Source organism: Mixophyes fleayi, chromosome 1 (genome assembly GCF_038048845.1).
Source record: "Mixophyes fleayi isolate aMixFle1 chromosome 1, aMixFle1.hap1, whole genome shotgun sequence".
Classification (NCBI taxonomy): Eukaryota; Metazoa; Chordata; class Amphibia; order Anura; family Limnodynastidae; genus Mixophyes; species Mixophyes fleayi.
The window spans coordinates 2,478,087-2,599,132 of NC_134402.1; the positions used below are offsets into that span (position 1 = coordinate 2,478,087).

Below are 121,046 nucleotides of genomic sequence, written 5' to 3' on the forward strand. Positions count from 1 at the left end.
GGCAAAGACAGCAGCAGACCGTCATCACACGGAGTTCCAGTTTAAGGATGGAGACAGAGTTTGGCTAGCAATTAAAAATCTTCAACTCCGAGAGCCATCCAGAATATTCAGTCTTAGATACATTGGCCCTTGTGACAGGATGGACCTCCTATGCCACCCTGTCTGTTGAGTTGTTGGGGATCGGCTTGGCTTGCCTTACCACTGTCTCATTTCTTTATCCAAAATACGCCCCTCCTGTTGCAGTAGGAGGATCCTGTTGCAACAACTAGGCGACTTTGCCAGCCCCTAGAACCGATTCCTTCTGGGTAACTCTCGCTGCTAGTGTACTCCCTTGCTTGTATACTTTGGCTGGTACACCTAACCTCTTGCCTTCAGATCAGGGTTGCTGTGCATGGTTCCCCTTAGAATGCTGGGTCCCAACCCCAGAACAGCCAGATAACGGATTATATTCGGTCTAATTTGCAGGTCACAGGAATTGCAGAAGGGTAAGTAGTCGTCAAATCAGGTTCTTGAAGTAGTGATGTTTAATTAGTGGACGTAGCCCTTATAAGGACAGTTAAATCCACTAGTTTAAGGTACTAGGGATCTCCAGAAGTACAGATGGTATGATACATGACATGGTCAAACAGTCCACTTTTAGACAGATTTACACAGATACTATGTGTAAATAGCAGGAGAAAATCCAGCTTCCTGTCATTCTAACCAGTCCAGGTGCTTTATGCCTGCACATAACTCAGCCTTGAAGGGTTTAACACCTTTTTACATTGCTGCTAGCGGCACCACTTGCAAAGGGAGTCTACCAAAAAGTATAATTACCTCCTTCTGTCTTTCAGGCTCTACAGGCATTTTGGTCACTGAGTGATGAAAAGGTCTAATTAACATGAGATTACTTGTCTCTAGACTGTTGCAAAACCCAAATGTGTCTTAGAAGTCCATACAATCAGATGCAAAATGCATAACAATATAAAAGGATAAGTACATTTGCAATGAGATACAGAGGTGCAATGCACTCCTAATTAAAATACATATCTTCAATAAATTATTTATACGTGAGTCAGCCACAATTAACCTATTTATGTTAGTAGTCGCCGCGACTCTCCTTACCTACCTGCTGGCGTCCCGGCCGTCGCTATGGCGACCGAGACGTCACTTCCGGTTGCGGCATCCCGGTTGTCTGGGTAACAGCCAGGACACAAGGGATCCTCTGCCGCCATGCCCGGCCGGCTGATTAACAGCCGCGCGCGCGCTATAGTCAGTTTAGCCAATCATAGCTATCTATTAACAGCTGTTCGGGGCACATTAGTAGATATTATGCAGTGGAACACTGCATTCCTATTGGCCATTTGCACTCCTGCCATTAGGCAAAAGCTGTGACTACTGTAAGACCTAGTCCTGATTGGTTCCTGGTACTACTTAAGGCAGTGAGTTCTGAGTCTCACTGCCGGTTATAGCGTCCTGTTTACAGTTCTGCTGCCTGCTACTTTATCTCTGTGCCTGGTGTTTAACCTAAGATAGCTTTCCTGTGTATGACCCTTGCTTGTTCCTGGACTTTGAACCTGTGCTTCTGACCCTGACCATTTGACTGAAACTGGATTTTGATTCTCTGCTAGTGCCCCTGATCTTTCGCCTGTCCCTGGATTCTGAACCTGTTCCTGTGACCTCTGACCTTGGTTTGTTCTGTGGATATGCTGTCTGCTGCCGGCACTGACCCTGCCTGAACCCCACGCTGCTGTCCGCCATAACACTCTAGTCCTGGGTTCTCCTTAGCTGTTACACAACTCTCGACCCTCTGTTAGCCTGCGGCCAAGTCTGTCTCCACCACTAGGGGCTCCAGTGAACACCAGGCTTTCGGAGTAGACTCCGGGTTTTGTTGTACCGGCTGGAGGAGTTCCTAACAATTTATAAGTGATCCATCCACAGCCCTCGTATAATAGTCAAGAAGATCAATCGAGTAGCACACAAACTGGACTTGCCCCTGTCCATGCAAATCCCCAGAGTCTTCCATATATTATTGTTGAAACCTAAATTTCGGTCCAGAACTTTTATATAGTACTTACTCCTATGCATTCTCTTTCTAGGCATACTGAATTTTAGAGAATATTCTACATTCATGCCAGGTCATAAACCAGCTCCAATATCTTGTCCACTGGAAGTACGGTCCAGAAGAAAGGTCATGGGTGCCATTAAAATATCTTCATACTGAGAGGAAAAGGAAGCCGTTCCATAATAATAATCCACTTAAGTCATTCTGTTGAGGGTTCTGTGACCCATCCTCAAGTGGGAAGGGGTGAACTAATGTTTCATTGCTGCTCTGTGATATGTTTTTGCTGCGCTATCTTCTCAAAAATTCATTACATATTTTACTGAATGGCATAACTGCTGTGTTTCTGTTACTGAACAAACATACTCACTCTGCTTTCTGTGCTGCTAATGGAGATTCCACATTGCAGCTGATTTATCAGCTCTCGCAAGGCTTATTACTGCTCACTACCTAGCAGCTGATCAGTCATCAATTTCTGCTCACATGGCTGACTAGTCAGGAGCTACATAAATACACTCATTACTGCCTTGCTGTTGTTAACTTTAACTAGGCTAGTTCCTGTATCTATGTCCTATACAGTGTGTGACAGAGTCACTGAAAGGAGGCTAAAGGGCAGAGGTATGTGTCCCAGGCTTCCAGCATTAAAACACCACAGAGAATGTGTAGATGTGTGGGAAAAGCTTCCCATAGAGTGTTTCCACCTGGTAACAAAACATGGTAAGGGTCCCTGGTGTTATGTATTCAGAAAGAGAAGGGTAGGCTCCATACATAAGGCCCAGTCCGGGTCTTCTGATCTACCAGTCTCTAAACAGTCTGATCAAGGGATGCACCTGTGAGGTGCCTGTGAAAAGGCAGCGAGAATATGCAATGATTGTCTCAGACCTGTGGAGGAGGTGAGTTGTCTCCTTTGCAGTGGTGAGCAACAATACAAGTATGGTTTTGTGTGTGTGGGACATAAGGTCTTGCACAGGAGAGAGGGCCTCCTTAAATGTATTAATTAGTAGACAGACGGCTAGATTTTGTTTATATTTTGTTTTGTTTACAAGCTGGTGAATAAGCTGGCTGTGGCTGTTATCCTGAAACCTCTGGACTCGTGTGTCTTACTGCTGCTGTTCACCCAGGAGATAGTAGCTATTCCCCTGATTATACTACAAATGTCACAAGTTCAAGGTCTGAAGGAACCTCGGGTTCTGCTTGGCTGGACACTACCCACAAAGAGGTGTGGAGTCTTATGGAGAGGGAGGTTTTCACCAGGGATCCCCGCATGGAAATATGGACTTTGCGACTCCCAGATCACAAGTCGTGGCCCTCTTAGCTGGTGACAAGCGAGACTTAGGAGAGACCAAAGACTAAGGCCAGAAGGACAGACGTCAGCCGGTAGGAGTGTTATACCGGAGATGGAGGAGGTGCAGAGTACTAGGTAAGTGGAATATTTAGTAAAGGGTGCATGAGGGTGCACTAGGCTGCAGTGAGGCACAGAGGTCCCGGGGAGCTACGTAGCCCTGGAGCAGAATCGGAAGGGGGTGCGATGGTCTGCAGGAGAATACTGTTTTCTAGGTAGCAGAGTCCACGAGTCAGAGGATCACAGTAGTGAATGGTCTGCAGAGGAGTACAGCATTGAGGTCCTGAAGAGCTGGAAGCCCTGGTGCAGGATCAATAGGCAGTACAATGGTGTACAGGAAATCACTGGAGCGCAGGTAACGGAGATAAAACAGGAGTCAGAGGTAGTGATGTCCGTACAGGTAGGGAGACCTGAAGATCTGTCCCAGAGAAAAGGTAGGAGGTGCTTTAAATTGCTAGCCGGCAATCAGCTAATAAAATGAATGAAGGCAGATGCGCAGAACCGGCGGCAAGATGGCACCTGCCAGAGGGAGTACAGCGCCATCCATGGAGAGGAGAGGAGAAGAGAGGAGAGGAGAGGAGAGGACATACGATCTCATAGTCAGAATTTCTTTTGTTGTACTATTGGGGGGAGTATTGGGAGTATTATTTCTTTTTGGGTACCTTCTTATTTATTTACCCCATAGCACCATGCCTGCTTTACATTATTGGTTAGGTGAGTGGGTTTGACCAAATTACTCACATTTCATCTGCAGCCCTGAAAAACCTGTTTTTTTTTGTCAATTGCCTAAAACATCCTGAACAGACAACAGATCTTACAAATAAGGAAACCTGGCTGATTATACATTTTACACGAATAAAGATTTTATTTTTGAGTTCCATGTTGCAATTATTACAATTGTTTATCACTCTGCAGCTGCTGATGTAAATCTAAATCAGTCCCAGTGAATGGTTATAAAGTGCTGGTGACTGTATAACCTCTACTGTACTGAGGATCTGCAGAGCTGTCAGTGACAATACTGAATGAGAAGATCTTGTGTCATGAGTTGGTCTCCTCTGCACTCTGCCTGTTATTTGTTTCTAATTATCTTACCCCCAACATGTAATGGACGTATAATGCAGAATGCAGACTTCCATTGTAATCTTGCTGCACACAAGTCTGTGTTTGAGTATAAATATTATCAAGAAGGAGACATCATGATCGGAGGACTAATTTCTGCACATTCCAGAACTGTAGTGCATACATCTGTGGATGGTGTGTCTACATTACTCATTCTATGTGCATAGTAAGTCTTTCATTGTATTCTAATGTGTTTTGTTAAACTATTTGTAATTGGATTATATATTGTCTTATTGTCAGGGTAAATAATGTATGTTTTGCTACCTAGGGAAATAGGGAAACACATTTTCCACCTGACATGCACCAAAGTACATGAACATACGGAGAAAGACGCCCAACATGTGTTCAGCTACTTCTACTGGTTACAGAGACAGTAAATATGATTCTCTAGGTGTGATTGTTATAGGACTGAAATTGTAACAAGTCTGCAGAGTTTATGGTGTAAATAACAAGTTAATGTCGTTGTGTTTGTTATAACTGAACCAGGCTCACAAGCTGTGTAACCATTACATACATGTTATAATGAACAATGACAGATATATGATGAGGCTTTATCAGGGAACATAGGTGCAAGGTTCTGGTGTTTTACACTAGAGTGTGGTCTGTGCATGAAACACTCTGTAAGTGTCCTGACAGTTATTGGTGCATCACAATTATCTAGGACTGAGATTATTAACCCTCTCCTGATGTATTTATATTATAAGGTGTGAAGAGTATATAAATAATATATTATTTTATATTTGATTTTATAATATATGAGCAGATTCTTCCATGTTTGAATGAGAACAATTACTCTGCACAAAACTTTTCCCTCACTACAAACATGAAGCTTGTGAATGCTGGGAAGTCTGTTTAGTTGCTCAGAGTTATCATATGAAATGCTGTGATCTATTTCCTGTGGATAGGTAATCTTCACCCAGAAGAAAGGTATTAAGTTATGTAGCAAGGAGCACAGTGGCCCTCTTGGTTCCCTGCTCCCAGCCTTATAAGACATACCGATACAGCTCCTAGCTGAACATGCTGGAAAGTAAGTTGCCTGTGGCCTGGAAAGCAATGGAGGTTTGTGTATATTTGATGTGGCCTGGAAGGCAATTTATATCAGATGGTTAGTGTGTTAAAATTAATGCTATTTCATACGAGTTCAGATAAAATAGAGTTAGCCCTGTGATGTTTTGAATGGATTGTGTTACATACCTGCATGTCTTGTAATAGTTTTGCAATGTTGTGTAGATAAAACTGTACATGTAACATGTACAATAGATAATTGTATGGTGTTATTCTTTAGTTGATTATATTGTTAAAATGGTTGATTTACTGGCAGATAGTGAATACATAGTGTGTAAAAAATTGATTTAGGACAATGTATGCTATGAAAATTGCATTGATAGTTAATCAGGCCTTTACAAGAAAATGTGGTTAACAAGCCTGGTATGAAGTTGGCCATTTTAAGAATTGTGTGCTATTAAAAGGCTAGTGGAGGTACGTGCTTACCAGGTGAAGCCTGCTATGCTGTTTGTTGAAGAGTGTTGCTGAGATCAGGACTTAGATGCATAGCCAATGATTGGATTGTTCAGGAAGTGGTCAGATTGTTCAATATAAAGTTTTTCTAGACTGTTGGTTTAAAAGGTAGTTTGTAACTTCTAAGTAATGTGGTTTATTGCTGGAGAAATTGAAATAGTTAACATGGCAGCAAGGTAATCTAGAAGCGATCATGCTTGCAAAGATGGCTGATAATGAGACACAGTGAAATCTGATTATATGAGTTTATATGTATTTCAAATGGCAAAAGTTTATATGTGAGATAAATGTGAGAATATTTGGAAGGTTAAAATGTGTGTTCTAGTCTTTGTCTTCCTCCCCTTCCTCCTTCCTCTCCTCATACACACACACACAATGCATTCACACACCTTTGGACAATAGGTAAGCCCCACACATATACTTGCACTTACACAGACACAATGACTTGTATGTTTAACAGGCAATGAATGTAATGTTTTGTATGACAATCTATGCTATACCACCTATGTTAGAAGAGTAAATGAAATCTGTTGAGTTTGTAAAAAAAGAAAAAGAAAGTGTGTCCTGCACCAATTGGTTTAGACAACCTCTTCTCCTACTAATTCCAATTATGGAATTGTTTCAATTAAAGAGAGAAGGGGGTGCTATAAGCTGTGAAATAGTGAGAATATCACACATGATTACTGTTTGAACACAAATGGCTCCTGACCTGATTTAAGAAGACTTGCTGTGTAGTAACCTGATTAATTCTGCTGATCCTCACAGCACCCTCTAAATGTACTCCCCATAAGTACTTAAATATACATCCAGCATCTAGATATACCACTAAATATACGTTGCACCTATTTACAAGGGTAATGATATTGGCCACCAATCCTGTGCTGTGTACGGGAAAAAACAAGAATACATTAGTTAGAGCACCAAGGTCTGCCTGTCACACCTGTTAAAGAGTGGTATTGTGTCAGTATTTAGGATCTAGGCATAATGTATTGTTTAAACATGTTAGGGTCAAAGGTACTTATGGGGAGTACATTTAAAGGGTGCTGCGAGGATCAACAGAATTAATCAGGTTACTACACAACAAGTCTTCCTCAATCAGGTCAGGAGCCATTTGTGTTCAAACAGTAATCATGTGTGATATTCTCACTATTTCACCAGCCGTGATGACAAGTATAATGGAACAGATAATGTCCAAATCTGTAATTTAGATTGAGTTTGTTTAAATCCCTTTTGGTGAACCGATTCTGTAGGGGGCCTTATACATTTTTAAACACACACGTTATTGTGGTAGCACTATTTGTATTGTTTGTTTGTTTTATATTTCACACTTCTATGATCTATTGATTTTAAGCTGAACAATAAAAGTTATATTTTATCATGAATAAGGAGGATTTATAATGTTGACTGGAGTTCTAACGCTGATCTTTATTCCTTGGCTGAGGTCAAGGAATTTCTTTTTTTTGAGTTTGTAAAAAATACTGTTACACTGTCTACTGCTTTATAATATATATATATATATATATATATATATATATATATATATATATATATATATATATATATATATATATATATGTTATAGAAATAGAATGCTATTTAACAATACAACATGTTTCAAATGAAGCTAAATCTTGTGCGCTGTTGTTTTTTGAAGAGATAAGCAGAAGGTATTATATGAATATTGGTCCAATGGATTTAAGATTTAAGGAAAAATAAGAATTATATTATAAATCCTTATTTTTTATTGTATATCAATAAAGTTTTAATGCACATTTTATATTTGTACTAATGGAATAGTAAGTATAAGCCATTGGAGTGCCCCTTATCCACATTTCTTGTCTTCTCTTTACCCTTAATAAAACAAGAATTATATTTATTAGGGTAAATCAGAACTGCCTTTGCGAGGAGTAATGTTATTAAATGGTCATCAATACATTTGCCAGACTATTAGGGAGATTAGAACCCCATACCCCTAGGAATAGCCTTTTACAATGTGAGATGTAATGTTGGTGGGTAACACAAGTTAAGTGCTGCAGGTTGCAGTTCTAATGATATATGATTTAGTGATCTGCATGGATTCTAACAAACACAGGGTAATATGATTTTGCCTTCAATAGACCATTAGAGAAGGTAACAGCAATCCCTCACCCCCTTCTTTGTGGCAAATTAGACATTTGTGGCAGGACAGGAACACTTAGATGTGCCAAAGGGAGTGACTGGATGGTGTCATATCCAGTTAGCCCCTCTGTTGTCCAAGAAAATGAAATGTATGTGCTGTTTTTTAGGGAAAAGGAATACGAACCTGTAGAGTCATAAATAGAATGTAAATTTTCCTTCTAATGATTGCTGACCTAGTACAATCACTTCTGTTGTTCCCAGTGTCCAAACACCATCTAATTTATCACCTACCTGGCATTCCTTACAAAGTCCAACTAATGTCCTAACCTGCAGCTTGAAACAACACAGTTACTGCCAGAGTGCACTGTAGGTCTGATCCGAGCCAGCTATGAACCACTGTCCACTGTATTCATTTGGAGATGCACCCAGTGTTGCACTGCGGCATGACGGACGCTCCAGGGAAACCAATGACTGGGGCCCACCTAATATCATGTTGCGCTGCAAAGGGGGTGTTGGGGGGCCTGGTGCACTTAAGACAGGGAATATCATTTTAGACAAATTTTAGACAAATACACAGGCAAAACTGTGTGCACTGCTGTTTACGTAGCTCTGACTTCATGAGCAGAACTGTGTGAAGTGGGGCATACCTCCCAACTGTACTTGTAGTCAGACCAAATCCTAACTAAGCAAGACAGTCACCCAAATTCAGGACTGCACCACCAGACTCAGGACAGTTGGCAGTGTCACGGGCACTAGGAGTTTCTACCCAGGATTCACCAGGTGTGATTATGCTTACCAGAGGGGCGGAGTTTATCACAGCGATCCTCTGGGCAGTATGGTGAATGCTTGGAACAGTACAACTTAGGATAAGGAATGTCAATGTAGTGTCAGCGACTTGCAGCTATGCAGCAGGAGAGTCAGCGACTTGCAACTATGCAGCAGGAGAGTCAGCGACTTGCAGCTATAATGCGGTGGTAGGTATAACAACTGATGTGCAGTGAAGACTCCTGCCAGTGCAGGTGGGTAGCGGGGAGAGTCAGTGGTCTGCAGATAGCAAGTTGTACCACTGCTGTGATGGGAAGAGTTGTCCAGGTGCAGGTAGGAGCGGGAGCGTCAGTGGTCTGTGGATAGCAAGTTGTAACACTGCTGTGATCGAAAGAGTTGTCCAGGTGCAGGTAGGTAGCGGAAGCGTCAGTGGTCTGCGGATAGCAAGTTGTACTACTGCGGTGATGGGAAGACTTGTCCAGGTGCAGGTAGGTAGCGGGAGCATCAGTGGTCTGCAGATAGCAAGTTGTACCACTGCGGTGATGGGAAGACTTGTCCAGGTGCAGGTAGGTGGCGGAATAGCGGGTAGTCTGTAGCGGCAAGTATACCACTGATGAGCAAGGGAGACTTGTCCAAATGCAGGCAAGCAGCTGAATAGCAAATAGTCTGTGGCGGGTACGTTACCACTGATGAGCAGAGCAGGCTTGTCCAGATGCAGGTATGCAGCGGAATGCCAAGCAGTCTATAGCGGGTACGTTTACCACAGAAGAGCAATAAGGCTTGTCCAGGTGTAGGCATGCAGCGGAGTAGAGGTAGTCTGTAGCGGGCAAGTTTACCACGGATGAGCAGAGAGGACTTGTCCACAGCAAAACCGATCACACGAGCAGAACACAGGAAACACCTAGGAGTCTCAAGGGAATGAGAACCAAGAACAGGCAACGATACTAAGGACACAGGTGCCTTAAATAGTGAGTGGTGATTGATTCACTAATAGGATTAAAAGCAAGGTTTTAAGTTCAAGAGTCCTGCACATGCGCAATCCAGTCAAGATGGCGGACGGCCGCGGCTTAGGACAGGCGCCGGCAGGAATGAGAGAGAGCCACGTACCAGACCAGAGGCACTAACCGTCCAGTGAGTGACAGGCAGACTGTCCTGCTCTCTCCTATCTGTCTTGTCACTTTCACCACCTGTGGCTGTTGGTGTCTTTAGATCAGTTGCTGCTTGTTGGACCCTTGGAGGCCCTGTTGGAAAAAAAAATGGATACATGAAAATTAGAAAACTCCATCCATTATCATCATCATTTATTTATATATCGCCACTAATTCCGCAAAACTCCCCGGCATTAAATCAACAGCACCCATATTTAATAATTAAGCCACTTTCCAGTCCCATCATCAAAGTAATAGAACTCACATTTAATAAACAGATCTATTTCCCTCCAAACAACCACAACTTTAAATGAATAGTTTTCCCATTTAATAAATAAACCTAATACCCTCTCTCTAAATATTCCCAGCAATAAATTAATAGCATATACGTTTAATATAACCATCTCCCACAACCATCCTCCCTAAACTCAGCCCCACATTCAATTACAGACCCAAACCACCCCAGCATTAAATTAAAGGTTTCATCACCCCATCTTAATTTAATAGGGCCCACCAATAAATTAAATTGCCCCACAAATAAATTAAAGTGCCCCTCTATCACCCCACAAATAAAATAGCATTAAATAATTACCCCCACCTAAACACCAATAAATTAATAGCCTACCTTCCATCCATGTACTATTGGGACAGCTCCCCCATTCCCTTACACATTATAGCCCCCCTCCCTATAGTTTTCTCTGTGCAGCCCCCCTCCTTATAGTTTAGCATAGGCAGCCCCCCTGTAGTTTAGTATAGTCACCCCCCGCCACCTCCCTACATTTTGTTATAGGCAGGATCCCCCTCCCTCTCTCCCTATAGTTTAGTATAGGCAGGCACCCCCTCCTTCCATCCCTAAAGTTTAGTAAAGCAGCCCCCCGCACACTTACCTTTTGCTGATCTGGCCGGAGATGCTCCACAGATCAGGCAAACAGGAAGTGAGACTTCCTGTCTGCCGAACAGCACTGTGGGACCCCATACAGCAATAGGCAGCTTAGCGATTGGCTGCCTGTTGTTGTCCACGGACCACTAATGCCTTTGATCCCCCCCTCAACCGCCTTCCACTCCTCTGCTCCTGTGACCCTCCCCCTGCACCCAAGCAGCAGTGGACCAGTCCAACACTAGAGGCACCGTGGTGTAACATTAGAGGTGGCCATCAAGACATTGACATCTTCCATGTCTACCAGTTCTGGTACACAGGCTGCTCTACATATACATTAGGATATAGGTGTTTCATCCTCTTTCCCAGAGGTGGGTGGATGTAGACTCAGGATCAGACATTGTGCTAAGTTTGCTTTTGCCACTATCACTGACCAATCCAACATCCCCGGCCCTTTCTTACAACGTTGACAAACCCCTAGGAAGCATATTGAAAGAGCTGAAGGGAAACATAGATTAAGAGTGCAAAGTCCACTATATAACAGGCAACATTATGTAATTATCTATTTTCCACTTTTGAAGAAGGTATTTAGGTATAGGTTCCCTTCTCCCTCGCCGTTACATCAGTTCACAAGGACAGGATAGTGATTGGGTGGATTACTATTCACTTTTCTTTTCCTATGTCATATTTATATTATTTTTTCTTTAGGGTCTAATGTGTGGGCCGTTTAATGTAGTTTGTGGTCAGTTGGCTGGTTACAGTAGTTTGATTTGGGTGGATGGTACATTTATAAGATGGACACATTGGGGAAAGATGAGTTTTGGTTATTATCAAGTTCATAGTTAAAAAACAAACAATATTAGTAAAACATTGTTTTATTTTAATTGAATAGTTGTTTTTATAAAATAGTTGTATTAATATTTTTCTGAAAAATTCTTCCTCCCTCTCATCCCTACTATTTGCGATTGATGGTGAACACATGGAAATCCCTATCAAACTCTCCTGTCGCAGAAGCAATCTAGGCTGGCAGAAAAATCTCTTTCTCATGTGTCTAGTACATTCTACCAGCTAGTTTCCCAGAATCAGAATAATCAGGATGATGTTCATACACATCCACAAACACCTACTGAATTTGCATATTATGCTGAAATATAAGTAAGGTTCATCATTTGTCAGTACATGGCGATATTGTGCTCACAAAGAGAAGAAAATGTAAAAAACAGATTCATTTCCTGAGGATATAGTGTTCCCCACTGGTCAGTTTAAGTAACAAGTATGTAGACAAGGAGAATTCAGCCCAGGGTATAATACTCACCGCTAGTTTGATTTTCAGACTGATCTTGGATTTTTAAAGGGCAAAATCTTATTCTGATCCATGCAGACTCCCGTTCCTCAGACAATATTAGACAGATGGTGTCATTGCTACTCTGTGTTATGGTAACAGTATGCAGAGCCTAGCACATTAGGACTCCTAGTTATCCCTATATCAGAAGATTTTAGATGATGATGTCGTGTTGATTATTCTGATCCCTCTAGGATACCGATTGGATTAGGAGTCCTGTGGATTGGGATAATATATTGTCCTGATAGGATTCTTTGTTTTTAATCTTGAATTTCCAAGTACTGTACAATCTCCAATTTAACTAAAGTAATTCAATTTTGCACATGATTTTTATTGTGGAAACTACATCAACGTGTTATCTCCACAATCTAAGGCTGTAACACAGAACAAACAGGTAACACTATATCCTTGGCCACAGTTTTCTGTGATTTTTAGAAGTCCTATGGATCTCGGCTCTACGTACCGTAACTATAACACACCGGGGTAATGACACCACCCAACTATCATAGACTTAGGAATGGGTAACCTACAGGGATCAGGATATGGTTTATTTATCTTTAAATCCAAATTCAGATTGCAACTTCAAACTAGCAGACAATATTATATCCCGAGATAAATCCTCATTGGTCACATATATGTTATCTTTACAGACCAGCGGGGAATACAATATTCTCCTCCAACCTTTTCAATGGTTTCTTATTTGTCAGCCTGGTTTTTACTCACAAGTACTGATAACTGCAACCAAGTTTTACTTCTGTCCAATAAGTAAATCTTGAGGGTTTTGTTAATGTGTATGAATGTCATCCTGCTTAACCCTGATTCGGGGAGTGGTGTAGACCATTCTCCTTAGAATATAGACATATGTCAAAGAAATGAATCTCCACTGAAGGAATAAACATTATGGGGTATATTTACTAAACGGTATTTCTGATGGACCGATGATTCCCGGAGTTTTGCAGTAATTTTCTGCCGCCAATTTTATTACATACAAAACCCAATGGACTTTGTCTTTAATAAAATTGCCATTTTACTAAATGAAAGCAAAGTGCAGAGAATCATTGGTTTTACATATCAGAGACATATACAGCATATATATCTGTAAATTAGATATATAAATCCCAGGCATTGCTTTAACCCCCCAGTGAATGCTTTTTGGTAGCAAACTTGTTACTTAAATTGGCCATGGGGAACACTATAACTTCCCCCAGTTACTCAGAGGTTTTTTATGTCATGAGTCAATCATCCATTTTTTTTTCATTCACATGTACTGACTATTGAATCAATGAACCTTACCCATATTTCAGTCTAATATGCACATTTAATAGGTGTTTGTGCATGTATTTGAATGTCATTCTGCTCATAATTGAATCTGGGAAACTAGTTGTGTTGATAACTGTTCCTTAGAACATAGACACATGTCTTACACATGAATCTTTATTGAAGGAATAAACATGTGGGGTCTGAGTCATTAAGGAGCGTATTTGGCTTTTTTTCTGCATATTTTCCATAAAAACAATCTGCGCATGAACCGGACTATATGCCAAGAGACAGCCATGTCCAAGTCCTCTTAGAGTGCAAAAGATATTTACTACAGCCTGCGATTTAAGGGAGTGAACAAGGTGTGGAACTACGGATGCATGTAGGCAATGTACAGTTAATAATAATAATAATAATAATACTAATAATTAATAATTTTATATTCATTTTTAATTTATATGGCGCCACAAAATGTCTGCAGCGCCGTACAAGAACAAACAATAGGACAGTACAAGGTAAAACAGCACAGTACAATTAACAGTTAACACTATAACTCAGGCAGCTCAAAGCACAGCTAAAAGAAAAGCTGAAAGGGTGAGGGTGAGGCATGTACCCAAGAGGGTGGGTGCAGCTAACAGGTTAAGAGCCACTGAAAGGTGCAGATAAAATCATGAGAGGAGTCAGAGGACAAAAAGCCTAAGAAGAAGGTGGACTAAGTAGCTGGAGAGCAAAGTTAAAAGTGGTGAAAACAAGAGGAGAGAGGGCCCTGCTCTAATGAGCTTACATTCTGAAGGGAGGGGCAGATATACCGAAGACACAAGGGGTGAAAAGGGGACAGGGTCACACGGAGCGATAGAGGAATATGAAGAAGGGATGAGCAGGAGAGGTAACGGACAAGGTAGGTAAGTTAATAAAATGACAGATAGGCCTTTAAGAAAAGATGAGCTTTTAATGCCCGTTTGAAGCTGCATAGGTTGGGGGATGTTTTGATAGAGTGAGGGAGAGTGGATGAGAGATTTGGTGGCATTGAGAAGGAGGAAGATCCGAATGTGAGAAATAGTGCAGAACTGGAAGCTGCAGGATTTGGCAAAAGGATGAATGTGTGGGTCAAAGGAGAGAGAGGAGCCGAGGATGACACCTAGGCAGCGGCGTTTTTGAAGTCACGGTCAAGGTAGTGACCAATACAATGGGTAGGGGAAGAGGTCAATTGAGAGAGGCCAAGGGAGTAAGAAACGGCAAGCAGCTTAATAGAAGCAAGGTCGGTGTGGTTGTCGATGGAGATATTGAAGTTGTCTAGGATGATGGAGGGGAGGTCAGAGGAGAGGTGGTGGGGAAGCCAGGTTGCAAATTTGTCAAGGAATAGAGAAGCTGGGCCAGGGGGTGGTAGATGACAGAGACACAGAGATGGATGGGATAGAAGAGACGGATAGAGTTGACTTTCTAAGAGGAGGGTTCATGATAGGCCGTGCGTGCATTAATAGACTGTCCAGCTCAATACAGCCGACATCGGTACACAGCGCTTGTCAGTTACTTATAGGAGGTAGTAAATTGTGCACAGAGGGGACTCTGGGCAACTGGAAATTACCCCTAAGTGTTGCGCCTGAAATGTCAGACAATTTTAAATATGCTGATGAATTAGTGTCCTGCAGTTATTGAATCCAGTATTTTATATTCACCTTTCTAAATCTAATAGCACTTTTTATTATTTGAAAGAGTCACAGAATAGAGGGTTGCAACTATAATTTGAATTGATTTAAAAAGTTATTAAGTTTTAATAACAACCATTCTTCATAGTGCATCAGGCTAAACCAACTGTTTTCTTTCGCTTTAGTCTATGAACATTTCAGTTAGGTTGCTCCCTGCTGCATATACACACACTACTAGGAATGAATAATGGAAGGGGATTTTTATGGAAATAAAATATTAATAGTCTGTGTGATTGAATGGAGATTGTTTGCACCTTAATAATTCATTTTTAAGACTGATAATATTTTAAGTATCTGTCAAGTTCTGGCTCCTTACTTTCTTTGGTAGCAGGCTAGGATTGCTGTACCTGTCCTCCTTGAACCATTTCCTGGGTGGATGCTGCCTACACTATGGGCTATATCTGTATAGTCTCAAAACTGAACATCTGTATTTATATAATGGTTTATTAAATGTAACTCAATATTTTGCAGTATTAACATTGAAGAGTATCTAAGCATTTTGGCATTTATCTTTGCTATTGATGAAATTAACAAGGACCCCGATCTTCTGCCCAATGTTACTCTGGGTTATCATGTGTATAATACTTGTGGAGATCCAAAGAAAACCTTAGAATATGTCCTGCGGATCTTGTCTGGAGAAAAGAGGGAGGCTCCTAATTATTCCTGTAAGGAACATGGAGAAGTAGCTGGATTTATTGGGGATTCTGGTTTTCATACAAGCCATGCGATGGCGCAGTTACTGAGTCTGTACAAGTATCCACAGGTAAGTGGTCTCTGTATTATATTATACATACTAATATTATCAATATACAAAGAGACACACATGGCATCCACCTGTTACTGTAATTAGCTGCTAGCGCTGATTCAAAAAATATACTGCAGATTTCTGCACAGTGAGGTTCTCTGAAATACACAAATGACCGTAATAACAGAGAGGTAACACTATGGTACTGTATAATGAATGAAAATAAAGCCTGCAAGTATCATTGATGGACAATAAGACAGTAGTAAAAAGTGAGTATTGAGCTAAATAGTTTTTTTATTAATACATTTTGTGCGTTTCCCATTGGAGAAGGTTGTTCCACAATGCTGTGACGTTCTGATGGGGCAGGGACTGATGTGAATTACAGATATTGTCTGGACGGTGCTGCATAAATAAATATAGATCATTATAATAATAGTTCTGCAAGTATATATATAATATTAAAGATGCTATATGCACTTGCACTAAAGACATTATGTCATATTATTAATAATACAATTTGCTTGTTTCACATTGGTGAAGGCTGTCTCACAATGCTGGGAGCTCTAATGATACAATCAGCTGCTTTTACATAGTAATTTTAGAGAGGTGATACAGGATCCAGGTGATGTATCACACGAGTAGGTGAAAAAGTCCTTTGTAAGAAGCGGGTAGCAGAAGTAACTTCCAGAAACTACTACTTAGAGTTATCTCTGCATAACAGAAACTTATTCATGATCCAAAACAAATCAAATTCAGAGATGAAGATAATATAAAAAATGAGTATCTGATTGTTTAACAATGCACATTACAATTTCACATAAAGACCATTGCAGCACCAGCTTTACATAATGCAAAAGGACAAAACAGAAGTAAATGTCATCCAAGTAGATCACGACAAAGTAAAGTAATTTTTATTTAACTAACCACATTTTGAAACACTGTAGGGGTGTTAGAGAGGCATCATTTGTGTCCATCAAATTATTGAGAGCTGTTCACTGATCTCCTTCTGTTATACGGTTTAAATGATAAGATCCCATTGAGGCATGGACTCCACAAGACCTCTGAAGGTGTCCTGTGGTATCTGGCATCAAGACATTAGCAGCAGATCTTTTAAGTCCTATAAGTTGTGAGGTGGGGCCTCCATGGCTCGGACTATTTTTTCCAGAACATCCCACAGATGCTTGATCAGATTGAGATCGGGGTAATTTGAAGGACAAGTCAACACCTTGAAATTTTTGTCATGTTCTTCAAACCATTCCTAAACAATTTCTGCAGTGTGGCAGGGCACATTAATCTGCTGAAAGATGACACTGCCTTAAGGGAATATCATTGACATGAAGGGGTGCACTTGTTCTATAACAATGTTTGAGTGGGTTGTATGTGTCAAAGTAACATCCACATGAATGCCAGGACCCAAGGTATACCAGGAGAACATTGCCCAGGGCATCAAGCTGCGTCCGCCAGCTTGTCTTCTTCCTATGGTGCATACTGGTGTCATCTCTCACCGTGTCACATTCATCTGAAATAGCCCGTGGTGAATGTTATTGATTAGTTGATCCTAATAGTTTTATCTGTAATGTGAATGTTATTAAAACAGGAAGAAATAGAGTAATATTTGTATTCAATCGCACTGAAACATGTATTTTATTGACTCTCACTAAAATGAAAAGTCCCACTTTACTATTTTATAAATCCAACATCTCACATAATAATTTTAAACCCATTACATGTATAGAAGTAATTCTCTATCAAACCATGTTTCATTTAATATGCTTATTAGAAATTGGTGAAATGATCCATATTCTTGAACGGCAATACACCATTTACTGTGTGAGATTACAAGAGATATTCAGTATAATATATCCAAAATTAGAGATGCTCAGACTCAGTTCCCCGAGAACCGAACACACCCGAACTTAGCATATCCGAGAACCAAGCAGAGCCGGGTCGGTACTTTCACGCTTTTTCGGAATTGAAATTGAGGCAAAACGTCATTGTTACGTCGCTGGATCTCGGATCTTGCGGGTTTTGAATTCTATAAGTACCGCTATCCACGGCGATCCAGCACAATTTAACAGAGGGACACAGAAGGGGTACACAGTCTGTAGAGCAGTTGGGCAGCTTCATAGGTATAATAGAAAGAGGAGGGGTAGCAGTGTTCAACAAAGTCTACAGTGACATTCAGGAGAGCTCCATTGCTCCATTGCTAATTGTCATTGCTGGAATAGAATGACTAGGTCTGGCAGGCTTGGTCTTCTAGATCTGCTGTCCCATATTGTACAGTGTTATATAGGTAACACACAAAGAGGAGAGCTCCATTGCTCCATTGCTAATTATCATTTCTGAAATACAAATACTAGGGCGGGCAGGCTTTTCTTCTGAATTTGCAGTCAAATTGTACGCTGTTATGTAGGTTGCACACAATGAGGAGAGCTCCATTGCTAATTGTCATTGCTGAAATACAAATACTAGGGCTGGCAGGCTTTCCATCTGAATTTGCAGTCAAATTGTACAGTCTTATATAGGTTACACACAAAGAGGAGAGCTCCATTGCTCCATTGCTAATTCTCATTGCTGAAATAGAAATTATAGGGCTGGCTGGCTTGGTCTAAATCTGCAGGTACATTTTATTTTACCATAGCTCACTCAGAAACAGGAGAGGTGGCAGGGTTCAGTGCTGAAACAGAAATTGTAATAATAGGGCTGTTAGTATTCTTAAAAGTCTACAGTGACATTCTACTGTGCCATAGCTCATACAGAAACAGGAGTGGTGACATTGTTTTTGTCACTCTCCAGTCTCAGTCATGATGATACTAAGACCTCTGCCTCATGTGTTAAAGCCTATATTCAAGTGCATAGTGTTTGTAAGTCATGGAAACAAAAATGTTAATAAAAAGCTTGTACCTTTTTAAAGAAAAATAACCCCTCTCTAATAAAGGTGAAAGTTTACTGTAGAAAAACATAAAATTGCCAAGATGCCATTCTACCCCAAATATTACCAAGCATACCAGCATCAGGTAGCTCCCTTCTCTTAGCTAGATTTCAGCACCTGCAATCTACACTGTCATCATATTCACCCTCATCAGTGTGTACATCTTCTTCAAACAATGCTAATTCGTCCCTGCTGGAATCCACCATTACAGAAGTCTGTGTACTTTGATGCAATTGCTGATAATGGCCTTCCTCATGGAATTTGTAGTTCGTTTTATGACAGAGCTGTCACGATTTTTGGGCAATTCTTTTAGACCAGCCCAAATGTCAAAATGTTGTGCTGACTCATCTACATCACCTCTGGGTGTCTTGGGAAAGCTTACTTTTTCTGAGAAGTGGTTGCCAGAGAATCTGAAGGAGGAGACATCGTTGTGTCATGTACCACTTGAGCTGTCATCCTGCTAACCAGGAGCTCATTGCATCTCTTGTGATCTGGGACAGTGTCAAATAAAGACATAGCTTTTAAACTTAGGATCAAGTACAGTTGGCAAAATGAAGTGATCCGATTTCAAGATGTTGATAACTCGTGGATCCTGGCGAAGCAAATTAAGTACTTAATCTACAATTCCAATATAGTTCGCGGATTTGCTTTGTTTCATTTCCTCCTTCAATTTCTATGGCTGCTTTTCAAAAACTCTAATTAGGAGAATCACTTGACTCAAGCTAACACTGTCTGTACTCTCTTAACAGGTGACAACTTTGCTGAACTAAAGTACATTCCCCCTCAAATTCTATTCTTCTTGCAGCTGCTGCATTCTCCTACATGCTGTTGCACAATCCCAAAAATAACACTAAATATTTCAGGACACAGACAGCATCTCCTGCATGTCTTTGTCATTTTTTAAAAAGTTCTGTAACACCAAGGTGATTGTGTGAGCAAAACAGGAAAAGTGATGGAATCCCCCCGCTGTAATGCTCTAATAGTATTGGTGGCATTATCAGAAATCACATATCCTCAGGAGAGTCCAAGCCAGATAAGCCATGTTACAATGACATCCCTTAGTTTTTCAAACAGGTTGTCAGCGGTATTACCTCTGACCTGCGCCTTGTCTCGTCTCTGGTAACCACCTCTCACTCCCGCCTTCAAGACTTCTCCTGTGCTGCTCACCACTTATGGAATTCCCTACCACAATCAATCAGACTTTCCCACAGCCTTCAAATCTTTAGATGCTCCTCGAAAACCAATCTGTCTCTTTTAGAGGTAACCTTATCCTCGGTAACACTATTCACACTAATGCACCCTCACAACTATCCCAATCTCCACTCTGAGCCACACTCGCTCCTCCTGTTTCAGCTGTGCCATCTTCCCATTAGAATGTAAGCTCTGTAATGAGCAGGGTCCTTTGTACTCTTTGTTTTTATGTCTGCATTTATCTTGTCTACCTTGTATGTCCCAGTTTTAAGTATGTACTGTCTTCCCTACTGTACGGCGCTGCGGAGCACTGTGGCTCCATTCATTTTGTCTGCCTTGTCTGTTCTTGTTTTATGTATGTCTTGTTTTATATATGTCCTTGTCTTCCCTACTGTACGGCGCTGTGGAGCACTGTGGTGTCTTGCAAATCCACGATAATAATTATAATAATAATAATAATAATAATAGTTATGCCTCTTAGTGAAGCAGATGATACACAGAGCAGCCTGCCTCAGAAAAATGTGACGTACTTGGGTACATGCTGCTGCTGTCCCTGATGGTGAAGGCGAATCACCAACCCAGTGGGCTGTCACAGTCATATAATCTTTAGTTTAGCCAGTTTCGCTTGTCCACATTTCTGTGGTTAAGTGTACAGTGGGTAAAATGGCATTTTGTAGCCCAATAATTACATTTTTATGAAACGTCTGGTAGATGTGAGGAATAGCTTTTCTATTAAAATGGTGTCGTTATTGAATTTGGTAACGGGGACACAAGACCTCAAGTAATTGTCTAACACCAGCTGCATTAATAGTGGATATTGTAGGCAGATCTAATACTAGCATAGTCACCATGGTGTCTGTGATCCGCTTTGCGACTGGGTGACAGCTTTCATACTTGCTAAGGATTGTTTACCAGTCAATTGTTGTAAACTACTAGTAATCTTCTTCTTGGTCTGCTTTTGGATTGAAGATCCACCTCCATCAGCAGGAACAGCAGCAGTGGTCCTAACGCACAAGGATTCTTCTGAGGAGTCCGGGATAGGGGAGGAGTCATCTCGCATTAGCAACTTGGATGCAGGACTAACTCCCATCACTTGTGAGGATATTGATAATGAAGGTGTTGGGGGTGTAGATTGCAGGTGCTGGGATCTAGATGAGAGAAGAGAGGTAGATGATGCTGGACTGCTTGCTGTTATTTTTTTAGTATAAGTTTCTGATTTTCCCAAGAGCTTTCCATGAACTCGCTTCAAATGGAGCAACATGGATGAGGATCCTAGATGGTTAAGGTCCCTACCTCTACTGACTGTGACTTTACAAGCACTACAAATGGCTAGACAACTGTTGTCAGGATTTAGGTAAAAATAATTCCACACATAAGAGGTGGATTTCTTGGTCTTATGCCCAGGCATGACAATGGCCTTCTTCTATCACTGGCAAGAACTGCTGCAGTATTTGTTTGAAAGTATATGAAAATAATATTGCAACCTTTGAGGTGGTCAAAATTGACTGCAAATTACTTGAAATTAGTGTTATTGAGGTTAATAATAATGTAGGAACAAAAAAGAGCAAAATTATATGATTTTAGCATTTTTTAGTAATTTTTCTAAAAAATCCAGATCCAAAACCAAAACACATGAGGGCGGTTTTGCCAAAACCAAAATCTAAACCAAATTACAAAGCTAAATCAGATCCAAACCCAAAACCAAAAAGAGTTCACGGGGGTCAGTGAGCGTCTCTATCCAAAATGCAATTCAAATAATAACACAATCAACATACAAGTTATTACCTATAATATCATAAAAGTAGTCGTCCAATTTGCGAATATTTGTGTGATAGCAATGAAATCAACATGTACATTTACTGGAAATTAGAAAGGAATTGTTTGAAAATAAAGTTAAATATCAACAATCTATATATAAAACCCAGAGTGATAATCATCCAAAAATTATACATATCTATCTATCTATCTATCTATCTATCTATCTATCTATCTATCTATCTATCTATCTATCTATCTGTCCATCTATCCATCTATCTATCTATCTATCTATCTATCTATCTATCTATCTATCTGTCCATCTATCTATCTATCTATCTATCTATCTATCTATCTATCTATCTATCTATCTGTCCATCTATCTATCTATCTATCTATCTATCTATCTATCTATCTATCTATCTATCTATCTGTCTGTCTGTCTGTCTGTCTGTCTGTCTGTCTGTCTGTCTATCTATCTATCTATCTATCTATCTATCTATCTATCTATCTGTCCGTCTATCTATCTATCTATCTATCTATCTATCTATCTATCTATCTATCTATCTATCTATCTATCTATCTATCTATCTATCTGTCCACCTATCTATCTATCTATCTATCTATCTATCTATCTATCTATCTATCTATCTATCTATCTATCTATATGTCTATCTATCTGTCCATCTATCTATCTATCTATCTATCTATCTATCTATCTATCTATCTATCTGTCTGTCTGTCTGTCTGTCTATCTATCTATCTATCTATCTATCTATCTATCTATCTATCTATCTGTCTATCTATCTATCTATCTATCTATCTATCTATCTATCTATCTATCTGTCTGTCTGTCTGTCTGTCTGTCTGTCTGTCTGTCTATCTATCTATCTATCTATCTGTCTATCTATCTATCTGTCTATCTATCTGTCCATCTATCTATCTATCTATCTATCTAGATAGATATATGTATAGATATATCTATCTATCTATCTATTTAGATAGATATATGTATAGATATATCTATCTATCTATCTATAGATTCCCCTATGCAATAATATATGGTAACTTTGCCATTTTTCAGACATCTATATATAGAGAGAGAGGTAATTATTAAAGTCTTGAAAAATGTATATGAAACAAGCCTATTGATAGTCAGGATTATCTTTAAAAAAGTTTATCATAGAAAATCTAACATAGAAACAGAATTTTACGACAGATGAGAACCGCTTGGCCCATCTAGTCTGCCCATTTTATTTATTAACTTATGGTAACCTCAAACCCTATTTGATCCTTAGTTCTTTGTAAGGATTTCCTTATGTTTATCCCAAGTATGTTTAAGATGATCTACTGTATTACCCTCTACCACCTCTGATGGGAGGATATTCCACATATATAAGTGGAATAATTTCCTAAACTTTCCTCTCAACCTACTTCCCTCCAGTGTCAGTGCATGTCCTCGTGTTCTAGTACGTCACTTCCTTTGAAGAATGTTTCCTTCCTGTACCTTGTTCAAACCTTTTATCTATCTGAAAGTTTCTATCATGTCCCCCCTTTCCCTTCTCTGTTCCAAAATATACATATTAAGATCTTTTAGTCTTTCCGGGTAAGTTTTGTACTGTAGGCCATGCACCATTTTGCCCTTCTTTGTACAGTCTCTAGTGTATTTATTTCCTTCTGGAGATACGGCCTCCAGAATGTCAGGCCATAGGCCTATGGATGCGTGAAGTAGAGCAAAACACTAACCGGTATTAGCACTACTGACCTAATAGGTGCGGAGTCTAACGTACCCCTGGTGTTCGCCAGGGACCCCCGCAAGGAGGTTTGGACTTCACTGCACAGGGCACTCAGGTCGCGGTCCTATCAGTCAGTCACCGGTGTAGTGTAGAAGGGTCAGACGGTCCGGGTCACAGCAATCAGGAATATCAGGTACCAAGGGAAATCCAAAGGAATAGTCGCCAAGCCGAGGTCACAGAACAATATGGGTCACACAGATAATGGGATGGTCATCTAGCTGGGGTCACAACTGGTAATCAGGAACAGCAGAACTCTCAGGAGATACTGGAGCACGGAAGCCAGGAACACAAGGTAGTGAACCTGTTACTCTGGCACCCTAATGGCGCCAGAGACAGGTTTAAATAGAGGCCAGGGTGACCTGATTGGCGGGCTGGAGGAGGCGGTACTCGTGGGAGCAGCGGCGTCCCGTTGCCTAGCAACGGGACGGAGGACAGGGTGCATGCGCCCGAAGAACCCGGAAGTGGACTCCCGGACCGCCGACAGGAAGGTCAGACGTCCGTTCCCCGTCTGACAGGAGATCAGCGGGGACGGCGTCTGACACAGAACTGAACACAGTAGATGAGGCCGTACCAATGACCTATACAGTGGCATTGTTACTTCTTTCTTTCTGCTACTGATTCCTTTCCCTATGCAATCAAGCATCTGACTTTCCTTACTCATTGCTTTGTTACATTGCTTACCTGCCTTTATGTCACTTGTAATAGTGACTATAGATCCCTTTCCTCTTCAATAGTTTCCATTATAGTGCCATTAATACTATATTTAGCCTTTGGGTTTTTGAGACTCAAGGGCATAATTTTGCATTGTTGGCATTAAACTGCAGTTGCCACTCTCTTGACCATTCCTCTAGTCTACCTAGATCATCAATCATTTGTTTTACCCCTCCTTGTGTGTCTACCCTGTTGAATATCTTTGTGTCATCTGCAAAAATACATACTTTCCCTTCAATACCATTTGTAATATCACCAATAAAGATATTAAACAGCACTGGTCAAAGTACAGATCTGTGGGGTACTCCACTGGTAATCTTTCCCTCCTGTGAATGTACTCCATTTAATACAACTCTCTGTTTTCTAACCTGCAACCAAGATCGTATCCATTGAACCATCTTAGAATCCAATCCCACGATTCCAAGTTTATTTAACAGTCTGCGATGGGGGACATTGTGATAAGTATGTAGTATATCTAATGACTGATTGTTAATTTCTATTGAATTCATATAGGACCAGGTGAATATTTTATGTAACCTTGTAATGTAATCTCAACATGTGCTTTACTAGATGACATGAGTTTGAATTTATGGAAGTGTCATTAATCTTTTGAAATAGCCAGACCAGGGAGAGATAGAGTCTTGGAGGAGTTTGAAGCCCAAAGTTGTAAACCATCTAGCCTGAGCAGAAGGAGCAGAGGTGAGAACTCAATGCCCCGTGAACATTCCAATCTCAGGATATCCCTAGCTCAACTCGAAATCCCTGTGACATTTGGGAGATCAATCTGTCTTTACTGACAGCTAAATTCCAATTGTGGGCGGTGGGGGTTATGTAGAAAATAGGTTTAAAATCTTCTGCTTTAGATATCAGAGTGTGCATTTTCATGAAGGAGTCTATCAAGACTGAAATGTCCCATCCTGCTCATTTGTGTTCCCTCACACATCAGGTCTTAACTAGTAAATAATAACTCTGATTTTATTTCCAATTTTGTTTTCTGAAACTCATTTGTGTAACATATTGTATGTCTTGTTATTAATTGTAAATAAACCCTGGAAACATTTTTCAATTTACATAAATTTAATCTAGCGTGTTCTCCGTGATTCTTTGTGAACTTACAAAGCTCAGGGAGGCTCATGCTACATGTATATATGATTTAAGTGTCAAACATTAATAAGTGGTTTTGGTGAACGTAAGTACACCATAATAAATCCTCTGTGGTGGCAGGAAAGCTGTATTCATTGCTAAATGACTAAGGTGACCCCAGTCACGGCCAGCTGTTCAGATTGCTGTATTTGGGACAGGCTGGGCGCTCATGACAGACAGTGTCAAATGCCTCACTAAAATCTAGATAAGGTACATCAGTGGCCCCCTCCTTGATCTATTACTTTAGTCACCCAGTCAAAAAAGTCAATATTATTTGTTTGACATGTTCCCCCCCCCTCCCCCCCCCCAGTAAATCCACGCTGTTTGGGATTCTGTAAGTTAAAGGATTTGAGATATTCTACAACTCTTTATTTTAATTGTTTCCATCAATTTGCCTACTACTGATGTAAAGCTCACTGGTCTGTAGTTGCTGGCCTCTACCTTGCTTCCACTTTTGTGCGTTTTGTTTTAAAATACAAAATAAATTAGATATCAACTACATACTTAATATAAGTAGTTGTCAAAGTGGGGTGTTTGGGTGGTCACTTCTCCAACTGTCTTCATTGTAAAACTATCAAATTCCATTCACTTACATTCCCATTACATCTTCCATACCACCACTTCTAAATTTCCACCTGGACCATTGAATATAAGTATAATGTTTTCAGATATTTTCAAAATATATAGGCATCAATTACATATGTTATATGCTAATTAAAGTAAAATGTGCTCAGTGATAGTGAAATAGTAATGTGGCAGAGATAAAAATATAGCAAATACATTGTGATCAATTACATTTGGGAAATATTAATTCATGTATAATGTGCTAAAAAATAATCAAATATCAACTAGTCTGTGTTAAGAAAGGTAAACTACCCAATGAGGTCTCCATGGAATCTCATTTCTCTAATCAATCTTTAGAAGCTCATATCACTGTATTCTCGAAAGAAGGGAAGGATCCATCCCAGAGCTCTAAATCAGGGTTGTCCAACCTGCGCCCCAGCACGCCTGTAAATGTGGCCCAGAAAGAGTTTTGGTTGTGGCAAGGGGAAGGCACTGTTAATGGAAAAAAAAAATCCTGCAAAAAAAAAGAAAAGAAAATACTTACCTTGCGGTCCCTCGGTCACGTCAGCTGGTACTCCGGCTCCCTCATGATGTCATCACGCCCAACATCCGTTGCGGAGCGCAGCAGAGGAGTCACCCGCGCGAGAAGAACAATCAGCAGCACAGAATTGGAGAAAAGAAAAGGACAGGAGAACAAGCCGATTAAAAGGTAAGTTAAGGGTGATTTTTTTTATTATTTCAAGGGACGCTGTCCAGTGAATAAAAGTCACCTGGTCCTGGAGCATCATGGACCTTATCTCCTTGCTACATACTTCTACTTGTAATACTAATGGGGCATTATATATTATTCTCTTTGGCCCATTATAAGTTGTTATCCCTTAACTAACATAGTGGTGTAATTACCAAAACAGGTCACAATTTGGGGTCACAGTGATGTATATCACTCTTGTATGGCAGCACAGTGGCCTAGTGGTTAGCACGTCTGCCTCACAGCACTGGGGTCATGAGTTCAATTCCCGACCATGGCCTTATCTGTGTGGAGTTTGTATGTTCTCCCTGTGTTTGCGTGGGTTTCCTCCGGGTGCTCCGGTTTCCTCCCACACTCCAAAAACATACTGGTAGGTTAATTGGCTGCAATAAAAAAAAAAAAAAAAAAAAAAAAATAAAATAAAAAAAATTGACCCTTGTCTCTCCCTCTCTGTCTGTCTGTCTGTTGTCTGAGTGTGTGTCTATAGTAGGGAATTTAGACTGTAAGCCCCAATGGGGCAGGGACTGATGTGAATGAGTTCTCTGTACAGAGCTGCGGAATTAGTGGCGCTATATAAATAAATGATGATGATGATGATGATGATGATGTATATGTCAGGTACCGCAGGCCTGGTCAGGGCACCCTGATATACAATGCCTGGCTTGAAACAATACAAAAGTGATTATAATATAATAACTAGAGAGGATTTTTTTGAACAGGGCGATTGAAAGGTAGGTATAGGGGGATTTGAAAAAAAAGTGATATATATATATATAAATATATATATATATATATATATATATATATATATATATCACTTTTTTTCTCATATATATATGTTAACTATGTTTTCTATGGTTTTTTGGATGATCAGCTATCGTTATTGTTAGTATATCTTATGTTCGGCCCAAACCAACTCGTCGTCCTCCAATGTGGCCCAGGGAAGCTAAGAGGTTGGACACCCCTGCTCTAAATACTTATGTCAAACTATATGCAAAATGAATCACCAAGAGACTTAAGCGTCTCTTACCAGATCTTGTACACAGTGACCAGGTGGGTTTTGTCACAGGTCACAAAGCCGCTGACATTACTACAAAGGTTATTGAGCTTATTCCCTATATCATGGATCATAAGACACAGGCTCTGCTTTTATCTACTAATGCAGAAAAGACTTTTCATTGGGTGGAGTGGCAATTCATGAGTAGGATATTAGAGCACATGTGTTTGGGTCCTTCCTGCCAATAAAAAATTATTGCACAGATTTTTGTCCACCATTGTCAGGATTAATGATGGTCTTTTGGACCCTGTCTATATCTCAAATGGCACTAGGCAAGGCTGTCCCTTGTCTCTTTTGATTTTTGTACAATGTATGGAGGCCCTCGTTTGATTAAGGGTATGTGTTTAGGTACAGAATAATTGAAATAATAGTGTTTGCATGTGATCTTCTTGCCATCACAACCTATCCAGTTACCACCCTGCCGATTCTTGAAGACAAATTCAGGAGATTTGGACTTCTCTCTATTTTTTAAATAAACTATACTAAATTGGTGGCTCTCAGCATAATTATTCCTGAAAAGGTTGCTTCAAGTCTCCAATATTCCTTCTGTTTCTCCTGGCATCTGTCTAATGTACAGTGTCTAGGTATCATATAATCCTAAGATGTTTTCAAGCTTTACAGCCTTAACCACATATTTCTCATAGAAATCTCATTCTCCTGACTAGGGAGAGTTAATATTGTAAAAAATAATTTTGAGATATTCTACAACTCTTTCTTTTAAGTGTTTCCATCAATTTTCCTACTACTGATGTAAGGCTTTACAATTTATAGGCAATGCCAGTTCGGGTCCCCAAAAAATTTCTGGCACATATTCAAAATATAGACTGTGACATGTCTGGGGAAGTAAGTGACCCAGATAAAGACATGCTTTATTATATATAGGAAAAGATAGAGGAGGATTACAATTGCCCATCTTCTCAAGATTCCACAAGGCAATAATGTTTGGTTAGTATTGGACTGGACTCAAATGGGTATGCAAAGCAATGGACATTCATATACTTCCCTGGCTCTCTATGCTTCCCAAAATCGCACACCCCACAATTAGGGCCACCTTAGAATGTTAAAGACAGCTCTATACTCACAGGAAGCTCTCTTCTCCCTTGTCCCGTATCACTCCCATTGTATACTGCCAAAACATCCCTCCTGCACTTCAGCCTTGAGCATTAACATTGAGGACAAAAGCTGGGGTCAGGCATGTTGCACAGCAGGTGGTAAACGGGGGCATACGCTCATTCACCATGAAGAATGTTTTCACACACCTCAGGAACACTGGGTCCATCTGCAAATTAGACATTTTTGTCAAATCCTGTCACCTAGCACAATTAAAAAGGGATCTCACGAATCATTAGGCATGACCGCATCAGTCTTGATACATGCTAGAGGCCTACCTAATCCTTTAATGAACAATGAATGGACAAGAGTGTTTCAAAAGACTCTTTTATGTCCTCTCAGTATTTCAGTTGTGGAGAACAATTTATAATCTTGCCTAGGTGATAGAGGACACCTAGCCTTCTACTCTAATTTCAACCGCTGTATCTGCTTCCTGGTAGAAATGCAATTTGGCTGCAGGGACTTTTTTCATATATGGTGGGATTGCCCCAATCTCATTTCATATTGGCAAAAGGTTTATAGTCTTTCAATGGAGATAATGGGGTCAGAGGTGCCACTCATTCCGGTACATTGGAAATCCACTTCACCTCATACTATTAAGGAATGGTTTGGTCTGATAGATTTTTTTCTGTACATGGCTGAAGTCAACTTAGTGGCAATAGATAAATTCAACAGATTCTCTGTTATTTGGTTTCAATGGCTAGAGTTCAAAAATACTCCCACCTATAAATCCTAATTTCTATGTCATTCTTGATGGCTAGCATACTGATTATAGTTCCGAGTAAATAATACACCAAGCAACTTTCTCCAGACTGAGCTGCAAGTTATCACATTGCCTCCAGGCTTATAACATTCCTTACGCACGTCTTTTTGCTCAGTTTAATTTTTCTTAACCCATGTTTTCTCTTACAAGTTGTATCAAAGATATGTTAGTTGTCATGCAATTAAAAATTGTAAATTGTAAGTATTTGTCTCAAATATCATATTTGATGTTAGCTACATACTTTGCAACTTTAGTTTGAGAAAGGGTAAATAAAGAATAGATGAAAAGCAAACAGTATATATGCATAAATATATAAGAGAAGGAGTTTATTTTGTTTGTTTGTAGGCGAATAACTTCGACACCCCTGACCCCTGCACCACTTCGGATGAAACCAACGTGTGTTGTTCCATTTGGTTCCCGGCCAGATTTTAAAGGGTTTAGGTACCCGGTCGGACGACCCGTTGGTGTACACTGGCCAGAACTTCCATCCACTGATCTTGTTCTGAGCCTTCCACTGGATGGAATTGGACGACAATTTATAAAGCCTTTTAACATTGGATCCCAGAAGACATACTAGGGAATGCAGGTTTCAGTCAGACCTCCCGTTGGTGTATGCTGGCCAGAATATTGAGATGGGGAGCCTGTTCTGGGACCTCCACTGGATAGTCTTGGTTTGTTTGCATTCAGACACCCATGCACCGATGAAACCAATGCAAGGAGATCCATTTGGATCCTGGGTAGGTTGTAAGGGGGTTAGGGTCCAAGTCGTTGGTGTACACGTAGCAGAACTTTGACCCGGGGAGCCTGTTCTGGCCCTTCCACTGGATGGATTTTCTTTGTTTGTTTGTCCAGTTATACATTCAGACACTCCTGCACCGATTGGCATGAAACCAACGCAATGTGGTCCAGTTGGATCTGTGCCAGGTTTTAGGAGGTTTCAGGTCCCAATCAAACCTCCCACTGGTGTACACTGTGCAGCGCTTTGACCCAGGGAGCCTGTTCTTTGCCTTCCACTGAATGGATTTGTAAAACATCTATCTATCTATCTATCTATCTGTCTATCTAACTATCTATATATTTATGTTTGTTTCTTTGTTTGATGGCAAATATCTTCAACACCGCTGCACTGATTGGGGTGAAACTAACACGAGGTGGTCCAGTTGGATCCTGGCCAGGATGTAAAGGGATTAGGGTCTATGTTAGAGTTCCCATTGGTGTATGCTAAACATTGAACTGGGGAGCCTATTCTGAGCCTTCCACTGGATGAATGTGGACGAAAAACTTTCACAGACTGGTAAATTGGATCCCAGCAGACATATGTGATGTTTGAGGTTCCGGTTAGACCTCCCGTTGACGTATGCAGTCCAGAGCTTTGACGAGGGGAGCCTCTTCTAAACCTTCACTGGATGGATTTGGTTGGTTTGTGTGTCTATCCGGTTATGCATTCGGACAAACTTCTTTATATACATGTTTTCATCCCCTTCCTGCTCTCTGACCACCTCTCTGTGGCCTTTGACATCATGGATTACCCTCTCCTACTTTACACCATTTGCCGGATTGACACAGTTCTTCCGTCGTTCACCTGCTACCTCATCAAACGCTAATTCTTTTTTTCTGCCTCTTGTTCCTCCTTCCCCCATCCATCATTTCCATAGGAGTCCCACAGGATTCTGTTCTTGGCTCGCTACTCTTTTCTCTGTACACTTCCTCCCTGGGTAAATTCATCAGTTCTTTTGGCCTTCAGTACCACCTGTATGCCCACAATTCTCAAATCTACATCACATCTCCTGATCTCTTCCCTTCTCCTGTCCAGTAGCCTTTCCACCATCTACTCCTGGATGTATTTACGCTTTCTCAAATTTAACACGGCCAAAACTGAAGTCATTATCTTTCCTCCATCAAGAGTCTCATCTCCTCCCAACCTCTTTATCACTGTTGACAACAGCACTATCTTATAGAAAGAAGAAGGGGAATTATCCGCACAGAGCCAGGATATACCTCTTTATTATGTAAAAAGTTTTTTCAATTTAAATGAGGGAGTGCTCTTTCCAATTATGGCATAGGAAAAAATAGGAAAGAAAAGCAATGTATTATCAGAGCACTCCTATCCAACCCAAATAAACATATATGTATTTTTATAGTGCAAATGCCTTTATTAAATGTATTGTCACTAAAAACATATCTATACAAGTACTACTAATGCCTTTATTAATATACCAGTGATGAACTGTGTTAGTAGCGCTTCACTCAGGTGTGCCGCCCTGCCTGTATCAGTGAAGTGTCACCAAACACTTCATATAACATAACAATTTGACAATATCAATACATACATTAGGCGCTGCCTTCACACACACTGGGAAAGATGGTATATGCACATATGAATTCTGTATTCAGATTTCAGGTCTCTGGGCTAGAAGGATATATAATACAAGAAAAAAACCAATAGTGCAGATCATAAGCACAAATTGTCCAATCTGTAATATCCCACTGGAATCTGAACCCGTGTGTAGATAAAACTACTGCACACCACACCCGTGTGTTCACTCCAAACTGAATCCCCCTTAGGGTATGCGCTTACTTCACAATGGAAGTTTTCAAGCCCTCAGAGGTATTGCTGATATTAGATTCTTTCCGACTCCATCCTGATGGTCTCTTGCACTCATAAACAGTGAAGATAAAAACAATCTGGTGCATTAACCTTTTTAATTAAAAGCAAATATAAAAACAATGGCATATGCTCGTACCGGAAAGCAGTGATAACACGCATGGAACAAGATGGTATGAATATGAACGATCCCTCTCCCCAATCTGTCTCATATGTCCATATGTAGTCCCCGCAATTCCGGTCTGCACAACGTGTGTAACCAACGCGTTTCGACCTGGATCGGTCTTTTTCAAGGTATAATGTTCAATGTTTCCAGCGTCCTTTTTGTTCCCTTCCAAGTCCGCCCCTTTTCTAAAACGAGGCTTGGTTCTGTGTTAGGGGGAGGTATGAACCAGAAAGAACATGGAGTAAATATAATCCTATGACAAGGGACGAACAGAATTCCCCAAGGTTTAACTCCAGACCTGATTGGAACATTCCCGTCAAAAACAGATTTGACGGTTTAATTGATGAACAAGATAATGTTACATACTCTCCTCCAGCTTCGTCTTTTTTAGACCACGGCAGACCAAGGTGGTTAAGGAGATAACATCTAAAACCAATAAAAACAAACAGAGGAAAAGGGGAAAAAAAGGGGGTTCTAAAACTAAGAGGAGAAAGATAAAAAGAAAAAAGAATAGTGATGAAGTTAGGGATATTCACAATAAGATTCAGGACACATCACCATTTCTAGAAGTAAATAAGGACCCCGAGATGTCCAACATATTCAATTTGAGCTCCCACACCCTTACAGAAGGGGAGAGAGCACTATTAAGCAAGGGACTTAAGTTTGCTCCCACCAACCCCATTGTCCCATTTGACACATATATAGATTTGCAGAAATTTGTGCACAAAGTTACCATCAAAAAATTCTTTGAAACTAGGATGAATAAGGAGAAGGATGAACCCATACTGATATCTGAAGAAAAAAAGAGGTTCAAAAATAAATCCACTTTCTTCCCCTCTTATTTAAAAGGGAATTTTATTGAGACTTTTAATCAGTTAGTCACAAAGGACATCAAGATGATTAAGAACAAATATAAAGTAGGTAAGGGAAATGTCTCGAATTTAAATATGAAAGAAAGGAGAGCCATTAAGACCCTTAAGGACAATCATCTATTAGTATAGATGCATTCTACAGATGGGTGAGATCTTTCCCATTACCCGTATATACAGCTTTGATACCTCGATTTTCACATTGTGGTTATAAGGTGTACTGCCCAGACACCTAAATTGATATAATCCACAGAGATATTGCAATTTATTTGCTTTAACTGTTTACAGTTCAATTCAGTGTCATCTATGTTACATATTTATACTTGTATCATTTGTACAAGTTTTGTTTATCACCAGCTTGTAAATGTGAGATCAGCTGCATTTTATATTGAATTTTATATTTAATAAAACATATATCCTTTTTGGACGCATCCTGTATATTTGTTTTTCTAGAAAAGCAGAAAAGGAGATTTTACAGCAAACATGACAGCTGGATAGGACACTATGGGAAAATGGCTGTATTTATTCCACTAAGACCCTTAGCTATTCACCAAACTATGACCCATCCCCGTACTTAACTAGGGGGTCTTACGGCAACCGTTAAATCCATTTGTCGTCCGTCGTTAGTTCATGTGGAACTCGATATCACCATAACTATATACCTTTGTGACAGACTTTCTGACTTATAATAGAGAAGTGAAAAATTAACCCTTGGTAACTCATACTTAGTATCTCACATGTGTTTCTATCTGAAATACATAAAACGACATTTAGAGCAAACTATGTACATACTTCATTTTGAATAATCACTCTCAGCCAAACAAATTATCATGAGACACTGCAGCCTAAAACAAAGAGTGTTACAATGATCCATTGTTAATTTGTCTTTCAAGAGTAATTTTTTCCACTTCTCTATCCCAGCCCCTTAGTCACTAAGTCTATATTCCTTTTGTTTATCCTTATCTATAAAAAAGAGATGACAAGATAGTTATTTTTAAACAACAAAGAAAACAAACATTCTCATTCCTTACCATCGGCCAACGATCAGGAAAGCAAACACAAGACAACATAAAACAAACAAGCACTAGCAACAAAATATACTTTTAAATCAGTTTCTTTCTATACCTGCACACTTATACTTACCACAGATTATCATTTACCTTGCCTGGTCCTAATTTTCTAGCTTTCACTCTAATATTTTCTTTGCAATCTTTCCTCAAATGTCCCTTCTTAAGGCAGTTAAAACACTTCAAAGATTTCTGTTTCTTTCGTCCCTCATAGTGGTTTTTATAAATCTGAGGTTGTGAATGTAATCTTTCTAAAGCCTGGATACTCACCATCATTAGCCTATCACTCTGCACTTTTTCCCTTTTACATATGTTTTTATCATGTTCCACGACAGACTCTCTAATTTCATTTACCGTGAGACCTCTCCAATTAGGAAAAGAGGTCTGTACCCTGGTCTTTAAATCATCATCATCATCATCATCATCATTTATTTATATAGCGCCAACATATTCCGTAGCGCTTTACAATTGGGGACAAACGTAATAAACTAATAAACAAACTGGGTAAAACAGACAAAGAGGTGACAAGGCCCTGCTCGCAAGCTTACAATCTATGGGACAATGGGAGATTGACACATGAGGTTAAGTATACATTTTGCATCTTGGCCCAGCCAGACTGCAAAGGTAAGGTGACTTATAAGCTAAATGATCCTGTCACACAACAATGTTGGTCCGGGGGTAGTTGTCTTCTGTGAAATTGTGTAACAGGCTAAAGGTAGTGAGGTTAAGATGGTGGTTGAGGAATATTATAAGCTTGTCTGAATAGGTAGGTTTTCAGAGAACGCTTGAAAGTTTGTAGAACAGAGGAGAGTCTTATTGTGCGAGGGAGAGAGTTCCATAGAGTGGGTGCAGCCCGAAAAAAGTCCTGTAACCGGGAATGGGAGGATGTAATGAGGGTGGATGAGAGACGCAGATCTTTTGCAGAACGGAGTTGCCGAGTTGGGAGATATTTTTAGACAAGAAAGGAGATGTATGTTGGTGCAGCTTTGTTGATGGCCTTGTAGGTTAGTAAAAGTATTTTATATTGGATTCGGTAGAAGACAGGCAGCCAGTGTAGAGATATACAGAGTGATTCAACAGAGGAATAGCTATTTGCAAGGAAAATCAGTCTTGCCGAAGCATGCAAAATAGATTTTAGGGGTTTGAGTCTGTTTTTGGGAAGACCAATAAGGAGGGAATTGCAATAGTCAATGCGGGAGATGATTAGTGCATGAATTAAGGTTTTAGCAGTGTCTTGTGTGAGATATGTGCGGATTCTGGAAATGTTCTTTAGATGTATGTAACATGATTTAGATATAGAGTCAATGTGGGGAACAAAGGATAGGCGTGAATCAAGGATTACACCTAGGCAGCGAGCTTGTGGGGTGGGATTTATGGTCATGTTATCAACAGAGATAGAAATGTCAGGTATGCTCTTGTTGGCGGGTGGGAATATTATTAACTCTGTTTTAGAAAGATTAAGTTTGAGTTGACGAGAGGACATCCAAGATGAAATGGCAGAAAGACAGTCAGTTACACGGGACAACACAGATGTCGAGATATCAGGAGAGGATAGATAGATTTGGGTATCATCCGCATAGAGATGATACTGAAAGCCAAAGGAACTTATTAGATTTCCAAGAGAAGCGGTATAGATAGAGAACAGCAGAGGACCTAGCACCGAGCCTTGTGGTACTCCAACTGATAGGGGAAGCGGAGCAGAGGTGGCTCCAGAGAAATTAACAGTGAAAGAGCGATTAGAGAGGTAAGATGAGAACCAGGATAGAACTGTGTCTTGAAGACCTAGGGATTGCAGCGTTTGTATGAGAAGAGAGTGGTCAACGGTGTCAAATGCAGCCGAGAGATCAAGGAGAATTAGGAGAGAGTAATGGCGTTCAGTCTTAGCAGTGATCAGATCATTAACAACCTTGGTCAGCGCAGTCTCTGTGGAGTGTTGAGAACGAAAGCCAGACTGAAGAGGATCCAACAGGTTGTTTGCGGAAAGAAAGTGTGTGAGGCGAGTGTAGGCAAGTCTCTCTAGAAGCTTGGAGGGGCAAGGGAGCTGAGAGATGGGACGGTAATTTGAGAGAGAGTTTGGGTCGGAGTTTTGTTTTTTTAGAATAGGAGTAATCACTGCATGCTTGTATAGTGATGGAAAGATGCCAGTAGAGAGTGAGAGATTACAGATTTGAGTTAGAGGTGAAATGAGCACAGAAGACAGGGATCTACCAATTTGCGAGGGAATAGGATCAAGACGACAGGAGGTAGAGTAGGAAGATAAGAAGAGCGTAGAAATTTCCTCTTCATTTGTTTGGTCAAATGAAGAAAGGGTGTCAGAGGGTAGTGGGAAGGAAATGAGCTGATGGCTTGTTGAGGAAGAGGATACCATTTCTAGTCTGATCTTGTCAATCTTGTCCTTGAAGTAGAAAGCAAGATCCTGAGCACTGATAGTAGATGGAGGGTTCGGGGTGGGAGGATTGAGAAGATGATTAAATGTATTGAAAAGGCGTTTGGGGTTAGAAGCCTGAGCATAGATAAGAGATTGAAAGTATGTTTGTTTTGCAGTGTCCAGAGCATTTCGATAGGAGTGGTAGACAAGTATATGTGATTTACGCCAGTGACGTTCTGCTTTACGGGACAGTTTTTGAAGATTTCGTGTTGCTTTGGTGTGCTACGGTTGACATCGAAGTCGACGTGTAGTATGAAGTGTCGCTGGAGCCACTTGATCAAGGGCCGTTGCTAAGGTTAGGTGAAAATGAGGTACTGCCATCTCAGGGGATGAGAATGTAGAGATAGGGGAGAGAAGGTGTTGGAGAGAGGTGGAAAATTGTTGAAGATTAATAGAATTAAGATTTCTACGAGTATGAGGAGGCTTGGTTGAGTTAGACAGTAGAGAGGTTAGAGCAGTGGGGGTGAGAGTGTAGCTGATAAGGTGATGATCCGAGAGGGGGAAGGGTGTATTAATAAAATTAGAAACTGAGCATAGTCTAGAGAAAACAAGATCAAGGCAGTGGCCATCCTTATGAGTAGATGATTCAATCCACTGGGAGAGGTCAAGTGAGGATGTTAGAGAGAGTAGTTTGGAAGCAGCTTTGGAAGGTGGGTTATCAATGGGGATGTTGAAGTCACCCATGATGATGGTGGGGATGTCTGAAGATAAGAAGTGAGGGAGCCATGCAGAGAAATCCTCAATAAATTGTTGGTGTGCTCCAGGGGGACGATAGATCACCGCAACACGTAGGGAGAATGGATTAAAAATGCGAATAGCATGTACTTCAAAAGATGTGAACGTGAGTGATGGGACATTTGGTAGAACTGTGTATGTGCACTGTGGGGAGAGAAGTAGTCCAACCCCACCTCCTTGTCTGCCTTCAGGTCTGGAGGTGTGGGTGAGATGGAGGCCACCATGTGAAAGTGCTGCAGGTGAGGCAGTGTCTGATTGCATGAGCCATGTTTCTGTTATTGCCAGAAGGTTGAGGTTTCTTGAGAGGAAGAGATCATGAATGGAGGTAAGTTTGTTACAAACAGAGCGTGCATTCCAAAGGGCACATTTAAAGGACTTAGGAAGAGAGGGGAGACAGGTGATGTGTTTGAGGTTTGCTATAGAACGGTAGTGCTCTGATGTATGTGTGTGTGAGGAGTGTGGGGGACCTGGATTAGGTGATATATCACCAGCTAATAGAAGCAGAGTGAACGAAAGATAGGCAAGGGGATTGTAAGATGTGTGGCCTTTTATTTTCTGGCGACAGGTGGAGGCTGTACTTGTTAGAGATAATAAATAGGATAACAGTTCATGGGTGTTAAATAGAGGTGAGTGGAGTAATGCAGGTGCAATATGAACAAATTTGTGTGTTGGTGGAGGGGTAAAAGATGACACAGTCCTAAAGATCATGCCATGAAATGAGACTAAGAAAAGCAATTTGTGAAACATTGTGATAAAAGGGGAAAAAGCAAAAAGCAAGGGTATTTTAAGAATTACCTCTTAGCAGTCTTCCATATAAATAGACAAGTAGTGCAGAAATAGGCTGTGGCAGATGTAGCTTATTGCTGGGAGTAAAAATCAAGTCAAATCCAGTCCAATGTTTGTCCCACTGTGTTGTCTAACTGTGCATTTTCATCCACTTTGTGAGAAAATCCCACTTAGTGTAGAAATCACACACGTCTAACCCCACATACGTCTCCCCATAGAATGAAGCTAAGATGTAGTCAGTCTAATTTAGGAATACACTACAGATGTGCTAATTGGTCAGCTAATCAAAGGAAAAGAAAACATTTGTGGGATAGGATAGAGGAGGCCAGATAACTATCATAAATTAGGCAGCAATAAAAGACTGGGCCAACCTGAGTTTAAACAGATAACAGTTTCCTATAACATACTTTTAAACACAGATTGCAGGGATGAATTTCACAGAATAATGATCAGAGTAGTAGTAGCAGCATGGATGAACATACTTTTAAACACAGATTGCAGGGATGAATTTCACAGAATAATGATCAGAGTAGTAGTAGCAGCATGGATGAACATACCTGGAGATGAAAAAAGAGAAAGATGAGGATTAGTTGCTGTGTTGTCTAACTGTGCATTTTCGTCCACTTTGTGAGAAAATCCCACTTAGTGTAGAAATCACACACGTCTAACCCCACATACGTCTCCCCATAGAATGAAAAAAATGAATAGAATGAATAAAATCCTCCCTAAGACCATCCATTAGTACTGCAACAGTCACCTCCCTATGTTCCACATTTTCCTTTATATCTGGTGTCCCTGTGTACTTAGTCATGGCTGCTAGAGCCCTAGCAAAATAGTCAGCTGTAATCTCACTACCTTTTTGTTTGATAGTGAAAATTTTTCTCCAGGCCACTATCACTGGAAAATATATGGCCAACTGTGAAATTATACGTCTAATATTTTCATGATTATCATCCTCGGTTAAGGATTTATCCTGCTCCAACATACAATCTTTAATGAACTTTTGTATATCAGTATCGAGAGGAAGACAGGCCCTAAACACCACTCGCCAATCTTTATTAGTAGGTTCATGTGCGTTACCTAAATGTCTAATACATTTCTGACACTTGGCCAAATCTTTTCTAGGATCAGAGAAATCAGACATAATTGAAAACAGTTCCGTCCTAGTCCATGGAAAATGCATTGCTAAATGTTAACCTCTGCATTATTCTCACCAATTTCAGCCCCCTGCCCCTGCTGGTGGAACCGTTCCTTTTCCTTGTCCATGTAATGCTTCCTGCATGTTACTAGCATGGGCAATGGCTGAAATGACGGTGGGTACATTTTCTCCTTCTGAAACATTACTTTCATCATAACTTTATACATCATACAAATTACTCATTACATTTTTAACATTTTTGGTAATGGCTGTACTTACCACCCCAACCGCATTTGGCGGCGAAGGCGCGAATGTGCTCATTTCTCCATGCTTTGCAATGCTCACTTCCGTTGTGTGCGCGCTTTGCACCATACCTACTTCCGCTGAGCACACACTCCCTTGCCACATGTACCCTTCTTGTTGCCACAATTTTAAACAATCATCATGTTCAATTCTCGTTTTTGGTGATTTAATCAGCCACACTTGATCTCTAACATTATTTAACACCTCTGACTCAAAACAACCGATGTTTGGGAAAGGTTTCACACACTCCCGGGTCATCTTGACCCATTTGTCGCAGTACGCCATTGCGTACGCACCATATTTATTATGCATAGCATACTTTGACGAACCAACCGGCCATTCCTTAGGCAGCACACAATTGGCCATCTCTTCTTGGCTGTGGACGATTTCAACAGGTACGTCCCCTCAACTCCACGTCACTGAGTACCACTGAACAATAACACACGATTGTCAACATACTCAATGGAGAAACAACCTAACACAACTGGGATCAGACAAGTACCATCTTTGCTATACCCTGCCTTTCCTAGTTTGAGTACTTTACAACTGTTAGCACCCGATACTTATTATGAATATCAGTGGTTGCAGCGTATTTCCTCCCACATCTCTCAAGTCACAATCACAGTTGCACAATCAACCATGCGGTCCGATCGCACCGCCTACAGATACTAACTATCAGTAAGCTCTGCAATTACTATTGGGAATGCCGCGAAAACCTGTTATTTTTGCTTCGAGTATACCTACCATGTATACTCTGTGGCATCTCTTTTTCCCCTGTTCTTTGTTAGAGCAGAACGTCACTCACACAAAGGTTTCTTTATATCCTGTTCGCCCTTCGAACAGAACCTTTGTTTTCAGGTCACCTTTTTACCGTGTCTCATCAGACACACCTGAACAACAGCCCTGTCTCTTTTCAACAGTACATAAACTCTTCTCTTATCTGTCTCTTTTCAACAGTATACAAACTTTTCTCTTATCTGTCTCTTTTCAACAGTATACAAACTCTTCTTTTATCTGTCTCTTTTCAACAGTAAATTAACTTGTCTTTATGCTTACCATTCACATACACATACAACCTTTTGTTTTCTGCGCAGAAAATAAGTTTCCCATACAATAGTAATATCTTTTCAGAGGCTTTAGAAAGTCATTATACTATACATATAACAAACTACCAAAATGACTGTTTAAACACGAGACAAAATCACCGGAAGTGCACATACTCAATGCAGGAAGTACACATACGCTATGCAATGCAATACATTTAAAACGCAAAACGACAGTAAAAAGAAACAGTTTTCTTTCTTGTCCCTAGATTCGAGTTAGCGCTCCTTAGATTATGCAAAAACGGACATTCGGTTTCACAACACAGAATGATGAACAGGTTTTAAACACATTGCATTCTTACCCATATATGACGAGTCTCCACCCTTTGTTGAGGAACCGAAATCCGTATGATTTGCGTATCGTCCGGTAGCTTAACCAAATTAATAAAGTAATTTTATCGTTATCCAATAAGCATTGTCTAAGCGATTTCTTGTGTTTCCAAAGCACAAACAATTTATTTAGCAGAAGCAAAAGTTTTAGCAGTTAAATACATAAATATAATACAGTATAGGCGATACTAAATACATACATACCGCCGCGCCTTTCGCTGCGCTCCGCTGGTACCAGCTACAGTAATTCACTCCAGAAGACTGTGGTCAGAGGTGACTGCAGCTGGTCCCAGCAAAGCTGTATTATAAACAATCAGTGTTACAGAGAAAACAATACAGATGATGTGGCTTGCTTCTATAGGTCCAGGCTTCAGGAGGGTCCAGTGTAATGCAGGTCATAGGCAAGTTCAAACAACCTCCTTCAAGTGTGGGGGTCAACATTCCAGATGTTTCTCCTGCCCAGAAACCAGTTTAAGCTAGTCTATTTATAATAGACAGTTAGTAACATTTTAAACATTTATTCCCTAACATCGCTAACTAGAGTATGCAATGTGCGATCCCTTCAGCGAATGAACCGGACAACTGCGGATGAATAGGGGAATAAAATGATACTAAACATGACATGTTTCCTGTAAACTGAACCTTAAATATCACTAAAGGGTACATATAACCTTAATATATAGAACTAAAAACCAAATACCATCTGCTTATAAATCACTGTGGAATGGAACCATTATAAATATGAAATATATAAATAACTGAATGTGAGAGTGCGAGTGTATGCGTGCGTATTTTATCGTGCGATCGCGCCGTGCCACGTGTTACGTGGCGTACTGATCGCAATCGCACAGTAAAACAATATTACCCGATATACTTTCGTTCATCCAATTATACGACTTCGACACTGTATAGTACAAGACTCCTAATTATATCAACAGATATAATATATAACCCACAGTTATATGATGGCCATAAGTTGGTGCACATATAAATAACATATAATTAATTTGGTGACCTCCAGCAATTATGATTATCACTTCACATTTAACTGACAGGTCGGTAGTTAGTTTCACTATCTAGTATTAGTCATTACTGACATTAATAATATCCTAATCCTAGTAATCTTTAGCGATATCAGTTTCACTGAGATAAAGGGTAATTAAAGACACTGTGTATTTCTTGTACACCCTCTCTCTGTACTATCAGTATAGCAGATAAATTCCATCTCCATTAAAGACCAATATTGTACTGGAACAATGCAGTTTAATGTAGATATTTTATCTACAGAATTATAATATCTTCATCACTCAAACAGTATTACACTATAATATTGTATATTGAAGTTCCATATGGTCGTTGGAGATGCCACTCAAGTAAGCTGGTAGTCTCTGTTGATATGATTAGAACTAGATAGTGGCCAGTATACAATTCACAATTTTACTTATAATGTCACAATCAATCCAACAATAATGCAATTATATCATAGTAGCGCCTGGTCATTGTTACAGGGCGGCACCCAGGCACATTATCGAGTACTTTGTGTTGATTGGTGGGAATAGATTTCAAATAAATCCATCATGATTCCATGTAGTAACACAGCAAAATGTGAAGAAGTCCAAAGGAGGAGAATACCTTTTTTAGCCAGATGGCTGTATGTGGAGCGCATGAGTATTATGAAAATGCAGATCTGATGCATAAAAACCAACTCTGAATGAGCCTCATATTCTCTAATATAGCTGCCACATCTCATCCATTTACCAGTTTATGTGGTGAAACAATAATGTCATCTTGATGTTAATACATAAGTATCTGCTCTTTACTCACAATGACCGGTATTCTTACTCTGTTACTATGTATCCTTGGGGTATATATATATATATATATATATATATATATATATATACTGGCTCTTCCAGCAGCCGTAGCTTCCCCCTGGCAGTGATGGAAGCAAAGCTGAGCCATAGTGTTGTCCCAGTTATTGCTCCGACTTCAGGTGGAAAAATCAATAAGGAGAAGATTTCCGATAATGTTGATTTTATGACTTATATGTAAGCAGGCTTCTCAGACATTCGCAGTATGGATGAAGCTTGACCTAGAAATAACATTCTGAACAAAATTAGTGCCAATTAAAATGTATTTTTGTCATGTTTGACCTAGTTTATAAACTCTGGAAATGGTGCAATAGCCGTCTGTTTCTCAGAATCAATTGTAATATAAACAAAAATCAACAGAAAAGATGATGCTGTTGATATATCCAATTGCTGCGTCCAAGTTTGCACAAAGGATGTCACTTCAGATGACCTCTATAAAATAGACTGGGAGTCATTTATCTGATCCCTTCCTCACTGCCTCCAAGTTGTTGGGTAGGGCTCCCAGAATAAGATCCTCTCCGACATCAGTTTACTAATTTACATGGCTGCACCTTAACCAGTTCATATATTGCTTACATGTATACAATGAGACCATATATGTTTGATATCATCATTTATTGTCCACAGCTAATATGTGAACACTGCCAAAGACACAATAGGAAAATAATGAACTCTTCCGTCTGTTGCTTTCCAAGAATTGTGCCTGTCTACCCCCTTAATCCCAGTGGCTGTACTGGAAGGTGAATGGTCAATGATTAATACAGCAAAATATTAAGAATTCTAATTTGCATTAGTTTTAATATAATATATTCCCTGTATAAATTCTAACACATGGTCTATCACCTAGATTTGGGTGTAGCTACTATTTAGCAGAGTTTGAATAAGATGAAGGGACATAAACTGCAGTGAATAGTTGACCACACATTTGTAAGTGGACAGATGGGGTAATATGATTGAGCAGCTACCAGACTAATTATCCAATGTGTGGTCACACACACAGCGTTATATCTACTGCAGACTTATGTGCTGAAGAAAATGTTTCGTTTGCTTTAGAAATATGCAGATTCTTTGTATATGCTTTGAAGACGAATGATTTATCAATCTGTATAAGCTTCAATACTATTGGAATTGTACAATTACAGAACGACTTGCTAGTTTCAGATAAGGAATGATTTAGATAACAGAACATCTTTAGATTTGCTGTCATTGTCTTGGAAATAACGTCTCCAGGAAAAGGGATCTCTTTCTGTTGTCAAGTCGCTATGTTGGAGGAGATAATGAAGGACAAGGTGTTCCACAGTACTGACATGAAAAAAACATGCAGTGTCCCCTCAACACCCTTTTCAAGACATTTTTTTGTTAAATATAATATGAATATGTTTACAGTATTTTCTTGTATATTCTGTTTCTCCAGATCAATTATGGAACCACTGACCCTGTCCTAAATGACAGAGAATTATATCCCACATTTTACCGGATTGTCCCAGATGATCGGGTTCGTTATGCAGCTATTGTTAAGTGTCTGCTCCATTTTGGATGGAACTGGGTTGGAATAATTACACCGGGTGACGGTAGTGGGGACATGGAATTACGAGAACTCAGTAAAATGATGACCCAGCATGGGATCTGCATTGAGTTGATCATTAAATTGACCAATGATGACAATATTAATATAAAGAAAATAACTGATATTAGGAAATTAACTGCTAGAGTTATAGTAATATGTGGCCTATTCTCTACAAATTATTTAAAAATTTATTCCCAATCAGAAAGTCAGAATATTAATGAAAATATCACACTAATCCTGCACGAATCATGGACTAATGTTAAATATATGGATGAAACCTTCTATCCATTTGTAAACTGCAGTTTTATTTTTATATTGTCCTCAAAACAAATCCCCAACATTAAAAATTTTATTTATAATGCAAACCCGACTAATCGCCCAAGCGATCCATTAATAGAAGATATTTGGTTCATAGGTTTTCATTGTCTTTCCCCAAACAACTTCAAAAATGCTGTTTATCAATTATTATATAACTTTTCTGGAATTAATTGCACAGGCAATGGAAGTCTACCAGTGACACATCATGGTACGAAGGATTCAAAGCCCTACTATATATACACGGCAGTATATGCTCTGGCTCAAGCTTTGCAGAAAATTAATCCACATCAAAATAAATCTGAAACAAATGGATTAAGAAAAATAGTAAGTTGAACCTATATATATATATATATATATATATATATATATATATATATAATTCATATATAATAAGGGCACAGTTGTGCTCTTATATTAAGGTTGCATCTAATGAACGACATTCCGCAATATTAAATTTGTGAGAGGGGGGGCATGGTGTTTGAGGGGCTACATTTTAAAAAGTATTAAAGTTACTAAGCTGAAATTTGGCATGCAAATAAAGAACCATCCATATGTTCTGCATGACAAATTTCAGAAAAAAAAGAATAAAAAATGTCAAATTAGGAATAATCTAAAATTCAAAATCTCACCGTTTTTTTTCCACTTCCTGCTTTGCAAAAGTCACCGTTTTTCTGGTTTTTTTTGGGAGAGCGTAACTCAGTGTACAGGAGGTTTTAAAACTAGGGGTTGTTTGTTAGAAAGCTATTAGGGCTGAGGAGTTTAACATTTTGATAAACCTACAGTTATTTTTACAATTTGGTAAAATATGCCCCATTTTAAAGATAATGGATTTCACAGAATTTCATAACGTTGCACATGTCAGATAGAGGTGTGTGCTGGGTGTACTGAGAGTGGCTTCACTTGCGAGCACAAAAATGGCTGACTTCTCCCAGCCCCGCATAATAATTTAGTTCTAGAAATTGCAGAAATATTAGACATACCTAGACATATTGGCTATAGACGGGCTGGTTACAGGGCCGGTGCTAGGGTCCACGGCGCCCTAGGCATTTTTAAAAAAGTGGCACCCCCCCCCCCCCCCGCAAAAATAGCCGCCCTCCTCTCCTTACCTTGTCTCACCACCGCCGCCTCTCTGCTCCGTCTCCTCCCCTCCACTCACTGACACTAGTAAGTGGAGGGGAGGAGACGGAGCAGAGAGGAGGCGGTGGTGACAAAATAGCCTCTTCCCCCCTCCCGTGCATCTGAATGCTGTGCGCGGGCCGTGACAGGTATGGTCAGCGGTCGCCGCACAGTTTTAAAGTCATTTAGTATTCTGTGGCGCCCTCCAGGCGCCCTCCAGAACCCGGCGCCCTAGGCAAGTGCCTAACCTTGCCTAATGGGAGCGCCGGGCCTGGCTGGTTAGTGTTTTCAGACTGGGGGGGGGGGGGCACACACCATTAGTATTAGCCCTGGCACAGCTCTCATTTCACAGTTTAATCCCTCCGAGCAGTGTCAGATCGGCTGTAACAGAAACCATTTTCATTTGACTGCCCCCTCAGTGACGTCTGATAATTTATTCACTGCTCTGTGCTGCAGCTAAAACACTGATCATAGGGAATAGGAGTCGAATAGAGTCGCTGGTAATAGTGTAAGTAAAATACATTAAGAACCTAAGAAATGTTGCCAGCTTCAGTTGAATATGCCCATATATTTATTATCTATCATGAGAAAATGATGCATACCACATTTCTGGCGAAGGCATACAACCCCAAAAAATGTTCCAATCCAAACCAGCTCTTCTACAGCGACAGTAAGTATCATAGTAACGTGATAGTCCAGTTGAACTGACGCTGCTACAAGCATTATTCTTTCCCGGACAACACCTGGCATGTCTGCGTCTGGCACAGACACACTGACCACCCGGGACCTGAGCAGCTGCCACAACCCAGAACTCCAGAGCTACATCCTGGGACCTCCAGAATCATGAGGAGACAATGAGGTATATATTGTGGCACAGGGAGGAGAGACGATACCTGCACGTTGGGCAGACAGCTTATGGATAGATGTTATAAGAACCTCAGCTGCCCAGGGTTTAATGTGTGCCGATGGAGTATAGGGCAGATGGTACAAATAGCAGTGCCTGTACTCCTGAGTTACAGATCTGGTCATGCAAGGTCAGTGTACAACTGTACGCACTGCATCTCTTCTGGGAGGTTAGGTATAAAGTCGAGAGAGTGCTTCATACAACCAGAGCTGGATTAAGGCTCTAGGGACACGGGGTACTTTAGACAAGGCGGACCCCTATGATGTAACATGGTTATTATTTTAGACAAATATACAGGCAATACTGTGCGCACTGCTGTTAGTTGCACGCAGCTTTGCCTTCACGAGCAGTACAGTGTGAAGCAGGACATACCTGCCAACTGTCCTTGTGCTCGGACCAAATCCTAACTAAGCAAGACAGTCACCCAAATTCAGGACTGCCTCACCAAATTCAGGACAGTTGGCAGACTGTCCTGCTCTCTCCTACCTGTTATTGTCACTTTCGCCACCTGTGGCTTCTGGTGTCTTTAGCTCATTTGCTGCTTGTCTGGATCCTGGAATGTTAGAGGCCCTATTTGTAAAAAAAAAAAGGGTGCATGAGATTTAGAAAACTCCAACCGGCCCCGGCATTAAAACAGTAGTATTCACATTTAATTTATAAACATATTTCCCTCCCTCCAAACAGCCCCATCAATATATTAAACAGCATTTATGTTTAAAAAATATAACCATTTCCCACAAACATCCCAGGCATTAAATTATTCAAATTCATATTTAATAAATAGATCTCATTTACCCAAACAGCGCCACATTCATTTATTAGCTTCCAAACCTCCCCAGCAGTAAATTTATAGGTCCAATCACCCCATCTTAAATTGATAGACCCCACTATTACATTAAATTGACCCACCATCACCCTACAAATAAAATAGCACCAATTAAATAATTAGCCCCCACCTGTAATCCACCATTAAATTAATAGCCAACCTCCCACATAATATTAGGAACCCCTCTTCCCTCACACAGTTTATTAACATACTACCTCTCTTCCACTCTCATCACATCCTGCCATTCTCAGTTACAGGACATTTTTGGGGCTGCACCCACTTTGTGGAATTCCCTCCCTCGCACAGTAAGACTTTCCTCTAGTCTCCAAACCTCTAGCATTCTCTGAAAACCCACCTCTTCAGACAAGCTTATGATATTCCTCAACCATCATCTTAATCTTCCCTATTACCACCCTCTACACAGCTAACACAAGACAACAACCCTCTGACCAACATTCGTACACACACAACCCACTCAGTACTTTTACCTTTGCGTTCTAGCTGGTCCAGTGTGTAATATGATGTAGCACATGCCCTTGTGTTTTAAACTCCCATTGTCCTATAGATTGTAAACTTGCGAGCAGGGTTCTCTTACCTCTCTGTCTGTCTGTATTACCCAGTATTGTCTTATTAATGTTTGTTCCCAATTGTAAAGTGCTACGGAATTTGCTGGCGCTATATAAATAAATGATAATGATGATGATGATGATGATGATGATGATGATGATGATGATGATACTACCTCCTCTCACACACACATTATATTAACATACTCCAATTCGGCAGTCTTAGAATGTACAGCAGCCGCGGTGCTGCTGTTCATCTGGCCAGCTAGCTAGCGTCTGAGGGGGGATGCGCCTGTGTCAAAGGGGAAGAAGAATCTGATCACCAGCTGTCAGGTGATCCGATCAGCGTGTGGCCGGCAGCGGGAGGCCCTCAGAGAGAGGGAGGCCCGGGGCATGTGCCCTCCCTTAATCCGGCCCTGCATACAACCCCTGTCTCCAGCCCAGCACTCTGATTGATGTCCTAAATGACCATCCCTGTGACTCACACTGTCTCCAAGTGTAAAAGAAGGGATGAGTATTGAATTCTGACAAGACTGTTTGTTCCTCATATATTAGACTGGTTAAAGACGACCCGTCCTTTGTGTGTCTGGAAGCAGCATACATGCTGTCAGTGTACTCTGCAGAAACTGAGGGCCAGCTGGGAATAGATTATTATATACTATTTATGCTGTTGGGGTGGTTATGTGTGAAGAAGGTGTTACAGAGGTTTGTGGATATAAAGGGATAATTCAACCTGACAAAACATACATACATACATACTGCACGCCACTACTGCCTGCCACGACATACATACTGCACGCCACTACTGCCTGCCACGACATACATACTGCACGCCACTACTACCTGCCATGACATACATATGTACATACAACCTGACAAAACATACATACATACATACTGCATGCCACCACTGCCTGCCAGAACATGCATACATACATGTCATCATATGTTATTTTTTACATGAAAAATACCATCTGCACAGTAAATGTTACCTTGAGGGGGGATAACTGACCTTATACAGTCATTGCCATGTACAGTATTTTGTATATTTTGCATTTTTAAAACATAAAATACTGTACTGAAAACAGAACAATAAAACAAAAGCTTTGTACACTAATATGACAATACACGTTACTGTATCAGGGCTTTGGGGTAAGTCTCAGGAGAGGGCAGGGTACAATTGGGAACTTAACACAGTGAAATATAAATGTGGCAGTATAAAATCAGGGAAACTGGTCAATTGAAATTTAATAGGTACAGTCAAAAATGTGGAAAATCTGTTAAAGTGTAAAACCAGGAATGTAAAGAGGAGTTTGGCTGTATTATTTTAAACATGAAATTACATTAGAAATAGGTCAAATTACTTTTAATGGAGTAGTTCACATCATTTTACTCTGCAATCTTTCCACTTAGCTGAAGAATTTAGAATGTAGTGTTATCTATTTTTCATATGTTAACTTACGTTTTTCATGTATGTTTGATGCGCTTTCCTTGAATAAAAATGTAGGGCCTGATTCATTAAGGATCTCAAATGAAGAGGATACTCATTTCAGTCTCCTGGACAAAACCACGTTACAATGGAAGGGGTGCAAATAAGTGTTCTGTTTTACACATAAGTTAACTACTGACTGTTTTTTCATGTAACACACAAATATTTGATAGCTTATTTGTACACTGAAATTTAAAGTTGATATTTGTGTGTTAAATGAAAAAACAGTCAGTATTTAACTTATGTGTAAAACAGAACACTTATTTGCACCCCTTCCATTGTAACATGGTTTTGTCCAGGAGACTGAAATGAGAATCCTCTTCATTTAAGAACCTTAATGAATCAGGCCCGTAGATGTGAAAGTAGCTTTCTGTTTAAAATGTAATACTTCACAAAAGAAGAATTATAAGGGTATACTGCACACTCAGACTTGTTGTTGGCTCTAGTTCATACCATATTTATTATGAGAAAGGTAGAAAAAAAAGCAAAATTACAATGGCCTCTCCTCTTTGCAATTCATGCGCCTGTAATTGAATCAATTTTGAGTGGCTCCTAATGATCGTCTGACACTGTTTAATTGTTTTGAATAACATGTAATTATTAGTATCTGACAAGGTGGTAAAACCCCTGAAACTTTGTGTTCTTTAACCTGCTTCACAGAACTAGAGCTTGACGCACATCCTAGTGTACAGAATACCCTCACTATTAGGATTGTCTTATCTGAGGGGAAATGGAGAAACCATCTGAGTGGTTTCCAGCACCTGGTGAGACACCTGGATGTGCTTAAACTATCAGTGTGCCCTGTGGACAGCAAATATTTGAAAATGCAATAGATACAATGTGTCATTGTGAAGATACGAGGTTCCCAAATCATTCAGACACGGTAACAGAGGAAAGAATAGAAGGATGAATTATTCTGCAGAACAGGATTTAATACAGCACAGCCCTGTAACGATAGCAGGTCCAACAAGTGAGGAAATCAGTTCAAATAAATCCAGTGAGATAGGTTCCACAGCACATCTCTGGCAGAGCATCACCTTTTGACCAAAGTCAGTCACTCTCATCCCCAGCTCCCAGGGTAGCCTCTTTTATAGCCTCATAATCCCACCTTGCGAATTGCCTGCCCAGGGGAGTTACAAACGGTCTCCATTGGTGGGCTTCTCATCCTATCCAGCCCCCTCCCCTACCTCCCCAGGTGTCTTCCCTCAGGTGACCCCTGCTGGGTCCGGCTCCTGGTTGTCTGTAGAGCTCACTAGTGGACAATAGGGAGCAAACAGAAATAGCAATGGTGGCTTAATTCACTCAACTCCTGAGTGTTCCCTGTGAATTTAACCCCTGAAGTACTTTTCCAAGGAGATGTTACAGTTCCATCACTGATACTTCCTGACTACAATAGGACTAAAAAGTGCAGTCCGGGTATAGATTAGAATAAGGGGATATAACACGGGTTCCATACACCATGCCTGTATCTTTACAGTCATGATTATGGCTTAATCAGGAGTTAAAAACATAAAATATGAATGTAGTCATTAGCGCTCCCACAGATATGACTTGTTTCTAATGTGCCAACTCTCTCTGTGTGCCGGTGCACCAGTGGTCAACTGTGATGAAAGGTCCTCTTGCAAATTGCATAGTGTCTATATTCTGGCACAAGCTGAGCTCTGATGTGTTTATTTAAAGAGGTCTTGGTGTTCTCTACTACATGTGAGATCAGCATGTTAGATAAATCAGGCAGTAGAGATGCTGGACCTGAAATAGTATTGGGTACCTCTCAGCCTTAGGATTCATATAGGAAGTGTATACATGAAGACACCTTTCATAATCCATATGTGCTACAACCAGTGTATATATATGTGTCAACCATAACTTGTAGTCATAAAATGTTGGGAAATAACATGACTTCTTAAAATATTTATATTTTATAATGATGTACGATATGTATTTGTGCAGAAAATGGTAGATTTCACTACTAAACGTGTGTGTGACTACAGAGCATACATACTGCAAACCACTGCCTGCCACAAAATACATATGTACATACATACTGCACACCACTGCTGCCTGCCAGAACATACATATGTACATACATACTGCACACCACTGCCTGCAGAACATACATATGTACATACATACTGCACACCACTGCCTGCAGAACATACATATGTACATACATACTGCACACCACTGCCTGCCAGAACATACATATGTACATACATACTGCACACCACCGCTGCCTGCCAGAACATACATATGTACATACATACTGCACACCACTGCTGCCTGCCAGAACATACATATGTACATACATACTGCACACCACTGCTGCCTGCCAGAACATACATATGTACATACATACTGCACACCACTGCCTGCCAGAACATACATATGTACATACATACTGCACACCACTGCCTGCCAGAACATACATATGTACATACATACTGCACACCACCGCTGCCTGCCAGAACATACATATGTACATACATACTGCACACCACTGCTGCCTGCCAGAACATACATATGTACATACATACTGCACACCACTGCTGCCTGCCAGAACATACATATGTACATACATACTGCACACCACTGCTGCCTGCCAGAACATACATATGTACATACATGCTGCACACCACTGCTGCCTGCCAGAACATACATATGTACATACATACTGCACACCACTGCTGCCTGCCAGAACATACATATGTACATACATACTGCACACCACTGCTGCCTGCCAGAACATACATATGTACATACATACTGCACACCACTGCTGCCTGCCAGAACATACATACTGTAGCACAAGCCCGCTACTGCTGAAGCACACGCAAACAACTTCTCCCTTTTTATGCAGTTTTATTGTCAGGATGGTAAATGTATTTGACCATACGGATTTCACACCGATTCTGGAGACCCTAAACGCTAGTTAGACAAAGACCAGCTCTCTAAAGACCAGCCAGCTTCCCCAGCGTTGGTCTCCCAGAACAATGAAACAAGCAAGCTTTTATGCATGACACTCATACACAGCCCTAGCTTAATGGGCAGGTGACACACCCACCTTCCCTTTAAGAGGAAACTCCCAGCAATAATTCTGTTTGCCCTGACATAGACACACCTTGTCTGTTTGCTGTGGGGAAAGACATTTCAAACCAGGTAAGTTAACCAAATCTTAAACTATTATTTGTCACAATGAAGTCTTTACCTGGTTTATCTTCAATCTAGGTGCATTACTGCACGAATGTTTTACTCTGCTTGCATGCTTTCTCTGCATTTTGTCAGATAAATGCCTCCCTTTGTTACATATCCCTCCCCCTAGCATCTCCAAGTCGGGGGATGTGGCCTTCTCGAGGAGCACATATTTTCGTGACAATGCATCTGCATTTTTGTACAGAAACCCAGGTCTATGTTCTACTGAGAACTTTAAAGGCTGCAGTGCCAAAAACCAATGGGTTACCTTGGCATTTACCTCCCGGTTGTTCTGAATCCATTGCAGTGGTTCATGATCTGTTATTAAGCTGAACTCTCTGCCTAGGAGATAAAAGCGCAGAGATTCTGTAGCCCATTTTATGGTGAGACATTCTTTCTCCATGGTGGCATACTTTTGTTCCCTCGGAAGTAACTTAGGACTTAGGTACAGGACAGGATTTTCTACTCCATCCTTCTCCTCTGACAAGACTGCACCTAAGTCGACACCAGAGGCATCAGTTTAGAGGAAGAATCTTCGGGTAAAGTCCAGTGCTTGAAGAACTGGAGAGGAACAAAGAGCTGAACGAAGATCAGACCAGCCAGCTTCCGCAGAGTCAGACCAGGTTAATCTATTCCGGACAACTTCTTTTTTTACATGTTCGTAAATGGAGCAGTTCTAGTGGAGAAGTGGCTGCAATTTTTTTCTATTCTTGCCCAATTTTTGACTGCCTCCACTTTGTCTAGCTGGGGTTTTACACGCCCTCGCCCAACAACGTACCCCAAATATTTGGCTTCTCTCATGGCTATGGCACATTTCTCTGGGTTAGCTTTTAGTCCAGCTGACCTTAATGAAGCTAAGACCACCTCGACTTTGGCAAAAAATGTGATCCCCAGTCTGGGGTATAAATCACTATATCGTCCAAATAAGCCGCGACATAAGCTGTGTGAGGTCGTAGCAATTTATTCATGGCCCTGTGGAAGGTGGCAGGGGCCCCATGCAACCCAAAGGGTAGGACTTTATATTGAAAGAGACCATCAGGGGTGGAAAATTCAGTCTTTGGCTTGGCCGTGGAAGTCAGGGGAACTTGCCAACAACCCTTTATTAGATCAAGAGTTGTCAAATAGTTACTACCAGCAAGATTTTCTACCAGTTCATCTACACGTGGCATCGGATAGGCATCGAACTGGGACACACTGTTTAGGCGCCTAAAGTCATTGCAGACCCTAATTGTCCCATAGGGTTTCGGGACAAGCATAATGGGACTATTCCACTCACTAGTGGATTCTTCAATTATGTCTAACTGGAGCATTTTCTCTGTCTACTTTCTCACATCCACCCGTCTGGCCTCGGGAATACGATACGGCTTCTGTTTCACAATGACTCCTGGCAGAGTGACAATGTCGTGTTCGATTAAGGTAGTGCGCCCAGGAATGGAAGAGAAGACAACCCTGTTCCAGCGATCATTTCTTCAGTCTGTTGTCTCTGCTTAATAGACAAAGCTGGCTCTATGGGCACTTCAGACTTTTCAATGGCAGTACTCACTACCTGAGGAGAGATTTCCTCATCATGCCAAGGTTTAAGGAGTTTAGTATGGTATATTTGCTCCTCTCTTCTCCTACCCAACTGGCGTACCCTGTACTTGACAGGACGGACAACCTCTAGAACTTCATATGGACCCTGCCCAATGGGTGAACAGTTTGCTTTCCTGTGTAGGAACCAGGACTAGAACCTTGTCCCCAGGCTTGAAAGATCAAACAACAGCACTTTTGTCATAACTTTTCTTCTGTTGTTCCTGAGCCTCTTTTACATGTTGTTGTACAATGGGCTCTATCTTTCCTAGCCTCTCATATATTTGGGCCACAAATTGTACCAGATTTGGCTCCCTGGGACCTTGCTGCTCCCACCCTTCTTTTAACATATCCAAGATACCCCTGGGCTCTCTCCCAAACAATAACTCAAAGGGACTAAACCCTGTTGAAGCTTGAGGTACCTCACGGATGGCAAACATCAAATAGGGAATAAGAGTGTCCCAATCTTTTTTCTCTTGAGTAAACGAGTATGAACCGCACTGGATGAATTCTCCCCAGTACACTGATAATGCAAAACTTATATTTGTTGTGTTAAGCGTAATATCTCTCTTAATAATCATCAACCAGGGACGGTGCACTCACACAGTATTATTGGTCACAAGCACAAAGAAAAGAAAAGGAAACTGTGTATCTGAGGCACTCATAGGACTCCTACAAAATTTGATAAAATATAACTTTTATTATCTTCTTTAAAAGAGAGGTGGAAAAGATCCCCTTACTCATATTGTTGGTATAATCATCAATAAAGTAAAGGCTTGACAGCGAAATATTAAAAACTAGAAAAAGTGAGTACAGTGCAAACAATAAAGAGTGTGAAATAAAATAGCAGTATAACTGTGCTTTTTTCTCTTGAGCCATGGCTTTCCTGAGCATGTGCTATAATGTGCGGTTAAAGCGTTCCACCAAGCTGTCTGTTTGCGGATGGTACATGGTGGTGTGAAGCGCCATCACCCCTAACAGCTAGCACATGTGCTTCATCAGTTTGAAAATGAACGGGGTGCCCTGGTCTGTGAGAATTTTCTTGGGTATTCCCAAGCGTGTAAACATCAATACAAGTTCTCTAGCTATGGTGCTGGACTTTATGGTCCATAGGGAAATTGTCTCTGGAGATCTGGTTGCATAGTCAAACATCACTAGTGTATATTGGTGTCCACGTGCGGATTTTTCTAGCGGCCCCACAAAGTCCATGGCTATCCGTTCAAAGGGAACTTGTACTATTGGTATTGGAATGAGAGGTACCCTGTACATGGGTTTTGGACATGTTCTCTGACAAATGGGACAGGACTGGCAATTCTTTTTCACTGCCATGTGTACCCCGGGCCAGTAAAACCTAAGCAGAACTCGTTCCCATGTTTTATCCTCCCCCAGGTGTCCCCCACAGACGTGTGTGTGCTGCTTTTAACACTAGGGTTACATCGACCTGAGGAACCACTAATTGTTTGACTTTTTCAACCTGTACAATAACAACTCTATACAGAAAATATTTTTTGACAATAAAATATGGTATACCTTCTGCAGGTCGGGCGGCTTCCGCTATCCCATTTACCTCAGTCACACTTTTAACATATCATGCTGGAATACACATGAATAAAACGTATAATCTATGACAGAACAAGAATTATATTGTTTGAGTTTTGATGAACTTTTGCACAGTGGAACTGAAAGATATTATAAGTGAAATTGAACATATAAGTTTGTTTTGTTCGTTTATGATATATATGGATGTTAAGGTATAATTTTTCACAAGCACTAATTTTGCACTATATTGTTTGGATTTATTTCCGATGGTAAAGGAATCTATGCCGGTCGTTAAAACTACAATTAGCCACATATTATATCCATGTCTCCACTGGGTTGGCTGCAATATATGATGTTGTGCCAGGTGTCAGAAGAGTTAAATAGATATTCTGCCCTAAAGTATTCCAGGGGCCATCTAAATGCCAAATTCCTGACCCTGTAGTATTGCAATCTCTGGAAAACATCTGCACATGAGGTTTCCATCTTTGGTGCTTCAGGTGGCCAGAGATGCCACGGCCAAGATGGCCACCAGACAGCAAGCACCCAACCTCGTGGGGCTTGACCCTGGTTGAAAGTGCGGCGGAGAGTCGGATCAAAAAGGCACACTTTACAGCCACTATCTCCTCCCCCTGGATGTTTGTTAAGGCCATCTACAACTCAGAACCAGAAGTCTCAATTTCCACCGTAGGATAAGTTCTTAAATTTCACCCTACGGCCTGGGGAAGGACTTTTTGCTAACACATGGGGAGGGAGAAAGAAGGGACAGGAAATTCTGGACAGCTGAAAGCCCTGACACATCTCAAAAGTGTGTAAGGGGTTAATTCCAGGAGGGAATGCGAATTACCTGATCTGGAAGCGGGGTGGCCAATTATTATCCATTGTCTTCACATAGAATTGGCCCAGACATTTTGGCAGGGACACAGCAGGGTAACCACTGTGGATACACAGCTCATTTCCAGACCACTCCAACCTCCTGGTCCAGCATCCACCAATGTTGAAGAAAGAAGCAAAAAGCATTTGACTGGGGAGGTCAAAATACAGTGGAAATTTGACATTGGATTTAAAGAGCCACTTCAGGGGAAAAGGTGTGTTTGTGCGTGGATTGTATCCTGGACACTGCAACATTGACTGTTGTTGTGCTTTTGTTCTCTACCAGCAGACCTGGTGATCACCATTGCCTTGTGTGCTGCAAAGCAGACTCCTTCTACATCTTAGGACTTGTCATAACCTTACTCCATCGGGAGATACACACCAGTTTCTGGCTAAATTGATGTGGGGAGACTGATACTCAGAGCCCCACCACACTGGCGGAGAGTTGGCCAAGCAGCCGGGAACAACAACATATCAAGGCTCCCTGAATCCCCACTGCTAACAGACTCTTTTGACTGTGGAATTTTTGTGTGGCTAAGGTGGATCTTGCTGGGACTTATATTAACTCTGCTGCTCCGCTGACCTGTTGTTTAAAGTGTGCCTTTATATATATATATTCTGTTGTAAATAGTTAAGGACATTTTTGTATCTTTCAATCTACTCCTTGCCTGTGTGATTCCTGAACCTAAGGGGACCAGATAACCTAATGAACTTTGGTTCTAACAACACGGTATCCTCACAAATACTAATGGAAATTTAAGAAACATATCAATATTATGTCACAGTCACCTTTACATCCCCACATAACAATCTCTAAGCATTCTTGTGTGTCTGGTACTATCAAAACCCTTTACTGCACATCTGCCTATAGCTGAGATATTGTTATGTCATTAAGGCATAGATCAGTTATCACTTAGTGACAGTAAACCACCTCCTGCTTCAAGCACCTAAAACACTCTCCTTCCGCAAGCTGTTATATTATCCCGTAACACAACCTTGATCTCCTTACCCTTCTTATCAAGGTGCAATATTATGAGCACTTCTATTGCATTGCTCCTCAGTGTTTATAACATTAGTATTACATGAATTATGTACATTACTGTCTGAAATCATGTCCCTGGCAGCCATATATTATATACATACATATCCTCTGGACTGCCTTGCTAAAGAACCCTTATTTAGACATACTAACATCTGTGGCTCCTTCAATCTATGTCTATTAGAGTTGCTGTCGGAAACTCTCTTGCACAGACTGCTGCCCCTTCACCCTGTAATCAGTTTACCTGTGAAGCAAACTGTTCAGATGCACATTTACAGATGCCACTCTTCTGAGGTGGTGGGCACATGCCAGGCTTTGTGCCCTTTGGGAATTAATCAAACTATTAGTATACCTAGGAGGGACAACGCACAATTTGTTGAGGGACTGTCCTTCCTCAGATGTCCTCACTGACTACTTGTGCAGTATTTCTGTTCATCATTCTTCAAAGAGGGAGTAGATGCTGACGTTGCCCATGACATTTATCGTGTCCTTCTTGCCATGGACCCCCAAATATACCATGTTCCCAAAACTTTATTGCCTTCCTGTTTGGACAGGGACATGTTATATAACCATACTCTTGACACAAGAAACTGTCAGGCGCCGTCTCCGCACTGAAACTTGGTGCAGGAGACGGACGCCTGCACCTTCTCAGCAACCACGTCCTGTTGCCTAGCAGCGGGACGCTATCTCTGCTCACCTGTCTGCAGCCAGCATGTCTTACTGCCAAAATCTCCCTAACCCTATCAGGAGGCACCTTAGGGTATATAAAGCAGCCTCTGACACATGTCTAGTGCCAGAGTATTTGGTCTTCAGCCTTGCTCCAGCGTTTGTTCCTGTGTTGCTGTTATTTGGATTCTGACCCCGGCTTGTTCCTGACTTCTCCTTTGGTTCCTGATTCTGGCTTAGAGTGATATTTGGTACTGACCCGGCTTCCTGACCATTCTCCTGCTTCTGATTTGGCTATATCCGTTCCTCTGATTTTGATCCGGCTTGCTGACTACTCTTCCATCCTGAATCCTGGTGGGCTGTCACCGCTGCCTCAATTGTTACCTTGCCAGCTGACTGATACTGAGGGCCGTGACCTGTAAGTCCCTAGCAGCATAAGTCCATACCTCCTTGCGGGGGTTCCTGGTAATAACCAGGGGCGTGTTAGACTCCTCGCCTAAGTACTCAGTAGCGCCAACTGCTGGCAGGTATCATCAATTCCACCTAGTGATTCTGACAGTATACTCTGGCCATGACAAATGCCGAAGGCATTGGTGATCTCTCCGCTATTAACCTCCTGCAGCACCTGACTCGCTGCGTTGATCAACAAGAGGTTAACCAGACTCAGCTCCTGCAGTGCCTTTAGGGACTGGTTACACGCATGGATACGCTCCAGAGAACCTTGACTCCTCCTGGAGTATCTGTTCCTCCTGCTCCCCCTGTCGTCGGCTCTTCTGCTTCAGCTGCACCTAATCCTACTGGAGGGATACGCATCCCACCTCCCGACAAACTTGTTTTTTGCCCGTTTTAATATCATTTTGACCTTTCGACCTGGGGTTAAGAATATCAGGGCGGATGCTCTCTCCTGGTCATTTGATGATATAGATCTTCAACCCGCCCCCACCCCCAGAACCATCTTGGATCCTACTATGCTTGTGGCCCTCACCAGAACTTCAACCAAGGTTCCTCCTCCTCGTCGCTCCTTTCTTACTTCCAGGCTTCGGCCCAAGGCTTTCAAGTGGGCCCATGATTCTCTGTTTGCCAGGCATGCGGGGGTCAAGAAGACCCTCTCGTTGATTTCTAGGCATTATTGGTGGCCCTCTATGCAGGTGGACGTTAAGGCCTATGTTGCCGCTTGTGGAATCTGTGCCAGACACAAGACACCTAGGCAGTCTCCTGCAGGACCCTTCGTACCACTTCCTATTCCAGAGAGACTATGGACTAGTATTTCTATGGATTTCATCACCGATTTACCAGCTAGCCATGGATTCAATACTATCTGTGTGGTAGTGGATAGATTTTCCAAGTTGGCACATTTCATACCTCTCAAGGGACTTCCTTCGGCTTCTATCCTTGCTAATCTCTTCATCAAGGAGATTTTCCGTCTTCACAGCTGTCCCCAGGATATTATCTCGAATTGAGGAGTACAGTTTGTGTCTAAGTTCTGGAGATCTATCTGCAAAGAGTTGGGGGTCAATCTAAAGTTTTCCTCAGGGTACCACCCTCAAACCAACGACCAAATGGAGAGGGTCAACCAAGACTTGGAACAATTTCTCAGGACCTACTCTTCAGGTAACCAGGCTGAATGGAGTCATTTCTTGTTTTGGGCAGAATTTGCTCATAATAACCAGGTGCATGTATTTATTGGTTCGTCTCCATTTTTTCTTACCTATGGGATTCACCCTCTCTTTCCTGAACTTTCCCAACCTGGTTCAGCGCTTCCGGCCGTGCAGAATTTCATTTAGGACTTTTCTCAAATATGGTCTCAGGCGAAGTCCAAATTATTGGAATCCTCCTAACGCTACAAAGCTAGCGCCGATCGTCGCCGTAGACCCGTCCCCAGACTTCGAGTTGGGAACAAAGTGTTGTTATCCACAAGGAATTTAAGACTTCGAGTTCCCACAATGAAGCTCGCACCCCATTATATCGGACCTTTTCAAATCACTCAAGTTATAAATCCCGTAACATTCAAACTCCTACCTCCATCACTCAAGATTCACAATGTGTTTCATATTGCTCTACTTAAACCCCTCGTTCTCAACAGATTTGTCAAAAGAACCCCACCCCTGGTCCCAGTAAAGACTGATCATGCGGAGGAATATGAGATCAATCAGATTCTGGATTTCTGGATCTCCAGGGGTCGCCACCAATATCTTGTTGACTGGAGGGGTAATGGCCCCGAGGAGAGATCTTGGATCGATGTACAAGAGATACATGCCCCTCGCTTATTGGCCAAATTCAAGAAGGAGAGAGAGGCGACCTTGTAGGCCCTGAAAAAGAAGAAAGGGGAGTGTACTGTCAGGCGCCCTCTCCGCACTGACACTTGGTGCAGGAGACGGACGCCTGCACCTTCTCAGCAACCACGTCCTGTTGCCTAGCAGCCAGCATGTCTTACCGCCAAAATCTCCCTAACCCTATCAGGAGGCACCTTAGGGTATATAAAGCAGCCTCTGACACATGTCTAGTGCCAGAGTATTTGGTCTTCAGCCTTGCTCCAGCGTTTGTTCCTGTGTTGCTGTTATTTGGATTCTGACCCGGCTTCCTGACCATTCTCCTGCTTCTGATTTGGCTATATCCGTTCCTCTGGTTTTGACCCGGCTTACTGACTACTCTTCCATCCTGCATCCTGGTGGGCTGTCACCGCTGCCTCAATTGTTACCTCGCCAGCTGACTGATACTGAGGGCACGGACCTGCACGTCCCTAGAAGCATAAGTCCATACCTTCTTGCGGGGTTTCCTGGTGATAACTAGGGGCGTGTTATACTCCGCGCCTCAATACTCAGTAGCGCCAACTGCTGGCAGGTATCATCAATTCCACCTAGTGATTCTGACAGAAACACTGCACACTCCATCATTTCTCCTGTGCTGGAACTGTAGGTTAGAAGAGCATTTGCTTGTGTACTCTAATTATACACTCTTCTATAACCATCGCTGCACCCTCAAGTGTGAATTCTGTGTGTCCTGTGTGTAAGGGAAAGACACAACTGTTCCAAGTGTCCTAAACTACCACTGTTCTGCATTTATAGACTATAAAAACCTTTCGCCCCAAGTATGTTATAAGTAGGTGCACATGTACAGTAGACACAATTTTTTTTGTTATTATTTTAACATACATTTTCCAATTTTCCTTTGAAAGCGGCACTATCTGAAGAAACTTCATTACACAGATCCTACTGGAGAAGAGATGTTCTTTAATGAGAGAGGAGATCTGCCCTCTAAGTGGTCTTTAGCAAACTGGATCATTTATAAAACTGAGAAAACATTTGAATTTCATGTAAAATCCTTGATAACCTTTAAAGAGCCCCTAGAAGGGGACCAGTTTCACCATATTGAGCCAGGAGAACTCACATGGAAAAAAGGCACAGTAAGTAATTATCAGATATGTATAAAATCAGTTAATGTTTAATATAAGACATCTTTCAAAATAATTAATTGAATACATAAATAAGCTTGTTATCTTCCCTGTAATAAATTATTGTTACTTAATCTCAAGATTTTCTTCTGATGGGCCAGACAGAATGGTCCTGATTCATCAGGGGACACATACTGAGCGCAATGTGTGTTTTTTCAAAATGTAGGTTATTCAGGTATCTGTACTCCCAAATGTAACAAGGAGCTGATCTGAAGTTACGTGCGCTGATCAAAATATGGGCTCTGCTCTATTACAAAAGACACTTCAGGATTAGTCTAATATATTTGAGGAAAATATATTTTTAAAATATATTGAATTAATGTCTTCGGTTAATAATATAGCGATCAGATCTGCCGTTTTTTTTGCGAATTTTATGAAAATCTTCTCTGCGCATGCCGAGAATAGGGAGATAAGAAGGAAATTCCGTTGCGTTTGCTTCCGTTAAGTTAATCTGAAAATCAATCATAAATGCACTTAAGAAGTTTTCTGACCACTTAAGAAAAAAGGTTTGTGATTAGAAGGAGAATGGGCGGAGATCATAAAGAATATAAGAAGAGTAGGCGTTACCTTCGGATCCGTTGGATAGTTAAGAAAAAAACCTTTGTGTTTTATCTTAACTTCTTGCTAAAACTTAAGGAAGCTCAGGGTCATGTTTAAATCCAAAGCAGCTACAGTAGCAGCAGCGCTGAGTAACAACACTAAACTGTTCTAAAAGCATTGTTCCTTTAAAACACTCACAACTAAATATGAACAACATATATACTACACCAGAAAAAAAATGTATTTTAGTTTTACATCAAACATTAAACATTGTGTTCATTTTTTTAAAAGCAACCTCTTTTTAATTACAACCCCCATTGTAATAAATCGCACTTTAAAGTGGCTGATGTGTCAACAGTTAGTTGCTGATATTTTTTTAAAACAGCTAACAATACACTATTAATAATATAAAAGCATAACAGCTTACTTTAAGAAAATTGTACGGTTAATGTGTGCGGACTTAAACCAAGCGTACGCTTACATAAGGGACACATAGGAAATCCTCACAAACATGGGGAGGATATATGAACTCCAGAGAGATAAGGATTCAAACGTAGGTTTCCACTGTTGAAAGTAAGGATGAGCGGGCTCAGATTCCGCTAATCCGAGCCCACCCGAACAGTGCGGATCCGACGGGATCCGAGCACTGTTCGGGTACTTCCGGCCGCCAAAGGAATCCGAAACGAGGCTATGACATCCAAGTCTCGCGTCGGATCTCGCGATACTCGGATGTCATAAATACTCTCCTTGCGGCCGCCATCTTCATTTCGCCTGACATCAGGGAAAAGGGAGGGTGTGTAGGGTAGTGGTGCTCCTGCGTGATCAGTGCTCTGTCCTTGCTGAGTCCAGTGGTGCTTTAAGCCTGTGTCCAGTGCTCTGTCCTTGCTGAGTCCAGTGGTGCTTTGGCCAGTGTCTGTCCTGCTGAGTCCAGTGGTGCTTTTGTCCTGTGCTCTGTCCTGCTGAGTCCAGTGGTGCTTTTGTCCTGTGCTCTGTCCTGCTGAGTCCAGTGGTGCTTTAGTCCTGTGCTTTGTTGTGCTAAGTCCATACAAATTTTATAATTATTAAAAACTCTTAAAAATTACTAAAAAAAATGTATTTTAAAAATTATACAAAATTAATAAAAAAAATAAATATTTAAGCAGTTCTAAAGAATAGGTACTGCAATCTATATTACATTTACTACGTTCATTGTTTAAGCAGTTCCAGAGAATAGGTACTGCAATCTATATTACATTTACTACGTTGATTTTTTAAGCAGTTCCAGAGAATAGGTACTGCAATCTATATTACATTTAATTTGTTCAATTTTTAAGCAGTGCAAGAGAATAGGTACTGCAATCTATATTACATTTACTACGTTGATTTTTTAAGCAGTTCCAGAGAATAGGAACTGCAATCTATATTACATTTAATACGTTCAATTTTTAAGCAGTGCAAGAGAATAGGTACTGCAATCTATATTACAAGAGAAAGTGAGGAGGAGCTGGTAAACCATTGCGATTCCACCAAGCATGTAGCTCTTGTGGATGAAGCTCTTCGTACGCTTTGCCAGAATCCGAGGGGGGTCACTCTTTTAAAGTCAGAGGAATACATTCTGGCCACCGTGCTCGATCCTCGGTTTAAAGCGTATGTTGTGTCTCTGTTTCCGGCGGACACAAGTCTACAGAGGTGCAAAGACCTGCTGGTCAGGAAATTGTCCTCTGAAGAGGACCGTGACATGCAGGGCCGGTGCTAGGGTCCACGGCGCCCTAGGCATTTTTAAAAAAGCGGCGCCTCCCCCCCGCAAAAATCGCCGCCCTCCTCCCTCCTCTCCTTACCTTGTCTCGCCACCGCCGCCTCTTTGCTCCGTCTCCTCCCCTCCACTCACTGACACTAGTAAGTGGAGGGGAGGAGACGGAGCATAGAGGCGGCGGTGGTGACAAAAGAGCCTCTTCCCCCCCTCCCCGTGCATCTGAATGCTGTGCGGCGGCCGTGACAGGTAATGTCAGCGGTCGCCGCACAGTTTTAAAGTATTTTAGAATTCTGTGGCGCCCTTCAGGCGCCCTCCAGACCCCTGGTGACATGCCAACAGCTCCACCTTCATTTTCTTCCACACCTAAGGCTGCGAGGAAAAAGCTCAGTTTTCCTAAAAGACCCACTAGCGGGGATGCAGACAACATCTGGTCCGCACTGAAGGACCTGCCAACCATTGCAGACATGTCTACTGTCGCTGCATTGGATGCTGTCACAATAGAAAAAAATTACCTTCTGTATAGAATGAACATGATACAGTATATAGTTTACAAATACAAAGTATTTGACAATTAAACAGATATTATGAAATATGTATATACAACGTGTGTCCTAATTTACATGTTATTATATGTACAAGATCCCCATATCTCGGTGCAATGAACGATGTCCTCCTGGATACAGAAAAGTTTCTAATGGAGGATTCCACATCTGCTGCTATGACTGTGTCATGTGTTCTGAGGGAGAAATGTCCAATGTAACAGGTAGGAATGTGTTATACACAGGATAAATCCTTATATGAGAGTCACTGAGGATAGAACTGTGATGGGAAATGTGCTCAGGATAGAAGACAGATGATAATACAGATTACAAGAATAAATCCCCCAGATGACTTTGGGGAACCTTACTTAACAAAGTAAGGGACATTAAAAAAATGTTGATAACTATGCTGAATGCAAGTTAGGGTCCTCTAGTAACCTCTCTTACTTAAACCTTAAGTGATGTTTAAAAGAAAAGAAATGAAGGTCCAGTGCTCTAAAACAAACAATGTATAAATTACAGCATATATATAAATAGGGTCTTATTTGTCCTGACAGTACTCGTTCAAATTAATTTTTTCACTTGAACAAATTTCATTAATGTAAAGAAGGCAACTTGGTTTCACTTATTTCTTAATAAAATAATTTCACATATTATGCTACACGGTAGAGCCACCAATTAATATAATTTTACAATAGTGCCCCCATTTCATATGGTGCCACACATTAGTGCCCCCCAGTTCATATTATACCACACATTAGTGTCCCCAGTTCATATTATACCACACATTAGTGTCCCCAGTTCATATTATACCACACATTAGTGTCCCCAGTTCATATTATACCACACATTAGTGTCCCCAGTTCATATTATACCACACATTAGTGTCCTCAGTTCATATTATACTACATATTAGTGTCCCCAGTTCATATTATACCACACATTAGTGTCCCCAGTTCATACTATACTACATATTAGTGTCCCCAGTTCATTATACCACACAGTAGTGTCCCCAGTTCTTATTATACCAAACATTAGTGCCCCCAGTTCATATTATACCACACATTAGTGCCCCCAGTTCATATTATACCACACAGTAGTGTCCCCAATTCATATTATACCACACAGTAGTGCCCCCAGTTCATATTTTACCACACATTAGTGTCCTCAGTTCATATTGTACCACACATTAGTGTCCCCAGGTCATATTATTCCACATATTAGTGTCCCCAGTTCATATTATACCACACAGTAGTGCCCCCAGTTCATATTATACCACACACAGTAGTGCCCCCAGTTCATATTATACCACACAGTAGTGCCCCCAGTTCATATTATACCACACAGTAGTGCCCCCAGTTCATATTATACCACACAGTAGTGTCCCCAGGTCATTTTATACCACACATTAGTGTCCCCAATTCATATTATACCACACATTAGTGTCCTCAATTCATATTATACCACACAGTAGTGTCCCCAATTCATATTATACCACACAGTAGAGTCCTCAATTCATATTATACCGCACAGTAGAGTCCTCAATTCATAATATACCACACATTAGTGTCCTCTGTTCATATTATACCACACAGTAGTGTCCCCAGTTCATATTATACCACACAGTAGTGTCCCCAATTCATATTATACCACACATTAGTGTTCTCAGTTCATATTATACCACAGATTAGTGTCCTTAGTTCATATTATACCTCACAGTAGTGTCCCCAGGTCATATTATACCACACATTAGTGTCCTCAGGTCATATTATACCACACATTAGTGTCCTCAGTTCATATTATACCACACAGTAGTGTCTGCAATTCATATTGTACCACACAGTAGAGTCCTCAATTCATATTATACCACACAGTAGTGCCCCCAGTTCATATTATGACACACAGTAGTGTCCTCAGTTCATATTATACCACACAGTAGTGTCCCCAGTTCATATTATACCACACATTAGTGTCCTCAGTTCATATTATACCACAGAGTAGTGTCCACAGTTCATATTATACCACACAATAGTGTCCTCAATTCATATTATACCACACAGTAGTTTCCTCAGTTCATATTATACCACACATTAGTGTCCCCAATTCATATTATACCACATAGTAGTGTCCTCAATTCATATTATACCACACATTAGTGTCCTCAGTTCATAGTATACCACACAGTAGAGTCCCCAATTCATATTATACCACACAGTAGTTTCCTCAGTTCATATTATACCACACATTAGTGTCCCCAATTCATATTATACCACATAGTAGTGTCCTCAATTCATATTATACCACACAGTAGTGTCCTCAGTTCATAGTATACCACACAGTAGAGTCCTCAATTCATATTATACCATATATTAGTGTCCTCAATTCATATTATACCACACAGTAGTGTCCTCAGTTCATATTATACCACACAGTAGTGTCCCCAGTTCATATTATACCACACAGTAGTGTCCCCAATTCATATTATACCACACAGTAGTGTCCAAAGGTCATATTATACCACACAGTAGTGTCCTCAGTTCATATTATACCACACATTAGTGTCCTCAATTCATAGTATACCACACATTAGAGTCCCCAATTCATATTATACCACACAGTAGAGTCCTCAATTCATATTATACCATATATTAGTGTCCTCAATTCATATTATACCACACAGTAGTGTCCTCAGTTCATATTATACCACACATTAGTGTCCCCAGTTCATATTATACCACACAGTAGTGTCCCCAATTCATATTATACCACACATTAGTGTCCTCAGTTCATATTATACCACACAGTAGTGTCCTCAGTTCATATTATACCACACAGTTGTCAGGAGCCGCGGCGGCCTCGGGCACCGCCGCGACTCACTTCCTGTTCTTAGTGAACGTCCTGTCCGTCTCCATGATGACCGGGGCGTCACTTCCGGTTCTCGGGCCCGACCCAAGGCAACGGCCAGACGCCGAGTGTAACAAGCGGTGCGCCCCGGCAAGTGAGGCAGCCGGGCGCATGTACTAAGATAGCCTGTGGGCTGATTATTGTCCGGGCATGGGCTGTGACATGTTGCAGGGCTAAGCCCTGATTGGCCAAAGTCTGTATATAAGGCAGGGAGGGCTTAGCCTCCCTGCCAGTTATAGCGTCCAGTCTGCCTGTCAGCTAACCTGCTCCTGCTCCTGTTAGTATTGGAGAAAACCTGTTTGGACTGATTACCTGTGTATGACCCCTTGCCTGGATTTTACCCTGCCTGTGTATCCTGTGACCCTGACCTTCTTGCCTTTATCTGGACCTTGCTACCGTGCTTGTGACCCCTGACCCTGGATCGTGTATTGGATTCCCTGTCTGCTGCCGGCCCCTGACCCTTGCCTGGACTTCACTCCGCTTACCTGGGTTTCCCCTAGTCGGTACACACTTCACGACCCTCTGCTAGTCCGCGGCCAAGTCTGTCCCCACCACTAGGGGCTCCAGTGAACACCTGACTGGCAGAGCAGACTCCGGGTTGTGCTGTACCGGCTAGAGGGGTTCCTAACATTATAACCGGCCCTACTTTTCAGAGACGAAGTTGGTATGGAAGAAAGCGGAACCAAATCGTCTCCTCTTCAAGCCCTGGCGGGTCATGTTGAGACCCTCTACCAGATGATCCGGGAACTGTCCCAGCGGTTGTCCTCCCCTGACGGGGTCCCCCGGACTACACTGCTCAGTTCTGGTTCAGTTGATGAACCCAAGTTAAATTTGCCGGACCGGTTCTCCGGAAATAGAGCTCTGTTCTGGAATTTTAAAGAAAGCTGCAAACTCTACTTTCGGCTGAAGCCTCGGTCTTCTGGTTCAGAACAGCAGAGAGTTGGAATTGTCATCCCCCTCCTGCAAGGTGACCCCCAGTCCTGGGCCTTCACCCTACCACAGTCGAGTCCTATCATGCAGTCGTTGGAAGCTTTCTTTAATGCACTAGGCCTCCTTTACGATGATCCCGATCAAGTTGCCTCTGCGGAGGCTCATCTACCTGCGCTCGGCAGAAGAATACTGTGCTGAATTCCGCAGATGGTCGCCTGACAGTGAGTGGAATGATCCAGCGTTACGCAGCCAGTTTCGCTTAGGACTGTCAGAGGAGATTAAGGATTCACTTGTGCAGTATCCTTCCCCCACCTCGTTGGAGAGCCTTATGCAACTCGCCATTAAAATTAACAGGAGGATCGAGGAGAGGAAGACAGAGAAAGAGGCGTCTTCTTGTTTGTCTGCAATTATTTCAGCCTCCACAGATGTTGAGAAGCCTACGCAGTCAGGGGCGTTTCACCTCCCTCCGGAGGAAAGAGACAAGAGACGGTCACAAGGCCTATGTCTTTATTGTGGCAATAAGGGCCACTTTTCCTGTTCTTGTCCATACAAACCTGAAAAGGGAGCATGTCTGGGAAAAGTCCACTTGGGGTTGCAAATCGTTTCCCAAAAGAATGCTGTCCTGATTCCTGCACGAATTACTTTCGGTGCCAGTTCCGTGGCCCTGTCTGCCTTCATTGATAGTGGAGCGGCCGGCAACTTCCTCGACATCGGGTTTGCCTATTCTGCTGGGATTCCTATGGTGAAGCTTCGTTCTGCAGTTACAGTTTGTGGTCTAGATGGGAGTCCATTGCCTGGAGGTAAAATTGTTTGCGAGACTCCATCACTACAACTGAACATAGGAGCTCTCCATTCCAAGGCCATAACCCTCCTCCTTATCGACTGTCCATCAGTCCCGCTGATCCTGGGCCATCCGTGGCTTTCCCGTCACAATCCTGTCGTGGATTGGGAAAAAGGTGAAATTGTCCAGTGGAGCTCGTATTGTACACAGTCCTGCTTAACTCTGCCTTTGCGTGTAATCCAGTCTATTCCGGAGCAACTTCACGCACAATATCATGAGTACTGGGATGTGTTCTCCAAAAAGGCTGCTGACACCTTACCGCCTCATCGAGACTTTGACTGTGCTATTGAGCTGATCCCTGGTTCCAAGTTACCTAAGGGGCGCTTATATTCTCTCTCTGGTCCCGAGACCAAGTCCATGCAAGCTTATATTGAGGAGAATCTTGAGAAGCGGTTCATCAGGCCATCTAAATCTCCTGTAGGTGCCGGATGCTTCTTTGTGTCAAAAAAAGATGGTGGACTGCGGCCCTGCATTGACTACCGGGGTCTCAATCAAATTACAGTCAAGAACGCCTATCCGCCCCCTTTCATCTCGGTGTTATTTGATCAGTTAAGAGGTGCCACGGTCTTCACCAAAATCGATCTCCGTGGCGCATACAACTTCATTCGCATCAGAGAGGGAGATGAATGGAAGACGGCATTCAATACACACTCCGGCCACTACGAGTATCTGGTCATGCCGTTTGGCCTCAGTAATGCACCTGCTGTGTTTCAAGATCTGATTAACGAAGTGCTACGAGAGTTCCTTGATTGTTTTTTGGTCGTCTATTTAGACGACATTCTCATCTATTCCAAGTCATTAACTATATATCGGGGTCACGTCAAACAGGTCCTACAGAGATTGCGAGAACACCACCTTTATGCCAAACTAGAAAAATGCGAGTTTGAGGTGCAGAAGGTATCCTTCCTAGGCTACGTAATTTCTTCGGAAGGGTTCTCCATGGATCCAACCAAGGTCCAAGCTATCCTGGATTGGGTGCAACCAAATAATCTTAAAGCGGTGCAGAGGTTCCTGGGCTTCGCCGATTATTATAGACGGTTCATTCGTGGCTTTGGTGATATTGTGGCTCCTATTGTCACCCTGACTCGCAAAGGAATGGATCCCACTAATTGGTCGCCTCAAGCAATAGCTGCATTTGAAAGCCTGAAAAAAGCCTTTGTATCCGCTCAGGTCCTTAGACACCCAGATCCTAAAAAACCATTTGTTCTTGAGGTTGACGCCTCTGATGTCGGTGCTGGTGCTATATTGTCTCAGAAGGACTCTCATACTCACCGTCTGCACCCATGTGCTTACTTTTCTCATAAATTCTCTTCGGCGGAAGCCAACTATGACGTGGGGAACCGAGAACTATTGGCAATTCAGTGGGCCTTTGAAGAGTGGCGTCATTGGCTGGAGGGTGCCACGCATCAGATTTCCATGATTACGGATCATAAAAACCTACAATATATTCAGTCGGCCAAATGTCTGAACCCCAGACAGGCTCGTTGGTCGCTATTTTTCACTCGATTCGATTTTGTAATCACCTACCGACCAGGTTCTAAGAATGTTCGAGCAGATGCTCTGTCTAGAAGCTTCCTGGCAAATCATGTTCCTATTATGAATCCGGAACCTATCATTCCTCCTTCCATAATCCACGCTGGGCTGACCCAAGACCTGAGCATTACACTCCAAAGATTTTAAAGGATAGCCCCGGATAATACCCCGGACAGATGTTTATTTGTGCCGGTTCATTTAAGGAAGGCGGTTCTTGCAGAAGCTCACAATAGTAAGACTGCTGGACATCCCGGAATCCGGAAAACGTTGGAAATCTTATCCTGTACTGTATGGTGGCCATCGTTACCTACTGATGTCAGGAGTTATGTTCTCTCTTGCGAGGGTTGTGCCAGGAATAAAATTCCTAGGAATCGTCCGGTAGGTCAATTGATTCCATTGCCCGTTCCTGCAAAACCCTGGACTCATTTGTCCATGGACTTTATCGTCGATCTGCCACTCTCTGCAGGACACAACACCATATGGGTTGTAGTAGATCGATTCAGCAAGATGTCTCACTTCATACCACTAGCCAGGCTCCCTAGTGCTCGAAATCTGGCTGTCCTGTTCATCCAACACATATTCCGCCTCCATGGACTCCCTGTTGACATTGTTTCTGATCGTGGGTCACAATTTATAGCTCAATTTTGTAAATCCTTTTGTACCCTGCTTGGAGTCAAGATTAGCCTGTCGTCTGCATACCACCCTCAGTCTAATGGACAGACTGAAAGGGTTAATCAGTCCTTGGAGCAGTTCTTACGATGCTACACTTCCCAATTTCACGACAACTGGTCGTCCTTATTGCCCTGGGCAGAATTCGCCTATAACAATTCATATCATTCATTTACGCAAATCTCGCCATTCTATTGCAACTTTGGTTTCCATCCCAGATCCATTTCCTTGTATTCCCTCAGATCCGCTGGTATTCCGTAGATTCGTTCCACAGCTGATGACCTCCAGGTCATTTGGAAAAAAGTGCAATTCGCTTTAAGACAGGCCTCATTTTCTGCGAAAAAAATTTTTGATCGCCACCGTACCACCTGCTCCCTTAAAGTGGGCCAGAAAGTGAAGCTTTCTACATGAAATATTAGGCTCAGACAGCCTTGCAGGAAATTGGGTCCTAAATTCATCGGTCCGATTCTCATTATTAAGCAGATCAATGCCGTGGCATTCAGGTTGAAAATTCATGGGTCATTAAGGATACCAAACACATTTCATTGCTCTTTGCTTAAACCTGTACTATACCCAAGTCAATCCCAGCTTCCAAGTCCACATGTACAGAATCGGAATAAGCCTCAAAAATACATAATTCAGAAGATTCTCGATTCTAAGAACGTGCAGGGCCAGGTGCACTTCCTGGTACAGTGGAGGAATCGCGGCCTGGAGGAGCGGTCCTAGGTCCCGCAGAGAAAACTTAATGCTACAAAACTTGTAAGAGAATTTTTCAAAAAATTCCCTAAAAAAACCTGGGTGTCGGGGTTCCTTAACCCCTCCTCAAGGGGGGGTTACTGTCAGGAGCTGCGGCGGCCTCGGGAACCGCCGCGACTCACTTCCTGTTCTTAGTGAACGTCCCGGCCGTCTCCATGACGACCGGGGCGTCACTTACGGTTCTCGGGCCCGACTGTTGCCAAGGCAACGGCCGGACGCTGAGTGTAACAAGCGGTGTGCCCCGGCAAGTGAGGCAGCTGGGCGCATGCACTAAGATAGCCTGTGGGCTGATTATTGTCGGGGCATGGGCTGTGACATGTTGCAGGGCTAAGCCCTGATTGGCCAAAGTCTGTATATAAGGCAGGGAGAGCTTAGCCTCCCTGCCGGTTATAGCGTCCAGTCTGCCTGTCAGCTAACCTGCTCCTGCTCCTGTTAGTATTAGAGAAAACCTGTTTGGACTGATTACCTGTGTATGACCCCTTGCCTGGATTTGACCCTGCATGTGTATCCTGTGACCCTGACCTTCTTGCCTGTATCTGGACCTTGCTACCGTGCTTGTGACCCCTGACCCTGGATCGTGTATTGGATTCCCTGTCTGCTGCTGGCCCCTGACCCTTGCCTGGATTTCACTCCGCTTACCTGGGTTCCCCCTAGTCGGTACACACTTCACGACCCTCTGCTAGTCCGCGGCCAAGTCTGTCCCCACCGCTAGGGGCTCCAGTGAACACCTGACTGGCAGAGCAGACTCCGGGTTGTGCTGTACCAGCTAGAGGGGTTCCTAACAACAGTAGTGTCCCCAATTCTTATTATACCACACATTAGTGTCCTCAGTTCATATTATACCACAGATTAGTGTCCTTAGTTCATATTATACCACACAGTAGTGTCCCCAATTCATATTATATCACACAGTAGAGTCCTTAATTCATGTTATATCACAAATTAGTGTCCTCAGTTCATATTATACCACACAGTAGTGTCCCCAATTCATATTATACCACACAGTAGTGTCCTCAATTTATATTATACCACACTGTAGTGCAACCAGTTCATATTATACCACACGTTAGTGTCCTTAGTTCATATTATACCACACATTAGTGTCCTCAGTTCATATTATACTACACAGGAGAGTCCCCAATTCATATTATACCACACAGTAGAGTCCTCAATTCATATTATACCACACAGTAGAGTCCTCAATTCATATTATACCACACATTAGTGTCCTCAGTTCATATTATACCACACAGTAGAGTCCTCAATTCATATTATACCACACAGTAGTTTCCTCAATTCATATTATACCACACATTAGTGTCCTCAATTAATATTATACCACACAGTAGAGTCCTCAATTCGTATTATGCCACACAGTAGTGTCCTCAGTTCATATTATACCACACAGTAGTGTCCCCAGTTCATATTATACCACACAGTAGAGTCCTCAATTCCTATTATACCACACACACATTGGTGTCCTCAGTTCATATTATAAAACAGATTAGTGTCCTAAATTCATATTATACCACACAGTAGTGTCCCCAATTCATATTATACCACACATTAGAGTGTTTAAATCATATTATACCACACAGCAGTGCCCCCAGTTCATATTATCCCACACATTAGTGTCCTCAGTTCATATTATACCACAAAGTAGTGTCCTCAATTCATATAATACCACACAGCAGTTTCCTCAGTTCATATTATACCACACAGTAGAGTTCCCAGTTCATATTATACCACACAGTAGAGTCCTCAATTCATATTATACCACACATTAGTGTCCTCAATTCATATTATACCACACAGTAGTTTACTCAGTTCATATTATACCACACATTAGAATTCCCAGTTCATATTATACCACACAGTAGTGTCCTCAGTTCATATTGTAGCACACATTAGTGTCCCCAATTCATATTATACCACACAGTAGTGTCCTCAATTCATATTATACCACACATTAGTTTCCTCAGTTCATATTATACCACACAATAGTGTCCCAAGTTCATATTATACCACACAGTAGTTCCCCAGTTCATATTATACCACACAGTAGTGTCCCTAATTCATATTATACCACACATTAGTGTCCTCAGTTCATATTATAACACACAATAGTGTCAGAAGTTCCTATTATACCACACAGTAGTGTCCCAAGTTCATATTATACCACACAGTAGTGTCCCCAATTCATATTATACCACACAGTAGTGTCCTCAGGTCATATTATACCACACAGTAGTGTCCTCAATTCATATTATACAACACATTAGTGTCCTCAGTTCATATTATACCACACAGTAGTGTCCCCAATTCATATTATACCACACAGTAGTGTCCCCAATTCATATTATACCACACATTAGTGTCCTCAATTCATATTATACCACACAGTAGTGTCCCCAATTCATATTATACCACACAGTAGAGTACTCAATTCATATTATACCGCACAGTAGAGTCCTCAATTCATAATATACCACACATTAGTGTCCTCTGTTCATATTATACCACACAGTAGTGTCCCCAGTTCATATTATACCACACAGTAGTGTCCCCAATTCATATTATACCACACATTAGTGTTCTCAGTTCATATTATACCACAGATTAGTGTCCTTAGTTCATATTATACCTCACAGTAGTGTCCCCAATTCATATTATACCACACAGTAGAGTCCTCAATTCATATTATACCACACAGTAGTGTCCACAATTCATATTATACCAAACAGCAGTGCCCCCATTTCATATTATACCACACAGTAGTGTCCTCAGTTCATATTGTAGCACACAGTAGTGTCCTCAATTCATATTATACCACACATTAGTGTCCTCAGTTCATATTATACTACACAGGAGAGTCCCTAATTCATATTATAACACACAGTAGAGTCCTCAATTCATATTATACCAAACAGCAGTGCCCCCATTTCATATTATACCACACAGTAGTGTCCTCAGTTCATATTGTAGCACACATTATTGTCCCCAATTCATATTATACCACACAGTAGTGTCCTCAATTCATATTATACCACACATTAGTTTCCTCAGTTCATATTATACCACACAGTAGAGTCCTTAGTTTATATTATACCAGACAGTAGAGTCCTCAATTCATATTATACCACACATTAGTGTCCTCAGTTCATATTATACCATACAGTTGTGTCCCAAGTTCATATTATACCACACAGTAGTGTCCCCAATTCATATTATACCACACAGTAGTGTCCTCAGGTCATATTATACCACACAGTAGTGTCCTCAATTCATATTATACAACACATTAGTGTCCTCAGTTCATATTATACCACACAGTAGTGTCCCCAATTCATATTATACCACACAGTAGTGTCCCCAATTCATATTATACCACACATTAGTGTTCTCAGTTCATATTATACCACACATTAGTGTCCTTAGTTCATATTATACCACACAGTAGTGTCCCCAATTCATATTAAACCACACAGTAGAGTCCTCAATTTATATTATACCACACATTAGTGTCCTCAGTTCATATTATACCACACAGTAGTGTCCTCAGTTCATATTATACTACACAGGAGAGTCCCCAATTCATATTATAACACATAGTAGAGTCCTCAATTCATTTTATACCACACAGTAGTGTCCTCAATTAATATTATACCACACAGCAGTGCCCCCAGTTCATATTATACCACACAGCAGTGCCCCCAGTTCATATTATCCCACAGATTAGTGTCCCCAATTCATATTACACCACACATTAGTGTCCCCAGTTCATATTATACCACACATTTCTTTATTTATTTCTTTATTTATCATATTTTTATATTTATTTTCTCCACTTTATTTTTATCTTTCGCTCTCTATTTTTATTGCATTTACTGAATTTATTTATCTCTATTTGCATTTCTTATTTACTTATTTACTGTATTTAATTATTTATATTTGCTTCTCTCATTTACTGTATTTATTTAATTAATTATTTAATTATTTTTATTTGCATTTCTTAATCTATTCCAACCGCATTTTATTTCTCCCTTTGTATTCCTCTGCTCTCCGTCTATTGGCCTTTCTTGTCTCTTTGTTCCCCGTTCACGCCTCTCTGTCTCATTTAACACGGCTTCCCTTGCCCTGCCTCTTTGCCACACCTCTCCCCACCGTCATTGTCATTGTTGGCTATTACTTAATTTAACTCACTTATCTCAATTCCTCTTGTTTACCTTCTGACTCCCCCATCCTCCTCTCCCGCCCCTCTGCTTCAGACGATTCTTCTGTACCCTCTACTTCTTCCACTCCTCCCACGCCCCTCCCTCACCTCACTATGCCTCCCTGTTCACTTGCCATACCCATACTCTCACCTCGCCCAACTTCACGCTCCTGTCCCCGCACTCCCCCGCGCACCGCTAACCTTGCCAACCTTATCCCCATCTACCCTCTCCCCTCCCTCCCCTTCTCCTGTGCCCTCTGGAATGCTAGATCCGTCCGCAACAAACTCCCCTCTATCCATGACCTCTTCTTATCTAACTCTCTTAACCTTCTTGCCATTACCGAAACCTGGCTCACTGATTCCGACACTGCCTCCCCTGCCGCTCTCCCCTATGGCGGCCTCTTCTTCACCCACTCCGCCAGACCTGGAGACCGTACAGGCGGTGGAGTGGGCATTCTCCTATCCTCCACCTGTACTTTCAGACTCATTCCTACTGAACCCTCCCTCTCCTTCTCCTCTTTTGAAGCCCACTCTATCCGTCTCTTCTAATCCATCCATTTCCGCGTCTCTGTCATATACCGTCCCCCTGGGCCCTCCTCCGTTTTCCTTGACAACTTTGCTGCCTGGCTCCCACACCACCTCTCCTCTGACATCCCCTCCATTATCCTTGGCGACTTCAATATCCCTATTGACAACCCCACCGACCCTGCTTCCGTCAAACTCCTCGCCCTTTCTTCCTCCCTTGGCCTCTCCCAATGGACCTCCTCTTCTACCCACTGCCTTGGTCACTCCCTTGACCTTGTCTTCTCCCACCGTTGCAGTCTGTCCGACTTCTCTATCTCCCCCTTTCCACTCTCGGACCACCATCTCCTCTCATTCTCTCTCTCCTCTACTTCTGAACCCCTCCCCCCACCCAAATCTACCCGGTCCAGGCGCGATCTCGACACCCTTGATCCTGCTATTCTATCCTCTTCTCTCGAAACTCTCCTCTCTCCCCTTTCCACCCTGTCCTGCCCTAATCAGGCGGCCTCCCTCTATAACCAAACCCTCTCCTCCGCCCTTGATGCGGTCGCCCCTGCCCAGCCCATCCGCCTTCGCTGCTCCAATCCCCAACCCTGGCACTCCAAACTTACCCGCTTCATCCAAAAATGCTATCGTACTGCCGAACGCCACTGGAGAAAATCTCGCTCCCTGGCTGATTTCCTCCACTTTAAGTTTATCCTCTCCTCCTACAGCTCTGCATTCCTTCTTTAAATCCCTCATCTTCTCCCAGTCCTCCAACCCCCGCCGCCTCTTCGCTACCTTTAACACTCTTCTGTCTCCCCCCCACCCCCCCTCCCTTCCTTCTTATCTGCCACTGACTTCACCTCCTTTTTCTCCTCTAAAATCGCGGCCATCAGACTTGAAATCTCCTCCTCCACCCACTCTTCCGCCACCCCCCCTCTCGCCCTTCCTCCCCCCTCCACTCTCCCCCCCTCTCCCCCCAGCCGCCAACTCCTTCTCTCCTTCCACCCCACCTCGGGTGACGAAGTCCACTCTCTCATTTCTTCTTCCCCCCCTTCTACCTGCCCCCAGGACCCCATCCCTTCTCACCTTCTTCGCTCCCTTTCCGCATCCACCTGCTCCCACCTCGCTCACCTCTTTAATCTGTCCTTCTCCACCGGCATCTTCCCCTCCGCCTTTAAACATGCTCTCGTCTCACCCATTCTCAAGAAACCCAACCTTGACCCTACCTCACTCTCTAATTACCGCCCCATTTCCCTTCTCCCATTTGCCTCCAAAATACTCGAGAGACTTGTCTGCAACCGTCTCTCCACCTACCTCTCTGAACACTCCCTCCTTGACCCTCTCCAAACTGCCCTGGCTCAAGTTACGAACGATCTCCTCTCGGCTAAAGCCCTGGGCCACTACTCCCTCCTGATTCTCTTCGACCTCTCAGCGGCCTTTGACAACGTTGACCACCCCTTCCTGCTTCACCCCCTTCAGTCCATTGGCCTCTCCGGTACCGTCCTCTCCTGGTTCACCTCTTACCTTGCCGACCGTTCCTTCTCTGTTTCCACCTCTGATTCTCTCTCCCCATCTTCCACCCTTCCAGTCGGGGTCCCTCAATGCTCTGTCCTTGGACCCTTTCTATTCTCACTATACACCTCTTCTCTGGGTGCACTCATCAGCTCCTTCGGCCTCAAGTACCACCTTTATGCTGATGACACTCAACTCTACCTTTCCTCTCCTGATCTCTCTCCCTCCCTTCTCTCCAAGGTATCCGCATGCCTCTCTGCCATCTCCTCCTGAATGTCCTCTAGATTTCTTAAACTCAATCTTGCTAAAACTGAACTCATTGTCTTTCCTCCATCTCGTACCTCCTTCCCCTCTGACCTCTCTATCAATGTTGACAACTCATCTATCTCCCCTGTTCCCCAACTCCGCTGCCTAGGTGTCATCCTCGACTCCTCTCTCTCGTTTACCCCTCACATTCACTCTCTCGCCAAATCCTGCCGTTTCCAGCTTCGCAACATTGCCCACATTCAGCCCTTCCTCCTCCAGGATGCCACCAAATCTCTCGTCCACTCTCTGATCATCTCCCGCTTGGACTACTGCAACCTTCTCCTTATCGGCCTCCCCCTCTCTAATCTCGCTCCCCTTAGATCTGTACTTAACGCCGCTGCTAGGCTTATTTTCCTCTCTCGCCGTTCCACCTCTGTCTCCCCACTCTACCAAGCCCTTCACTGGCTCCCCTTCCCCTACAGAATCCTATTCAAGCTCCTCACTCTGACTTACAAGGCCCTCGCCAACTCCACTGCTCCCTACATCTCTAACCTTATCTCTATTGACACTCCCTCCCGCCCACTGTGATCGTCCAATGATCGTCGCCTCTCTTTCCCTCTGATTACCTCCTCTCACGCACGTATCTCACGCACGTATCTCACGCCGCTCCCCTCTGTTGGAGCAAGCTCCCCCGCTCCATGAGAATTTCCCCTAATCTGTCCTCTTTCAAACGAACATTAAAAACCCACCTTTTCCTTAAAGCCTTCCAGTCTCATGCCTAAACTCCCACCGGTCGGCTACCTCTCTTTCTCATCCCTTCTTCCTTTCTCCCCCTTCCTCGACTCCGTCTCCATTTCTCCCGTCTCTCCGTCTCATCCATGTGTCTGTCTGTCTTCCCCTCCCTTTAGATTGTTCGCTCCTTTGAGCAGGGCTCTCCTACCTCCTGTTTCCATCACTTTTAACTGCGCTCTCCAGCTACTCTGCTCACCTCCTCTCGGTCCCTCTGCCCTCTGTCTCCTCTCGCTTCTCTCCGCTCCCCTCAGTGACTCTCAACCTGTCATCTGGGCCCACCCTCTTGGGCCATAGTTACCTGCCTGTACTCACTTTTCCCCTCCCTCCCTCTCTTTCATGCTGTGCCTGAGCCCCAAGTGTTATAGTGCTTACTGTTACTTGTACTGTGCTGTTTCACCTTGTACTGTGCCATTGTTTGTCCCTGTACGGCGCTACGGATACTTTGTGGTGCCCTATAAATAAAAATTAATAATAATAATAATAATTAGTGTCCTCAATTCATATTATACCACACAGTAGAGTCCTCAATTCATATTATACCACACATTAGTGTCATCAGTTCATATTATACCACACAGTAGTGTCCCCAGTTCATATTATACCACGCAGTAGAGTCCTCAGTTCATATTATACCACACATTACTATCCCCAGTTCATATTATACCGCACAGTAGTGCCCCCAGTCATATTATACCACACATTAGTGTCCTCAGTTCATATTATACCACACAGTAGTGTCCCAAGTTCATATAATACCACACAGTAGTGTCCCCAGTTCATATTATACCACACAGTAGTGTCCCTAATTCATATTATACCACACAGTAGAGTCCTCAATTCATATTATACCACACATTAGTGTCCTCAGTTCATATTATACCACACATTAGTGTCCTCAGTTCATATTATACCACACAGTAGTGTCCCCAATTCATATTATACCACACAGTAGTGTCCCCAATTCATAAAATACCACACAGTAGTGTCCTCAATTCATATTATACCATACATTAGTGTCCTCAGTTCACATTATACCACAAATTAGTGTCCCAAATTCATATTATACCACAGAGTAGAGTCCTGAATTCATAATATACCACACAGTAGAGTCCTCAATTCATATTACACCACACATTAGTGTCCTCAGTGTCACGAGCCGCGGCGGTACTCACAGCCGCCGCGGCTCGCTTCCTGTAGGTCCCAACGTCCCGGCCGTCACCATGACGACCGGGACGTCATTTCCTTCCAACTCCCGACCGTTGCCAAGGCAACGGTCGGACGCTTCCTCAGCGCCGTGTCCTGGCAGCCAGGCGCGCATGCGCTCTAGGGACAATCAGGCAGATTTAGCCTGTGGCTGAATTAGCAGGCATTAGCCTGCAGGTGTGGATTTCAGTGCTAAGCCCTGATTGGTCTTGCTAGGTGCTGGCAATTAGCCTACAAGTGTGGCCTTGTCTAGGGGCAGGTTCTGATTGGTTATGGGTTGTATTTAAGGCAATGAGGTCTGCTGCCTCATTGCCGGTTATAGCTTCTGTGCTCCAGTCTGCTGACCTGCTTGCTCCAGTTCCTGTTCCTGTATCTACGTTTTGACTTCCCGTGTATGACCCTTGGCTTCGTATTTGACTTCGCTTGTGTTTCCTGTGACCCTGATCCTTGGCTCGTTTACCCGTTCTGCTACTTTGCCTGTGACCTCTGACCTCAGCTTGCTCATCGTTTCTGTTACCTGCTGCCTACCTTTTGACCTCTGCGTGGACCTGACTCTTCTTGCCTGGGTTCTCCCCAGCCGGTACACACTTCACGACCCTCTGTCAGTCTGCAGCCCAGTCTGTCCCCACCATCAGGGGCTCCAGTGAACACCTGACTGGCAGAGTAGACTCCGGGTTGTGTTGTGCCGGCTGGAGGGGTTCCTAACATTATAACCGGCCCACTCACGGAGACAAGATTAGGATGGATACAAGTGGATCCACACCGTCTCCAGCACAAACTCTAGCAGGCCACGTTGAGTCCTTGTATCAGATGATGCAGGGATTGGCTGAGCGTATGTCTGTTCAAGAAGAAGCCACAAAAGCTTCACAACCGACTCCAGGTCCCATCTGTGAACCCAAAATGAACTTACCAGATCGGTTCTCCGGAAATAGAACCCTGTTTCGGAACTTCAGGGAGAGCTGCAAGCTCTATTTTCGGATGAGACCTCACTCCTCCGGTTCAGAGCAGCAAAGAGTTGGGATTATTATTTCCCTTCTACAGGGTGACCCCCAGTCCTGGGTGTTTTCTTTGCCGCAGACCAGTCCGGCCATGCAGTCTGTAGACTCCTTCTTCGAGGCACTGGGTCTACTGTATGATGACCCGGATCGAGTGGCCTCCGCGGAAGCTCATCTACGGTCCTTGAAACAAGGCCGACGGTCGGCAGAAGAATACTGCGCTGAATTCCGTAGATGGTCACCTGATAGTGGATGGAACGACCCTGCCTTACGGAGTCAGTTCCGTCTCGGCCTATCTGAACAGATTAAAGATTCTTTGGTGCAATACCCGTCTCCTAGTTCTCTGGAGGATCTGATGCACCTCTCCATTAAAATTGACAGGAGATATAAGGAGCGGAAAACTGAAAAGGAAGCATCATCACCTCCATTCGCCTTCGTTCCTGTTTCCCAGGATGGTGAGGAGCCTATGCAATTAGGAGCATATCGTCTCTCTTCGGAAGAGAGAGACAGGAGACGTTCGCAAGGTCTATGTCTATACTGTGGCATAAAAGGCCACTTCTCCCGTTCTTGCCCAAATAAGTCGGGAAAAGACCATGCCTAGGGAATGAGGGGAAAGTTCACCTAGGTCTGCAAATTATCTCCCCGAAAAATGCTGTATTAATCCCTGCACAGCTCACCTTCCGGGCTCGCTCTGTGGACCTGTCGGCCTTCATTGATAGCGGAGCTGCAGGCAACTTCCTTGATATTGGGTTTGCCCGCTCTGCCGGAATTCCGATGGTAAAACTCAACTCTGCCATTACTGTCTGTGGCTTAGACGGAGGTCCGTTGCCTGGTGGCAAGATTTCCTGGGAGATCCCGCCACTACAGTTGAAGATCGGAGCTCTCCATTCTGAGTCAATCACCTTCTTCCTGATCGATTGTTCGTCGGTTCCTATGATCTTGGGCCACCCATGGCTTTCCTGTCATAACCCTGTCATAGACTGGGTAAAAGGAGAGATTGTCAAGTGGAGTACTTATTGTACACAGTCTTGTTTGTCACTGTCTCTGCGTATGATTCAGCCTATTCCGGAGCGGCTTCCCTCACAGTATCATGAATTCTGGGACGTGTTCTCCAAGAAGGCTGCTGATACCTTACCGCCACATCGTGACTTTGACTGTGCCATCGAACTTATTCCTGGTTCCAAGTTACCTAAGGGGCGTTTGTATTCCCTATCTGCTCCAGAAACAAAATCCATGCAGGAGTATATCGATGAAAACCTGGAGAGAGGCTTCATCAGGCCATCTAAGTCTCCCGTAGGAGCGGGATGCTTCTTTGTATCAAAAAAAGACGGAGGGTTAAGACCTTGTATTGACTACCGGGGATTGAATCATATCACAGTCAAGAACACCTATCCCCTTCCGCTCATCTCGGTTTTGTTTGATCAGCTAAGAGGGGCCACTGTCTTCACTAAAATCGACCTTCGCGGAGCATATAATCTCATCCGTATCAAAGAAGGAGATGAGTGGAAGACGGCATTCAATTCGCACTCTGGCCACTACGAGTATCTGGTCATGCCGTTTGGCCTTAGTAATGCACCTGCAGTGTTCCAGGACTTGATCAATGAAGTTCTTCGGGAATTCCTTGGTTGTTTCGTGGTCGTCTATTTAGATGATATCCTCATCTATTCCAGATCTTTGCCTGCCCATCAGACTCACGTCAAACAAGTTCTACAGAAATTACGAGAGAACCACCTGTACGCTAAGCTGGAAAAGTGTGAGTTCGAGGTACAGAGAGTATCCTTTTTAGGCTATGTAATCTCTTCTGAGGGATTCTCCATGGATCCAGCCAAGGTCCAGGCTATTCTGGATTGGGTGCAACCCAACAATCTTAAGGCGGTGCAGAGGTTCCTGGGCTTCTCCAATTATTATAGGAGATTCATTCACAACTTTGCCGACATTGTGGCTCCCATTGTCGCTCTGACCCGTAAAGGAATGGATCCAACTAATTGGTCGTCCCAAGCAGTAGCCTCATTCGAAAGCCTGAAAAGGGCCTTTGTCTCCGCTCAGGTCCTCAGACATCCGGATCCAGCTAGGACATTTATTCTTGAGGTCGACGCCTCTGACATCGGTGCCGGTGCCATCCTATCGCAGAAGGATCCTCATACTAATCGTCTGCACCCATGTGCTTATTTCTCCCGTCAGTTCTCTTCAGCGGAGGCCAACTATGATGTCGGTAATAGAGAACTATTGGCAATCAAATGGGCCTTCGAGGAGTGGCGGCATTGGTTGGAGGGTGCTTCACATCAGATCTCTGTCATTACCGATCACAAGAATTTACAATATATACAGTCAGCCAAACGTTTAAATCCCAGACAGGCCCGGTGGGCGTTATTCTTTACCCGGTTTAACTTCCTGATCACCTACCGACCAGGCTCCAAAAATGTCCGGGCAGATGCCCTTTCCAGAAGTTTCTCGGCACACCACATTCCAGTCACTATCCCAGAGCCGATTATTCCCCCTTCTGTAATCCATGCCGGGTTGACCCAAGATCTGAGTATCACACTTCAGAGATTCCAGAAATTAGCCCCTGATACTACTCCGGAGCGACGTCTCTTTGTTCCAGTCCATCTAAGGAAGGCGGTTATTGCAGAGGCGCATAACAGTAGGGTTGCAGGGCATCCTGGAATTTTCAAGACGTTAGAAATCCTTTCCCGTACAGTCTGGTGGCCATCTATGTCTGCTGACGTCAAGAGTCATATCCTCTCATGTGAGGTTTGTGCCAGAAACAAAGTTCCTAGGATCCGCCCAATAGGCCATTTAGTTTCTTTGGCACCACCTGCAAAACCATGGACCCACTTGTCCATGGACTTTATAGTGGATCTACCACCTTCTGCAGGACACAATACCATTTGGGTCGTGGTAGACCGGTTCAGTAAGATGTCCCATTTCGTTCCCTTACCCAGACTGCCTACAGCTCGGGATTTGGCCGTCTTATTCATTCAACATATTTTCCGGCTCCATGGACTCCCTACTGACATAGTTTCCGATCGGGGTTCCCAGTTCATAGCGCAATTCTGGAGATCTTTCTGTACCCTCCTCGGAATCAAGGTTAGTTTATCATCCGCATATCACCCTCAGTCCAATGGGCAGACCGAAAGAGTTAACCAGTCCTTGGAAAAATTTTTGCGATGCTACACGTCAGAGTTCCATGATAATTGGTCTTCCTTGTTACCCTGGGCAGAATTCGCCTGTAACAATTCCTGTCATTCATCTACTAAAACTTCTCCGTTTTTCTGCAATTATGGTTTTCACCCCAGATCTAACTCCCTGTATTCACTTAACCCAGTTGGTGTCCAGGAGATCCGTTCCACTGCAAGAGATCTCAGAGTTATCTGGAGGAAAGTACAGGCATCTCTGAAACAGGCTTCAGTTGTCGCAAAAAATTTTTCGGATCGCCACCGTACCATCTGCTCCTTCAAGGTGGGCCAGAGAGTGTGGCTGTCTACAAAAAACATTAAACTCAGACAGCCTTGCAAAAAGTTAGGTCCCAAGTTCATCGGCCCGTTCCTTATCATCAAGCAGGTTAATTCTGTTGCATTTAGGTTAAGAATTCCGGGCTCATTGAGAATTCCCAACACATTTCACTGTTCTCTGTTGAAGCCGGTATTATATCCTACTCAAATCCAGTCTTCAAATTTGCCTGAGAGAAAATCAAACAGATCACCAAGATACGTTGTTCAGAAGATCTTGGATTCCAAAAAAGTGCAAGGTCAGGTGCACTTCCTAGTGCAGTGGAGGAATCGTGGGTTAGAAGAACGGTCTTGGATCCCACGGAGACAACTCGATGCTCCTAAACAGTTGAAGGAGTTCTTTAAAAAATTTCCAAGGAAACCGGGATGTCGGGGTTCCTTAACCCCTCCTCAAGGGGGGGGGTACTGTCACGAGCCGCGGCGGTACTCACAGCCGCCGCGGCTCGCTTCCTGTAGGTCCCAACGTCCCGGCCGTCACCATGACGACCGGGACATCATTTCCTTCCAACTCCCGACCGTTGCCAAGGCAACGGTCGGACGCTTCCTCAGCGCCGTGTACTGGCAGCCAGGCGCGCATGCGCTCTAGGGACAATCAGGCAGATTTAGCCTGTGGCTGAATTAGCAGGCATTAGCCTGCAGGTGTGGATTTCAGTGCTAAGCCCTGATTGGTCTTGCTAGGTGCTGGCAATTAGCCTACAAGTGTGGCCTTGTCTAGGGGCAGGTTCTGATTGGTTATGGGTTGTATTTAAGGCAATGAGGTCTGCTGCCTCATTGCCGGTTATAGCTTCTGTGCTCCAGTCTGCTGACCTGCTTGCTCCAGTTCCTGTTCCTGTATCTACGTTTTGACTTCCCGTGTATGACCCTTGGCTTCGTATTTGACTTCGCTTGTGTTTCCTGTGACCCTGATCCTTGGCTCGTTTACCCGTTCTGCTACTTTTCCTGTGACCTCTGACCTCAGCTTGCTCATCGTTTCTGTTACCTGCTGCCTACCTTTTGACCTCTGCGTGGACCTGACTCTTCTTGCCTGGGTTCTCCCCAGCCGGTACACACTTCACGACCCTCTGTCAGTCTGCAGCCCAGTCTGTCCCCACCATCAGGGGCTCCAGTGAACACCTGACTGGCAGAGTAGACTCCGGGTTGTGTTGTGCCGGCTGGAGGGGTTCCTAACACTCAGTTCATATTATACCACACAGTAGAGTCCCTAATTCATATTATACCACACAGTAGAGTCCCCAATTCATATTATACCACAGAGTAGAGTCCTCAATTCATATTATCCCACACATTAGTGTCCTCAATTCATATTATAACACACAGTAGAGTCCCCATTTCATATAATACCACACATTAGTGTCCCCAGTTCATATTATACCGCACATTAGTGCCCCCAGTTCATATTATACCACACATTAGTGTCCTCAGTTCATATTATACCACACAGTAGTGTCCCCAGTTCATATTATACCACACAGTAGTGTCCCCAGTTCATATTATACCACACAGTAGAGTCCTAAATTCATATTATACCACACATTAGTGTCCTCAGTTCATATTATACCACACAGTAGTGTCCCCAGTTCATATTATACCACACAGTAGTGTCCCCAGTTCAAATTATACCACACAGTAAAGTCCTAAATTCATATTATACCACACATTAGTGTCCTCAGTTCATATTATACCACAAAGTAGTGTCCCCAGGTTATATTATACCACACAGTAGAGTTCCCATTTCATATTATACCACACAGTAGTGTCCAGAGTTCATATTATACCACACATTAGTGTCCCCAATTCATATTATACCACACAGTAGTGTCCTCAATTCATATTATACCACACATTAGTGTCCTCAATTCATATTATACCACACATTAGTGTCCTCAGTTCATATTATACCACAAAGTATAGACCCTAATTCATATTATACCACACAGTAGAGTCCTCAATTCATATTATACCACACATTAGTGTCCTCAATTCATATTATAAGACACAGTAGAGTCCCCAATTCATATTATACCACACAGTAGAGTCCTCAATTCATAATATACCACACAGTAGAGTCCTCAATTCATATTATACCACACAGTAGTGTCTTTAGTTCATATTATACCACATAGTAGTTTCCCCAGTTCATATTATACCACACAGTAGAGTCCTAAATTCATATTATACCACACATTAGTGTCCTCAGTTCATATTATACCACACAATAGTGTCCCCAGTTCATATTATACCACACAGTAGTGTCCCCAATTTATATTATACCATAAAGTAGTGTCCCCAGGTTATATTATACCACACAATAGAGTCCCCATTTCATATTATACCACACAGTAGTATCCTGAGTTCATATTATACCACATATTAGTGTCCCTAATTCATATTATACCACACAGTAGAGTCCCCAGTTCATATTATACCAGATAGTAGAGTCCTCAAATCATATTATACCACACATTAGTGTCCTGAGTTCATATTATACCACATATTAGTGTCCCCAATTCATATTATACCACACAGTAGAGTCCTCAATTCATATTATACCACACAGTAGTGTCATCAGTTCATATTATACCACATAGTAGTGTCCCCAATTTATATTATACCACACAGTAGTGTCCCCAGGTCATATTATACCACACAGTAGAGTCCCCAAATTCATATTATACCACACAGTAGAGTCCTCAGTTCATATTATACCTCACATTAGTGTCCTCAGTTCATATTATACCACACATTAGTGTCCTCAGTTCATATTATACCACAGATTAGTGTCCTTAGTTCATATTATACCACACAGTAGTGTTCCCAATTCATATTATACCCCTGTCAGGGGCATTAGGAGTCTTGCCCAGGATTTCTCCAGTTCACTATGCTTACCAGAGAGGCGGAGTTTGCACAGCGGTCCTCTGGCAGCAGGGTGAATAGAGGAACGTATATAACAGCAGATGGAGAGAGGATGCCAATGGAAATGATGATAGTCAGTGACTTGCAGCTATACTGGTATATGAGTCAGCGACTTGTAGCTATATTGGTAGATGAGTCAGCGAATTGCATCTATAGTGGAAAGGCAGGTTTGAACCACGGAGACCAGGTTGGATGTGAGCAGGTGAAGGAAGGTAACAGGAGAGTCAGTGGTCTGCGTACAGCAAGTTGTACCACTGCTATGGTGAGAAGACTTGTCCAGGTGCAGGTAGGTAGCGGGGAATCAGTGGTCTGCATACAGCAAGTTGTACCACTGCTATGGTGAGAAGACTTATCCAGGTGCAGGTAGGTAGCGGGGAAGTCAGTGGTCTGCGTACAGCAAGTTGTACCACTGCTATGGTGAGAAGACTTGTCCAGGTGCAGGTAGGTAGCGGGGAAGTCAGTGGTCTGCGTACAGCAATTTGTACCACTGCTAATAAGTGAGGAGTAGTTCAGGTGCGGATGAGTGGAGGCATGCAAAGAGTCAATAACGCTATGAAGACACTGAGAGCACAGAGGAACTTGATCCAAACAGATATGCAGCGTTTACAGCTAAGAGTCTATAACGGTTTGTATACCGCTGCTGAGTAGAGAGGCTTGCACAAAGCGGATATGCGGAATAATAACTGATAGTCAATCACAAGTATGCATATCACTGCTGAGTAGAGAAGCTTGTTCCAAACAGATATGCAGCATAACAACAAATAGTCTATAGTGGGTATGGATACCGCTGCTGAGTAGAGAGGCTTGTCCTAAGTGGATATGCAAGGTAACAGTTGATAGTCAATAACAAGTAAGCATACCGCTGATGAGTAGAGAAGCTTGTCCACGAGAATATGCAGGCACAGCAGGGACGCTGAATGGCTGTAGCGGGTATCGGAACCACAGGTGAGCAGGGCAGGTAATCAAAAGCCAGCTGAGGACACGAGCAGGATTCAGGAGTCTGTATCGGGTATGAGAACCGCTGATGAGCAGAGCAGGTAATCCAGAAGCCAGCTGAGGACACGAGTAGGATACAGGAATCAGTAGCGGGTATGGAAACCACCGATGAGTAGCACAGGTAATCAGCAGGAAGCTGAAGACACTAGCAGGACACAGGAGATACCTTCAGAGACTCACAGGGAATGAGACTCAAGATCATGCAATGAGGTAATGAGCACAGGTGCCTTAAATAGGGAGAGGTGCCTGATCCACCAATGAGATTAAAAGCAAAGGTCATAAATTCTTGGATGCGTGCATGAGCAGTGCATCAAAATGGCGGGCGGCCGCGGCTCAGAACAGGCGCCGGAAGCGAAGAACTCCTCGCGAAATTTTAGCATCTAAAATATGAGTAATTTCAAACTCTTCCTCTTGATGAACTTGTACTGGCCGAGGTGCTGAAGGAGGAACAGAGAAACGGTTGATGATAAGAGGCTTGATTAATGACACATGGAAGGCGTTGGAGATAAGAAGGTTCTTAGGTAACAGTAGTTTGAAGCACACCGGATTTTTCACTTGAGTGATCCTATATGGACCAATGAAACGGGGAGCGAACTTCATAGACGGAACCTTCAAGCGAATATTTTTGGTAGAAAGCCATGCGCGGTCTCCAATCTTAAGTGGTGGAATAGCTCGCCTCTTTTTATCCGCAAAACACTTGTACCTGGCAGATGTCTTCTTTAGGCAGGATTTAACCTGAGACCAGATATTTTTGAAACTCTGACACACACTCTCCACTGCAGGAACTTGGGTGGGAGGGAGGGCAGGAAATTCTGGGAAAGACGGATGGTGACCGTATACCACAAAGAATGGACTTTTTGAAGATGACTCGTGATACATGTTGTTATGGGCGAATTCAGCCCATGGAAGTAAATCTACCCAGTTGTCTTGGTTGGCTGAGGAGAACATCCTTATGAAAGTCTCAAGATCTTGGTTGACTCTCTCGGTCTGTCCATTTGATTGAGGATGGTAGGAGGATGATAGTGATAATCGAATACCCAAGGTCTTGCAAAGGGCTCGCCAGAATCTGGAAATGAATTGCACTCCTCTATCCGAGACAATCTCAGATGGACATCCATGAATTCGGAAGATCTCCTTGATAAAATGGTCAGCCAGAGTAGCTGAGGAAGGTAAACCGGTCAAAGGAACTAAATGTGCCATTTTCGAAAATCTATCCACCACTTCCCAGATGGTATTGCACTTTTTACTCGGGGGAAGATCGGTGACAAAGTCCATACTAATATGGGTCCAAGGTTTGGATGGAATGGGTAGTGGTTGAAGTTAATCCCGCCGGTGTTCTGCGGGGAGTTTTAAACTGGGAACACACCTCACACGCGGCCACAAATTCTTTGACATCTCTCCTCATAGAGGGCCACCAGTAGCTTCGAGAAAGGACTTATAACGTCTTGCGTTCACCCGAATGTCCAGAAAAGCGTGAGGAATGATACTAGGACAATATTTTCCTCCATAGAGATGGAGGCACGAGGGTTCTCCCAAATGGCAGCACCTTGGTGGAAGAAGTGGCCAGAGACACACATTTGGGATCTAATATAGGATGGTAAGGACCATCTTCAACGTCTGAGGATGCCACAAAAGCCCGAGACAAGGCGTCTGCTTTTCTATTCTTTGAAGCTGGTTTGAAGGTTATGATAAGCTCAAAACGGGAAAAGAAAAGAGACCATCTTGCTTGACGAGGATTCAAACATTGGGCTGACTGTAGATATGACAGGTGTTTGTGATCCGTAAAAATAGTTACAGGATGACGAGCTCCCTCCAGTAGATATCTCCACTCCTCTAATGCTGCTTTTATGGCCAACAACTCCTTGTCCCCGATAGTGTAATTTCTCTCAGCAGGTAGAAGACCTCGAGAGTAGAAGGCACAAGGATGGAATTTTTGTTGCTCCGATCTTTGGGATAGTATGGCCCCTAGGCCAACATTAGAGGCGTCTACCTCTAGGAAGAACAGAACAGTCACGTCAGGCTGTCGAAGAACAGGAGCGGAAGAGAAGGACTCCTTGAGGAACTGGAAAGCTTGAAGGGCTTCGGAGGACCATTGTTTAGAGTTAGCTCCCTTCTGGGTCAGAGCCACTATTGGAGAAGCGATGGAAGAAAAACCTTGAATGAAACATCTGTAGTAGTTTGCAAAACCTAAAAAACATTGGATTGCTTGGAGAGTAGTTGGCTGGGGCCAACGTAGTACAGCATTCACCTTTTCAGGATCCATCTTGAGACCAACTCCGGACACAATATATCCCAAGAATGAAATCTGGGATAACTCAAAGGAACATTTTTCTAGCTTGCAAAATAAAGAGTTTCTTCGGAGTCTGGAAAGGACCTCTGCCACATGTTGGTGATGAGTGGGCAGATCCTGGGAAAAGATTAATATGTCGTCCAGATAGACGACGACACAGACATACAACAAGTCCCGGAAGATCTCATTCACGAAACCCTGGAAGACAGAGTTACACAACCCGAAGGGCATAACTAGATATTCATAATGGCCATCCCTGGTGTTAAAAGCTGTCTTCCATTCGTCTCCAGACTTGATCCGGATTAAGTTATAAGCGCCTCGAAGATCAAGCTTGGTGAAGATCTGCGCTCCCTTAATGCGATCAAAGAGCTCGGTAATTATTGGAATAGGATACCGATTTTTGATGGTAATGGCATTGAGTCCAAGATAATCTATACAGGGTCGTAATGATCCATCCTTCTTCTTCACAAAAAAGAACCCCGCTCCAGTGGGAGAGGTGGAAGGTCGGATAAATCCTCGCTGGAGGTTCTCCTTGATATACTCAGATGTTGCTTGAGTCTGGTAGCGAGAGTGGATACACACGACCCATAGGAGGGTTCTTGCCAGGTTGTAAGTCAATCGGACAATCCCACGCCCGATGGAGAGGAAGGCGTTCAGACTGAACCTTATCGAATACATCCGCGAAGGAAGCATACTGTGGAGGGAGACCCGGCGGGCAAGGTGAAATGGAAGACTGTTGTATCTTGAGTGGAACAACTTGAGAGAGACATCTATGACGACAATTGGAACCCCAGGAAGTGACTTGAGGAGTGTTCCAGTCAATCTGAGGGGAATGAAGTTGAAGCCATGGAAGGCCAAGTACGATGGGACTGGTGGTAACAGGAAGGACCAGTAAAGAAATCTTCTCTTGGTGTAAGGCTCCAATCTGAAGAGTCAATGGAGACGTACTTTGAGTAATGAGTCCATTAATAATATGTGATCCATCAATAGCAGTAACAGCTATGGGTGCTTTTAAAGAAATCACTCGTAGGGACCATTGATTCACTAGGGAACTAGAGATAAAATTTCCAGCAGCTCCAGAATCTAGAAGTGCTTGAGACATAAATGATTTGGTGGCAAACGAAACGGTTACATCTAAAGCACAGACTTTAACAACCGTAGAACATGGAGAGGACTCTAGGGACCCTAACCTTACCTCTCCAGAACTGGTTAGGGCCTGGCATTTCCCGACCTTCTAGGGCATGAGTTCAGCATGTGAGTAGAGTCAGCGCAATAGATACAGAGTCTATTCTTCACTCATCGGTCTCTCTCTTCTGATGTTAATTTAGAGCGACCTACCTCCATGGGTTCTACTAGAGGTGGAAGATGATGAACTTGGGATACTGAGCGAACAGGCACTTTGGAGGAAGTTACTCTTTCGGAATCTCTCTCACGAAACCTCATGTCTACACGATGGCATAGAGAAATCAAATCGTCCAAGGAGGAGGGTAACTCTTGTGAGGTCAGTGCGTCTTTGATCTTGTCGGCAAGCCCCTGCCAGAAGGCAGCTATCAGCACCTCAGTGTTCCACTGAAGCTCAGAGGCAAGGATCCGAAATTGTATGACGTACTGAACTACAGACCGAGATCCTTGGCGTAGTCGGAGAATACTGGAAGCTGCAGAGATAACATGACCAGGTTCGTCAAAAATTCTTCGAAACGTAGAAATAAACATGGCACTATCTTCCAATAAGGGGTCATTTCTTTCCCACAGAGGGGAGGCCCATGCGAGAGCCTGTCCGGAAAACAAAGAGATGAGATAGGCCACTTTGGAATGATGAGTAGAAAAGTTATGAGGTTGGAGTTCAAAATGAATGGAACATTGGTTAAGAAAACCCCTACAGGTCTTGGGGTCTCCATCATACTTAGAAGGAGTAGGCAGGTGTAACGTGGAAGCAGTAGACACCTGGGATAGCGCTGGGGAAGAAGATGGAGGTACTAGAGGATCAACAGTAGCTGCTACATTTTGCTCAGGGATTCCTCGGGCGGCTAAAGCCTGACAACATTGAAACAACTGTTGCTGTCGAACATCTTGTTGTTCAATCCGAGTAACCAGGTACTGCAGCATCTCTTTAGCTGTTGGTTCCGATCCTGGGTCTGTCATGGCCTGATCTTACTGTCACGGGCACTAGGAGTCTTGCCCAGGATTTCACCAGTTGACTATGCATACCAGAGAGGCGGAGTTTGCACAGCGGTCCTCTGGCAGCAGGGTGAATAGAGGAACGTATATAACAGCAGATGGAGAGAGGATGCCAATGGAAATGATGATAGTCAGTGACTTGCAGCTATACTGGTAAATGAGTCAGCGACTTGCAGCTATATTGGCAGATGAGTCAGCGACTTGCATCTATAGTGGAAAGGCAGGTTTGAACCACGGAGACCAGGTTGGACGTGAGCAGGTGAAGGAAGGTAACAGGAGAGTCAGTGGTCTGCGTACAGCAAGTTGTACCACTGCTATGGTGAGAAGACTTGTCCAGGTGCAGGTAGGTAGCGGGGAGTCAGTGGTCTGCATACAGCAAGTTGTACCACTGCTATGGTGAGAAGACTTGTCCAGGTGCAGGTAGGTAGCGGGGAAGTCAGTGGTCTGCGTACAGCAAGTTGTACCACTGCTAGTAAGTGAGGAGTAGTTCAGGTGCGGATGAGTGGAGGCATGCAAAGAGTCAATAACGGTATGAAGACACTGAGGAACTTGATCCAAACAGATATGCAGCGTTTACAGCTAATAGTCTATAACGGTATGTATACCGCTGCTGAGTAGAGAGGCTTGAACAAAGCGGATATGCGGAATAATAACTGATAGTCAATCACAAGTATGCATATCAGTGCTGAGTAGAGAAGCTTGTTCCAAACAGATATGCAGCGAACAGCAAATAGTCTATAGCGGGTATGGATACCGCTGCTGAGTAGGGAAGCTTGTCCTAAGCGGATATGCAAGGTAACAGTTGATAGTCAAAAACAAGTAAGCATACCGCTGATGAGTAGAGAAGCTTGTCCACGAGAATATGCAGGCACAGCAGGGACGCTGAACGATTGTAGCGGGTATGGGAACCACAGGTGAGCAGGGCAGGTAATCCAGAAGCCAGCTGAGGACACGAGTAGGATACAGGAATCAGTAGCGGGTATGGAAACCACCGATGAGTAGCACAGGTAATCAGCAGGAAGCTGAAGACACTAGCAGGACACAGGAGATACCTTCAGAGACTCACAGGGAATGAGACTCAAGATCAGGCAATGAGGTAATGAGCACAGGTGCCCTAAATAGGGAGAGGTGCCTGATCCACCAATGAGATTAAAAGCAAAGATAATAAATTCTTGGATGCTGCGCATGCGCAGTGCATAAAAATGGCGGGCGGCCGCGGCTCAGAACAGGCGCCGGCAGGAAGGCTAGGGAACCACGCACCAGCGCAGAGGCACTCACGGTCCGGTGAGTGACAACCACACAGTAGAGTCCCCAATTCATTATATACCACACAGTAGAGTCCTCAATTAATTTTATATCACACATTAGTGTCCTCAATTCATATTATACCACACAGTAGAGTCCTCAATTCATATTATACCACAGAGCAGTGTCCTCAGTTCATATTATACCACACAGTAGTGTCCCCAGTTCATATTATACCACACAGTAGAGTCCTCAATTCATATTATACCACACATTAGTGTCCTCAGTTAATATTATACCACACAGTAGTGTCCCCAATTCATATTATACCACACAGTAGTGTCACCAGTTCATATTATACCACACAGTAGAGTCCCCAATTCATATTATACCACACAGTAGTGTCCTCAATTCATATTATACCACACAATAGTGTCCTCAATTCATATTATACCACACATTAGTGTCTTCAGGTCATATTATACAACACATTAGTGTCCCCAGTTCATATTATACCACACATTAGTGTCCCCAGTTCATATTATACCACACATTAGTGTCCTCAGTTCCTATTATAACAGACAGTAGTGTCCCCAATTCATATTATACCACACAGTAGAGTCCTCAATTTATATTATACCACACAGCAGTGTCCTCAGTTCATATTATACCACACGTTAGTGCCCCCAGTTCATATTATACCACAGATTAGTGTCCTCAGTTCATATTATACCACACAGTAGTGTCCTCAGGTCATATTATACCACAGAGTAGTGTCCTCAGTTTATATTACACCACACAGTAGTGCCCCCAGTTTATATTATACCACACATTAGTGCTCCTAGTTCATATTATACCACACATTAGTGCCCCCAGTTCATATTATACCACACATTAGTGCCCCCAGTTCATATTATACCACACATTAGTGTCCTCAGTACATATTATACCACACAGTATTGTCCCCAGTTCATATTATACCAAACAGCAGTGTCCTCAGTTCATATTGTTCCACACATTAGTGGCCCTAATTCATATTATACCACACATTAGTGGCCCTAGTTCATATTATACCACACATTAGTGTCCCCAGTACATATTATACCACACATTAGTGCCCCCAGTTCATATTATACCACACAGTAGTGCCCCTAATTCATATTATACCACACATCAGTGCCCCCAGTTCATACTATACCGCAGAGTAGTGTCACCAGTTCATATTATGGGCAGCACAGTGGCTCAGTGGTTAGCACTTCTGCCTCACAGCACTGGGGTCATGAGTTCGATTCCCGACCATGGCCTTATCTGTGTGGAGTTTGTATGTTATCCCTGTATTTGCGTGGGTTTCCTCCGGGGGCTCTGGTTTCCTCCCACACTCCAAAAACCTACTGGTAGGTTAATTGGCTGCTATCAAAATTGACCCTAGTCTCTACCTCTCTGTCTGTCTGTGTCTGTGTGTGAGTGTGTGTCTATATTAGGGAATTTAGACTGTAAGCTCCAATGGGGCAGGGACTGATGTGAATGACTTCTCTGTACAGCGCTGTGGAATTAGTGGCGCTATATAAATAAATGATGATGATGATGATATTATAACACACATTAGTGTCCCCAATTCATATTATAAAACAAATTAGTGCCCCCAGTACATATTATACTACACATTAGTGTCCCCAATTCATATTATACTACACATTGGTGTCCCCAATTCATATTATACCACACATTAGTCCCTACAGTTCATATTATGCCTCATTGCAGAGGTCCAGTTCATATTATATGACACAGTAGTACCCCCCGTTCATATTATGTCACAGTGTAGTGCCTACAATTCACACTAACCCTCAATGAAGTACTCCAGCACACATTATGCCACACATTTTTTCCTTCAATTCATATTATACCACACAGTAGTGCCTCAAATTCATATTATTCCACACAATAGTGACCCAGTTCATATTATGTAACACAGTAGTGCCCCAATTTCATATATACATACTCATTATCATTGAACACATATTGTACCACACCAGCAATAAATTAAAGAATCCATCAACACACCTTAAATTTATAAGCCCCACTATTAAAATAAATGTCCCCCAAATACTTTAATAGCACCCACAATTTAATAGTTGGCCATCGCCCAAGAATAAATTAAAAGCCCACCTCATTACATTAAGAGCCCTCCACTCCCCAATCACACTTAGCTTCTTCCAGCTGTGCAGTGTTGGAGAGGTAGATTGCAGATTGCTCACATGTGGCAGCCCTTGTCATGTGATGCATGTCCCATGTGAGATATCACCAGTGACATTCACACATAGGGGAGGAGGTGGACACTAAGAAGAGGGTCCTGGAGGAGGGGCAAGCTGCCAAAGAATAATACTGTGCTTTGAATCCATGCTCTGGTGCTGTTGCCTGCAGCTGTGCATTAGGGTGTGCCTGGGCACAACTGACACACCCTGTGCGCATGCCTATATACTTAGGATATAAGGGTGGTATGATAAAAGGGGGTAATAAGAAAGGGGGTAATAGTGAAAAGTATTTGAAGTAGATGATAAAAGTTGGAAGGAGATGATGAAGGTATTAAATATTGTAAGAGAGTGTTGATGAGTGAGGCATACAGATGAGAGTGGAGGGGAAGAAATGAACGGGGGGGGGATGTTGGTAGGGATTAAATGAAAGTTATAAGAGAGAAAGGGGATTGGGAAAGCATCAATTAATGCTCTCAATTTCTACACATATATTCCAAAATAGTACAGAAATCATCTCAAACATGTATCGCATTATAATTAATATATATATATATAACATTTAAAAAATACATTTATCTGCAAACATACATTTATACACATACATTCAATCAACAATACGTATATGCATATAGCTTATATATACAAATTTATAAATATATACTCATACAATATATGAATAATAGTATGGTTACAAAGACACATCCACACTGATATACTTACAACCATACGTACATACTTACATATGCACAAAATTCATTAAAAAAACAATTTAACGTAAGGATGCAATAAAATTGCTTCATTAAAATCAATACGCTAAAAAAAGTCTGTTATAAGATATAACAATATGCTTACATGATATTATTTGTTTTACTTTTTTGATCTTGCATGTTGTTTTATTTTTTATACTGAACACATTACTGACCACACAAATAATACATGTGTTTTCTATACTTAATTTTAGACAGTGACTTCTGCCATAAATGTCCAGATGAAGAGTGGCCGGATGAGAGAAGAATGAACTGTATTCCTAGAACATACGACTTTCTGTCCTATGATAAAGATGTTATAGTGCTAATTTCTTCAGTAATAGCTTTATCTTGTTCTATCATAACATTATTTATATTAGGAATCTTTATTTATTACTGGAACACTCCAATTGTGAAAGCCAATAATCGGGCTATAAGCTTCATTCTCCTGGTCTCCATCTTGCTGAGCTTCCTCTGTGTGTTCTTGTTCCTCGGCCGGCCGGTGGATATAACCTGCATGCTGAGACAAACCTCATTTGGGATCTTCTTCTCCACTGCTGTCTCTTCTGTACTGGCCAAGACTGTAACCGTCTGCATTGCTTTCAAGGCCACCAGACCTGGCAGTGCCTGGAGGAAGTGGGTCACATATAAAGTACCTAATTATGTGGTCATTGTGTGCTCCTTTGTCCAAGGACTGATTTGTGGTATTTGGCTGTCTGTTTCTCCTCCCTACCAAGAGTATGACCACCACACTTACCAGGGAATGATCATCATTCAGTGTAATGAAGGGTCAGTGATTGGGTTTTACTCTGTGTTGGGTTACATGGGGATTCTGGCGGCTGTGAGTTTTGTTCTGGCTTTCATGGTGAGGACATTACCGGACAGCTTTAATGAGGCCAAGTACATCACCTTCAGCATGCTGGTGTTCTGCAGTGTCTGGATTGCAATGATCCCGGCCTATCTGAGCAGCAAAGGGAAATACATGGTGGCTGTGGAGATATTCGCCATATTGTCCTCATGTGCTGGAATTCTTGGCTGTATATTTTTCCCAAAACTCTACATTCTGCTTCTAAAACCTGAATTGAACTCCAGAAAAGTTATGCTGGAGAAGAGCAATTTGTAGAACATTACATACTGTACCCTCATGTACTTTGTCTTTGTTATCTGAGCCATATTTAATTACACTCAGTTTGTGTTGTAAGACTGTATATGCAAATAAATATAGATTCACCTGGAACTATTGAAAATAATATCTAAATCTATCCCAGCTGCCCCCTACAGAAGGTAAATTGTAATGGGACCAACACAAAGTGCAATTACATAAAATTTTCATGTGCAATTCAAAGACCAATAATAGTTAGATCTAAATACATGGACAGCTCTTGTCTGCTTCCAAATGTGAAGTAACTTTATATAGGCATGGTATCAGGCATGAAATCAATGGAAATAGCTTTATTACAAAGAAAAAATCCATAGATAAGAAAAACGTCCACATAAATATGTCAGATTAAGACTTCTTATACTTATACATGATTTACAATTTAACATAACTTTTGAAACTCTACCAAAAAAAGTTAAATTGTTCTAAAAAGCAAATAAATTATGACCATTAAAGCAGAAACATTAATGTCAGTGTTCCTTGTGCCATGTAAACATGGTATCATCAACATTCTTCAACATGATTTATATAGCACCAGCAGATTCAGTAGCACTTTACAATTTGTAGCACACAGTAATAAAACAATACTGGGAAATACACACAGACAGAGAAGTAAGAGGGCCCTGCTCGCAAGCTTACAATCTATGGGACAATGGTTTGATACACAAGGGTAAGTGCTACATCATATTGAATATTTGTCAAGCTAGAATGCAAAGGTTGCAAACAATTTAGTGGGCTGTATGCTCAGCCACACTATTCAGTCAGAGGGTTGCTGTCTTGTGTTACCTGTGTAGATGGTGGAAATAGGATAACCTAGCGAGATTAAGATGGTGGTTGAGGAATATTATAAACTTGTCTGAAGAGAACGCTTGAAGGTTTGAAGACTAAAGGAAAGTCTTATTGTGCGAGAGAGTGAATTCCACAAAGTGGGTGCAGCCCAAAAAATGTCCTGTAACCAAGGAGGTGATGAGAGTGGAAGAGTGACGCAGATCTTTTCGAGTAGGGACATATTTTGAGACAAGTGAGGAGATGCATGTTAGTGCAATTTTGTTGATGGCCTTGTATGTTAGTAGAAGAGTTTTATATTGGATTCATTGTAAAACAGGTAACCAATGTAGAGACTGACAGAGTGACGCAGCAGAGAAAAAAGGATTTGCAAGGAAAATCAATCTAGCTGCTACATTCAAAATAGATTGTAGGGGCTCAAGTCTGATTTTGGGAAGTCCACTAAGGAGGGAATTCCAATAGGCGATGCAGGAGATTATGAGTGCATGTATTAAAGTTTTTGCAGTGTCTTGTGTTAGATATGTGCGTATATGTTTTTTAGATGTATGCAGCAAGATGTAAATATAGAATTGATGTGGGGCGCAAAAGATAGTTGTGAATCAAGGATTACATCTAGGGAATGAGCTTGCAGTGTGGGATTCATAGTTATGTTGTCAACAGAAATAGAAATGTCAGGCAGGAAGCTTCTATTGGTGGTTGGGAATATTATTAATTCTGCTATTGAAAAATTGAGTTTCAGTTGGCGAAAGGATATCCAAGACAAAATGGCAGAAAGACAGTCAGTAACGCGAGACAACACAGATGGTGAGAGATCATGAGAGGATAGATAAATTTGAAGTTGTGTAGATAGAGAGTAGCAGAGGACCTAGGACTGAGTACTCCAGCTGATAAAGGAAGCAGAGTGAAGGTTGTTCCAGAGAAACTAACACTGAAAGAGCGATTAGATAGGTAGGATGAGAACCAGGATAGGACAGTGTCTTGAAGACCTAGAGATTGTAGCGTTTGTATGAGGAGAGAGTGGTCAACAGTGTCAAATGCAGCAGAGAGATCCAGGAGAATTAGAAGAGAGTAATGGCCTTTAGTTTTAGCTGTGATCAAATCATTGACAACCTTGGTCAGCGCAGTGTCCCTGGAGTGTTGAGAGCGAAAACCTGATTGAAGAGGATCCAATAGGTTGTTTGCAGAAAGGAAATGTGTGAAGCGAGTGTAGGCAATTCTCTAGAGAAGCCTGGAGGGACAGGGGAGCTTAGAGGTGGGGCAGTAATTTGAGAGAGAGTTTGGGTCAGAATTTTGTTTTTTCAGAATAGGAGTAATCACTGCGTGCTTGAAGAGTAATGGAAAGATACCAGTAGAGCAGAGGTAGATCCATAAAAATTGACACTGAAAGAGCGAGAAGATAGGTGGGATAAGAACCAGGATAGGAGAGTGTCTTGATGACCTAGGGATTATGGTATTTGTCTGAGAAGAGAGTGGTCAACAATGTCGAATGCATAGTTTTAGCAGTGATCAAATCATCAGAAACCGCAGTCCTTGTGGAGTGTTGAAAACAAAAGCCTGACTGAAAAGGATCCAATAGGTTGTTTGCCTATGTTGGTACTGTATAAGATTTTTCTAATCTTCACATTAAATAATAATTGAGATGAGCAGGTTTCCAAAATATAATATTACTATTATTTATTTAAAGATATTATACATAGATACAGCCATACTGGATGAAGCAGACATATGCCCAGGGTTTCAAATGCCAGTTGACAATCTATATTTGATTAAGTCATTCTTTTATAGAAAATCATCATTACTTAAAACACATCTTCCCAGCTTACATCACTGCTGACACTCTAAGTCCCTATCATTGTCAAAAACATTACTTGTACCAAACCTCTTGACCCAGGACACAGCTGACATTTCATCATTAAAGTGACATGTTCTTGGAGGGGTCTTTTGGAAGGGTCTTTTTGACCTTATTTTGAGCAAACATGTTTTTGTCTTTATCCGGTCATTGTGAAGTAAGGGAGTTTTACAAGAGGTGTGTCTCTCGTCCTCTGTTGCCTAATATGTAAAATAAATGTCAGCACTTTTCCTCTTAAAAGCACAGGCACATAAACTTAGATTAGTTCTGTATTAGCAATATATAAGTTTGAGATATATATATATATATATTTTTTTTTTTAATTATTACTTCAACAGTTCCACCCTTTTATATACTTATATACACATAAAAAGGTACCTTTTCATGTGACTATAATTAATTGAATCGGAGTATATATTTCAGTCAGCACTGACCATACTTTTAGCAAGTATAAAGAAACAATGTTGCCACAATTATTATCACAATAAATTTCATGTAAATATACATTAGGTTAGATATCCACTTTCCAAGTCTAAAGAATCATATGCTTGAATTTAACCATGTCCATGATGAATCATTTTCAAAGTCTTTATCATAATTTTGTCATCAAAGTCCTTCTTCATATTATGGGCATTGATAATATAACGTGTAATTACAGTTTCTGGGTCGGAGGTGTCGTTGATTAGGTAATAAATAATGGACTCCAAGTTCAGTCTCAAAGATTAAACTTTATCCTTCTGTTTGAGCTGTTAAATAGTCCAAAACTACTCAATGTTGTAAAAGTTCATTTTTAAATACCTGTAATTCAAATCAAACATAACGAAGGGGTATCATGATAAATTCCAGTCACAGTATCAATTAAATCCTGCCAAACGTTCAAATTCATATTGATTAGTCATAAATCCATAATTTCCATAAGTAAACATATTATCAATATTTATACCCACTTTATGTCTTACTGACTTATTGATGAGTAGAACATATTTTTATTAATAATATCTTTTTCAACTCATCGTACAACACTGTATGAAACTGAGGAACCACTCTTCCTAAACAGCATAATTTATAATTAATTGATAACATATAAATACATATTTTCCATTTATAAATATAATAAATGTTTCCTGGTAAAAGAAATGGTACATGATATTTTAACACCATGGTTGAGATTAGCATACCCAAGTGACATATTGTATCAGGTATTGTATTCTCTTCATCTGAGTCTGGTTTTGGTAGTGTATGATTAAAAAGTTGATTATAATAATACAAAGTGCATTGTGTACATGTCTAACTCTTCAGAGATTTGCTGGTATATTTCAACCTCAGTTGCAACTGTTTGAAGTTCTATCTTTAGTTTAGATTTCTCATTTTATATAGTTTCTAAATCTCTGTCTACATCAAACGTACCTTGTTCTTTACATTCTGGCCCATATGTTTTGGGCACTGTAACCACTGTGTCACACTTATTCATGCTAACTTTTACAACTTGCAGTACCTGTTGTTCTACGGCAGCAATGTATATACCTGATACTGTCCTTTATCTAACGTGTTATTACTTTAACCTCATTTATCGTTTTATTAAAAAAAAAAAGGAATTTATTCAGTTATGTGTGGTGCTAAAACTATAGCCTGAGGTTTAGTAAAGTTATATATACTTTCAAAAATTCGACCATAATCTCTAAGAGCTCAATTTTGTTCTTGACATTTTATATCAGGACTAATGTGTGTCATTCTTCATAAGATACCAGAAATGGTAACATTGGCATATTTTTACTCAATAAAGGAGTTTGAGTATACACCCAACAATTTGTAACTCCGAACATTTCACTTAACATAACATGTAAGTGCTCAACTCTATATTCTCTCTAGCGATATTCATTATTATCAGACCACCTTTCTTTTGGTGGAGTACCACAATACTCACAAATACATTTTGTAATTGATGATAATTCTTTACAATTTCTGAATTTCCTGGTTTTCCTGTTTAGAAAGAATCAGAAATGGTCTTATTAAAATCATCCTCATCTAATATATCAGATGGGCTATCAACTTACCAACTTCTTCTCAATTCCTTTTCAAAATATTTAAATAACGTATTGAGGCTACAAATATCAATGTTATTATAAGACAAACAACACGGTTGAAGGTTCTTTGCGTCATAAGTCGATAACCATGTAGCTGATTACACATCATCACTTGCGTCTTGATTGAAGAGTTCTTTTAAATATAACTCAGTCTCTTTATCTGTGATCAGTTCTGAGTCCATTGGTTCCTTTAAACTTGGGCCTTTGACCTGTTTGCAATGGGAACTATGGATCCAAATGTCTTTCTCTGCAACCTTTACAGCAGTATCAGTCGTTTATAGAACGTGATTATAGCAGGACCATCCCATTGATCTGTAAGGGAACCAGAGCATAAGAAACTTCTTACCATAACATAGTCTCTAGGTTGTATCCTGTGTGCAGGCCCAAGAGCTGCTTCTGGTTGAATGTCCTTGTTTAAATGTTCTTCTGGGCCTTCTAAAGTGTCTGCAACTGTTTAGACAACTGTATGACATATTGCACAGTTAGATCGTGATGCAGCTTCAAGTCAGTCTGTGGATTAATAACGTATCTTGGCTGAAGTCCAATAACAGTTAATATGGAGAGAGATTGAGAAGAGGTTTAGAAGAGATTCTAATATTATGATAAACTAAAGAAGTGACAATCCTGTTTCTTTTGTAAGCTTAGTTATTATTTAATTACTCCATTTATTATTTCAACTTTCTCTAAAGCTTGAGAATGATATAGTGCATAAAGTTTGAATCTATTCCCATCATATTACACATTCTTTGTAACACTTTTTCTGTGAAATGAGTCCACTCTCTGGGTAAACTACATCTACATACAAATTCTGGCAAAATCTTCTGAGCAGTAAGTTGTACTATGTCTGAGGCAGATAACTAGGCCTCATCCCACCAACACGTATCAATACCAACTAACACATACTGTAACCCTCTTTTATTTCTTTTCTCTTAATTCAATAAAATCAATAAACTAATTTGTAACCTCTGAGAAAGTTATATTAGGCAACTGTCTGACCTTAGTAGGTATTATCTTTCCTTCATTGTTCTTAAGACAAATTATACATATTTCCTATTTAATGTTAGCAACTGTAGTAATTTCTGGGCATTCCAATACGATATAACAATTCTAATCTTGTTATCTGCTCCCATGTAGACTAACCCATGAGCACTTTCTGTAAAGCTGGTAACAACATTTTTAATGCTACTGGTTTATTTTTTAGATCTACCCAAATTTCATCCTCTGTTTTATAATATTGCTTTAATTTCCATGTATTCATTTCATTCAGTGTAGCCATTTCCTAACATTGTTGTAAGCTCTCAAATGTGATATCATGAAAAATTATCACTTGGGCATGTGGCTGCTCCTCGAGCTGCTGTTTGTTTGTTTCCTAGTGAGACTTCATCTGTCTGTTGTGTATGTGCCTGGCCCTTAATGACTGCAACCTCTTCTGGCAACTGAAGTAATTAGTTCCCAGGGGCAGGTACTAGATGTTGGAACAATAAGTGGATAAGAATAATAAACCAGTACACTGGATAAGATAAAACAGTTACGCTGAATAGGTATGTTCAAAATAGTATTGAATAATCAACAGTATATTTTGTATATTCAAAACCACACATAAATGATAGTAGCTAAGTTGATGAGTTTATCCCTAGCAATAAGCAGTGTCAAGGTGAATTCTGCGCGAAGCTAAAAACAGATTGAAGCACCTAAGAAACTTGAAGCACTATGGATATATAGTGTCCACAGCAAAAAATATTATATTGATGGTAACATTGATGTAGTATACACTGCTCCGTTGGTGTAGTAGCAAAGATTGAATTCAATGTCTCCATATTAGAGTTCTCATCATGAGAATTCCATGTCAATTGATGATGTATTATAGAGTCCGAAGAAGGGGGTAATTAGGACTAATCTTTCTTAGGATGCTTCCCTGGAAAGTCCCGGTCCTGGTCCCGAAGTTGCCGTCGCGCCGTCGTTCTGAACAGCTGTCCCAGAGATTAATCTGTTTATAGGTTGAGGTCCTGTACGGCCGTACCTTGATCCTTGCAGATGTATACAAGATGTCTGTATGAAAGACGCTGGATGGTTTGCGCATGCGCAATAGCACATTGTAGCACTTCAGATGTGAAAGTTCTTTGTTAGTGAAAGCTCATGAGCCACTAATGAGACAAGTGAAAGCAATTATCAGACCCTACGTGTTTCGCCCGCGTGGGCTTCATCAGGGAGTATTTGATAAGAATGAAATGTATTGTTAGGTGCTCAGTTATATAGGGTGGACCAAACACATCTGTCTCCCATGATTGGTTCTTTCAACAGATTGACATGTAGAGGGATCACAATGGGTGGTCCTTTGTAGTCCACAATCTTACTTGTGAATATAAAAGGATATTTCATACAAAAACTTGCTACAATTGATTGAATTCTTGGTGCTGAGTTGTTAATAAAAATAATGATATTAACAAAAATAAAACCACATTTTTGTGTTAGTAATCACAGTCACATGGATGTAAATCATAGGTATTTGAGTCCTGCAGTTTTCATTCTTAAATGGAAAGGAAATGTTTTCAATTTATATGAATTCCAAACTGCTTGTGGTGAATAAATATTCTGATATACAGTCTAGTTGGGGTTGTAACCGTGGACACCCAAAATTGGACATTCACAGAACAGTAAAGTAAAGTAAGAGCTGGCAGATGGCTTTGGACTAAATGTAGCAATGAATATCGATATCAATATGTAGGCTATAAGGGGATAAGGTTTTAAGATTATAAATCTATTGGTTCTCAATTTGCAATATTCGTTTAATAAAATCCCCTCCCCTCCAATGTTTCGCGACATAGAAATTGTAATTGGGAAGGATTGTGTTCATGGTGTGTGAGAAAGTGTACAGGAACTCTATGAGTGGTGATTTGATTCCTTATATTTCTCATATGTTCGGCAATTCTCATTGAGAGTTTTTTAATGGTCCTTCCCACATATTGGAAGCCACAGGGACATTGGAGTAGGTAAATTACACCCACTGAGTCACAGGTAAGTTTATGCTTTATTTTGAAACTAGCTTCAGTAGTGTTTGAGCTGAAAGTGATGGTGGGTTTTGTGCTTTTAGTTCCACTGTTCTTACATGCCAGACATCTGTTACAATAATAAAAGCCAGAAGCCTTCTCATTTAACCATGTGGTTTCTTTATTTTTCTTTCTGTCCGGGAAAATGGTGCTCTGTACCAGACTATTTTTCAAATTTGTTGCTTTTTTGTGCACAAACATGGGCCTTGGGGGGAGTATCTTGTGAAGGTCACTGTCACCCAATAAAATGTGCCAGTGTTTTCTAATGATGTGCTCAACCCTCTTGTGGTCCTTATTACATGTTCTTCTCTTCTGGCAAATGTATAACCTCTATCAGGTGTTTGACTGTTTGTGCATGTGATATAGGTGTTCCTGTTGATGTTAGGTAACCCCTATGCTTCCAAATAGCTCCAAAATCATGAACTACGGCAAACGTGTAACGTGAATCTGTGTAAATGTTTACTCATTTTCCTTTAACTAGCTGACATGCTCTGATGAGTGCTGTAAGTTCAGCTACCTGAACTGAGTGTAAACCTAATGACTAAACTTTGATTATCTCATTACGTATAGTGACTGTATATCCTGTCACTAATGAACCATCTGGGGCCTGATTGATTAAGGATCTTAAATTAAGAAATTTCTTATTTAAGTCTCCTGGACAAAACCATGTTACAATGCAAGGGGTGCAAATTAGTTTTCTGTTTTGCACATAAGTTAAATACTGACTGTTTTTTCATGTAACACACAAATACTTTATAGCTTATTTGTACACTGAAATTTAAAGTTGATATTTGTGTGTTTCATGAAAAAACAGTCAGTATTTAACTGACTTTACACACAGAGAGAGAGAGACTAGGGTCATTTTTTTTTATAGCGGCCAATTAACCTACTAGTATGTTTTGGAGTGTTGGAGGAAACCGGAGCACCCGGAGGAAACCCATGCAAACACGAGGAGAACATACAAACTCCACACAGATGGTCATGGTCGGGAATTTAACTCATGACCCCAGCGCTGTGAGGCTGAAGTGCTAACCAGTTCGCCACCGTGCTGCCGATACATAAATTAATTTTCTCCTGCTTGGATACTTCTGAAAGAAAACACATGAAAAGTTTCAGTGCTGTCAGCTCTGCTCCGCAGAGCAGAGCTAAGCAGCGCATGTGTGGAGGGATCACATGATCCCTCCCTGTCACTCACCGCTCGCTCTCTGCAACTATAGTTGCAGAGAGAGAACAGAGATGTCTGTGCACATGCCCGAGGGTTTCACTCGGCGCATGCGCACTGGAGTCAGAAGAGGAGCCCTGTTCATCGCATGCTGCTTCGGGAACGAAGCAGCAGTGGTAAGTATGATTTCCACTTCACAGGAACAGCAGTTTTTTGGAACTGCTGTTCCTGTGTTGCTTTTTAATAAATATGAGAAATAGTTCAATCCTCATCAATGCGATAAGGATTGAAAACTATTTTTCATATTTTGCGAGTTTTGATAAATGTGCCCCTTTCACATATACAACTTTATTCACACCTCTGTCTCTATGGTGATAAAGAAATTAAATGTGCAGCATTTATTGCAGTAGAGCTGAGTGGATAGTACAGCCACAGAATGACAGAAGTATGAGACAGATATACTATGTCATTTTATCATATATGGAACAAACAATTCACAATTCACTGACCAATAATATTAACACAGCTGAAGTAAGGTTTGTAATTCTAAAAACAGATGAAGTAGTTTACACATAGACCAATTATTAATTCTTAAGTTGTTTTCTTACCAGACCCGTCCTGTGGAACCATAGCTCGATTTAATTCCAACATCTTTTTAGTTATAGTTCTGATATGCATCTGTTTATATGAAATACTCACAATATTCTCAAGTTACAATGTACAATATGCAGTGAACCAATAGTATTTTCATTATAGACACATTTAGTGACACATGCAAAACATCAGGATATAAAAAAACCAAAACATTCAGCTTCAGGGAGAGCTGAAACATGAGAACATATATACGCTGCGCTATGGTTGTATCATTTTTTTTCTGCTTTCTTTTGAAATGTATACAATTTAGACTGCTTGTATCACTTATTAACAACTAAAAATAACATTTTACCTGTCTTACTTTTCACTTAACTCTTATAAGTGAATTTGATCCCTCATTACGTCTAGAGTATCTGGAAAACACATTTCATTATTTCTTTGTTATTTTCCCCGGCACCACTCAGAGTTTCTGTCAGGCTCGGCTGGAGTATGGAGACACAGGAACTACTAACCGGTATTGACGCCACTGAACTAGCGGGTGCGGAGTCTAACGTGCCCTTGGTTTTCACCAGGGACCCCCGCAAGGGGGTTTGGACTTAGCTTGCGCAGGGCACTGGACAGTTGTCGGTGCAGCAGTAGAGGACTCAACGGTCCAGGTCAGAGCCAATCAGAGCAGACGGAGCCAAAAGGAAAATCCAAAAAACGGGACAACCAGAGGAGGAATAGTCAGCAAGCCGGGTCACAACAGGAAGGAAACAGCAGCAGGAGAATGATCAGGAAAGCCGGGTCACAACAGGTAAGTAATAAAATGGAAGCTAGATGCAGGAAAACACTAAGGGAGTCACTGATACTCTGGCACCCGAATGGCGCCAGAGCGTGCTTTAAATAGGGGCAAGAGGAAGGTGGTAGGCGTGCAGGGAGGGCGGTCTGACCGTCGACAGAGAGTGTCCCGTTGCCTAGCAATGGGACGCGTCAGATCACCTGCACCCGGCAGGCAGAGGACGGCAGGGGACGCCGCGCCTGTTGATTAGCAACCAGGCGCCCCCGGCCGAGGCTATCAATGCGGCCGTCCCTGCACTAGAGGAAGGAAGTGGGAACGATGCCTGACAGTTTCATGCAATCAGGATTGAAACACTACAGGCACACTTTTGTCCGGGAGCTATCTTTCCTCTTTTTGGCAATTAAATCTAATATCCTGATTAGAGATTCCATTAGTCTCAAGAGATATGTGAAGAACAGGCATTTCTACTCATATATTAACTTTCCAAATAAGTTTACAGAGTAGTACACAAAACAACACAATACCTTCTGCCAGACATAGGTGATCAGCCTATACTGCAAAGCATTTCATTTAACACATTACCTTTGCAAGTCACATCTCTTAACTTTGCAAACGAGAGTACTCAGTGATAAAACACTAAAATGTCTTTTGCCAGTTATGGGTAGCTAGTCCACACTGAAGAAAAGCACATTTTAGCAGCATTTGAAAACTAACAATAGCCTCTGCAGAAACACATTAGATTAATTACAACACAATTGGCAATAATGTCCTAGATTCTTTAAACTCTCAACATCCACTCTTATTCCTCTTCACTTACTGCTTCGGTATCTCGATACACTTGGGAGCAGAGATATATGTAACACATCTGAAACTCACCAGTGCAGAGGAGTGTAGGGCATCAACGGCTCCCCCTTGTGGAAGCAGTCATGAAGAGAGTAAGGGGTTGTATGTGAGGCCAGTATTTGGAAAGCCCCCAGCTTGAATAAGATTTTTCTAATCTTCATTTTAAATAATAATTGAGATGAGCAGGTTTTCAAAATATAATATTTCTATTCTTTATTTAAAGATATTATGCATAGATACAGCCATACTGGACGAAGCAGATATACGCCCAGGGTTTCAAATGCCAATTGACAATCCCTATTTGATTAAGTCATTCTTTTATAGAAAATGTTACTCATCATTACTTAAACACATCTTCCCAGCTTACATCACTGCTGACACTATAAGTCTCTATCATTGCCAAAAACATTACTTGTACCAAACCTCTTGGCCCAGGTCACAGCTGACATTTCATAATTACAGTGACATGTTCTTGGAGGGGTCTTTTGTAAGGGTTTTTATTTTGAGCAAACATGTTCTTGGCTTTGTCCGGTCATTGTGAAGTAAAGAAGATTTACAAGAAGTGTGTCTCTCTGTTGTGTAATAAGTAAAATAAATGTCAGCACTTTTGCTCTTAAAAGCACAGGCACATAAACTTCTATCAATTCTGTATTAGCAATATATAAGTTTGAGATATATATATATATATAGTTAATTATTACCTCAACAGTACTGAGTGGGATGATTTTAGGGACAGAGTGGGATAAATGTGGAGACTAAGTGGGATGTATGTGGGGACTAAATTTTAAGCTACATAGCTTCTTAGACCTTCAATTGCATAGACTGCATGTGTGAATTCTAGTGAACACACAAAGCAACTCCACCATATTGTGAATGACAGCAATCTCACTTCATCATAGTTTTGAATCTGAAGCAAATCACAGAATGCTTACCATGTCTGTGTTCTGCAAGGAGCATGACCATTCAAGCTTCTGCCTTAATGATCAGAAGTCTAATTGATTTTGCAGCTTGAGTGGTAGAGTTTTATTATTTTTTTGCTTGTGTAAGTGTAAAAAGCTTTAATCAGAATGTAAAACCATAAGTTTTTTTTTCTTATGGAATTGTATAGGTATTTTTAAAGTTAAACTATGCTTTTAAATTTGGAAAATAAAATATTACATGTCCTGCACCCTGCCCTTCAGCTTTTCTATCACGTGCCACCCATTGCTCAGCAGCTTTTTCCTCATTTGCTTCTCTGCACACCAACTTTTAACTTACATGCCCATCTAATAAACGGCTTTTATTCTACATGCCACCCCCTTGCCACCAATATTTTTGTCACATGGTACCCCGCACACCACATTTTCTCATACATTCCACCCACTGCCTACTAGCTGTTCCCAATCATCAGATTATTTTGCCTCTTTCTTACTGGTGTGTCCACATTACTCATTCTTCATAACCAATTCTCCAACAGTACTTGCAGCTACACAGGGACAGTAATATTTGAAGCAGTTGCCTAAACTGTTTACCATGTGACTGAAGCAGGCACCTGACCTGGTGATGTCCTAATGACATAATTTAGCTAAAGGGTAAATAGCCATTATTATGCTCAACCCCATCATTATCAGCATGGACCCTGCTAGTATTTAAAAGGTATTAAATATATAATACTTTTAAAATAATTAATAATAAAAGTATGTTCCCAAAAGTGCTACCAGCACTGATATTCACAGCCTAGGCTGGTAGCAGCAAAATCAGGGTTATAAACATGATGGGTCCTCATGAAAAGGATGCAACAGCATTAGTCTATGCCAGGAAATCTGTAACAAGGGGTCCTCTGTCATAATATCACACAGCTCTAACCTGTTCAGCATAGGACTCAATTCCCTAAGGAATCACCCCCCCCCCCCCCCCCCCAAAAAAAGCACCAACTCAGGGAAAACACTAAAGACAATAGGGCTCCTCCCGCACCTCGGGTGCATGTGTGAGGGACAAAGAGTTAATTAAAAAAATATGTGTTTTGTTTTTGCTGGCACTATACTGGTATCATTAAGCCCTGGAAGCCTTAAACTTATTGAGTATGTTGGCAATTGTGGAACAAAAGGAGCCAGCATGCAATTTCATTCAGGGCCCACTGGGACATGTAGTGCAACTATAAAAAAAAGTAAATTTAAATAAACACAAATAGTTAAAAAACTAAAATACTCCCACAAACCTTTCTCCACTAAAATTCTACCAGAAATCCTTGGGCTGAAATCATCTTCTGTCTACAGTGGCCTGAAACAGTTATTTATGTGATTTATGTTAAAAAAAAACAACCTTTTTTATTTCATTTTGATTACAGCTTTAAATGTGTTACTCTTTACCTTTACTGATATACTGATTTTTCTGTATCCAAATGGATCCTTTATATTCTAAAAGATCATGTTCTAATTACTGCAGCTGCTTCAGAACTTCCAACATTCTGTTTTTATGATATTATTCATATTTGAAGAAGTTGACAATGATTGACAATCTCTGCTTCACAAGAGGTTCTTTGATCATTTAACTTTTAAACTATTCCCCTTTGAGTGTCCTTCCTCCCTGTATAGTTACGGTGCTTATTGGAATGCATTTATTATGTGGACCAGTTATTAAACTGTCTCTCACTGGTCCATCAGAACAGTCAAACCAGATATATGTCCGAAAATCTTCAGGAAGTAGAACATTCAGTGATTCTAGCTGTACCTATCCTTTAAGATAACATGGCTGACAGTTCATCTTTAGTTGTCTCTGCATTCCTTTGCATGATGCCCTAGTAATATACCACGGGCCTCTTACATTTGCTCCCTTTTACTTATGTCCTTTATTTGAAATCTGTGGCATTGAGGTGGGTCAGGGCCAAAACGTATTCTATTTTTTAGATGTAAAGTAACAGATTTATTTCTGTTTATGTAGCTGGTGAGTGTGGTGGGTGCAGGAGACAAAACAGTTCATGTGTACAGACTAGCTAGGAGGGAAGTATTGAGGGGGAAATCTCAATCAGGGAGGGAGGAATAGGATGATGGAGAAAGAAATGGAGTTTGGAGAGAAGTATGGTGTCAGTAAATAGGAGAGACTGTAAATTGAGTAGGTACACGATGGAGAGATGTGAATGAATGTGTATTAGCTATGGTAGGCAATGAGAGAGTAGAAAGGAACAATTGATCCAAATTGTGTCGGATAATGGAAGAGGTGAAGGATACATTAATGCCCCCTTGCTGGGGTTAATGGAGTAGGCCATTTCTGCCGCTCTGACACGAAGAGGTCCAGGAAGAAGCTGACAGTTGGGTGCAGAGGGTCCAGCAGCCAAACAGAGATGGTAACAGCAATGACAGCTGAGCTCTGTAGGTCCCAAAACTGGATAGAGAAGGTTGTTCTGTAGATCCTACAACAGCCTTGTCTTTTGGTATGAAGTCGATCCTCAGCGCTGCGGTGACATTTGCCAACAGTATTTACAAATATCCAAAGTGTGATATTTAAAGTATATTTAAAGTATTCGGACGCTTAACCATTACACCAACAGGGACTGTAATGACATTTTATTCAAATACACAAACTTTAATATGGAGTTGGTCCCCCTTTTGCAGTGATAAAAGCTTCCACTCTTCTTGACAGGCTCCACAAGATGTTGAAGTGTTTCTGTGGGAATTTGTGCCCATTTATTCTGTAGAGCATTTATAAGGTCAAGCACTGAGGTTGGATAAGAAGACCTGGCTCGCAATTTCCGTTCCAGTTCATCCAAAAGGTGTTTGATGGGGTTGAGGCCAGGGCTCTGTGCAGGCCAGTCAAGTTCTTCCACACCAAACTCATCAAACCATGTGTTTGTAGTCTTTGGTTTATGCACTGGGGCACAGTTATTTTGGAATAGAAAAGGGCCTTCCCCAAACTGTTGCCACAAAGTTGTAAACGTAACAGTGTCCAAAATGGCTTGGTATGCTGAAGCATTAAGATTGCCCTTCACGGGAGATAAGGGGCCTAGCCAAACCCTGAAAAACAACCTTGTATCATTATCCCTCCTCCACCAAACTTCACAGTTGGCATAATGCAGTCATGCAGGTAACTTTATCCCGGCATCCACCAAACCCAAACTGGCAATCTGACTACCAAACAGAGAAGCCTGATTCATCACTCCACATAACATGTTCCACTGCTCCACAGTCCAGTGTCAGTGTGCTTTGCACCCCTTCTTGGCATTGGTCTGTATATATTATTATTATTATTATTATTATTATTATTATTATTATTATTTATAGGGCGCCACTAGCTATCCGTAGTGCCATAGAGGGACAGACAGAAACACGATACAGGGTGAGACAGCACAGTACAGTTAACAAAAAGTACAGTAACTCCGAAGCTTAATGTACAGCTAGATGAGAGGTGAGAGCCCCAAGCGGGGTAGAGAGAGGAATAGAAGGGCAGGAGGACCTGGTGGAAGAGACAAGGAGCTGAAGAGCAGAGTTAAGGTGGTGGAGAACAGAAGGAGAGGAGGCCCTGCTCGAAGGAGCATACAATCTAAGGGGAGGGTAGGACGGACAGAGACGCAATGGAACGGAAGAGGGAATGGGGAGAACAGAGGCAGAGACGGAGAGGGGGGAAGAGGAGAATGAAAAGGAGGGAGGAAAGAGGGGGACAGGAGAGAGGGCAGGAGTGGGAGGGGGGGTAGGGGGAGACTGGAAGGAGGTCAGTTAGGTGGGGGACTGGAGGGCTTTAAGGAAGAGGTGGGTTTTTAAGGCCCGTTTGAAGCTAGACAGGTTGGGGGAAGTTCTGATGGAGTGGGGGAGCTGGTTCCAGTGGAGGGGGGCAGCGCGGGAGTCTTGGATGCGAGCATGGGAGGAGGTAACCAGGGGGAAGAGAGGCGGCGGTCGTTAGCTGAGCGCAAAGGGCAGGATGGAGCGTGAATGGAGATTAGGTTGGAGATGTAGGGAGCAGTGGAGTTTGAGAGGGCCTTGAAAGTAAGAGTGAGGAGCTTGAACATGATCCTGTAGGGGATAGGGAGCTAGTGGAGGGATTGATAGAGGGGGGAGACAGAAGTGGAGTGGCGAGAAAGGAAAATGAACCGAGCGGCAGCATTGAGTACGGAGCGAAGGGGAGCGAGTAGAGAGCGGGGGAGGCCAGTAAGGAGGAGGTTACAGTAGTCCAAGTGGGAGATAATAAGAGAGTGGACAAGAGCTTTAGTGGCATCTTGGGAGAGGAAGGGCCGAATGTGTGCGATGTTGCGCAGCTGGAAGCGGCAGGATTTAGCAAGAGAGAGAATATGAGGGGCAAAGGACAGAGAGGAGTCAAGGGTGAAGCCGAGGCAGCGAAGTTGAGGAAGAGGGGAAATAGAGGAGTTGAGAATGGTGATAGAAAGGTAGGAAGGGGAGGGGGAATGAGCAGGGGGAAAGACAATAAGTTCGGTTTTAGCGAGATTAAGTTTGAGGAATCTAGAGGACATCCAGGAGGAGATGGCGAAGAGGCAGGCAGACACCCTGGAGAGGAGGGAGGGAGAGAGATCAAGAGAGGAAAGGTAGAGTTGGGTGTCATCCGCATAAAGGTGGTACTTGAGACCAAAGGAGCTGCTGAGTTCACCCAGGGAAGAGGTGTAAAAAGAAAACAGTAGGGGTCCGAGAACAGAGCCTTGGGTGACCCCTACTGGAAGGGAGGAGGGGGGAGATAGATCCAGAGGTGGAGACGGAGAAGGTACGGTCAGCAAGGTTAGAGGTGAACCAGGACAGGGCGGAGCCGGAGAGGCCAAAGGATTGAAGGGTGTGGAGCAAGAGTGGGTGATCAACGGTGTCGAAGGCCGCTGAGAGATCCAAGAGAATGAGAAGGGAGAAGTGGCCCCTAGCTTTAGCAGAGAGGAGATCATTGGTGACTATGGCCAGGGCAGTTTCAGTGGAGTGGAGGGGGCGGAAGCCAGATTGGAGAGGATCGAGGAGCAAGTGATCCGAGAGGTAGGTGGAGAGGCGACTGCAGACGAGCCTCTCAAGTATTTTGGAGGCAAAGGGGAGAAGAGAGATGGGGCGATAGTTGGAGAGACAGGTGGGGTCAAGATTAGGTTTCTTAAGAATGGGGGATACGAGAGCGTGTTTGTAGGAGGAGGGGAAGATGCCGGTGGAGAGGGAGAGGTTGAAGAGGTGGGCGAGGTGGGAACAGGTGGCGGGGGAAAGGGAGCGAAGGAGGTGGGAGGGGATGGGGTCCAGGGGACAGGAAGACGGGGGAGAGGATGAAATGAGAGAGTGGACTTCTTCTCCCGTAGTGGGGCGGAAGGAGAAGAGGGAGTGGTGGCTAGAGGGAGAGGGAGGGAGTGTGGGGGGGCAGGCGGGGGAGGGGAGGAGGAGATTTAGAGTCGGATGGCCTCGATTTTAGAGGAGAAGATGGAGGCAAAGTCAGTGGCGGTCAGGGAGGAGGGGAGAGGAGGGGCGGGGGGGACAGGAGGGTGTTGAAGGTGGCAAAGAGGCGGCGGTTGTTGGAGGAATGGGAGGAGATAAGGGATTTAAAGAAAGATTATTTGGCGAGAAAGAGAGCGGAGCTATAGGAAGAGAGGATGAACTTGAAGTGGAGAAAATCAGCCAGGGAGCGGAATTTTTTCCAGTGTCGTTCAGCCGTACGGGAGCATTTTTGGAGGAAGCGGGTGAATTTGGAGTGCCAAGGTTGGGGTTCGGAGCAACGAGGTTTGACAGAGTGGGCCGGGGCGATGGCATCAAGAGCAGAGGTGAGGTTGTGGTTGTAGAAGGAGAAGGGGGCAGGCCTGGGAGGAAAGAGGAGAAAGGAGAGTGTCAAGAGCAGAGGACAGAGTAGCAGGATCGAGATCGTCAAGGTTGCGCCTGGAGTGAGTAGGAGTGGGCGTTGGGAGGGAAGTGGGAGAGGAGGAGAGAGAGAAAGAGAGAAGGCGGTGGTCGGATAGAGGAAAGGGAGAGATGGAGAAGTCAGAGAGATTACAGAGGAAGGAGAAGACTAGGTCGAGGGAGTGACCAAGGTAGTGGGTAGAGGAGGAGGTCCATTGTGTGAGGCCAAGGGAGGAGGAGAGGGTGAGCAGTTTAATGGACGCAGGGTCAGTGGGGTTGTCGATAGGGAAGTTAAAGTCACTGAGGATGATGGAGGGGAGGTCAGAGGAGAGGTGTGAGGAAGTCAGGCGGCGAAGTTGTCGATGAAGAGGGAGGTGGGACCAGGGGGGCGGTAGATGACAGTGACACGGAGGTGGATGGGGTACAAGAGACGGATAGAGTCGGCTTCAAAAGAGGAGAAGGAAAGGGAGGGTTCAGGGGGATGACACGAAAAGTACAGGCGGGGGAGAGGAGGAAGACACCACCGCCTGGACGGGCTCCGGGTCTGGCAGAGTGGGTGAAGGAGAGGCCGTCATAGGAGAGGACGGCGGCGGAGGCAGTGTCAGAGTCGGAGAGCCAGGTTTCCGTAATGGCAAGAAGGTTAAAAGAGTTGGACACGAAGAGATCATGGATGGCGGTGAGTTTGTTCAGACGGATCTGGCATTCCACAGGGCACAGCAGAAGGGGAATGAGGGAAGAGGAGAGATAGGTGGGCAGAGTGCTGGGGAGAGCGGGGGCAAGAGGGTGAGGTGGAGCCCCGGGAGAGAATGGGAATGGCGCATGGACATGGGGGCATAGTGAGAGGAGAGAGAGGCGCGGAAGGGAGAGGGCAGAGAGGAGCGAGGGAGAGAGAGAGACTGGGATAGAGGGCTGAAGAGGAGAGGACAAAGGAAGGGGTCAGATGGGAAAAGGAGGGCAGGATAAAGGGAGGTAGCGGGCGGTGGGGAAACAGAGAAGGGGCTATGGGAGGATACTAGGAGGGCAGAGGAGCAGGAGCCGATGGCTGCAAGAGATGGGGGAGACAAGGGACACGAGGAGACTGAGGGGAAGTCAGTAATGAGGCTTAAAAGTGGAAGGGAGAAAAGCTGTGGCAAAGAAAACAAGGCAGGAGGGCATAAGGAAAAACAGTGAACAATGGAGTGAGTAGCAGTGAATAATGGAGACAAAATAATGGGGAGACTAACAGTGGATAATGGAGACAAAAGTGAATTACAGTGGATAATGGAGACAGAACAGTGAGTAATGGAGACACCATACATGTTTTGGGGGTGTTTCTGTTGGTGGTGTAGTAATGAGCACCTCAAAATAGATTGTGTTACCAGCTCAGTTAGTGGCCAGGTGCTGTGGTTCCTCAATGCTCACATGTCAAGTGATTGTGGGGAGCAGGATTGGGAACCTTTAATTATACCCCCATTTAGAAGCTGATAGGCATGAAAAATGATTACGCAATTGTGGAAAAAATAAAGCAAAATACTAAGGGGTAGATTTATCAAACCTTCTAAAAAGGAAAACTGGAGGTGTTGCCTAGTGCAACCAATCAGATTCTAGCTGTCATTTCATAGAGTGCAGTAGTGTCGAAGTAATAATTAACAAAAACCCTATATTACCAATTAGTTCAATAGAATGAACCAATGAACTTGAATTTTGTGTTTGTGCTTTTAACAGAACGGAAAAACACATATTGCACAATACAGAAATTACATAACAAGAGACATGTTGTTAGTAAATTTCCAGTATTTCACAATATCGTCGAATAAGGCCAAAGAAATATTGGCTCCACATAAGCTCAAGATGACCCATCCAAAATGAACTTGTCACTTTAATTATAGAGACTTAGATTGCCAGCAGTGATGTAAGTTAGGAAGGTGTGTTTTAAAGTAATAAGGAGTTTAATCTCTATAAATGTATGAGCTAATCAAATATAGAGTGTCAATTGGCATTTGAGACCCTGGGCGTATGTCTGCTTCGTCCAGTATGGCTGTATCTATGTATAATATCATTTTAATAATAAACTATAGAAATATTATATTTTGGAAACCTGCTCATCTCATTTATTATTTCAAGAGAAGAAAAGAGAAAATCTTATACAAGCAAATAAATAATAGCTGGAATCTGAGTGGTCGCCATGGGCAACACCTCCCCTTTTCCTTTTTTAGAAGGTTTGATAAATCTACCCGTAAATGTGATCTGCTTCCTGGAAATTGAGTTGCAGACAAGAGGAATCTCCCGTTAGTGACATAATGTTTCTGGCTCGTTTGACCCTATGTTTATCTTAAGTAAACGGGAGACGTTAGGGTGTTGCATTTGGGCTAACTAAACTTATATCACCTATGGATTGGGTTTATCTCACATACTTACAAAACCTCAATACAACCATCATCCAGGGATCTACATTGAGAGCAACATAGAGGAGTTGTAAACTTGCTCACTGCTTTTAAGCTCTGGGTGTGATACATGTAGTTCATGTTATGTGTTTATTTGAGTTTATTTTGTACAGGCGCGCTACATACCCCAGTAGGCCATGGATGAAAATGCATGTGGGCTCTTTTTGTTCTACAGGTGCCAACATACCCATGTAGTTTAAGGCTGCCAGGGCTTTCTGGTGCCAGTGTTGTACCAGCAAAAAATAGATATTTTGAATGAAATCTTTTTTACCTCCCATCCTCCCCAGAGGTGCGGGAGGAGCCCTAGTGCTTTTAGCACAGGGCTGTTTTCCATTGAGTTGGTGCTTTTTTTTTTTGTTTAAACTTTATTGAAAGCATATAGCTAAAGATCTAGCAATGTAACAATATAACGCATAGATTACAAGGATTTCCATTTTCAAATATATCAATCAAAAAAGTACATAAGAGCAAAAACAAGAAAATAAATATATGGAGTAAAAGAACTAAAATTAAGAGGGTAGAAAAGGGGCAGGAGTGGGGGATGTGGGATGATGTTGGGAGGAGGACCACAAATGTCTCATATACGGTCAATCTCCTTGGAGATTGGAGGCATCAGTAAAAGCAAATGAGGAAAAATAGGGTGATATCATTGTAACCCCAAGCCAAAATTTCCCAATAAATATTCAAACATGGGACTCTATCTGCTGCCAACATGTAATCTTTATAACAATCAGTGTCCATGAATTTATGACAGGAAAACCAGGTGGTGTTAAAATCAGTGACTTTATCATTTGCAGAAGAATCAAGTCATCCGTTGTGATGTAGTAGTTTATTCGGATATACCAGTCCTTGAGGGATGGAGGATCAGGGCATTTACATCAGATAGGAATAACCGCCTTAGTTGCATTGGTCAGATGACTGAGTAGCGATTTTTTAAATACATTAGTAGGGATTTTAAGCAAGTTAAGGAATTAAAGGAGCCAGAAAACTAGTTCGAAAGGAACCTCATAGTTTAGAATGGTCTTAACAGTATGAACTGCCTCAATCCAAAATTTCTGAATGCGGGCTCGAGTTGGTGCTTTTCATGGGGGAGTGGGATAATTCCTCTGAGCCAAATGCTGAACAGGATAGAGCTGTGTGACATTATGACAGGGGGATCCCACGTTGCGGATGTCCTGTCATAGACAAATGCTAATTGCGTCCTCTTCATGGGGACTCATCCTGTTTATAACCCTGATATTACTGCTAC

At 42.2% G+C, this 121,046-nt stretch overlaps 1 protein-coding gene across 1 annotated transcript; it reads left to right on the top strand.

Annotated features, from left to right (window-relative positions):
* Positions 1-3,438: 3,438 nt before the first annotated feature.
* LOC142110729 (vomeronasal type-2 receptor 26-like) lies at positions 3,439-99,422 on the top strand. Its single transcript, XM_075193778.1, has 4 exons — positions 3,439-3,461; positions 15,705-15,996; positions 65,170-65,293; positions 98,515-99,422. Exons 1-4 carry the CDS (start codon positions 3,439-3,441, stop codon positions 99,420-99,422), a joined length of 1,347 nt encoding a protein of 448 aa, XP_075049879.1.
* Positions 99,423-121,046: the final 21,624 nt, after the last annotated feature.

Coding starts and splice junctions, on each gene's coding strand:
- LOC142110729 (XM_075193778.1), top strand. CDS start 3,439: ATGGAGGAGGTGCAGAGTACTAG. Junction 3,462..15,704: donor GAGGAGGTGCAGAGTACTAG/GTAAGTGGAATA, acceptor AATATTTTGCAG/TATTAACATTGAAGAGTATC. Junction 65,294..98,514: donor AGAAATGTCCAATGTAACAG/GTAGGAATGTGT, acceptor ACTTAATTTTAG/ACAGTGACTTCTGCCATAAA.